The sequence below is a fragment of the Caloenas nicobarica genome, chromosome 26 (genome assembly GCF_036013445.1).
Source record: "Caloenas nicobarica isolate bCalNic1 chromosome 26, bCalNic1.hap1, whole genome shotgun sequence".
Lineage (NCBI taxonomy): Eukaryota > Metazoa > Chordata > Aves > Columbiformes > Columbidae > Caloenas > Caloenas nicobarica.
This window is the reverse complement of record NC_088270.1, coordinates 2897787-3010684: the sequence shown is the minus strand read 5'-3', so window position 1 is coordinate 3010684 and position 112898 is coordinate 2897787. Positions and strand designations below refer to the sequence as shown.

At 47.1% G+C, this 112898-nt stretch overlaps 1 protein-coding gene across 2 annotated transcripts; it reads left to right on the top strand.

Annotated features, from left to right (window-relative positions):
- Positions 1 to 2303: 2303 nt before the first annotated feature.
- ETS1 (ETS proto-oncogene 1, transcription factor) lies at positions 2304 to 66058 on the top strand. Of its 2 annotated transcripts, XM_065652107.1 has the most exons (10): positions 2304 to 2396; positions 8270 to 8352; positions 10109 to 10253; positions 45955 to 46074; positions 46648 to 46848; positions 49992 to 50069; positions 50582 to 50830; positions 53773 to 54033; positions 61362 to 61480; positions 62274 to 66058. In XM_065652107.1, exons 2-10 carry the CDS (start codon positions 8281 to 8283, stop codon positions 62487 to 62489), a joined length of 1461 nt encoding a protein of 486 aa, XP_065508179.1. In that variant the 5' UTR covers positions 2304 to 2396; positions 8270 to 8280; the 3' UTR covers positions 62490 to 66058. The 2 variants fall into 2 exon arrangements, with proteins under 2 accessions (XP_065508179.1, XP_065508180.1); XM_065652108.1 differs by lacking the exons at positions 2304 to 2396; positions 8270 to 8352; positions 10109 to 10253 and adding an exon at positions 27416 to 27750.
- The last annotated feature ends 46840 nt before the right edge of the window (positions 66059 to 112898 follow it).

Here is a 112898-nt window from a genome sequence, read left to right as displayed (position 1 = left end):
ACATATCCAGAAGGAGCGTGTGTGTCCATGTGTCCCTAAATTTAAGCAGCTTACCAGTGCACAACCTGTGAAATACCCATGAGATATCTCAGATTCCATAAAAAACGTTGATAACTACTTCAGCTAAACATTAAGGAATCATTTCATTTTTTTATGAGCACGAGGAAAATCCAAACCAGCTGGAATGGAAAGTACTTCTCAATGCGCAATGGCTTGATGATAAATTCCATAAACCACCCAAAATTTAACCCAAAGCTGGAGCAACTGGCTTAAGTGACTGATGTGACAGCAGTGACCACGTGCAAGCTGAGCAAGGTGATCTGCAGGCAGCAGCCGTCGTGCTGCCTTGTAAGAAACAGCCGAAACCAGAAGCCTTTCTATTTTGCAGACACACAGTCGATTGGACAGCCATAATATATTAATATATAGATTACTGTATTGGAAGAACCGTCTGCTGCAGAGCAAAGCATCCAGCCTGAGGAAAGACATCTTGTTTGCAGCTGCCAGCGGGGTTATCCTGCAGCTTTGGGAAGAGTTGCCCGGATAAAAAAAAAAATTGGTTGCTGGATGCTTTCCACTCCTTTGGCGTTCAGACGTGACCGAGCCTTTGTACCAAAGCCCGGGAGGCTGGAGATTTTCCTGAGAAGATGGGAACCCTGTAAATAATTTCCTGCGTTAAAATAGCTACAAGAGGGATCTGTGCCTTACGGCTGCGAGTTCAACAGGTAACGTGTATTTGGGCCACCTGTAGCTGTGTGTTTCTAAGTTAAGGCAAGGGCTAAAGGAGAGATTAATTCCTCATTTAGGAGCTCGAGAAAATCCTCGAAGGACCTGTTCATAATTTAATGTGTATAAATATTGTGCGTTTTTTTTTTCTTATTTGTCATTATGTGCATTTGAGCAGTCTCCTGGGCTTGGGGGTGAAGAACTTGGGAGTCCTTTTTGGCTGTGAACACTGGAGTTTTGCACATTTGATGTCTCTGGGAAGCTTTTGGCAGCAGTAGATGCCACAGAAGCCCTGTAGAGGCAGAAATTATCCATCTGACAGCAAATCCAATTTTGGTCTGCAGTTTGCAAACGTCCACTTAGCTGGGAGTAGCCAAAATACCCATTTTTGGACTGGTAAAGGGCATCCCCAGGAGTTATTTCTCTCCCCAGACTGATGAGTGCTTCAGCCTGGATTTCCAGGGATGGTAATTAGATGTACATGCTGCATTTTGTTTTTTTCTTGTGAGGATGCTGCAAACTTCCCTGAAAACCAGCCACTTTGTAAATATTCTGTCAAGGAGAATATCACAGCATCAGTGCAATGAGGCAATGAGAGCTGTGTCCTCCTTTTTGCTGTTATATCACAGTTTGCTATTAGGATTTGTAGGGGAAATCCACAGCAGCTGTTTCCAGCCTTCTTTTTTGCCCATAAACAAAATATCCCAGGACATCACACATGTAACCTTTGGTGTTCGGGCCTTTTCTCGCTCCTGGGGCTGCTGGCAGGGGCTCAGTTGCTCATGAAGGTGATGCGATGGGGATCTGTGCTGGAACTGGAGAGGATTTTCAGCCTGGAGCCCTCTCCTGGAGGAAAAGGCAGCTTTGCTGCCTGGAGAGAGCATCTCTGGTACGTAAGGGGAGATTGCTTCAGTTTTCACACTTCTAAAAGCAAGCAGCAGCTATCGTGGCTAGTTTTTTGGCACCAGAGGCATATGATAAGAGGTTTTAGGGTATGATACCAGGCTGGATCCTGCCCAGGCACCAGAAAGCCTGGCGAGCCCTGGGATATTCATGGGAGCAGGAAAGGCAGAGAGGTGCCCAGGGGACCTTTTAGGGAGGAAACAGCGATTTCTGCCATTAGGCACCACCAGGCAGAGGCAGCAGCTGAGCTGATGTTGGAGGATCAGGGCTGGGAAAAAACCTCACCCTGGCTTTGCTCTGCCTGTCTGGTTTTTAGTCTCTGTGCAGGAATTAAGCTCCACTTCGCAGGAAATTTGGGGGGCCTGAGTAACACTTGCAAAGCCTGTTGGAGCGCTCAAATCGCTTTACAGGATGCAAAAGCAGCACTCAAAGGCACCGGGGGAGTTGGAAAGGCTGGCAGGAGGCTGCCCCCATGCCCACCTCCAACCAATATTACGATTATTTTTGTTTCCCGTCGGTGTGACAGCTGCCAGAGGTGTTTTTTTCCTGGCTGGCGAGTGTGGAACTGGCCTTTCCCACCGCCCTGGATGCGGGGCTGACCACTCCCCCTCCCTTTGAATAGGCAGCCCTGCAGCAAACACTATGGTATTTCCATCCTCTCCGGCTCCGGCGCAGAGGATAACACCAGGTAGTTGGAAAAGAGATCGGAGACAAGTGTGGGAAGCCGTGGAGGACATAAGCTTTGCTCCTGGTCTTGCAGCTAAGTAGTAAGTGGTGCTGGGGAGAGAGTCGCTTTAAACTCTTCTTTGTGGGTTGTAGGTACCTGTGTTCATTTGCAGGACATCTACGATTTGTTTTGCCGGTGATGTACTTTTACTCTCTCCATTTCCAGTTTCAGTCAGTAACTGACTCGTGTGTTTGCTAACAATACTGCAGGATCTTATAAATGTCTGAGCTGATGCTTCCCTTTAAAAATCCTTTTTTTTTTTAAATACAGAGTATATAAAGTTTATATGTATGTTCGGGAGAACATTATTGCTATCCTCATCTAGGTAGAAGGCTGCGTCTTGGCATTATTACAGTGGATTAAATTTGCAGTTCCTTTTATGTTTCGAATTGTATTTTTGTTTGGATGGGGTTTGGTTTGTTCAGGGAGAAGCGAAGTGCTCAAGGTCAGATGCTTGCTCGGCTCCCTCCTGCCCTGTGCACAGACAGACAGACAGACAAGGAGTGGGCACCCTCAGACCAGAGCTGATTGCTGTCTTTTTTGGGGATGCTTGTAAGGGGTTTACTGCCACACCTCTGCAGCTTTTTAATAGCAATGCCATCCCGCAAAGGGCAGAAAGTGCCACAGGTGCCAGCATTTGTTTTCAGGAAGAATTGGAACTTGAATGTGACAGCTGCAGGGACGTGCTGCCTTGGGAAGGGCACAATCCTGCACCCCTCAGCCAGCCCAAAAAGCACCAGTGGGGTTTATGAGTCCCTGAGGAGCAGAGCCACGGCCTTTCCCCTTCCCATTAGTCTTGAAATAATCGCTTTGCATGTGGCCACTCATTTGGTATTACAGTTACCATCGACTTCCCATCCTGGGCTGTCAACTGACACCTTTGGGGGCTGTGGGCTGGATCCAGAGCTGTTTCCTGCTCACAGGCTGTTCCTGCTGCCTCTAATTCAGCCGTTTTTTTAACGTCACCCGTGCCCGTCGCGTAAACAATTTTCTGGCAAGCCATATTTTTTTGGGCTACCCAGATATTTTCACCCCGGGCAGCAGGGAATGGTACCATGCACCCAGTGACTGGGATGTTTGTGGGTCATAGAGGGAGTCTGGAGCAAACCACAAATTTATAGCTGAGTTGTCAATCCTTGACCAAAATCCCTTTGCCATGGGGCAGATCAGGTTCTCTGAGATGGGGAACACGTGCTCCTTGCAGGGCCAGATCCTTCCCTGGTGCAGGGGATCCCTCGCTGAACTCAACAGGTTCTTTCCCCCTTTTGCTTTGCCCCAGCTGAGGATCTCGTCGGTGACGTTGTGCTCTAAGTCTGTTCTTTCACGGAGGGAAATTTGTGAGTGAAATAACAGATGAACTAATTAACCCTCCATCCACCCATTCACATCTTCCTGCAGTTGCAAGTAGGTGGCAGGATCCAAAAGAGATTTAATGGCAACATCTTACCTAAACCCTCTCCTTGTGCTGTCAGCTGGCTGTAGATTTGGTGCTGCTGTTGATGGCGAAATTATTTTAGTTTAATTATAAAATAGCTAACTAGTAGAGGAATGAGCCAGGCAAAGGAGAAATCTAAAGCACAAAGCAGCTTACTGCCAAGCACAGAGAGCAAAGCGCGTGTGTATATGAGACTGGCCCAAACCTGAAGTGTCCCGGCACTATCTGGTGACCACTGGTGACACTGTCATCCATCCCAGCCCAAGTCTGTCCAGCCAAACGGGACAGCTCTTGAGGTACCATCAGATCTCCTTCAGATCTGACACCCACTGAGAAAAGAAAAAGCACAGCGTTAAAGCAGAAAGTGATGTGCTGACAGGCATCTCCCCACTCCGTCCCGTTATCCTCATCGTTCCCAAAAACGGCACGGACAAGCTCATTACAGCATCACTAATCCGGCTGCAGTCACCACTGGCGAGTTAAGATAGTCGCTCAGGGGCTCCGATCCTCGGCCTCTCACCTTCGCTTTCTCCCTGTAACCTCAGCCAAATCATTTCATCTCTTGGAGTATTTATTAAAGGTGCAGAAGGACAATTGTGCTATTGCTCTATTTACCATAGCATCAGTATTTACTGCCCTGCCTGGCTTTCCTTTGGTAAATCAGGTATTATCTTCGAGAGCATTTTAAAATCATAATGAATGTGGGATTCTCTGATATGAAACAGACCAGGAGGTGGCCGATCTGTTAAAACCCAGGGTTCGCAAATAGGCAGCAAGGGAAACATGCTCATTTTTATTGCTCGCATGCCTGCATTAGGGATGCTCCTTTTATTTTAAGCTGGTGCCAGGGTTTGACGCATTGCACGAGGTTTTCAACCTGCCAACAGATCAACAAACGCTCTTTCCCCTGAGAACGGAATAGGCAGGCGGCCTGGAAAGCGCCACGATTTCAAGGGTTAAAGCCTTGCGGAAGAATGTCATTTCCACGAGCTGTTTTCCCTGCCCCCTCAAAGATGATAAATTATTACTTGATGCAAAAATAAAATGGCCATCACTGAGCAGCTTTGGGTCAGCGAGCTGCCAGCGCAGCAGCCCATGGAGGATGGTCATGTTGAAGGTGCTGCTCCTCATTTTTAAAGTCTTCATTCACGTTCTTTAAATCAGAAATATCTTGGTATTTCCCCATCCTTAAAACAACATAATACTAAAACACTATATAAGAATATTGTCAAGGGTTGTCATATATCAATAGACAAAGTTTACTTCATTTTAATACACGTTTTTAACTCTTTCCTAACTTCTGCACGGGGGTGTGTGTGTTAATGATGAGGACGAATAGCTTTTCACTTTTTAAACTAAGCTTGGTAGTTCATTAAAAAAACCAAAAATCTCTCATAAAAGAGGAGGGATGGTTGTTGAAATGAAATTAAAATTTTAATTTAGTTTAGCAATGGCCCAAGAGTCTAACAGCTTTGGCTGGTACTTGATCAAGTCCCAAAATAAATGCTGTTTCTCCCACACATGTTTTCGCAATAAGACAGGAATAATAAGAGCAAACAATAAGTCTGAAATCAAGCTGTTAAGTCATTAAGGGTTTTACCAAATGGCTCCGATTCCCCTCTATTTATTAACAGCTCTCAGCAAGCCGTGGATCTTGATTATCTTGGGGTAAATCTACAGCGATTTCCTTAATATTGGCCAAGTTACCTGCCACGCAGAGTGCAATCATTGAATTTAGATCCTGAGCGGTCATTAAAGCTGTCTACTGGCATCCGAGGGGAGGAGAGGAACTCGTTAGGCTCTTATTAGAGGAAGATAAAGAGAAGAAAAATATCGCTCAGACATCAGGGAAACTTGCTGACAGTGAGAGATGTTTTGGGCTGTGAAGTAGTTTCCTCTGGGAAGTGGTGGAAGTTCTGTTAAAATTAGCCTGGACAAAACACATCAGAGCTCCCTTTCTGCTGTCATCTTGCCTTTTCTTGCCTTTTTAATTTTTTTTTTTTTCCAAAGCACAATAATTTTGTGCACAGAAGCTGCTCACCTGCCCTTTTCTAGCAGAGCTTATCTTCCAGGTCCCTTTTGCAGCCTAAAACCTGCATCTCTCTGTCGTTTAACCGTTGTCACCCACAAAATCTGCATCAGGCAGATTTAATTTGCATTGAACGTGGACTCACCCTGAACAGACAGGGACGGGGTGCAAACGGTTGCTGAGGTTGCACCGTATTTTTGACACCCACTTGTGCTTTTTAACAGTACAGCTTGCAGGGGAAAAGCAACCAAAAAGCAAACTGTCCTTGTTATAAATCTTGCTGTCTAGAGATGATAATTCCCCTTTTCCAGTCTGGGGCTCAGGACGGGGGTTGCTGGTGCTGCTTTCCAGCTCTGACAATCTTCTTAATTTTTTTTTTTTTTTTTTTTTTTTTTTTTTTTTTTTTTTTTTTTTATGAAGCCTTGTCCTGGGTGTCAGGATGGGTTTAGTTCTTCTCCTCTGACCGAAGCACATGCTGCTTCGAGCATCAACGGGTGGTACTTTGCTGGAAGGTTCAGTTGGTAGCAGCGTCCTGAGAAAGATGCAAACGACATTCAGCGAGGCATGAAAGCTGCTCTCGAGAACCGGTGTTGACTTAGGTGTCTCGATCAAAGGAAAAAACAAAACAAAACCCAACCCCCAACTGCTTATCGCACAAGCTGCAAAGCAGGAAAAAAAAGAGCTGCTGTTTCAACTGCTGTTTTAAAACTAACTCCTCGCTCTCCGACACGTGTGTGTCATTGAAACAGGTGAATCAGCCTGGAGGTTTCTCTGTCTCTGTTTTGCAGCGTGTGTCTTCCTTTGGTACAGTTTGGCAGCTTTAGTCCTTACTCTAGAGCAAGGGGGAGATCAGTTGATGTTTAGGAGAGACATTTTAAGTCAGGAGCAGGCAACTGGGACTGAGCGCTTTGCCCTTCGTTAGCTGAGTTGCAGAAACGGGCTTCGTGCAGCTTCTTTGTCTGCAAAGAGATTTAAGCCAAAGTGTTTTTTAACGCCCAGTTAGAGCAGACTGGGAGGGCGTGCACAGATGCTGAGATTAGTTAAGGCTTCTCAGCCACAGCAACTTGCAATATGTCTGGTTTTGGGTTGCTCTAAGCACAAAGAGAATTCGGCTCATTGTACTTCCACCACATAGGTCGTTTTCAGTTTTGTGAATTAAAAAGAGAAGTTTAAAAGAAAAAAAATAGTACTGGTGTCGGAGCAAAAGTTAGTAATAACAAGCAGGAAATGACGATGATAATTTAATACACATACACACGCAGGTGTTTCACGTTTGGCCATTAGTCACAGCGCTGGGAGATGGTATCTGGAGGCCTTTTTTTTGCTGAAGTGGTGAGTGAGGTGCAGCTGAAGCAGGATCTGCCCTTTGTTTGGATGGTTTGTGGCTGGACCTTGGCTCTGCGAGCAGGGAAGGAGCAGGGGGGAGGCTGGGACTAGGTCCTGGTTCTTCTGGGAGCTATTCCTGAGTGCAGCGCAGAAAGAGGAGGCTGAAGATAACGTGATGACTTGGACAAGTGTTTGCATCTGCAGTGGGTAGCACAGGAGCTCTGCAGAAATCAAAAGGGGGGGTGTGCAGAGGAACCGGAGCTGTTGTGTTCTTGGAAAGGTAAAAGCAGCGGCAGCTTTTGCATCTCTCAGGCTGTGCTGTGGATCAGTGAGATGAAAATAGCCATTCCCCTTTGGCTCCGAGTCGTAACCATCCCCATCCCAGGCTACTCCCTCTTTACTCTTTCCTCCCAGCACCTCTAAGTCACATTCCCCAAAACACAGAAAGTGAGTTGGCCCTGCATTTTCCACTGGACATTTAAGGGAGAGAGGGAGAAGCCATCTCCAGATTTGAAAACAGATTGCAGCTCCTTCACCTCAGCTACGCAAATGGGCTAATCTGTGATTTAAAATCAAATATTCAGGACTATAAGTCTCAGCAATGCAAGGGAGAGCTTTAGCAAAGGGGCATGAACACAGGAAAACAGAAGATGTCTCTTGAAATCAGCAAAGTTCTTTGTGAAACAGATTATTTTTGATGAAGCTTTTACAGGAAAGGTGTTGATCTCAACAAACTGGCTTCTTTTTTATTTTCTTCTTTTTTTTTTCAAAAGAAAAAAGTTGGCAACAATTTCCCACTGGCTCTACAGCAAAGGAAATATGATCTCATCTTCCCCCAGAGTAGCTCCATCAGCTTCCAGGTGATAATTCATTCACCATTGTCAGGCTCTCAGCAGTTTACACTAATGGCTCTGCATGTCCGCGTTGTTGATACAACACATCTAATCACAATATCTGCTATTAATATAGATATTTTTCCTCTTAACTTTTCCAGCTTAAACTCATTAAGATGACAGCCTGGTCCTAGCTTTCTATGCTAGTAAGAAAGCACAGGCTTAGCCGATAATATCAGTTTTTATGCCTTCTGCAGCTGGGCATCTCATGTCCATCTCCATTTCCACAGGCACCTCTGAGATGATGAGTTACTATGTGGACACAACCATCAGCAGCGCAGCCCCTTATCGTTTAGCTCACCCTGGAGTGATGGTAAGAAAGGAGTTTGGGTTATTTTTCTCTCTCTTTGGTTGCTGTGACTTTCCAGCCCATTCATTGACACGGCTTAGTGCCAACCGCTACATTATTCTGAAGCTTCATGTAGTTCAGAGCAACATCCAAATGCTGAGTGTTTACCCGAAGCTTATCTGAACCTCTCGAGCTTGCAAACCTTGACTGGAAATAAGATCGTGGCATCGGATTTCCTGCCCTTGTGTTGGGAGGAGGACTGTTGGAGTCGCCATTGTCCCAGCGGCTCCACTCCCCGACCTTCACCTGCTGGGGGTGGACGCGGTGGGACCAGCACAAACTTAGACCAGGCTTTGGAAAAGCTTCACTCAGTTGGGCTGGAGTTTTTGGAGAACTTCACCCAAAGAAATGCTGGCCAGTGTCAAAGATCCTAAGCGAGGGCAGACGAAAGCTGTAACTCCGAGCTGAGACACCAGGCTGCACAGAAGACCTGCTAGAAAGCAAAATATTCACCAAATTAGGAAGAAAAGGCCACCCTGACACATGAAATATTTCTAACACAGCTCGAGATTTTTCTTTTAAATGGCTCCACGTGTGCATTCGGCTTTTAAATGTGGATTGGAAATGAAGCAAAACTATTGTGCTGCAGGGAAATAATGATAGTAATAAAAAATATAAAACATCCTCAATTTATTTGTATGTATGTATATGTTTTAATCCCCTTATACAGAGATATACACATATATGTGCTATATATCTTATATGGTATGTATGTATATACACATATGAATATAAGGAAAATATGTATATAAGCTATATATACACATATACACTATACATACATATTCATAAATATGTATGTATAAAAGAAAATGAAAATTATATCCTAGATTTAGTTCCATATATCTATATAAGCTTGTATATATAACGCATATATTTTCTATGTGAAGTATAAATATAACTTTATACACAATAAACCCAAACATTTGTAATACATAATGACAGTGATAAACTAGTATTATGTATGTGTGGCTATATACATGCCTATATCACACATATAATCAATGCATGTATATATGTATTATGTGTAAGCATGTAATAATACAGTATATTACATAATATATATGTAATAATACAAGTTTATATAAATATACAGACATGTGCATATACTTAGTGTGTGTATGCTACACGTGTATACATGTGCATGTGTACACACACATATATGTCTGTGGACACATGAATGTAACTAACAAATCTAAACACAAATAACACAAAGATAAATAAAAACGTAGTATTCCCAAATAATACCAATATAAGTAGGAATATTTACGTAAATATGCAGATTGGCCTCAGCACGGGGCTGGGCTCCCCCATAGTGCCGGGGTGCAGGCCCTCAGCTCCTCACGTTTTTGGCGGGAAAGTGGGGCCTCCTGCCTCACGCTGCCAAAAAATAACAATTTTGGCTGACGGGGCTGAAATGTGTCTCATCTCATGGCGGGTGTACCCCCCACACCAGCCCTGAGGAGAATCCCCTCCTCACCACTATCTTGCGCCCCACGCGCCTTCATTTTTTCCCCTCACGTTTTGTTTAAAAAAGGGCTTTTAAAGCCTGATCGTGACACCCCTCAGCCGGGTGAGTTTGGACGGCATAATTTCTCCTGAGCAAACCCCGCCGTTCTGGAGATTTGTGTCTGAATTTGCGGGTGGAAAGCTGCGCCTTCCCCTTGTGTGGGGCGGCCATTTTGGGGTCCCGCTCCCCTGACGCTTCTCCCTCTCCCAGAAACAAGGCGCCGCCGGCCCCTGCGAGGATCCCTGGGTGACCTGCGGCTTTCAGGCCACCTGCTGCCAGCCGAGGACCTGCTGCCCGCTCTGGGATGAGCCTGCCACGCAAGAGGTGCCCACTGGGCTGGAGCACTACGGCACGGGTAGGACGCCATTTCGAGGCGGGGGGGGCGGGATGCGAACCAGGATGGCGCCTTTCCCGCTTCGTCCCACTCAGGTGAAAAGATGAGCCACAAAGCCCCGCCACAGGGTGAGAATGCAGATAAAAAAAACCTTACAGCTGCTTTGTTTAACTATTCTCGTCCTCAGTGTGATGCTGAAGGATGCGAGATACTTTCTTCCCCCGCCATGGCGTGGTGCCCAGCTCAGAGAACCCTTCTCCTCTTTTGGGGGGTTGTTTTGACGTCCTGCATGTCCCCCCTTTGCATTTAGGGTCTGCAGCCCCAGTTAGTGCTCCCTGGGGTCTGGACAGTCACGGAGATCTATGGAAGATGCCATGGGTGAGGTGGATCTGCCAAAGTGCTGGCTGCATCTTCAGCATTTCTCATAGTGTTTGCAGGGTTGATGTCCTTGCTGGTGGCTTTGGAAAGGCGGTGTGGTCTCCACGGAGACTTCTGAGTTTTAACTCCGCTGTGGTAGTAACTTCGGGTCTCTTGCTCTTGTATATTTGCTGCTTGGGAGGGTGATGCACATTTTTCAGGTAACCACAGCTGGAGATGTGTGGCCACGGTTGCAATGAGCTGCACAGCTAAAGCAACCCGCCAGCTTGGACTAAACGATTGTCTCCTCTGACACATTTGTAATTTGAAAAGTCATTTACAAAATCGTCGGTGACTAATTCTTGCCCCGCACGTTGTTCAAGCTGCGAATCTTCAAGCTGAGCTCGCAGTATGGGCTGCTCCTTGTAGAAGCAACTGGCAGATGTCAGACAGGCAGTCGGTCCTTCTGCAAAAAGCTGTTGTGGAAGACTCAGGTATAAGCGAAAGATCTCAAGTTGCATGAATGTGACCTTTGCAAAGGGCCAATATGGAGTTTATGTTTCACTTAAGTCCCACATAAGCCTATCGTGAAGCACTTAAATCCCATGTAAGCTTTTGCATGGCATGTGCTGGTCTTCTGTGACTTGTTCCCGGCTCGTTAGCTATGCACATTGGCCCCTTGGGAGGGGAAAAGCCCTGATGTTTAGAGACTTTTTGCAGCTGAAGAGTTCAGCAGAACTAGCAACTGTTGCGGTAAAATGTACAGTTTGAAATCTCTCCTTGGCAAATATTCAGGCATTTCATTTTTTTTTTTTTTCTCCTTTGGTGAGCACTTGTGTGGATGCAGAGCTCTGGAGCAAAACTCCGCTGCCTATTCCCAGCCATTCCTATTTCAGCTATTTGTTCAACTCCTGTGGGTGACCTCTCTCAGTGCGATGTCAACTCTGCTCTGATGAAATCTGCCCTTGCAGCATTTGGATTTACTCAAACATTTTGCAAATCTGTGCCTGGAAAGTTTGCTTTGTGTGGTGGTGGTTTTTTTTTTTTTTCTCTACCCTCTCCCCTTTTCTGTGAAAGTGTTCTCTCCAGGGACCAACATATCTGCAACCCAGATCTTCATTACCCCATGCCGGGTCTGTGAAATTTCTTGCTGCAGAGGCTGGAGCCTGGTTCAAACCTCAGTGAAGCCAGAAAAAAAAAAAAACCAACAAAACCTGTCATTTTCTTCAACAGGTTTTGATCAAACTTTTGGTGCATTGGGTCGGCTTCTAAATTCTCTTGCAACGCCCCAGAATTACTTTTCAGTTCTTCCTGTTGCAATGCAAGGTACTCTTTCTCTGATTATTATTTTTTTTTTAATACTGCTGTTTCTTCAGTCTAGAGCAGTTTCTAATTTTAAATGAGAGGAAACTCTCATTTGTATATACCCCTAGGAACAGTCTTTCATTTCTCCTTTGTGTTTCGGCTGCACACTAAAACCATTTGTCATCTATTCTTCTGGTGTACTAGAGGCTATTTTGGTTTTCATGGTCTTGATGTTGGCAAAAGAAACAAGTCAGCAAGGAAAATGCAAGTGTGAATATATCCTCTTGCAATAGAAAGCCACAACATTTCTAAAAGTTTTAGAGCTGCTTGCGTTTAGAGAAGATATTTTGCCTTTGAAGCCTGGGTGAGTTTATTTGCACTGTGCTTGAAGTATGATAAGGTTATTCAGCAATATGGATAAAGGAAAGCCTGATGTGGATTTAGCGTGTTGATAAAGACAAGAAGGGCTGGTGCTTTTCTGTATAAAAAGCAAAAGTTTGGACACGGTGTAGAGCCAGTTTTATTTGTTAGCTTGCTCCCACAATCTGCAGTGCATATGTTGGATGCTGAAAGCCACGCTTAGCTCTGTGTGTTTAATTCCTAAGGTAATCATATCCTAATATTACCTCCTGCTAATACTTTTTGGCTGAGACAAGTTAGGCACAAAACTGGAGCGGAGGAAAAGATTTGGTACTGGTATTATCATTTTAGCACGGAATCAGTCCTGATCGCGCTGCCTTTTTGGGCCAAGGCCACTTTGACAACCCCTTCCGCTCCACACTGGTGTGTTTTCCTTTGCGATAGGGGAGATAACACTGTTGTTAGTGGCAGGTGAGGGATGAAGAAGTTCTTCTGAAGAAGTTTCTACCACTGAATTAGCACTTTTGGACTGAAGATGCTCCCAGGAGCGTTTTGGGGGAGTGATCCCACTTTCACGGAGAAATGGGGATTGGCTTTGGGGTTTGCAAGGCAGGAAATTAAATGAGAGGAGAAATTAGAGCTGCAGGTCTGGCTTTGCTTTCCTAAAGCAGTCCTGCTGATTTTGGTCGGGCTTCTTGCACCCAGACCCTGTCACAAATAAAAGGTGTCACCTTAGGTTCATCCCCAACACCCATGGGGCAGAGACCAGCCTTACCCTGATGCTGTCTGATCACATTATCTCGGTGCCACCTCTCAGCCCAGAATATTTTGGATTTATTCACTTTGAGGGTGGAATATCCCTAATGCAGCAAACCTGCATCCAAACTCCCGGTGCTTCATGGACATCGGGTCCCTGCAGCCTGGGACATAGTGGTGTTTTTCTGGGTTTGGCAGCAAAATAAAGCCCTTGTAGCTGGAGCAACACATTGCAGGGTGCAGCCGAAATAGGGATGCTCTGCCATTGCTACGTCTGCTGTGATCCTCCTCCAAGCCCAGCTCTCAGCTCAGCCTGGACTGATCCCACGGGGACCACCTGCATCCCTGGCCAACTCTCCCTTTTTCCCCACGTTGTCCCCTCCTTCGCCGGTGGAGATTCCCGGAGGAAAGCGTTTTCTGTGAGCAGTTCCTGGGCTGTCTTCCAGCCCCATGCTCAGAGGAAAGGGGCTTGGGGAGGAGGAGAAAAGGGGAGAAGGTGAAAGCTGACCAGGCTCAGCCCAATGGCTTCTCCAGCTGCAGCACATTTTCTGAGCGAAGCTTTTTTTTTTTTTTTTTATGTCCTTTTATCCTATTTTTAACCACGGCCTCTTTCCTTTTCTCAGCCTCCTCCAACACTTCCCCCCTCCCCTGCGCTGCTGCTGCCTCCCCCGCACACTCTGCTCTCCGCAGAGATGAATGGATGTCTTTTCGCAGGGCACACACATCTGCTTGTGGCTGCCAGACCTCGTGGGACTGCTCGGGCTGCTCTCTTTGCCTGGCTGCTCGGTCCTTTCCCTCCTCCAAAAATGAGCAATGGGCAAGGGAGGACATGGAGGAAGGTGAAGGGGGAGAAAAAAAAGGGGTGAACCACCACAGGGAGGGACGAGCAAGAGCCAAAGCGATTGCTGCGGATTTATTTCAATGCTCAGCGAAAGCTGTGCACAAAATCCTGCCTCTGCCCAACTTGCTGCTGCTGTTCCCCCAGATCTGCAGCCCTCCCTGACCATTCGGGGGGTGAATGAGCCCTTTCTGCTGGGTTCCAGTGTCATTCTCTGGCCGGCGAGGTGGTGTTTATAGCCTGGTTGGAATGGGTTTTGCTTTGACCTTTTTCTTTCATGGCAGTCTTTGGGTGTTCCGCTGGCTCTAGCTGGACTCAGTGTCTGATTTGTGAGTGTCCCGGTTGTTTCGCAGGTAAGGAAAACACACAGGTGACGCTTCTGATGCTCCCTCTGCATCCCCGCTGTGACCTGCTGCAAGTCAGCACTCGGTGAGGTTTATTTGCGCTGAAGCAAGAGAATGACAAAAATCCAGGCTTTCGCTTTTCCATTTGTTTCCTGCCTGACTTTGGAAAAATCCCCCTCTCGCCTCTCAAAGGCAAAGCCCAAGGGAGCTCCCTGCACATTGGGTCATCACCAGAGAAGGAGCGCGGAGCTCTTTTCCCACTTGAGCTGCAGGCTGGTGTCAGCTGGGGACCAGCAGCCGTTCAGTGAGGAATTGTGCTCTGAACAGGCTGTTGGTGCCCTGGGTGAAAGCTGGAAGGTTGTGGCTTGGTTTTTGGGTGATGCCCGCAGGTTTGCTGAGGCCCTCAAGCGTAAAAGGGTGATGGAAGCTCAGCAAGATGCAAAACTCAAGTTAGCAAAGTGCATGAGAACCATTGCAAAAATGAGCAGATTTGGTATTCCATGGGCAAGGAATAACGTGGTGTAGAATTAAGGAGGAAAGGGACTAAGCAACAAGCTCTCTTGGGCTTCTCTGATGCCTTGAGGAAAATATTTTGGGATGGTCTTGGCATATTTTCTCTCTGGATGGACAGGGCTGGTGGGGTGATGCCAGCAGAGCCATGTGCAGGGCAGGCAGAGGGGGACATGGGGAGCTCAGGGGGGCTGGGACCCCCAAAACAGCCTGTTTCCTTCAGCTCCTGGCAGCACGAAGCACCTCTCTCTCCCTCCAGATGTTCGCTGTGTTTATAGCTGCTGAAGCAACTCCCTCATTAATACGTTTCTCTCTCCCTTTCTCTCTCTCTCTCACATTGAAGCCAGAAGTCTCAGCTCAGAGGTTGCAGCTGGGAAGGAGCTGGGGGTGAGGGGTGGGAGAGAGAAGGGAGGTGTATGCAAACCTCCCATCCCATTCAACTCCCCCTCTCCGCTTTCCTCCCCCCGAATCCTCCCAAAATACACATGCCCTGAAAAAAGAAAAACACTAGCAGATTTTTTATTTCAGAAAGTAAACACTTAGGCCATGGGGGTCTGGAGGTTATGGGAAAAGAGGAAACCATTGGGCTAATCAGGCCGGGACACACTTCCCCTGCTGAAATAAAACAGAAATCATTGCATTACAGGGCGCCGGCGCGGTTAACCCTGGTGCTGCCAACATGGCTGAGGGAGCCCGGAGCTGCCCACGCGTTCTCCCCATCCCTGGTTTTCAGCCAGGGCGAAGCGGCAATGCCCGAGGGGAGCCAGCACTCTGCCACAGCCCTTTGGGAACAAGCCGTTGGGAATTTTTTACTAGGAAATGAAATCTCTCTTTTTTTTTTTTCCCTGTGGTTTATGAGCCATCCTATAGAATTTAATAGTTATTCTTGCCTTAGAACTCTGCCTGATGGTTGCAAACCTCCACAGAGAGAAAATCTCACTTTGCTTGAATCGATGAGATCTGGGGGTAATTTCTGCGGAGCTCTGAACAGTTTTCAGAAAGCTCTTTTTTATCCTTACTGGATTTTCATTAGGTGTACAAATTATTAGAATACTGATTATTTTGTTGCGAACCCTTTGGGGAAGAATCCTGCTGTTTTTACTCCTTTGTTTGTAGAGTACCCACCATATGGGTAAGATGGGGGACCCGTGATACTCCTGCAGAACAAAGAATAACTCCAATCCAGGTGTAAGTGACTTAACGGGCCCCTTGTACCATCTTTACCCTCTCTAAGCCTGCCCTGGGACTTCCCCTGGCTCCTTTCACAGTCTGAGTTGCGTACTATAAATGGATGCTCACCACCAGGTCTCACACGTTTTGAGACCGCTGTGTTTCAGAAAGGCTGGATCTCTAAGCATGAATGTTTTTCACCTTAAATGAATATTGAAAATTGTCTGCAAGCCTGGGTCTGTTTGACTAGAGCTCCTCGCCGCGATTGCTGATTCCCTTTATGTCCTGTCAGGCTGAGATTTGCAGAGAAGCCCAAATGGGTTTTGCACCCAAGTCTTTGCTGCATCCAAGCTGCTTTGGAAAACCCAAATTTCAGTGTGATGGACAGTCTGTGATGGAGTTCACGGCACCCTAAGTCGATGCCCTCCTGCAAGCCAGGTCAGAGGGAGTGGAGCTGAAAGGAAAAGCCTCGGAAAAGCACTTTGTCGCCAAGGGAAAGTGATCTTCCCATTGACGGTTTTACCTCATCTGTTACCGTGTAAGTGTCGGCGGTGAAAGGTGCCGTCACCGGTTCCTTGAGCCATCAGCCTGGCTCTTGCAACATCCCCAGATAGCGCAGGCCAGCAGAGCTGCAGACCTGCCCGTCCCACGCCGCTATCTCAAGAATGCATTTGAACAGGAGCTGTTATTGCAGCCGCTGGAGGTCGAGGCTTCAGATGGAAATCGAGTTCTCTGGAGACAGTCCCACAGGGCAAATTTCAGTATTTTTGGAGTCGGTGTTCAGCTCAGATAAGCCCTTGAGAGCTCAGATACTTTATCTGAACCTTATCTGAGCTATTTGCATCACTTCAGTCTGCGAAACCAGTGCTGTCAGACATTTGGGGAGGGAGGCAAGTTGAATTAGGATGGTCTGTTTCTTCTTTTTTTTTTTAATTGTTATTTCTAACACAGACACCTCCAGGAGGATTGCACTGACAGGAGATACAGATCTGTGCTCTCACTCTGCTCTCTTACCATCTCTTCTCTTCATTTCTGCTTTGCAAAAATCAATTGTTTGACTGAAAGGACCCTGCAGTGCTTGGTCTATATAATGCAACATCCTTTTCCCAGCCCATGGGGTGGTTTAATTCATCCAAGCTCTAGATCCTGGTTGCTCTTCCTCAGCATCCGTGGTCTTTTTATAGAGGAAGGGTTCTCAGGGATAAAGAAAGAGCAGATTTAGGAGATCTGGCTGGGATTATGGGGTTTTACAGCTGGGATTTGGAAGACCTTAGCTACATCATTTGACAGAAAGTCCTTAGGCATCTAAACCCCACCGATTTCCATTGGAGTGAGCTGGCTTAACCTTTCAAAATGCTGCCTGTGAGCCACTGCGCAGCAGTTTCTCACGTTGGAGATGCAGGTGATTAATTCTTTGCACATTTTATTGCAATGCTTAATTCATTGAGGTCAGGCGAGTGGCTGGAAGTCCCTGGAGAAAGAACGGTATTGTACAAGTGCTTGATATTGTACAAAATAAATAAAATAGACGTCTTAAACGACACTGAGCCCTTGAAGCTGCTGAACACGTGCTGAAGTTTACACAGTCCACCGGATGGCCCTTCCCCTGTGGGGTTTTGTATCAATAGGCTTTGGAAAAAAGTTTTGCAGCAGGTCAATTGTTGGCTGTTTCACAAGAGCTGAAATTCATTTTTTCTCTCTCTGCAGCTCTTCTGGTGTTTTTTCTCTCCCCACAATGCTGCAAGGGCAGATTAGGACTGAAAACCAGGATCTAGCCTTTAAATCCCCGAAGCCTACAGGAAAACAGGGTTGGCTTCAACTGGCTCTGTGGGAATGCTGCCATCGATTTTAGCAACAGAGAGGGTGGGCACGCACAACAAAAAGCAATATAATAAAGTTCATGACAGGGCTTCCCTTCCTGGAAAGGGAAACAAGGCTGCTGACATGGCATATGCCGCACGAGGCGGCAAAAACACCCGCAGATATTTGTGCTTCCCATTGCGCAAATAGGATGGAGCCAAAGAAACTGCTCCACCAAAGCAGGGATTTGATTTCTAAGAAGAGCCGGCCCAAACTGCTTCTCCCTAACTCATCAAAAACTACTTTTCAGGAGTCAGAAATGCCTTTCTTCCCTGGTTTGTGTGATTCACTCTCCACATCCTAAGTTTTGGGCCAGACTGATGTCAGCATTGAGGTAGAATAGGAATAAAAAAAAAGGAGATGCCCCAAGGGAGCCTGTTCATGGAAAATTTCTAATTTGGGCAGTTCCAGGCATCTCACAGAAGAGCCTGTGCTTGGGAGACTTCAACCCAGTTTTTCAGGCTCGAGAGGCATGAATAATTCTGGAAGGTAGTGATGGAAATAAAGCTGGCATCTCAGTCCTGCCCTGGACCACCTTGGGGTATCTGCAAAATGTCTCCAGAGATGATCAGACCTTTTTCTTCCCTTGCTTTGCATCCAGTTACTGCCTAAACCCCGGAGACCAGATGCTTCCTTTGTCTGGCAGCTTCGGTTGTGTTTCTATCCAGGCAAACAGCTACTACATGAAAGTAATAGTGGTTTCCCTTGCGTTACAGTAATCAAAATGACAGGATAACGAGGCAACCCAGTAGCATGTTTTGCCTTCCACTTGTGCTGAGTTCCAGGCTGGGTGTCAGCTCAGTCCCCTATCTAGATGAAATACAGCTTTTTGACTTTTCCTCGCTGCCAAAAGTGACAGATTGCTCTGCAGAAATCATCAATATTTTGTCAAAACGAAATCCAAACACTTCCGACCAAAACTCAGCATTTTCTGTTGTTGATGCAAAACCAAATCTCCGTGGGAAATGCCAACATGGAAAGAAAATGGAGAATTAGGTTGGATTGTTCTGCAGAATGCTTCTCCTGGCTCTCTGTGTGAGATACACGTCTGAAGGGCTGCAAGGCAGGGGGTGTTTGAACCCAAGAGCTTAATCTGGACCACTCATGTGTTTATTTAGACTGGATTAGTGTAAACAGACGTGCTCTGTCGACATGCACAAGGAGCTCGTTCTGTGCAGTTTGTGCCACAAAATATGCGTGCACAGTGAGCACCGACACTCACTTGGACGCGATGCTTCATCCAAGCTACATCTTCAAGCCAAGATATCTTATTTTTAAGGTTTCATCCATCTGCTTTTGCATGTCACCCTGTCTTCCTCCCCTCCACGTTCGGCAAGGTTGTCAGTCTATGTTTAGCTTAGCAGATACTTCCATAACCATCCATCTTCCAAAATCCTTCCCCAGGGACCTCACGGTGTTGTAGCAAAGCCAACAGTGGCACTGGACCACGGTGGGAGGACTTTTTTTCCTGCACATCCACCTGAAATGAAATGGTTTTATCAGGGCTCTCCCATGCCTGCCAAGTGCATCTCGACGCTCCCCTCCCCATTGCTGCTGCTCCTCACTTCATTAGCGCCAGAGATGTTTATAAATGGAAGAGATAATATTTTTCGTTTCCAGTTTGGGTTTCCAGGGCAGCCACTTTCTAAAGCACTTAGGAAGTTTAGAGAAGACGAGGTTATATAAACGGTTTTTTCCCCCCTGGGCTCTTATTAATCAAGTGGCTTGTGGAGCCATTCCCATGGCTTTGGGACCCAGGGCACTAGCTGGGCGAGGGGATGCAGGCAGTCGGTACAAAACATCTTTTTCTTGGCTTTTGCCCTTTTTTTTGTAGGTTAGCGATGAATGAAGCAGTCAGACTGGGCTGTCGAGGTTTGGAAGCAAATGGAGGGCTGAGCAGCATGTTCCTAGGTTACACTAAAACTATGCTTTGGGCTTATATTTTGTTCCAACCCCTTGTAGGCCTTCAGATGAGTCATGTAGCATCTTTTGATACTGATTTACTGTTAGTATGTCCCTGTAAAATTTGTTTATTTGATGTAAAACATTTGCATTGCCCGACCATAGGCTTCGTATGATTTTGATGGCAACGGGCAGAGAGTTGGTCCTTGTGCTTTTGCAATATAACCCTGTGGCCATGCATAAACACATACTAATTAATGTATTTACTGGCAAGCCCTGTGGCATTTCCAAAGCTTTTTCCCAGCCAGGCTCCAAGAGCAGCTGCTCCCCAGGATGGTTGTGAGCAGCTCGGGGGTTTGGAAAACAGGAGAAAGCTTCATGTCAGCATCCCCGTCTTCCCATCGGAATGATACCCAGCTCTGCCCCCTCCTCCGTGTCTTTTCTCCCGCTGTTTCCCCACCATGAGAATTGAAGGAACGGGGGCTTTTCTGTTTTCCTTAGGTGGCTGGAGCTCCGTCTGTAGCGGCGGGTCCAGCTGTGTCAAGCCCGAAGCTGAAGGTCCAAAGGAAATCAGCTCATTAGTCCCTTGACCCACCTTCTCAGCTTTCCAGCCACGCTCTCTCAGTGTGAAAATCATGATTTAAATAGCCAAGGGTGGAAAGTAATGATTTAAAGGGGATACTCGCAACTATTGCTGACTGTAGGCTTGGCAGAAGGAAACTGTATTTCTTCCGGGTCTTGGGAGTGTGTGAAAAAAGGTGTTGAACATCTGGAGCGATTTAGCAGCTTTGTGGTGGAGCAAACGTAGCTCAGCCCAAAGAACCGCGATGGGTTGATGGAGGGAAAAGCCGCTCGTGGCATTTGGCTCAAGCAGATGCAGGTTGGGCATTGCAGAAGAGCCGTGTTGACCCTCTCGAGGGACAGATGATGGGTTGTGGTGGCCCCTGAAGCACAGAAACCTCCTCAAAGAGATAAACTAACACGGCAAAAAGAGGGTTTCTTCACACATTGCTTCTAATTGACTTGTTTTGTTTTCTGTTTTGAAATTTCTTCCCATTGTCAGAGTGCAAAAATAGAAAGTTTCAGCTCAGGTTGAATGACACACCATTTTTCTTGTTTATTTTCTTTTTGCTGTTTTAGCCCAATGAGAAGTGTGTGAAAAAAACAAACAAACAAACCCAAACCGGTTTGTATCAACCCAGAACACAGTTAGAAAAAATATTTACGTCTGCTTTTTTTTTCTCCAACCACCAGCAAAGCACAAAAAAAAAAAAATCGTAAATAAATCCACTGTTTTCACAACTTTTACTGCAGGTGGCAGGGAAGTGCATAGCGAAGCAAATAAGTTTGTGTGCTGAACCCCCCAAAATCTCCATTCGACAGCTTTCCGAAGGTAATTAAAAAACCCGAAATAAGTGGTGACAATGATGATAGCTGCCCATGGGTGACCACCGTTCCACTGGAGTCCAGACAACCAGCTGTCTCTCCCCCATTGACACCAGCAAGGATTTAGGACCGAGGTGACCTAATCAGGAGACCCTCATGGGGAGAGAGGCGTGTTATTTAATTAGCTTTACAATGGACCGACTGGGAGGCACGTGGTGGCTCTAATGGAAGGAGATAGATGTCCTTTTAGCTGGGCTAATTGTTAGGAAATAGCAGAGGCTTTGTTCAGCCCCAGCATGTGGCCTGTGATCTCTCAGAGCCCAGGGGCTGCCCGGGTTTATAATTTTAGACAGATCTATTCAAGCCCGCTCCAGAGCGAAGGGCTGAACAAGACGGGTATTGTTGCTGAGCCAGGAGCGCTGTCCAAGAAAACCACCCCGAGAAACCCAAACACGTGTAGAGTGGAATATTTCCCCGCCATTTATTCACTATAGGGCCAGGTTGCCAAGCGGAGACAGTTGCGAGCGAGGAGGTTTCCAGGGATTTTCCTCTTTGAAACACAGACGTGAGTGAATCCTTCATCCCAGGAGCGATGCGGGGTGTCTTCACCAGCACTATCTGGACCAGACAGCTTTTTGGGCTTTAATTGCTGCTAGTGGGGGTCTCATCCTGTAATTCCCTTGATCTGGACATGGTGTACAGGGGGTAGTTGTGCCCGTTGCTGAATTATCTCCATCAACTGGCTGGTTGCATCATCATCTCGCGATCGTGGTGGGACAGTGGTTTGGGCTGGAGAGATCTTGGACGTTGTGGATGTAATGTCTGCGCCTCCCAGGGTCCTGCATGACAAAAAAAGTGGGAATCCTTGTTCTCTTTCCGAAGCCTTCCCCTCCAATCTCCCCATCACCATCCCCAGCCCCTGAGCTTTTCCTTCGGGACTGTCAAACTGGTGCTCCCAGCCCTTCATGAAGCGAGAAAGTGTCGTTTTGTTCAAAAAGGAGGATGAAGGCACAAAGACTTGTAAGAGGTCATGTGGAAACATTGACCAGGAATGTAACTTGTGTCTCTTGAATGTCTCTGTGCTGGTGACAAGCGTTAACCTGGGGATCATTTCTCTCGAGTGTTTTATCTCCCCACACTGACCACTTCCAACCAGCTGTGTGCAAGTGTGTTTTTCTGGTGGTTGCCATTTCTTGGGCTGTGGATTTGTATACTAGAGATCGGTGCTTGCTATTTCTTGAAGCTGTGGCTCTTTATTTGCTGGTGGTGGGTTTTTTTTGAAAGACTGAAAGAACAGATAGTTTTAGCGAACAGTTTAGCTGTCCAGAAGTTATGCTTTATCAGTAACAATCCCATTGCTAAGGGGATCTCAAAGACCATCAGAAATCGGTTCAATAAACTCTGTCACCAGAGATCAGTGAATGCCAAGGGTGAAGCTGCGAGCAGAGATGCGTTGCTTAAATCCGAGCTGGCTGCATTTGTTTCTGCTATGAAGGAGCCTGCCCAAGGGATCTGCCCAAAGATGAGAGGTCCTACAGGTGAGGTTCAATGTGTATCACCTGTGTGTGCTTGGAGTAATTGCAAATATCGAGAATTAAACAGCAAAAATCCTCACGTTAATGTTTACCAAGAACTTGAGGAGGAGAGGGAAAACGTACCCAGAGCAAACAGTGCCGCAGAACAGCTTACGAGCATTTTCCACCCAGCTAGTTCTTCCAGCAGGGTAACGAGTGAGTGACAGCACCCCCTGCCAATGAAATTCAAGGCACAATTACATCGCTTGAGCCCAGATTAGCTAATCAAGTTATGAATCAGCATGGGACCTCTGGGAAACCAATAGCAGGAGGCACTCGAAGATGCTCAAGCAGCTCGCGAGGCTGTTGATGGAGGTACCCACGGTGTGTCAGCCGGAGGCCTCGCAGCTCCGCGGAGATGTGTGCGCGCCGGGGTCCTGATGCTGGCCACAAAGATGCTTTTGTGAGCCATGTCTGCTGGGAAGTTAATGAGAGCAGGAGTCGGGGAGGCTCGGAGGCGGCTTCCTCTGCTTGTGCCTGGAGGGCAATCAGAGGCCGGTATTGTGGCAGCGATGTCTCGGGGCTAAGCTGGGTCTGAACTCTGGATCTCCACAGCGTGAACAGAAACTCGCTTTTAATACGGAGGATGGGGACTTCCCATGACTCCAGCAGCGGGGGGACCCCGCAGCCATCTGGGTCATGGAGGAGTTGACGCTTTCGTGACGGTCATCACCTCCTGGCCACAAATTCTGGATCTGAGGGTGTCCTGCATTCCCCGGGAACAGCCCGGGGGCACACGCCATCGATGCTGACTAACCAGCTCTGTTTCCATGCCTGCCGCTTAGCCAAAAAGGGGAAGCTGTAGCCACCAGGACTAATCCAGCCTCCTTTTACCAGCGTAAAACAACTTGCTCCAATCCTTCCCAGCTATTACAGTGCTTGAAAGAATTTCTCGTATCATTTTAAATTCCAGGAAAGGTATCTCCCCAGGGAAGGGTCAGGGCAGCTGCTTGCTCTTTCCTCTCATTGCAGCGGCCACCTCCACACCCAGAGCCACCTCCCTGCTCTTTCCTTTCTTAGAGTGGTGGCTGCTGCTCTTTCCAACAATGTCCCCCTTACGATAAATCCTTTCATGTCTCCGTTTCTCCTTGGAATTGCACAATGCTTTTTTTTCCTTTTTTTTTTTTTTTTCCCTTCCCCTTTACTCCTGATTTTTGTCTCATGCCCTCTGGATATTGTTTACTCGACAAAACATCAAACCGAAGCCCTGACCGCTCGCGGTCATTAAAAATCCCATGGCAGTTTTGGGGAAGGCTCCAATTTGGCTAATTATGTTCTGCCATAAATATCCCCCTGCAGTTTTAATTGGATATAGTGTTCTTCATTTCCTGTCCCTAACAGCTGGGTGGTGTCGCTCCGTGTTATTACGTAGCCATTGCATTTCACTCCAGAGGTGGCTACGCTTTGGTAGCAGCAGTGCAAGGAAAAGGTCCTTTTCCAGACTACTGGTGACACCTAATCCCGAGAATGGGTAAATCTGAGGGACAGAAGCTGTCCCAGCTCCATAACATAAATGATGGCAAAGGCTTTGGTCTTGTCATAACCTTTCCTTGATGCTAAATGAATTATTGTTATTCTTCTTTCAAACCAAGGTTAGTCAGCGTCACTGGGAACAATGTGGTATTACTGCCTGTCCTTTCTTTGTTCCAAACTGTTGAAAAACAGTCGGGCTGCATTGTGAAGGGAGGGCAGATGGCTATCGCACATCAACGGCAAAATCTTTTGGCTATATTAATGGCAGGAGGGCTGTTCTCCGCAATTCAGCATCCTTCCCTTAACAGGAGAGAGCCTGAATAGATATTAACATTGAATAACGACAGAATGGAAAAGGAGAGTGAGACTTGGATGTGGAAAAGATTTTTCTAAAGCCTATAAGCATCAAATAGGAACCAGTTGCTGAGGCAAAGTCATGTTTGGCAGGTCTTGGAATCCAAATGGTCACATCCCAGCTGAAGCAACTAATCAATGGATTCCTTCCATGTCGTCTGCGAACACTGAGCCATTGAGCGGCTCAGCTGGAGCTCTGAGCCAGGGCTTTCATGTTGCAGGCTCTGAAGTGAACACAAATTAAGGCGGCCACTAGGATGGAGTCGAGTTCGAAGGAGAGATGCAGCTGCCCAGGGAGGAAATCTCTGCTTCTTCCCTGTTCTTTTCCCCCTCGTTGTGGTTTTCCCGCCCCAGTGCTGCTTTTGAAAGCACTTCTAGTTTCCCTGCATGTCGGGGCCGCTGTACATTGCATGAGCAAAATGAAGCAGGAGTTTGGGAGGGCACAGAGTGGAGGAGCTCAAAGCTCTGCCGCAGCTGTGCTGCACCAAGCTGCGGCTCAGTGCCACCAGCTTTGCAGGATCGGGGCTGAGCCAGGATGCCAAGAGCGTGTGTATCTTTCCTAATAAAAACCACACAAGCTGTGAGAAAGATTTTTATTAGAGCCTTTGTGCTGGTCCAGAAGAGAAGGAGCCCCATTACAGGTGCTCTGGAGTTTGGCCAGTCCTTAAAACGGTAATGCTCGCAGGAGAGGCCAAGCCAAATGCATCGACCATGGGAGCAAGGCTAAAGCACAGACCCCTCTGCATCCTCTCGTGCCACTTTTTAATCCCACCGGCAGCTCCATCCAGGACTATCTGTGCCCAGGAGAGCTTTCTCCTACGTGGTGTCGACAGCCCATCCCCATCAGCTTCATGCCTGTCTCAGGCTGGGGATTGTGGTTTGCTCGGAGCAGCACGGATTATCGAGTGCCGCGGATCGGGGAGGGGAACACTCGGGTCATTTCAATCCGGTTGGGACCCCAGGTGCTTTCTGACAGCTTCATTGCTGTGGCCGAGAGCTCGCAGCCAGCTGTGCAAACTGGTCCCCGCATACACTCTCTCACACTCGCCCCAGGATCGCAGCCACAGCAAAGTGTAGGAAGGGGAAGGATTGTCAGGCTGTGGTAATCGCATCAAGTTTCTCCTCCCAAGCTTGCTCTGGAAGGGATCGTACAGAAAGGCAGCTGTTTCTCCTGAATCCCCTTTTGATTTTCAACTGGAAACATTTTGCTTAATCTCCTCTCTATAAGTTTCTTCCTTCAATCATTGCTGTCCATCCTGTATGGGGAAGAGGGGAAAGAAACGCAAAATGAAAGGCAGGTGCAAGCACATTATCCCTTACAGACAGAGGCAACAGGGACAGAGTTGTATCCCTATAGCCCTCCTCTTCTCACTTTTGGATTCCCAGTTCGTTTCTATGGCAGAATTCAAACCAAGGATCCACCACCCGAGGTTTCAAACCTTGTGCCCTGCCTGAGCACAGCTCAATTTCTCCAAAGCCCATGGCAATCACTGGAAGGAGATCATATATTGGTCAACAGTGAATCACTGCTCCTGCTCCTCTGCTGCAGGAATAGGTTGCCCATAACTGAACTTGCAAGCAATTTGGAAAGGCTATTGCCTGTAAAATTGGAAATGCGAGCACTTGTCAATGAGTAAGGTGCCCGAAAGATGAACTTTTGGCTGGACGTAGCTGCCTGCTGGCTTTGCTAGCTCTCAGATGTCCTGCTTGCTGTGTCTTCAGCTATTGCCTCGGCCAAACCGGCTGCTCATGCGAGCCGGAATCAGGCTCTCGATTTCTGGCTCCTGCACCTCGCAGCTTCTTTGAGTGACATGAACTTTTCTCCTATAAATACGCCTTAGGCAACTGAGAAAGACACTGCTGAAGAAGCTAGAAATAATCCTGAGCTGTTACGTTTGCATCTGCAACTCATCTTTCAGTGCGTTTGAAGGTTTCAGTGGAGCTTGTGAGCAGGACCTTGGTTCACCCTATGGCTTAGCAGGCAGCCTTGAAGCCTCTCCCCCCAGTAAAGCCGGCATGTTAATTCGAGCCCATCTTTAATCAGAGTAGCCCAGTCTCCGTCAGCATGTCAGAGACTGTTAAGACTTTCGGAGTGAGAGAACCACAAGAGCTCGTTGCTAATTACTTTTTTTTTAAAAACACTTGTACCGGTAAATTGACATCTGTGAGTCATAGTCTCCCTTCTGCTCTGCCGTTTGTGGTCTGCAGTTTGAGCTACCTAAATATAATAAAACATATTTCATGTGAGAACCAATATTCTTCTGTTAACTTCATGCCATGCTGGCATGAGACTCATCTCGCACCTTCAAGATGCTTTTTATCCAGTCGGTTCCCAGACCTTTTTTGGCTTCCCACCTGTACAAAGCACAACCATGCCTGGCTGCCACCCATCGTGACACAACTGTGACTGTGACTGTACCTGCGTATTTGGACGCGCTTGTGGGTGGGAGCTGATCAGGACACGGGCAGCAGCACTGGCGATGGGAGCGCAAAGGTGTGGATGTGAGTGAGAAGGGGTGATGCGAGCATGAAAGGGGTGATGTGAGTGTGAAATGTGTTTCATGTTGAGACAGGCAGGGCGAAGGCAACCGGCCTGGTTTTAAGAAACGCAGATTTTCAGCGGATCGCTGAAGCTCCAGCTGCACGCAGCCAGCAGCATTTTCTTGTGCTAAAACTGCAAATCCCTTTTCCCCTTCGTGTGTTGGGGCTGGGCTGCAAGCGGAGCTTGTGGAGCTGGCACAGCGGGACCCAACTTTGTGCTGGATGCGCTGAGACCAGCTCCCAACTCCATCCCCCCGCAGCCCCATTACCCTCCATCCCCCCGCACTTCTCGCCTCTCCCGCACCCCGGGGCAGCGTCGGCTCCGCTCCCCGCGGCGCCGGGTGCCGGGGCCGCCTCCGGGGCGGGGGCAGGCGGGTCCCTCCCCCGGCGCTGTCACTGCTCGGGGCCGGCCCAGTGTCCCCTCCCCTCGGCGGCTCAGCCCGGGCCGGGGCGGCGGCGGCAGCGGGGGACGGGCGGAGCGGAGCGGCGAGGGAGCGCGGAAGGGGCGGCGGAGGAGCGGAGCGGAGCGGGAGAGAGGGGCGAGGGAAGGAAGGGGAGAGGAGGAGGAAGAGGAGAAGAAGGAGGAAGAGGAGGAAGGAGGGACCAGGCGCTCGGCCGCCGCTGCCCCGGCCGCCCCGCTCCGCGCTCGCCGGGGCTGAGCAGCCGCCGCCGCCCCCACCGGTCCCGGTGCGACGCCCCCGCGGGCGCTGCCCCAGCCATGAAGGCGGCGGTGGACCTCACCATCATCAAGACGGAGAAGGTGGACATCGAGCTCTTCCCGTCCCCCGGTAAGCCCCTCGCCCTCCCTTTCCCCGTCCACCCGCCTCGCCGGGGAGCCCTGGGGATCCCGCCTCCCCCTTTTTCGCAGTGCACCCCCGAGTTGCAGCTGAGCTCTGCCCCGCTGCACCGCCGGGGAACTGGATTCCCGAGCAGCTTGAAGACTTTCCACCTCCCCCCCACCATATCCCACTTCGTCTCAAAAAAAAAACCACCGCCGCCTCTCCAGCCTCCTTTTCTCATGCTCAGGCATCCTTGCGGGGTTGTAGGCAAACACCTCCTGGGTGGCAGGAGAGGTGCACTCGGAGGGGTTTTTGAGAGAACCCCCAACCTTTTCCCGAGTGGGTGACCCACAAGCTGTACGTTCCCCCCATCCCTCGCTGGAAATGCCTCGTGTGGTCCAAGCACTCCTGGTATATGGGAAACAAAACTCCAGCAGTGGCTCTTCTGGATTTACCACGTTTAAACCAGCTGCTCTGATTTTTTTTCCTCCTGGCTGGAGAAATGGGTGTAGGAAGAGTGCAGGAGCTCTCAGGAGATAGCAACACGTTACTGCATCGAGGCGTGTGGGGTTTTTTTTGTCGTTGCAGCGATAAGTTTGGCTGCTGCTGGCTGTGGTTAACGCTAATAGTTGAGCCTTTACCATAATAAGGGCTGTTATTCACATACTGATGTCGTCTGACTGCCTGCTGACCCTGGCCGCTCAACTGATTCCTGCCTTGCTCAGGCGAGGAAGTGGATGGTGCTTGGAGAGCCTGCAGGGGAAAAAAAACCCAAAACACACAAAACTAAACACAAACCCCCAACCAAACAAAAACCCCAACATTTGTCTTTCTGGGAACAAGGGAGGGTGAAATGAGTCCTGTTGCTTCATCCCTTCCCGCTGTAATTTGCTGGATTTTGTGCAGCACTGGCGCGCTGAAGAAAATCGAATGAGAGTTATGTGTTGCTTTGCCAGTTAGCAAGTTCCTAGGAAATCCAGAAAAAGGGGCTCGACTCCTGCCAGGCATGGGAAATAAGATGACAGCTGGAGTGCAAGGGAGGCTGGCACTGGGGTTTAAACCAGACGCTTGTGTAGGATCAGCTTGTCTGCAGAGAGCTCCGGTAAAGTCAGCACAAGCCTGGGGCATCTGCCACCGATGGGCTGCACGGTGTCCGATGTGGGGAGAGTGACTTTTGCATGATACATCTTCCCACTTTACCTGCATGCAGAGAGGACGCGGTCTCTGGTTATACCTGTTTTAACTCCGTGTCTCTGACAGCTGGGCTGAACCTGGCTTTTAGGTGTGGGCTCAGAAGGACCAGGTTTTAAAACGCAATAGGGATGCTGAGGGTGATTTTCCAAAGCACCCACTGTTAAATCAGAGGCTCAAGTGGAGCCGAGGGCCTGTTTGTTCCTATTTCCTAAAGCTTTGGTTAAATGAACATTTACCAGAGACTCATTCCTGTGCTTGTGACACTTTGCTTGCAGGGGAAGAAAATGGGGTAGGAAGAACCACTTGGTCCATGGTGGCAGGGCTGGTGGGCTTTGTTTTTCAGTTCAGACCCAAGTATCTATTTAAATTTACACTTCTGGCGTGTTACAGAGGCGTTGTTTAGGTGTTTGAGCATTGGATCAATGTGATTGCCTTGTGCTTAAAGCGAGGACTTGGTGTTTCGCGCTGCCTTAAGTTCATTTTCTTCTCCCCGCGAAAGCTCTTTTGCAGTTTATGCCAGCAACCCGTTTGCAGAGCTGACCCAAAGTCTAAACTTTGGCAGGAAGAGCGCTGAAAAACAAACAAAAAAAACCCCCAAAAAGGTAAAAAAGAGCTGACTCCCTATCAACTTAAGCTGCAGTTGCTTCTGTTTTGGTGGCTGCGCTAATGCTGCGAGCCAAAAAGGTCAATGTTGTCAATTAGCTGGCTTAACCTCATTTCCCCTCCAACTTTTTTAGAGAAGGCTGAAGCATTCTTGCTCCTCGGATTGATGTTGAGAGGAGGAGTATGGATGCTGCTAGCTCATGTTTCTGGGATGCCATGTGTAGGGGACGTAACTTTTCTCTATTCTTGTCTATTTTGGGCTGTGTCTGAGGATTTAACTACTCCGTGATGGCTCATTCGGCTGTTGGTTGCAGATTTGCTTCGCACGGTATCCACAGGGTTAACCTTAACACAAGGAGAGCGGTTGCAGACATAGGTTTTCAATTGTGCAAGATGTTTTCATGTGCCAGGTGCTTGATGCCCCGTAAAAACTGCAGAGATGCTTTGGTTCCGCAGTCCCCCTGAAATCAAACCCCACTCCAACCCACACGTGCAGGCGGCCTCTGCAGGGAGGAGTTCGATGGGATTTGTAGTGTGTCCAAAGGGTTTAAAAATAACCTGAAAAGGATGTGAAGTTGCACAAAGCGTCCAAAGCCAAATTCCACCCCCCGCTGTTGCTGTGTGAGCGAGTTGAGTAGGTCAGGAGCCAAAAAAACCAGGGTGGTGGGTTTCTCATTTACTAGACAAGTTTTATGTATGTGGGTTTTCGTTATAAGGATCTGATAGAGTAGATGATAACATTACTTCGATTGCAGATACGTGACTGATCCACCAATGGGTTGGTGGGACTTTGTTTACCGGCTTTTTTTTTCTGACAGCAAAACTCCAAACTGTGCAAAAATCGACCCCAACGGGGACATAATTTTACGATTGGTAAACGCCGCCCTCTGCAAATCAATTTATTTCCTCCGGCTCTGCAGAACTCCTTTTACTCTCTGTGGTCAGAGTTAAAAACAGGTCTGCAACCCTTGCTGGGAGCTGGCATTGTGTAATTAGGACTCGGATGATAACGATATTTCTAATGAAGCTGGTGACTTGCTGAAGGGCAAGGTGGTGATGCTGGGCATCCCAGGTGAGGCGGGATGCTGCTCCCCTTCTTGGTTCCTTTTTCTGGTGGTTGATTTGTTGCTGCCTGGCATAAAGAGAGGATTTTTTGTGCAAGTTCAGCATAGAAATCCTGATGCCTGGGGGACAGACGGACCCCGCGTGTTCTGTGCTTCCCATGCGGACCCTGAGGCCAGCTGGGAGACAGGCACGTCGTTTCCATCGGCCTCTGCGTGGGCGGCATCCCAGGGGGGGATTTTTATCTGGCAAGAGCCATTCCCTCCGTGTAGGGCTTGGGTCAGGGCTGAAGCAAGATTTTTTTTTAATTTTTTTTGCTTGCAATGCAGGCAAATAAGGGAGTTTGCATTTAAAATGAGTCTTCTGGCAAATGCACAGCCTCCTCTGCGATGGCTTGCTGCACTGAGATGGCAAAGTGCTTTACGAGTCTGAAAGCATCTTCATTACAGTTTTAGGATGGGATCCTTCATCCTTCCCCATCTTGTTTCCAGCTATACCTTTGCTTCCAGGTCTTTATATATGTGCACAGAATAGTCAGAGCAAGATCAGCCCGCTCAAGGGCGTCAGTTTGCTGAGCTGGTTGGAGATAAGTGCGCAAAGACTTGGAACATCTCCTCTTCCGAAAAGGCAAGTTTGGTCCATTGTCCTTGCACCTCTCTCACACTCCAGGTTGGTCCCTGCAGCTGTGTCACCTGCCGCGTGACTCAGTTTCCCTGCCGCTGTTAACACATCAGTTTTGTTGGTGCTTTGCATGGTCACGTTTCGCAGGTGGGATGAAAGCAGCAGCGGAACAGCAGCATTTCCCTCTCTGCTTCCAGATGTTCCTTCCTCTGCATCGCTTGTACTGGAAGAAGATCTACGTGTCCTCACCAGGACAGGCTGTGCACACACAGAGTGTTTGCCTGGAAGCCCAGCAAAACCTGGGGGAAGGAAACAAGCACTGAAAAGTGATTTTAGGGATGCAGAGAATCCACATCCAGCATCTTTCTGAACGCTTTTCCTTTTGCAAAAGGTGAGAGCTCGGCTGTGGATTGCTCTGTGTGGGCATGAATCACCAGCCAACGAGGGCGAGACTTAATAAATCTGAGGGCTTTGGGCTCCTGTGGCATTTTCGATGCTGATTGCCTGTGGAGGAGGTGAGAATTTGAACTGAAAAAGAGCAATTACCTTTCTATGCGCTTCCAAAATGCCCATTAGTGTGGTATCCAGCAAGGATGGGGGGAATGAGAGCTCCCCAGGAGGGAGGGGACTGGCTGCCCCCGTTTTAGTGTCAACTTCTGTCTGCTTTGGGGACAAAGCTGTGAAAAAAGGTGAAAAGAGCGTAACTCCGTAGACCTTTGCTTCAGGGATACACCAGCTGAAGCACATCCCAGACTTACACCAGGGAGCAGAGGGAGCAGAATGAGATTTCCAAGAAAAAAAGAAGCGGAATCCCCATTCCTTCCACTTTTTCCTCACAAACTCCCCCAAAAGCATGTAACAAGTGTGTAATTACAGCATTGTGACACGAAGGGGCCGCTAATTTGCCGTGTAATCATGACGTGCCACGCTTGGATAGGCCTTATAAAATAAGGGATAACACAGTCTCATGCTGGAATGTTGTGCCTGAGCTCTCGAAAGCAGCGATTGCATCCTCCTGGATGGGTCCTATGGGGTGGCTGAGGTTTCGGACAGCTGGGACAGGGTTTAGGGTGCAAAGCTTGTCCTTTGGTTGGACTTTGGGATGATAGTTTGATGCTGGAGGCAAAATAGAAGATGGCTCAGTGTTCTTCACCGGCTGCTGTTTTGGTGAGACCAGATACTCAGGTACTCAGGTGTAAGACCAGACTTTTGTCTGAAGAAGGTTTAGAGGGGTGTAAATTTGCAGATCTGTCATCCCAAATGGCAGGTTTGGGTTGTAGTACCAGTATCAAGTGGGATTTTGAGGAAGACAGACAAGCAAAGGAGGCGTTTTCCTTTTTGCACTCTCAGCTGGTCCTTGCACGGGCACAAAGTGAGCAAATTAAATGACTTAAGGGAGCAAATGTCATTGCTGTCCCCAAATGGATCCAAAAGATGGAGCTGCTGCCATCTTCCATGCTTACAAATAAGACCTGTGCTGGGTAGGATGGTACCAGGGAATTAATTGACGTGAAAAAGGAAGAGATGATCTGTCTTGAGCATTAAAACACCAAGGACTGACTCTTCATTGCACTGTGAGTTTGGGGATCCCCGTGGAAATCGGGGTCGTCCCCATGGGTGCAGGATTGTGCCTCATAGGTCGAGACCTGACTCCTCAGGTTTGAAGCTTGTCCAAATCAGCAGAACTCCACCAAAGCTGGGGCTAAATGCTCTGATCCAGCATAAAACCTCATCACTGCAGAAGCCAGTGGGACAAATCTGTAGCTGATATAAACTGTACAGCTGTCTCAGAGCCAAAAATTGGGCCTGCATCCCCCTTTTTTTGTTTGAAACCCACGACATAGTTATGCATCTCAGCTTTTTTGTTCATCTTCCGTGACTAAGCTGCTCGCTGCCTGTGTTTCTTTATTTTTTTTTTTTTCTTCATTGTGTAGTTTATAATCTTCCAACTAGATACAGAAAACAAAATAGTTTGCAGCGCTGGCCAAGAAGGCTCTGGTTTCCCTGGCGTGGAGCCATGCTTACATCTCCAGTCAAAATACTGCTGGTTAAACAATAAATATTTATTGATTCTCCTACAAGCTCCTACATTTTTCCCAGGTGCAGTGGAATTGGGGGGGGGAGGGCACTTGATTGTGAGATGGCTCCAGAGATAACGTGGTCTTGGATGCAAAGGTGAGCCTTGCAAATCTGGGTTTAGTCCTGCACATCCAGCCGATAAACCTGCTCTTGTCCCCAGGTTTGAGGATTTGTGCCTGTGACTGCTGCAGGTTTTGGTGTAATTATGTGAAAATGTGCAAATCGGCAAGTCGCTTTACCTACCGGAATATCTCCTTGAATCCAGGAGGATACACGGTTTGGTGTCAGGTTCAGAGAGGTGGCAAAAAAAGAAAAAAATCAGGGTGGTTTCAGTTTGTAATTTGGTTAAAAGGCTCAGCCTGAGTATCTAGAATCTGGAAGCATGGAACATTAACAGGCTGCGAATGTTTGCATGCGAAGCCCGAGTTTCTGCAGGGCCGCGTGCGTTCCGGCGAAGGCAAAACTCTTGGCGCTTGCGTATAAAAGGCTCTAAGTTGTTCTGTTCCCTCCTCTGATGTGATGGGAGGATTGTTTAGCCCTGGACGGGAGGCAAACCCCAAGTTCTCCACCGTCGCTCTCTGCTTCCTCTTCCCCAGCTACACGTTCGGAGCTTGTTAATGAACAAAATGCCTTTTTTTTTTTCATTTTAACACACGGAGGGGATTTTAAATTGGCTCCACATGGATTATGTACGTTGTCGCACTTTCCCGGAGGGTGATGGCATGAGTAGGAATGCGAGGTTGATGAAAGAAGCCAGACACTGAGTCAAACACGGAGCGGCTCCCCTCCCCGTGCCCCCCCATCTCATTTCAAATATTTGACATGATTCCAAGGCATTCTTCAGAAGGCTGGTGGGGAGCGTTGAGGCCAGTGGGACTTCTTTTAAACACGCAACATGCTTTGGGGCCTCTGACCCCAAAATGTGTTGAAGAAAGCCTTGGTGAGAGCAGTTTTTTGGGGAAACTGAGGCATGGTGCCCCCATGACGCTGCAGCAGGGAGGCGGGAGCATCCCCAGCATCCCCAGCCTGCTGAGGGTTGTGTGTCCTCTTGGTGGCTGGAATTTCCACTGGGATGAGATAAAAACTGCTGACTAAGGAAAAGCTGCCATCGGTATAACCAGTAGAACCCCCAAACTGGAGCCGGACACTGGGAAGCACTTTGGCGTTTGTTTTCTGTTGCTTTTAAAACCCCCATCATGCATCACAATAATCAAAATGTGGCTTTTTGACCCACATGAAAGTTTTTTTTTTTGTAGGTGTCTGCATGTGTTTGTGCAAAACCACTTAATTTTGGTCAGTGTTCTGGAGGCAGCAGAAGTTTTTGGTTTTGTTTTTTAGTTTTGAGAAATTGTTTACTAAAACCTGAACCATCAGAAGAAGGAACTTGCAAAGGCTGAGTACTCCTGGCTTTTTCCACTACAAAATTAAAAAAAGATGTAGTGGAACACGTGAAATTTGGGTCTTTTTTTTTCTTCATTTTTTTACACATTGTTGTTAAAGGCAGTTTTAAAATGCAATGTCAAGTGCTTTCTCTTTTAAAATGCTCAAGGTGTGTTACCCAACTTGTTCCGTGTCTCCAGACCCACGTCATGAGGTCAGTAAATGAAATTCCTCCCTGTTTGCAGCCAGAAATGGGGAAAAACTTATTTATTGAATTCTCATGATCAGCTGCAGGCAGCAGATGAGCCCGGCAGGTTGGTACCAGCATCGGGGCTCCCCATCCTGCGCCCCGACCCCGCGACGTTTCCCGGCCTCGTCCTTTCGACGGGATGCGAAGAAATTTGGGCTTCAGGCTGTCCCCGGTTCTGAGGGCTGGGAAAGTTTCATTTTCCAGCGTTGGCAGCGGGGTTTTTGGAGCTGTCACGGTAGCCGTGGCCCCGGCGGGGTGGTTTAGTCACTGGGGGCTGGTTTTAAGCGGCTCCAGATTTGAAGCTGACTCTAAAGTTTGCAACTTGAAAGGCTCCAGTCGTTGCGCCTGTTTTGCCTTCGAGCTGGATGATGTTGCTGAGCCCTGAGCTGCTGAGGCCATATGGATCCTGTAGAGTGACCTGGCTGCCCGTTGGTCCCATTTAAGGAGGGAATGGGGCTTAGTCCCGGGCTAGCCCAGCCTAATCTAGCCTAGCCTAGCCCTTGCCGCTAGCCCATGCCATTTAGCATCATTTAGAGCTGCCTCATCCTTGGCTTCCCCAGTTTGCTGGCTGCCGGTCCCAAGCACCCATTGAAAGCTGCAGTTAGACCTAAAAAAAATTTAAGATAAATTAAAAAAAAAATAGGGAAGAAAGCTCAAGGAAAAAAACCAAGGAGAGGGACAGTGCGCCTTTAAACAGCTGTGTGTAACTGTGCTGCCTAATCTGGTGACTAATTCGGTGCGTTGCAAAGTGCGGCTGCCAAACCAGCCTGCGTCCCCAGCCCAAGGCTCGAGGAGTCATCGTGTCCCCTCCCTCCCTTCATCCCGGGCGCCGTTCCCCCCCCTTCCATCCACCGCTCCCCATGGCAATTTATTTACTCATCTGGAGGGCACAGCCCTGGCGGTCTCTTGACTCAGCAGTCCCAGGCTGATGGGAGCTGCGGGAGCAAATTCCAGGCAAAGAAATAATCTCATGACTTGTCTCGGAAAAGATTGCTCCCAAAAGATCCCCTTGGGGTCACGGAGCGCTCGGCAGAGCCCGGACCAGGCTCCCCATGTCCCCCCCAGGGGACTCGTTGGACTTTTCTCCCTTGGAAAAACTAGGATGGATTTGGAGATGGGGACCCCAGAGCTGATGTTCCCCCCTGCCCCAGGCACAGGAGTGTGTGGAGCTGGAGCTGCCTTGCCAGGGCAGGGAGCCCAGAGCGTGGGGTTGTGTTGATTTTGGGGTCATTCCTCCTTTTTTCTTCCCCCACTTCCCAGGGAGGGGTTTAAACCTTTCCTTTGCCCCTAGGCAACTTCAGTCCTTGTGTTAGTGCTTTTGCTCAGACCTTCATCAGGGCTGGCACCGGGGATGACTTACAAATCATATTTATGCTTTTTTTTTTTTGCCTGGTGGCTTTTTTTCATCCTACGTGTCTCTCTCTTTTTTCCCCCCACCTCCTCCCAACCTAGAGTCACTTGAGCCCTGTCCTCTTCTGAAGGCGCTTTGGGAGGTCTGGTCCCATGCCCAGTGCTGGGAATGGGGTGGGATCAGACCAGGTTGGGAAACACGCATCTTTGCAAACCTGCTTTTTGATGTGGGTGGGCAACAGGGAGGCTCGTACCCCTCCAAGCCACCCATCCAGGGTTCTGCCGAAGCTTCCCCGAGCTTATTACAGCCGGCGGAGGATTCCCGGAGCTCCTGGCAAGGGCTCCTGGCTCCCGAGTCGCCAAACGACACCCCCTCCTCCATTTACGTCTCCTCCTAATAGCCTCTTGGCCCGAGCAGCCGAATTCAATCAACCCTTTCACCATCTGCTCCCAGGCACTTCTGCCGGGGCCGGCTCGGGGCCAGCGAGGCTGTAATTCCTTAATAGCTTCCGGATGCTGCGCTCGGGGTGGATGCGAGGGCTGCGGGCGTCTCAGCCTCTCTCTCCCCCCATCCAACCTTCGCTTGTGATTTCCAAGCTCGAGTTTCTCCTCTGGGCAAATCCAAGCACCTCCTGATTTATCCCTTCGCTCTCCCGTGACATAATCCCCATCCTGGATGGCCCTTGGCCCTGGGATGGGGATGACTGAAGCTGATGGGGCAGCCCAGCTCGGCTTTGGCTGCTTTTCCCAGCTCACTCCCACCTTCCTCATCTTCCCAGGGCTTTATTTGGCTCAATCTCTTCGCGGCAAGAAGTTTCCTAGAAGTAGGAGCTGGAAAATAAGACCTTCCTGTGGGCAATTGGGAAAACCATTGCTCTAGTGCATGGTGGCACTTGATAATCAGGGAGTTGCATGGTATAGCCCAAAAAGGGGAAAGCCTGAAATAAGTAATACCCAGAAAACCGTTCCTAGGATTACTCTGGTTTTAATTTGAGGTGCAAGGGACTGGTGTGTGTATTAGTGAGGCACAGAGGGAGGAAAAGATGCCTTCAGGTAGGAGGGGTCAGGGTACTTGCAAGTGGCAGTAAATCCAGTGATGCAAAGGAGTAAATCCATGTCTAGCGCAGGGGAATCAGAGGTATGTGGATCGTTACGCTACCTGCCATCTCTTGGCAGCCGCTAGCAAAGTTGACTATTTGCTCTAAAGGGTTATAAATAATTTTCTTGATTAAAATGATTGATTATCCTCAGTCTGATATTATTTAGTCAGAGCAAACAGCGCTGAGATTTACCAGCCGCGCTCTGACCTCCCAACCCCGATCTGTTTGCAAAAAAGCCTGGGCAATGATTTGCTTGATTTCAAAGCTAAATACCCTAATCTCTCCTCTTCTCCTTTGCTAACTGTAGAGACAGTTTGGCCTGATAAGGGAGGACAGACCTGGTGGCAGAAAGGGACGATGTGGTGAGATAGGGACCTGGTGGTCACCAGGTGAGGACAGGGTAAAGCTCTGGGGCTCCTTTTTCTCCTCCACATGTACTCGCTGGGCAGAGCCGAGACACTCCTTGATGTACAGAAAAAATAAAAGATGCTCTCAAAAGCTGAATATTAGAAGAAAAGCTTTTTCTGGGTAAGACGGCAGCGGCAATCTCTCTGCGATCCACGGGGGATGCGATCCGCTGCAACTTGCCCCCTGGCGTTGAGCAATCGGCCGCGGTTCCTTGCCAGCTCGGCTGGCGTCGCCCCAGGGGGAAGGGTTGGCCGGGGAGGCTGTGGAGGTTGGGGTGGGATGGGCGGCAGGAATCTGCAGCTGCGGAGCGGTGTGGCAAGATTCGCCCCCGTAACCTGCTGCCCCGGGGCAGCGTGCGTGCTTGGGGAGGTGACCTGTGGCTGCCGAGCCTCCCTTCTTCGTCATCGGCTTCTGCATCACTGGCTTGGTGCTCTCTGCATCACGTGGAGGTGTCCTGGGCTTGGGGAGCGCCATAGGAATATCCATGGGGACCATCTGCTCGCGATTGATGGGCACTTTAATTGTGTGGGCACCACCAGCAGGTCCAGCCCTTCCAGCTTTGACAAATGTTTTTGGTTTATGAGCGAGGGAGCTGGTGAGTGGAGGAGAGTGGCTTTGATGTGGAGGGAGCTTGAACATCATCTGAGCTTGATCGCACTTCAGGCTGTGTCCTGCCATGTGGTGCCCTCATGTCTGATTGAGTCAGCCTGGGGCAAGGGCTAAAGCTCAGACACAGGTATCAGTTTATGCAGGACTTGTGCTGAAAAATCAAGTGAAGGTTGGGGAATTCCTTGGGACGGCTGGATCGGAGGTGTTTGGCATGTCTAATTCCTTCCTGGGGCAAGGAAAATTAAAACCCTGTTTTAGGACTGGTGGAGGGGTTGGGTGACAACAGAGCTCAACGTGCCTCCAGGTTCCTTGGCTGCGAGGGGACAGCCTTTGCCAAGAGACCTCAGCCTTCCCTTTTCACACACTTCCCATCCTGACAGCGTTTTCCTCGCATAGCGTTCTGCCAATTAACTTCGACCCGGCCTTGCAAAATCTCTCCCTTTTCTGGGAGATTGTCACACATGGTTTGGAAGCCTTGTCCTTCCTCAGAGCAAGGAGGTGTTGGAGGTGAATCCCCATTAAGTGTCTGTTCTTATCCCTAGATGATGAAGGAGAGGGAAATTATTATTTAGAGGAGAGAGCGAGGGCTTGTTTGTATAGAAAAATGCTCAATGTGAGCTGCTCAGGTGTGATTACAGTTTTATTTTTGCACCTGAGGATAAATCAAGGTCAGGGTACTGTGATGCATCCTTCTCTAGGGACAGATCCTCCGGTCACATCACTTCTTCATCGAAGATGCCAGAAATGGCATCATCAGCCCGAGATTTGGGGTGAGAACAGCAGAAATCCTGGTTTTAACCCGCCTGCAAAGCCACGGATGCTCTCGAGGACGGTGGGAAGCGAGTGGGTGTGGAGAACCTGGACCGCTCCGGATTGCTGGAGCCCAGCGTGGCTTTGCTTTGGGAGGGCTCAGCCCGTGGTTTTGTGTTTTCACGGCTCTGGAAACCTCCGGCACGGTGAAGCTGGCACGACTGGCCTTGCAGGGCGCCCAGCGAGGAATTTCAAGAGGCTTCTGGTCCCAGGCATGAGCCATTCCAATACCTCGGGCAACCTTCCAAGAAGCAAATGAATATCTAGTTGTTTGTTCGGTGGGGATCGCTGGGGTTTTTGTAGGTGGTTTTTTTTTTCTTTTTTTCTCATTGCTGTTGAGCAATTTGAGCTTTGCTGCTGCGTCTCGAGGTGTGAGGAGCTGAGTTTTAGCTGCTTGTTTGCAGAGGAGCATCTCCCGGGCATGACCTGGACTTGCTATTTACACTTGACCTTCTTTCAGTCGGGGCTGGGTGTCCATTACAGGCTTTGCTGAGCCCACCCCATGCCTGTTTGCCCGTGCACGGGGATTAGAGCTCTTTAGCAGCACGGTTAGTGAGGATTAGAGAGAATTATCGCAGGCGAAGCGTGTCTCACAGGTTTGTTGGTGTCCTCCCAGCCCTCCTGAGGAAGGATGGAAGGCAAAACAAGCCTGAAAGTGAGATGCTAATCCTGTCTTGAGAGAGGACATCCCGGCTTGTGTGATGCTCAACTGGGAAAGCGGGAGGGTGGTGGGCGATAAGGGTTTAACAGCTGCAAAAAAAGGCTTTGACTTCCCAACCAAGAGCAGTTTGGGCACGTAGAGGTTGTTCCTTGCTGCATCTCATGGTCCAGAGCGCTGACCTGTGAGTTCAGCCTCCGCGCGGGTTTTACGTGAGTTTAATTAAACCTGAACTCTGCCGCCAGGCTGGCATGTTCGGAAAGGGCGTGTGCGAGTTTTTAATTGCGATGCTGTTACTTCTAAAGCTGTTTTTGAAACAGCTTTTATGGGGCGGGCTTGTGTCGAGGTAACGTTGGTGCTGGAGCGAAACCCTTCTGGACCCATCATTGCTTCATCTTGGTGGAAAAATCTTTTTGCTGACTTGGCTGCTTTGCACAGTTTTGATGAGTGTTGTTAAACCGTGGCCATGTTCCCCAACCTCAGAGGTGGCTGCATCTCCCCGGTGCTTCTTTTTATCCGTCTGTGCTTCTTCCAGCAGCCGAGATAGGGGGGACAGAGCAAAACCCTCCACCGAGGGAAGCCCCGCTTCGAATTGCCACACGAAGACGAACTATATGTCCCGTCCCTGCTAACGCTGGGGGAACTTTCCCGTAATCGCAGGCAATGTTGATTCAAGCCCTGTGGTTTTGCTTAGCTTGGGTCCAGGGGTTTCTCTCGCACTTTTTTTCCCTTCCTCAACCCCGCAAAAGGCAGGGAGGACCGAGCGACCTGCCCACCGGGCTGCTGCTTCCCTGCAAACTCCTGGGACTGCAGGGGATGCCGCTTTCCCAGGATCTCCATCCAACACCCACGTTATAAAGCCGGGAGAGGGAGCAGAAAGGAGCCTGAAGGAAAGCAGCAGGCAGGCGTGGAGGACAAATCTTGGGAGTTTTGTACGATCACAACTGTAGGTGAAGCATCCTTTTAGCAGCCAGCACTGCTGCCTGGTTCCTCACCAGCTTCAGGATACCCAGGATCAAAATAAACCCAATTTTCCTCATGGATCCCGCTGAGCATCCTCTTCTAGCAAGCTTGCACCCACGCAAAGGTGTCTCTGTTTTACAGCGGGATGAAATAATTTACCCCAAAAACCCAGCAGAGCATCCTGACATCTCACCCTCACCTTCCCCCTTCCTCCCTCCCTGTGATGCTCTAAGTACCCAGAGTCCAAACTTTGGAAGAAACACTTGAATCTGCAGTTAGGGAAGACAGTTTTCAGGCCCTTTCTTTAGGGGAAAAGCTGGCCCCCATGACACACCGCATCTCCATAAGAAAGCTGCTAACCGTCGGAAGAAAGCCGGCTTTGTTGTGCTTTCTGCAGCGCTAAGCAGTGTGGGCTTTTGGTTTCCTCTCTTGTTTTTCTCTTGAAGCCCAGCTTTCATCTCCAAGTATTTATTTTTCACTGCTTGAAGGACAAAAAAAATAGACTTATTTTTCTTCTTTTTTTAAAAAAAGGAAATATATTTATTTAAAATTAAAATAGCAAATGTCTGTGCCTTTTATGCCTTGTGCTGCTGGAAGGGGAATCAAATCTCTGCTCCGCATTCCCCGGCATCCCCAGCAAACGCCTCTCCCTGTGCTCACCCCTTCTCCCCATCCATCCTGGCTTCCCAGTTTTCTCTCTGTTCCCTTTTTTCCAGCTTTCTGTCCCACTTTCCCTTTCCCCCCCACCCTGAATTTCGCTGCCCTTTTTGTCCAAGGAGCCCTAATTGGAACAGGCCGGCTCCTCTCCTGTTTCCTGCGTGGGAGTGAGAGGCAACGCTTGTGAAAACAGTTCAAAAGTGCAGACAAATTTTTTGCCTAATCCTGCCTAAAGAGCGAGGGGGGCTCTGCTGAGGTTATTTGCCCCCCGGGGTGTCGCTGCTCCAAAGTGGGGGGAACCTGGGAAAGGCAAAACTGCCCCGGAGTGGGAAGCAGAGGTGCTTGATGGTGGAAACCTGAGATGGGGAGATGGTTCCTCCACGGTGCTTCATTGGGGAGCGTGGGAAGGGTCTCAGCTCCCGACCGCCCCTCTCCCCACGCCTCCTCTGATCCTGAGAAAGGTTTCTCAGCTGCTGAACCCTGCCAGCTGGGGGACATTAGGGAATCTGCTGTGTTTTAGCTTCCCCCATCACTATTTCTGCGCTGGTTTTAGTCCTCGTGAATGCTGGGATAGAGCAGGGATGAGCTAGGGAAGCGTTGGGCTTGGTGTGGGATGAAGATGGGGAGTCTTGGGGCTTGGTGGTCATGGGGAAGATGGCAGGAGAGCAAACCCATGTCCTTCCTTGCAGACCCTCCGCGAAATTCCTGCTCCATCGTGGACACGCAGCGGTGGGGGGATGTCCCGGAGCGTGGGCACCGCGGGGTGGGACAGCACTGGTGGGGACTCAGAGGACGATCTCAGGACTGAGGTGTTTTGAGGGAAACGGGCACAAATTCCTGCAGCTCTTGGATGCACAGTCCCAGAGAGATGATTCTTGACTCTCTGCAAAAAATCTTTGAAACCAACGTGCATCTTCTCTCAAACTTGTCCCTGTGCCTCTTTCAGACCTAAGGGCCTGAAATCCTCATAGTATCAGAATGCTGCGGGGTTAGTCTCGAGTCTGGGGAGGATGAGTAGGCTGGGCAGGGCTTTTAGCTGAGACAACAGTGTGTTGGGTTCCTGCCCTTGGTGGGCATTTATCAGCAGTTACCGAGGAGAAGAGCGGGGACCAGCCAAGAACACACTGGGGCTTTAGATGGGAAAAAGAGCAAATGGCCAAGGGAGCTTTAAAGAGGCATTGACCCCACGTGGGAACTCAGCTGAAAAATGACTTTTCTCCCATCATCCTGCTCAGAGCATCTCTTTTTTTTGCCTTTACTGCCATTTATTTTGCTTGTGCAACCAGATGCTAATGCTTCGGCGTGCAGCAGACTTGCGTTTTAAGGTCAAAATCCCCAAAGTTTGTAAATCATTGTCCTTTAGAAAGATCAGACGTGTAGAAATGGTTTATACATGTGGAGCCTGGTGACAGCGGAGTGGGAATTTGGCTGGGAGATGAACTCGGTGATCTTGGCCTCGTGGTCCCTTTGCCGGCTGCTTTTCCCCCAGGCTCTGTGTCTTTTGGTGCAACACCTAGCGGGATGGTGGGTTTTAGATATAAACCCCTTGGCAATGGCAAGGTTGAGATTATCCTCTTGTTTTTCTGAAGTTTTGAGAAGCCCCCAGATCCCTCAGATGAATAGATGTCCCTCTCTGCCTTCCCATTATGCAACACAAATTAAATTTATCTCTGCTCTACAGATGCAGGCGATGTCGGTGACATAATTTTCCAGTGTGACTCCTGTTAATATTAAAAAATCAAGTCATAAAAACCACACAGAGAAACAAGGCTGGGATGCAAAGCTGTGGTCGCCTGGCCCTTGCTGCTGTGCTTGCTTTTTGGATTAAAACCCTGAAATTTTTAAACTGAGCTTAGGTGTAACACCTGGGTTTGGCGCTGCCTCATGCTCCTTCCTATGCGTTTATTTGTAGCATGTGTGTGTCCTTTGTGGACGGCAGGAGGTACACAAAAGGAGACGTGTTATTTTCACAAGATTTGATTAAAATCTTAGAAAGAAAGAGGTTTCAGATGACAGTGAAAGCTGAAACCTGGGGAGCTGAGCCCCGATCGCTTTTATTACCAAAATTCTGCATCCCAAACTGGAGGTGAAGGACTTGCACCCAGAAGAGTTGCATCGGGTAAAGCCCATCACATTCCCCACACGCTCAGGGATTAACAAAGGAAATGATATTTACATAAATTCACTATCTTAAAACCAGCAGAAGCAGAATTTAGATGAAAAACTGCCCGTCCCCCACCGTCTCTTTTGGGTCACATGGCCAAGGCTTGTCCACAAACACATATGTGGAGCTTTGCAAACACATTTAGTTTGGCATGCGTGAGTTTTTCTGTAGATGTGGGACACTGCTGACTAAAATAAGGCCTTTGCAAGCGTTAGCAGGCTTGGGGCTTTCTGGATGTTTTGTCTTCTGAAGAAATTTTAGCTGGTAGCTACAGTCTAACAGGAATTAAAAGTAGATGCTGTTTCAAAGGTAAATCTGCTGAGTACAATTATTTTGAAGGAGAAGCATTGAAATGCGCATTTTGCTTTATTTTGGTGTTCACATGGAAACCCTTCCCTGGCACTTTGCTTTTTAATTTTTTTTAAATTTAATTTGAGAATACACTGTTTGCTTCTCCGATGACCTCTCCCTGGGAATTACTTTTAAGTCTTCCCTGTTTTGACATGTTGTTTGTGCAGAGCTCGGCGTTCACCTTCCTGAACCGAAAACTTATCCCCCCGCTACTGAAAAATTGATTCTCTGGGTATGTGCAAAACCCAACCCCACGAATCCTGGGGGAGAAAACGGGGGGGATCGCAGAGATAAAAATACTATTTTGCACGCACCTCACCTTGCCCTGCTGCTTTCCGTGACTTGCCTAAGGAGGTCACCTCTGCACAGGTTTTTGGTGTAAAAATTTGGGTTAGAAATGTTATTTTTCTTTTCTAGCCTGACTGACTCGTCTCCCCTGCCGTTTAACCCGGTGGCGGAGGGGAGCAGATTCCTGGGTGGTCCCTGGAACCGCAGAGAGCAAAGCATTAAAATGTAACATGAGGATGAAGGGAAAGGGGGCACCGAACCACTTTCTCCCTCTGTTATCTCAGAGCAGCAGATGGGGAACAGAGATAATGAGGCTGCCCGCTCGTTTTGCCAAATCCAGGAAATAATGAAGTGTAATTTGCCAAAGAGCCTTTGAATGGATTATTTGCTTTCCAAGGTCCCGATACTTGCACTGTGGCAGGGAATCCTTCATTTATTTGATGGGGATTTGGGGAGGAATTGGCTTCCGAGAGGCTTGATGTTGGCGATTTTATTAGTCCTACCTGAGAGAAGAGTCGTGTGAAGCGTTTTTCAGGTATCATTGTTAAATCAGAGTTTAAATTAACTTCAACAATGGTAAGCCGAGATGGGTAGGGTTGCCACAAAACAGAGAATTTCTTTGATTTCGATGTCTCCATCCAAACATTCCCAACACCACCCAACAACACGTCGTCATTTTTCCACTGAGAGGAGTTTTCATTGAAAGATTTCCAATAGGCTACAGTGCAAAACCAACCCCCGGATCGAAGATTTACAGATGAGGCCGATGAAGTTCAGTCATTTGAGACTGGTTGTGTGATGCTTTCCTTCCCCCCGAAAGATGTTTTTCAGGAATGCTGAAAACACATGAAAAAGAGCCAAACCTATATCCAGTTTCTTTTTTTAAACGGTTGCTTTTGTTTATGAAACTCGTTGGCTACAAATATCTGTCTCCTTCCAAATAAATTAGAAAAACAAAAAAAGAAAGGGAGAGCTTTGCTTCTCCTCAGGACTTAGTCCAAGGCCTGGCTTTAGGCTGGGCCTGGCGCTGTCCCATGGGGGCGGCTGCGCGTTGTTCGGTGACTCACCCCAAATCGCGGCGCTCCCTGTGCTGGGCTGCACATGATGTAACTCTGCGCTAATGTGGGATTTTCCAGCTCTTTGTTTTCCCTCCCTCCCTCCTCTGATGGGTTTTTGTGCCGCTTCTGTCAACTTACTTTTTTTTTTTTTCCCCAGGATTCTTTAAAATGAGCTTTTTCCTTTTTGCTTTTCTTTGGACCGGGATGCCTAGAGATGGAGTCTAATTCAGAGGTGCTTTTCTCCCCATTTTCTTGTTCACTTTGCTGTAGGACTCTTTAAAGCCAATGTCTGGAATGCCTTTTGGTATCACCATCAAATTTCCAGTCGCACGTTCACGTTTTTTTATGATGGAGACCATGTGCGCCGTGTAACCTCGCTTACCAGGCATGGCTTGTCTATGCCCTTTAAGCACAGACTTGCTAGAAGCACACTTATTTTTCTTGTAATTAAGAAGACTTGCAGAGTGGAAATTTGTAGGTCCGAGTGTGAAAATTTCAGCAGTAAAAAAGTGAAAATGGTTGCTCTGTTTTTCTGACAATTCGATGACTTCTGTCGTCTTGCCCAGCCCCATGTCCTTATGGCCATTTTTCTCTCCTCCTTCTTTCAGATATGGAATGTGCGGATGTGCCTTTATTGACCCCCAGCAGCAAAGAAATGATGTCTCAGGCGTTGAAAGCCACCTTCAGCGGCTTTGCCAAAGAGCAGCAGCGGCTGGGAATCCCCAAGGGTAAGACATGGCTTCCCAAGGAGAAGATACCGCATCCTTCTGCCAGGATGCTCTTCTCCACATCTGCCACCTCTTTTGGGTCTCTTCAGGTAGTATTACCTTATTTCTTGTCAAATTCAGCTGGAAAACTCTGGATTTACAGGCACAACCTTTCAGTACCTCTTGCAAACTGTCTGACAGATTGTGCCTGTCTGTCCTGCTAAATTCCTCTCCTGCAGCTTTGGGGAGCTGCTCCTTTTGGAGCCATCTCCACGACTTCTGTTTGCAAATCATCTCCACTCTATAGGGAAGCAGCAGGGATGCTTTACAGGAGGCTGATGATGGGGAGAAACCAAGAAAAATGAAGAAAAGCGTGAGAGAAAGGCTCAGAGGGCTGGTGGAATTGTTAAAAGTCCCAAACAAATCAAAAACTTGTTCATTGGGTGAAATTTGTCTGCAAAGGTGACTGATCCAGCCCCTATGGGATGAAGCCGTGCAAGTGTCGTGCTGTAGCGCCGGTTTTGTCCTGTTTTCCTGGGGAAATGTCTCGTGGTTGTGCATTCACGGGTCTCTTCTCCACCTTCTTTGGTGCAGATCCCCAGCAGTGGACGGAGACACACGTGCGGGACTGGGTGATGTGGGCAGTGAATGAATTCAGCCTGAAAGGAGTGGATTTCCAGAAGTTTTGCATGAACGGAGCCGCCCTCTGCGCCCTGGGCAAGGAATGCTTCTTAGAGCTAGCGCCTGACTTTGTGGGAGATATCCTGTGGGAACACCTGGAGATTCTGCAGAAAGGTGAGTCCTGGAGTCACCAGGGTGAGTGGTTTTCCAAAGAACCTTGGCTATCAACCTCGCTATGCAATGAGCTGTTCACCTTGGGCTTTAATCCCAAGAAAAGCAGCTTCCAAAGCCCAGTTTTCCAGTGGGATTTCAAATGGGCATCCCAAACAATGGTGGGCAATGCGAATCCTGGCACTTCTTGAAAAGGAAGGGTGGTTGTGCAGGAATCCGCAGCGGGCAGGGCTGCTCAGCCTGCCTGGAAACGGCGATGGGATTTTCCAAAGCATTCTTCCTCGGCTTGTTCAGATCCCGTTGTGAATTTTACCGCTTCCTCTGGTAGAACTGGGTACAACAACAACACCAAAATCCCACCCTGATTTCCCAGTTGTGCTTGAAACCTGCTTTTCTTTGTTTCATGTCCCAAAAGGTGTAATGATATTTTGTTGAGAGTGGCTCTGTCACAGAAGATGCCGTCTCTGCCAGTCCCTGCATGCCAGCATTTAAGGCATTAACTTTTATTGATTTGGGACACACATACTGATTTTGGGTGTTGATTTTTATAGTGTCTGGGTGCTCAAGCAACCGGGTTGGTTTCTAAAGAGCTTAGCACCTTTAATTAAACCACAAGCAGGAGCAGCAAGAAGTCGGGACTTCAGCTTGTTTTTGCTGTTTGCTTTCCTGGAATATCCCTCGCACTGTCATACATAGCCTGCGTGCTTGTGCTGGTGGCAGGAAGGGGAGGGGAGCAAAATTATGCCTTCCAGGAAACCATCGACAAATGGATGCTAATTGCCGATTACTAATTTTACTGCTACCTGTGGTTTGCAAAAGGTAAACACGGCTCTTCCCAGGGTCTGTGCGCGACAGGCTGGTTTTCTGCTCTTTGGCTCTATCTGTTCATTTCTTCTCGTTTTGCATAATTTTTATTGAGTGCTTATATCAACAGCAAGCGGTTTAAGCAAACAAAGCAAAATGTTGCGGTCAGTCTGATTTTTTCCTTGCTATGAGCCGTTGCTTGTAACTCAGCTCTACCTTCCCGCAATATTTCATCATTTATTTGCACTGCGACCCACTGGAGAGGGGTGGGATTTGCTGCAGGTATCAGAGGCATCAGAGCTGGGTTTACATTTCCTTCCTGCAGATTCTCCAAGACGTGGAGATGAAATCGGTGTCGTAGTTTCATGGTAAAGTAAGGACTGTGTTTTATAGCATTGACACACATGGGTGTTCAGATGCTGCAGTCAGGAGGATAAAAAAGGTCTGAGACAGAGAGGACTTTTTACAAAGAAGCTGGAAATTTTTGTGCATTTTGCAGGATGAAAAAGAATAAAGCTAAATTTCTTTGTCCCTACACTGGGAACCAAGAAAGCTTCGCTCTGTGTTCAGTTTTACTGGTGACTTTGTCACTTCTTGCATAAGCTGAGCCTGAGCTTCTGTGGTGGGTTCTTAGCGCATTTCCCAGAAGGGCAATATCTGTGAAGTATTTGGAGAGTAACTAAGAAGAGCTTCCAAGAAATAACCAGCCTCACCCCAAGGACGAATTTCTTTACCCTGTAAGTCACGGGACTTGTTTACTTTGCAGCTGGCGATGTGAAGCCTGAAGAGATCAAGGTTGGACCTCAAGCTTTATGGTTGAACTCGATGATCTTGAGGGTCTCCTCCGACCAAAATGATTCTGTGATTCGAAGGTTTCCCCAGCTTGCCAGTCCCCATCTCTTCCATCTTCCCCAGCCACCCGCCACCATCCCTTGGGGCTGTCGATGCTGGTTAACCCCAAAATGTTTGGCGTTATCTATTGTGGTGTGACCATCAGCATCGGGTCACACTGGGACGGGCGGTGACCTCACTGTCCCTTCACCATGTGTCTCTTGTGAGCACTTTCCGAGCGTGACGGGGTTTAAAAACGGCAGCAGATGGGCGACTTTTCCCTGCATGGATTTGAGTATTTTCAAGCATATTTTTTTCCAAATTTCTTCTTAAAATAACCTCTCTGGTTACCAGCAGCCAGCGGTGCCCTCTGCTTGACTGTAAGCATAGCTGAAAGTTGCTCTGTGGTCACCCACCCTGTCCCTTGGCAGGGGAGAGAAAAAGAGCGTTTCTCATTAGGTCTCTGTTTGCACAAAATCTCCTTTTGTTAGAGAATATTTTCCACCCTGCAGTCCCCAGGAGAGAGGGCCAAAATTAGGCTCCTTCGCAAGCAAACGTGCCTTATCTTTGGTTTGCTTCTCCTGGGCCTCGGCAGAAATAAATAAAACCCAGAGCTGTGTGTTTTTGTCTCATTCTTTTTTTTTTTTTTTTTAAATTTTGGCTTGCAAAGAAAATAAAGTCTCCCATGCCAGTATCTCTGCCCACACGCTGAGCTGGAATGAGTGAGGTGTGAATGGAAAAACTGGTCAGGGGAGGAGCGATGTGGCTTTTACACGGGAAAGCAAATTCAGCGCCAAGCCCAGGAGTACCAAAGCGCTCGGAAAAAGCGATGGAAAGCGGAGAATTAACACTTTGATGTGATATGTGTTATTTCTCAGGGAATTATGCCTATAGAAAGGGTAAAATTTTGTGTGCTGCCTATATATATTCTGTATCAGGAGTTGGGTGATGGACAGTGCGACAAAGCTTGCACCAGAGCTAAGGGAAAAGGTGCTGCGTAAAATGAGAATTAGCATTAATTTGGGGTTTGTAGGAACTGGTTTGGGTGTGCATTACCCACTCGCGCACTGGTCTAAAACCAGGGTTTTTTTCAGGAAAACAACTATCCTTTTATGGTGAGGTTTTTTTTCACGAGCTCATACATGTAAGCGTGATTAGCAATCCTCAAGACAATGAAAGATGACAAAAACTGAGGCAAGCGAGGAAATGATGCAATTAGTATTTCAGAACCACCTGGAGCCTCTGATTGAGAAAGTTGTTGCTGTTTTGTTTTGTTTGGTTGAAATCTGGCCATGCCTCTGCAGCAGGAATTCCCAAAGGAACCCAAGTGCATCAAGCGCTTGTTTCGGTGGGATTTCAGCTCTTCACTCATTTATGTTCCTTTGAACGTCCCAGTTTAACCCAGAGAGAAGCATTTTAGGAACTTGAGACCTCTCTCTGTGTTACACCAAGTCTTGCGAAGCGCGATATGCCAAGGGACATGTGACATTTCCTTCCTTTTCTCTTTGCAGAAGAGGTAAAACCGTACCCAGCAAATGGAGCGAATACCACGTATCCAGAATCCCGCTATACTTCAGACTACTTCATTAGTAAGTCTTAATTATCGGTATCATTCTGGTGCATGCACCGTGCAGTTGCCTCTCTGCCGTGGCAGAGCATGCAGAGTGTGTAATTTTGTCTCTTTTTTGGCAAAAAAACCCTGACGACTCACCTCAGTTGGGACTCCACGCTCTGGCTGGAGGTGACTGTGGAAGCAACTCATCTGTTACAATAATTAGGGAAACTTTTTTGCCCCGTTTCTCCTTTGCTGAGACTCTGCTCTTCGTGATTTTCCAGCTTTTCCCCACTAGCAGCTTACTCGAGAGTTTGGCATAGTGCACATTGATGACCATTGAAGATACCTTATCTTTTTAAATCACTGCAATTATAAGACACCACCTCTCTGTAGTTTTTAGAAATTAGCACGCAATTGTGGCAAGCATTTGATATCCACAGACAGTCTCTTCTTGCACTGCAGACCCCAAATCTCACGCTCAGTGCTCTGGTTTCTTTGAGCTGTGTATTTTTGGGTTCCTTTCTGACATCCACATTCTGCCGGCAGGTTATGGCATCGAGCACGCGCAGTGCGTGCCCCCCTCTGAGTTCTCCGAGCCCAGCTTCATCACCGAGTCCTACCAGACCCTCCATCCCATCAGCTCGGAAGAGCTCCTGTCCCTCAAGTACGAGACCGACTATCCCTCGGTCCTCCTGCGTGACCCGGTCCAGACGGATTCCCTGCAGACAGACTACTTCACCATCAAGCAAGAGGTCGTAACGCCAGATAACATGTGCATGGGACGTGCCAGTCGAGGTAAAATTGGGCATCTCCCAGGGTTTGGTTGGGTTCTTCCACCTCTACCTCTATCAAAATAAGTGCTGCCTTCCTTGCCTTCCATAGGAGATGTATTTTGGGGGGGACCGAAGCCATCAGGGCACCGTGGAATGCCATATGTCTCATGAGATCGAACTCCCTGATGGCTTTGAGCCCTCCCTGCCTTTCTTCCCAGGGAAAACATGAGGAAGGGCTTTATTTTCTCCACTCTACTGTCTGTTTTTACAATATCTGCAAAAACGTAGCATTTTGATGTCAAACTTGAGTCAAGTTGAAATAGGCTTTAAGGTTCTTCTGGAGGACAGACTGCTGTGTGGTTGTATAAATCTCATTTTCCTAGAATACCAGGCAAAATCCCCCAAATTCTCCACAAGGTCTCATCAGGAACTACTGTCCAAGGCTGTGAAGGATTTTATATGTGATGATCCAAAGCCTTTTTCCATTCTCTCTGTTGATTTTGAACTGATAATCTGTTCTGGTGAACCCAAGCCCTGCGCTTTGTTAGGAGATGCAGATGTCATGAGTTAAGTCAACGACCCCCCAAATGCTTCTGCTACAGCCCCACATCTCCAAAGAGTTACAGAGACACGATTCCTGTTTGAGATGATGGGCTTTAAACACCTAAACACTTCTGAGGATCTGATCCCAAATGCCTCTTCAATTAATATTATTAAATTCGGAACACGTGCGGCCCAGATGCCTGACTACTTTGTAATTACATTAATATGTGAGAGGTGACTTGGGCAATACGGAGAACCAAAAGAGCAGCAGCATTAGAATTTTAGGGAAGCTCCTCTTTCTGGGGTTGTTTTTTTTCTTTTATCGGTGTCTTTCCCTTTTCTTGACCTTTTCTTGAACATAGGTGATTTCACCATAATTCTCACTGAAATGCAATGATCCAGGCATGGTTTTGCAATTGTACCTTCAGCCTGTTCTCTCTGCGAGCCTCAAAAGGCTCCAGGGGAGGGAAGAAAGAGCCCTTAGCTCACACCAAGGGCCCCTGGTGTGTGCAAACACTTTAAAATACAGATTGCAACTAAAAAAATGCAACAAGCTACGGCCGTGCTTACACTAACGCCACATTTCATCCATATAGAAGGTCCTTTGGGTGGCATTAATGCTCTTAAAATGGTATATAGAAGCCTTAATATAAAGCAGAGTCCAGGTAATTTATATTTACATATGTCTTCCGCTGTATTAGGCTGTCGCAAAGTCAAGCGCTTTGGCAGTGGGAAATTCAGGATGAAGGTTTTGCGGACGGTCGCCTTCCGTCATCCTTGGTGTGGGCTTTAGGAGTTAATTTTGGGCTTTAGGAGTTAATTTTGGGGTCCCATGGGGGTTGTTTCACTCTGTCTTACCGGTGAGGACATCTGGTTGTAAAGTGGAGCTGCCAAACTCTTCACGAGTTTCTCCCGAGGAAGCGCAAGGCGTGATTTTTCCAAAGGCTCAGGTTTAGGTCAAATTTAGGGGAATTTTCAATGAAATGACCAAAGTCACATCTCCGACACCGCGGCTGTTCATCTGGCGGATTTTTAATTCCGTTTCTAAACGAGCTTGTGCTGCAGGACTTCTCAGGGAAGTGGTTATGCCAATTAATGACCATGCACAAAGCGATGTTAATTTTCCCCTTGCATGATTCAGGAAGTGCTTGAAGTGTATTCTCTGAAATTCTGCAAAAAAAAAAAAAAAGAGTTTGAAACATGGATATTACCAGTAGAATCGAGCCAATGGATCCAAATTTCACATGATTCTGGGCCAGCAATCATGGTAGTTGAATCTTTTCACAGCAAGTGCTCTTCAAACTACAACACAACAAATATTTTTGGGGGAACGTGCCAACGTCCTTCTACGTTCTGCTTCCCCTGTGATTTACTATCTGGGCCCAAGCTGCGGGTATTTCTGCCAATGGAAATTTCTCCAGGAGTTCTTGCACAATCTCAGCAGCTGTTTTTAGCCCGGTTTGGGAAATTAGTGAACTTAAATGATCCTGTTACGTTCTTAGTTTGTCAGTAAAGATGTTGAGCAATCGGCGGTGTATGGGAGATCAGAGGGAGCAATTTCAGTTTGTTCTTTGGATCCTTTTTTTAGCTCCCTGGTTTAAGTACAGAGGGTATAGTTCTGCTGTCTCTAGAGGGTGTAAATCAGCATAACACTGCTGAGGATCCGGCCTCTCATGTTCTAGTTTTTACTAAAAATACCCCAAAGAGCAGCCTTGATACAACCCAGCTGTGCTCACCTTACCAGAACTGTAAAAAAAAAAAGAAAAAAAAATTATATAGCTGTTTGAGCTCTCAGCCTTTTGCTCTCCTCCTCCATCAAATCTGCTGCTGTTTGGGGATTTGGGAGTGGAAGCCAGTTTGTAACATATGGCAGTAAAAGGCTGCTGGGTAGTTTTGCAGGAAACATCAAAAGTAAAGAAGCTGGGTGTCCAGTGCCCTGGAAAACGCCTGAGCACAATTTATATAGGGCTAGAAGACATAACAGGGGACTTATTAGAGACCCATATCTTTCAGCAGCAAGAGGTCCTGGCACCTGGACTAAGCCTTGAATATCTGTCAAAAATGTGATTATTTCTCTGCCATTGGCTCTTTGAAACAGAGGACAGTTGCCAGTTAGCCCCAGGCATCAGGCTTGGGTAGAAAGTCAGGATTTCGGTTGTTTTTCCTGAGTCTCTCTGCTTTGCTTTGCTGCTTGAGCATCTCCAGGGCTCAGATAGCTCTGCCCTGAATTATGAATATAAGTATTCTAGTTTCAGGCTGTATTTTTGAGGTCTTTGGAGATGAGGTGTAGTGGGACAGCATCATTTGCCTGGTTTCCTTCTGTCTGCGCAGCGGGCAGGTGAAGCATCCTTCTGGCCATGGCAAGCCAGAGCATCCTCGTGCTGCCCACTCACATCTTCTGTTTTCTTCCTTTCTCGCCAGGTAAACTGGGCGGCCAGGACTCCTTCGAGAGCATTGAGAGCTACGACAGCTGCGACCGGCTGACGCAGTCCTGGAGCAGCCAGTCCTCCTTCCAGAGCCTGCAGCGCGTCCCCTCCTACGACAGCTTCGACTCGGAGGACTACCCCACCGCCCTGCCCAACCACAAACCCAAGGGCACCTTCAAGGACTATGTTCGAGATCGGGCCGATATGAACAAGGACAAGCCCGTCATTCCTGCTGCTGCCCTTGCTGGCTACACAGGTAGGGTCACGCTCCTCACAAACCACCTCTCTGCTGAGTGTAGAACCTCCGAGGTCTCTGGGTTGCTCAGTATTTTCATTGCTGGCTCGGTGGTCTGTGAATTAGAGGTTTTGGGGGCATGTGGGCACATCTGAGGCTGCGTATCCTTCAAGTGTGCGCACCCCAAACCTCATGGAGGACGTAGGACCTGGCTGAGTGCAGGGCCTTGTGTTTTCATCTGTCTCCTGCTCGGCTCTGGTAGGAACTGGTGTCTGGTTTGTATTGCTGAGAACGCAAGGTGGTAGAGAGCCCTCGATTCCCCCTCTGACGCTTTTACACTTGCTCGTCGTAGTTTCCCACCTCGGGCAGCAGCGGCCAGACTTTTGGCAATGCCGTGCGTGATGTGAAATTATCTTCTCCCCTTTTTTGGTCTCGGTTTTGCTCTTTACCTCCGTGTGAGGCAGAGGTGGAACGGTGCCAAAGCAAACCCAAACATTTTCCGTTCCCTACGCTCGGGAGAGATGAAAAAGCGATAGGCCGTGGAAACTCCGGCTTTTTATGTGACAGCCCTCCAGCAATCTGGCATCTCCATGGCGAGAAACATGGTGTGATGGGACTTCCAGCTAAAACTGAGATAATCCTTCCCAGTCCTTCTGTGCTTTGTCTTTTCCCTGTAGGACAAGTCAAATTTGCAGGGTAGCCTCTTTTTCCCCTCATACAAACTGATCTCTCCTGTCCCAGCTGGTAGCAGCTGTGGCCTGGAGGAGCCAAGCGGTGGAAATAAAGTTTGTGCAGATAAAGATCATCAAAAGGTTCAGAGCAGATCCTGGGGTGCGACGGTCCCTGAAATCTCCTCCCACACATGGCTTGTCTCAGGGCCGCTATCTAGTTTTTTTTGCAAGAGGGGGAGAGGTGCGGAGGGGAGGAGAAGGTGGAGAGATAATTTTAGGAGCTCTGTGTAAAAAAGGAAGTGGTTTGTTGCTATAGCTTTAGTTAGAAAGAAAGCTCAGCCCTGCCTGCTGAATGAGCCTTTTTCGACCAAGTCTATGCAAAATAAAAGTGTGCTCTGCTATTCCTGAATGGTTTTTGGCCAGGGGATGCGGCGAGGAGAGATGTCAGTGGTAGGAGGGGCACCGTCCTCTGCCGTGCCACGGAAGTTGATGGTCCTAAAAGAGGGCAGCGAGCACAACTTGCAAGTTTTATTTCTATTTTCTCCTGATAACACCTTTCACTGCAGCTTGTGGAAGTGTTTTGGATGCCCAGTGCCCAGGCAAGAGCGTTGGTTGCATTTTAACAGCTGGGGAAACTGAGACACAGAGGCGCTGGCATAACTAGGAGCTTTATTTTTCCAAGCTGGGTGTTTTCCTCCACATTTGCTGTAGCTGATGGAAAAGCGCAGCATTCCCAGCTCCCTCCCAAGCCGGTGGCTGGACCCCATGTTTTGCCAAGGAGTATTAGCACCCCAAAGCGTGTCCCTGGACACGTGCCACCAAGAAGGGGAGACTTCAGTTAATGCAATGCCAGAGCACACTTCTAAATGCGTAACATTTTCCCTTGCCTCATTTCAAACCCTGTTTTGAGCCGGGAAGATAATCCCTTGGCCCGGGAATTTCACTGTGATCAATAACTGGGAGTGCCTGATTTTTTGTTTGCATTACTTAAATGGAGAGAGGGTTTCCAGAATCAGCATTCGCTTGGAAATTCTTGGGCTGCAGCGCTGCTTGCTTGCTCTAGAGCCTGCAAAGCAATAAATAATTCAATACTCAAACCCCCACAGCTTGCATTTACCATTGAGAAAGATGAACTTGTCAGGGATGTGACTCTGGAGGTGTCCTCTGTCCCTTTTTCAAGCCTACTGACCTGCTTTGTATTTGTGTATTTCTGCAAAAAACTAGAAATCCAGGCTGGCCACTGAAAGAAGTGCTGGAACCAGCTGAGCAAGGAGTGTGGGGACTCTTGGGCAGAACTCCGAGGTCCTTTTTTTTAAATTATTTTTGCTTTGCTTTATGTTACGTTGACTTTACTCGAGGGAGGAAGTGCTGTCTGGCAGCTGGAGCAGAGGAACATGAAGTCCGTGCTGTGTTTGCAGCTTGGGTGAGGAGGTGGAGCCTCCAAACGAGCAGAGCAGGTAACGAACCCAAGGTCCCAAAGCTCTGGGACCCCTTTGTCACTCAGGTGATGCCTCCAACACCCACCACCAGCCCATGGAGCACCCAACAGCATCATGTCCACCTTTTAGGGCTGGAAGGGTGAAGCCTGAGCCATCACATCCTCCATCTCAAAGGCTCTTTGAGTTTTCTTGAAGAACCTCACGATATTGTTCAGGTTTTGTCAGCAAAAGGCCCGTTTTGGAGGTGGCCCAGCGCTTTATCTCTGATGGTATCTGCCTCGGGAGCCGCGTGCTTTGGCGAGAAGGTGCATTTTGGCGGAAGCTCTGCTTGCGTTTGATGTGTTTCTTCACCCAGCTCGCGAGCAGCTTTTCAAAGCTGCCTTATCTGCCCCCACATCTTGACCTAATTTAACAAGTTGCCATGGTTGCTCAGATAGAAGCTGATGCGATTTTCTTATCTTTTTTTTTTTTTTTTGAAGGAGAAATGTAACTGCTCAGGAGTTGGCAAACTTTGGTTTCCATAGCTGCAGGGAGGGCCATCCCTGGACACCTCTGCTTTTGGGGCCAAATCTTGCAAAACTTGGCCCGCTTGAGTCTTACATTAAGCCAGGTTTTTTTTTTTTAATTTATATTTTGACATGACCTAGGAAACGGAGACAGAACGCATCTATTAAAATTAGGCGAGCGGCGTCTCAGGATGCATCGTCTCTGCAAGCAGATGTGCTAAACCTTGCGTTGGCTTAGCTGAGCGTGGCTAAAGCTCCCTCATTCACACAGCAGCGGGTGGGTGGCTCATGCTAGATGCATGCTCTGTACCTGAGCCTAACCGGGCTAAACCAAGCTCAGCTTTGCCTGCGGCTGTGCTGTAGCTGGATCCTGACTCCACTGGGTACCACGGCCATCTGCATCCTTCAGGAGACCCAGCATCGTGTGGATAAACGCGGCCGGTCTGTAGCAGAGAAGCACGCAGAGGGCAGGTGTGGCTCTAACCGCAATGCTCTTTGGCCTTTTTGCCCTATATTTATTTTTTCCACCACTCTGACCTACTTGAGCTGCTGCCCTCTTGGGGACGCAGGTTCCAGCAGCACTTCAGACCCTCCCTCTGTCCCTGTGGTTGGTGAGAACCGCTCAGGGCTGAAGCGTTTTCGGCTTTTCTTGAGCGCCCCAAAGCACCTTGCGTGGGTTTGTAACCGAGATGCGATGCTTGTTTGCTTCATGGCGCGCAGGACCTCAGTGTCGGGGCTTTCCATCTCGTGGTGTCCTCTGCAGAGCTGAACAGACTGAGCAGAGCGATTCCCCTCATGTTTGAGAGACCTCGATCGCTCCTCTGCAAGGCTGCGTTTGCATTTTTAATGCTGACCTGCTTTAGGAGGTCGCTGATGCCTTTCCAGACAATATCAGCACCTGTAGAGTTAGTCCCCTGCCCTGAGCATCTCTCTTAGGGACAGATTGATGCTACCTTCATTATCACGCTGCCCTTCAAGAGGACAGAAAGTAGAGCAGGGAGTAGCTGACGTCTCGCAGATCTTATCTCAGCCCAGCACCCAGGAGCGCTTTGTTTTGCCCTGACCCTCGCTATCAGAATTCACAGTGCCACGTCGATAGGGCCTAAGTTTGCCTGCTAAACCCATCTGCACCGTCCAAATCACCTGCCATGCAGAGCCCGGAGCCTTTGACAAGCCTCCGTTTCTGAGCGATGCTTATCTGCGAGACAGAAGTGAAAGCATGCAGCTGCTGTTTTGCAAGAAAGCCAGGTCGGTACCAAAGAAAGTGTGGCTCTGTCAAGAGAGCTTGTGTGCTGCTGCTTCTCGCTGCCTCTGCTGCTGGCCTGAAGCTTCCAGCAGCGATTTCCCTGGGTGTGCTCTGGTCTTCGGCATCCAAAAATTCACCATTCCCAGCCCCTCGACATCCAGAGGGTGCGCAGTGGCTTTTCTAGAAACATGAGCATCCTTCCTTTCTGCCCCCGGCGCAGAGCCTGCATGGGCTCAGCAGCTTTTTTTCTCTTCCATAAGGTGGGGAACTCAAGGGTGGAGCTCGGGGCTGGTTCAGTGGCTCCGGTTCCACCTGCCAGACATGTGCAAACGACAGTGAAATCGGCCCCACGCAACGCTGCCCAACCGTGACGGCAGCTCAGCTGCTGCAGCAGCTTCTCAGCAGCGCGGGGACGATGGCAAAGCAGCTGTGGAGCTCCTGGCCCGCAGGACTGTGTTCAGGGGCAGATGTGAAGCTCACAAAACCCTTTGTGCTTTGCCAGATGCCTCGGGAGTGAGACCAGCCCTCCCATCACGTTCTTCCTCGAGGAGGAGAAGCATCAGGAAAGCCAAACTGGCCCAGAGGGTCTGTGAGCATGGCCAAAAGCACGTGACGCTTTTGGAAGGTGCTTTTTGCGTCCTTCCTCACTTTCTTCGTGCCTTGGAGGTGCTTCCATCTAAGCTGCACCACTGCCCTCCCACCCTCGCAAAGCCGGGACTTTGCGGTGGTGTGACAACCTGCGTCAGTCTGGGCAAGAGCTGGGGAGGAGGTGGTTGGGCTTGGTCTAGTGAGGAAGGCTTGGTCTAATAAGGAAGGCTTGGTCTAACAAGGAAGCGATGGGGACAAGCTTTGCCGTCCCCAACCCCAAGGCAGCAGAGGGGCATAGGGGACCTCCAGCACCACGGTGCCATCGAAGGGGATGCGGGGAGGGCGGGCACACGAGCGAGGCGAGGGCTGTTTTGGAGATGTTGCTGTGCCCAGTTGTTTGGTTGGGTTGGAACCACAAACCACAGAGTGAAAAGCATAGGTGCCGCGCTTTTTTTTTTCTCAGTAGGGTTTTTTTTTCCTCTTCTTGTTGTTTGAAAGAAGGAAGACAAAACAGAGGCCGTTGAGAGGGGTGGGGGTGTGAAACTGTTTTCGAGACATGATGCATTTCGAGACAATGCTCGTCTGCCCCAGCCGGGTGGTGCCACCATCACCGCCCCAGTGAAAGCGGCTGTTGGGCAGATTTTGGTTTCAAAATATTGGCTTTTCTCTGAGAAGCCCCTAGATGTGTGCAGCAGGACCACAAAGGGTGGCTTGTGTCCCTTCACCCCGAGTTTGGGGCAGCATCCGAAAAAAAAAAGCTGCAAGAACACCCCAGTGATGGTTGGTTTTGGAGATGGTTGGTTTTGGAGATGGTTGTTTATGGAGATGGTTGGTTTTGGGGTACCCAGCCTTGGGGCAGTCGGTGTGGCTGTGCGTGCTTGTACCATGAAGTGATGGGGACCAGATGTCATGATGGGGATTTTCCAGCCCTGGCTGGGGACCAGTAAAAGGGTGGAAGCCGAAAGGATGGAAAATGGGTGCTGGTCCCAGCTCCTGCCGGGGGGGAGGTTTGGGGTGCAGAGACAAGCCCAGCAGCTCCGTGCTTGCCCTGCTGGCTTTGGGGACGTGACATGGGGAGGGTGACACCTCAGCATGAGCATCACCCTCAAATCCTTGTAGGCATCAAGAAAAATAACTCCCTGCCGGTCTGCAGAGCAGGCAAAAGCAGCTCATTTCTGAAGATAACGCTAATTACCGCTTTACTAACCGACCAGCTGATGCACAGACCTTACCTTCCTGCCCTGCGACCTCCCCAGAATTGTTTTTGGGGATGCATGTGCCGGGGTTTGGTCCCTGCCACCTCACGCATCACCCGCCTTCGCTGACATTTTGGAGCATCTGCAGGGCCTCCGTGCCTTCCCCTCCGGCTGGGCTGTGTTTATAGGAGCTCAGACATGCCCGCCAGCCCGGCAGTAAACACATTCTTGACATAATTGCTTGTCCAAGGCAGAGGAATTTGGGGTTTTTACGCGCGTCCTGCAAGCAGCTCAGAATAGACCTTGGGAATCCCTGTTCCAAGGGTGACGGCGCTTTCGTCAAAAACCCGAAATACCCGGCAAGTCGGCAGCGGCAGGAGCCCTACCTTGCTTGCCGAAGAGAGAAATTACTGGGTTTCCTGACACCTCTCCATGCCAGCTGGCACTAAGCTTGGCTCAGGGTTGAACCTGAACTTTGAAAGGCTCCCGCAGAGCCCGGGTGGCCCAGGGGGATTTTGAGGGCAGTTTCTTACCCAAGAACCCAGGTGATGGGTTTCCGTCCATCTTATTTTGGGGAAGGGTTAAAAAATTAAAACCAATATCCTTGTTCTTTGGTTGGGCGGGAGCGAAATCAATGCTTGCTGCTATAAATAGGGCTAAGCCTTGAGATTTGGTGGCATTTCAGGCCAGGGTTTTGGCTTCTCGTCATCTGAATTTCCTCCCTTGTTTTGGCATGGATAACCCAGCTCCATCCCTACCGGAGAACGCGGTCATGGACTCAACATCTTGGCAAGGACGAGGGGCTGGAGCCTTTCCCCATGGAGCATTGTCTTCCCATTTACAAGCAGAGAGATGCTGCGGGCATCTCTAAATAAATACTTTTTTTGTTTCAGTGCTTGACGCTTGTGCTCATTGCTATCAGCAGGAGGGTTTACCCCGTGCAATTCTTATTCGTGATAAATCATTTCCTCTAGCCTCTAGCTGCGTTTCTGATGATTATTGTCAGCCTCATTAGTAGTGATATATCCTAAGCTGCATTTAAAACACGGCAAAATCTCTCCCGAAACACGTCGCCCAGAGCCAAGGGCAACATTTGGGGCGCGGCCGCGTTTGGAAGTTGCTCATCAAAGAGACTTTGGCTTGAGGGCTTCTCCTCTACCTTCGATTGGGACACAAGCACGGAGAAGAGAGAAGTGTTTCGAAATCACCCCACGGAGACTGTGAATCCAGCAGCAACACGCCCTGGAAAGAGGCCAAAGAATTTTCATACCTGGGTGTCCCCCCCTCCCCGGCCTTATCTCAATAAACAGCGACGGAGCAAAGAGCCGGGGTCGGGAAGCGGAGGCTGCCGGGGTTCACGCCATGGCCAGGAGCTTTTTGGCACGGCTGACACAGCGATGCTTGTGTGCCAAGACAATGACTCCTCGTCGTTCGGATGCCAGAAAAATAATCCTATTTATGTAACTCGAAGCGAAACATTCCAGTGCATGAATATTCAGCTCTTGCTGCAAATGGGGAGATGTTTTACCTGCAGGATTTGACTCGCAAGCTGTCGCCTCAGCCCACGTCTTGCCCTGTAGCTGCTGATGGTTTTATTTTACAGTAGAAGGTTTTATTTTTTTTCAGTATGTGGATATTTTTTTCTCCGTAGGGGCTGTGCTTTCCATGGCATTAATATCTTATATTTCTTTTTGTCGTTGTAGGCAGTGGACCCATCCAGCTGTGGCAATTCCTGCTGGAACTGCTCACCGACAAGTCCTGCCAGTCCTTCATCAGCTGGACGGGCGATGGCTGGGAATTCAAACTTTCCGACCCAGATGAGGTAGGAGCACCCTGGGATTAAATGCACAGCCTGAATCCCTCTGAAATTGGGATAAACCCTTCCCTCCGCCCTTCAGGGCTGAGGTTTGGGCAGGCATGTTGTTCTGGTCTTGGGGATGTGTAGGGGAAAATAAGGAATTAAAGCCCAGCTGAAAACTTACTAAAAATGGAGCTGTGTTAATACTTAGGAAGCGTTAATTTGTGGCCAAAGCTGGTGAGAAGTAGCTGAAAAATCACAGAAAGAGGCCAAAGCTCTTAAAATAGGCTGTGTACAGGTGAGAGGGGGGACCTGCTCCTGATTTTTGGGGATGCATGGGACATTCGTTCCCTTGCTTGACTTCTCTATCTTCATAGAGCCCTCTGCAATGTTCCGCCATTGCATGGAGGTTCCTTTTTCCAAATTTTAATCCTAAAATCCTTTAGGTTGGAAAAGACCTTTAAAATCGTCAACTGCGAAAATGGAAAGTTTCCCAAAGCAATTAAATTTGCTGTCGGTTTGCGCTATTCTTCTCATTTAACATTTGCTAAGAGACTCAAGTAGGCCTGGAAAGACGTTTCTGGGTTGGTTCGTTTTAAGATTAAGATTCTAAAATGTGGATGGAAAAAACAAAACGAAGCAAAAAAAACCCCACCACATTCAAAATTTGGCTTTGAAAATGTAGCGGGCTATAAAATATTTGAACTAAAAATGAAATGATTCAGGTAGCTTATTGCAATTTTGCCTCCCGCGTTTGCCCTTCCCATCCCTGCCACCTTCATCCCCTCCATTCCCCTCATCCTCATCCCTCTCCCAGGTCGCCCGGCGATGGGGCAAGCGGAAAAACAAGCCCAAGATGAACTACGAGAAGCTGAGCCGCGGCTTGCGCTACTATTACGACAAGAACATCATCCACAAGACGGCAGGGAAACGCTACGTCTACCGCTTCGTGTGCGACCTGCAGAGCCTGCTGGGCTACGCGCCCGAGGAGCTCCACGCCATGCTGGACGTCAAGCCCGACGCCGACGAGTAAACACCACCAAAAATCATTTCCCGGAGTCATTTGGACTTTTTTCTGTTGGTCTTTTCGAAATTTGTTTGCTGTCGTTTTCATCATTCGTGATTTTTTTTTTTTTTCCGAGTTTTTAAAGAGTGACTTGGATTTGTTGCTTTGAGGATGTTGGGAGAGAGGGCGGTGGAAGAGGCAAACTTTTGGTTGAAACCTAAGAAGTTTGTCTCAGAGGAAGGATGAGCCTTTATTTTTCCTGAAAGCTCCAAGATGGGCTTTTTTGGGGGGCGAAATTCTGAGTTTTAAGAAAGCCAGAAAAATGTAGCTCACTTTAAAAAAACCCACAACCCAACCCTCCCCATCCCTTGCTGTTTAGAAGAAATATCAAACAGATCCCTTCGGTTTTGTGTTATTTTGGCAGTTTAGGAAATTACCATATTCCTGAGGATTTTAAACTTATTTTTTGGGATGAGGAGAGAAAACCAAAGTGGGGGGAATATTCCTGCTCCGGGGAGGGGCAATATAGGAAAAAAATAACACAAGAACTGCTTGTTGTTCTTGTTGCGTTGCCTTTCTGTCAGTTGTCTTCTTTTCTACAAAAGACAGAATTTTTGCTAAGGAGGGATCAAGACTCTTTTTTTTTAAAAAAAAAAAAAAGTTGAAGTTTTATTTTATTAAATTTTGTGCCAGTATTTTTTTTTAATAGTCTTAAGCTCTAAGATGGTCTCAGTATTGCAATATTGTGTGTGTTTGTTTCTGTTATGCCAGCAGAGAGTTTTATCATAGTGAGGAAAAAAGAAAGAAAAAGGAAAAAAAAAATTAAATTACTTTATGTAGACCCCACTGGAGAAATGTAGCACAAGAGTCAGCAGCTCCAAATTGTATGTGAAGGAAAATTTAATTCCAAATTACCTGGTTGAGCTGCTCTTGCTGCCGGTCCCACCCGCTTTGCTGCTAAAGCTGGTTGAAATTTCTGCTTTTTTGGTTGTTGTTTTAAAAAGAGCTGCGTTTGGTGCACAAAACCTATCACGATTTGCTGGGAAAATGCCTTTTTTTGCCTTTTCCAAATCACTTTTTTTGCTCAAAGAAATGGTGCTTTCAGAAAATTTGAGTTGTTTTTTTTTTTTTTTGAAGAGGAAAGCAGAGAAATTCCCGTGTTTTGAATGGGGCGAATGGGAAATTTCTAAGTCGACATGGGGGAAGAAAAATCAGGAAAAAATGGAAAAACCAAAGGGAAATGTTTTTTCCTTTCTGCTTTGACCAGCTTGATCTTTATTGCTCTATGTCTTAACTGGCCCGGGCACACGCGGAAAGGAAATTGTCCTTGCAAATGGGTTTTTACTACTTTTTTTAAGCCTGGTCCTGCAAACCTTGGCAGGGTGTGAGGAACATGAAGCACACAGTGCCGGATGGGCTGAGTTTGAGGATCACATTTGAGTATTTCCACATCCAGACATGACCCCGAAGGCTGAAATGGGGTTTTTCACCCCCGAGAGCTGCGGGCGTTTTCTTTTTAGTGACAGTATTACGCGTTTGAACCAAAAATAGCCTTTTTTTGTGTCATTTGTCATGTGTTTTAGGTAGTTATGTTTGTTACAAAGGTGATTTTGGGGAGCGAGATGGGGAGAACTTTCTGGAGATGCTCAGCAGGCGATCCCTGCTTGGTAAAATTCAATATATCGAGTCGGCAGGACAAGGTTTTTGTGCAAAAAGCTGAAATATTGGGGAGCGTAACCCTAGTGTGCAGGGATGGGGGGATCTCCCCCATGGCAAAGTGATGCTGGATTCTCCTCCGCATCCCCCGGAGCTGGGGGCACGCAGCATCTCTTGGTCATTTTGGGGCAAATCAGCCTCAAAATTGCTGCATGCTTTAAAAAAAAAGTGATGGTGGAAGGAAAATGAGTGAAAGAAGAGGGAGCTCCGGCCAAGGGGGTGGTGGTTTAAATAAGGGAGGTGGTTAGTGATGGGAGGAAAAAGGTGGGATGGAGGAAAAAGGAGTGAGAGGAAGAAGGAAAAAGATGCTGCTGGCTGGGGAATAAAAGTCCAGCTCATCTCAGGCAGCTTGGCCGAGCTGGAGAAAGAAAAATACAGATATTGTAGATGAGGCACCGGGCAGAGCTCTAATCCGAAGGGTCCTGCTTTGCTGGGATGCTCCGCCGCTGTTCAAGTGCCTTTTTTCCAACAGAAAACGGGGATAAAATTCCCCTGGGACGGCAGGAACCGCAGGTTTGGGTACCAACCCATCCATCCACTGGACGAAGTCCCTTCTCCGCTCCATCCCACGTGTTTTTTCCAGGTTTCCAGGCTGAACCTGTGCAATCCCTGGGATTTTGGGAAGATGGTTTAAAGGTTAAAAAGGGCAAATAATGGAAAATGCTTTTGTTTTTTTTTAAATAGCCCCTGGCTGGAGCTTCTCCATCATTTCTCTGGCCATTTGCCATCTGAGGAAAAGGGCAATTCAGTCCTGGGGACATCGAGTTCATAATTTTCTATTTTCTATATTTTATTCCCAATCTAGAGACCATCCTGTGCTGTTTATACACTGGAAATGTGCAGATTTGTTCTGATTCCTTTTTTTTTCTTTCTGCTTTTTAATTGCGTGTTTTCTATGGTGAGGGATGTGCTGGAACCCAAACCCTCTGACCTCCTATTTTTCAAAATCGGGAAAATTTGGTGTATAGGGTGACCATAACCCGTGGACACTCGTGTAAGTGCAGATATAAATCCAATTTATTTCCAAACTACCGCCATCCGTGATCATTGCGGTGGAAAAACAACCAAACAGCAAGAAATCAAAGATATTATAAAATCTAACCTACTCATGTCTTCCCAAACCAACACCTCCAAGAAAAAAGGTCCCTATAAGCACCAATAAATTCAGATTTTGTGGGAAATATCTCAGTCTTCTGATTTCTGCTTTTCTGGAGGGGTTTTCTGTGAGATTTTCAGGCTTGGTTGCTGAATTCCTTGTTAAGGTCGCAAAATTTGGGTGCCTTGGCGTGCTCTGCTCTCTGGTAGGGTCTATATAACATCTACATTCCAAAGAGGTTTAAAGAAATGATAAATCTATGTATACATATATGTTATAATGGAATATCTCCAGGAATTAACTGCCTCAGTTAAAAAAAAAAAAAGTATTTGTTTTGTTTTGTTCTGTTTTTACACATGGGATTTTTTTTTAAGCTGATAAACATAGAAGAAAAAAAAAAAAGAGATTGTTATATTGTGCTGTTCGACTATTTTCCAACGTGTATTTTCATATAATTTATATTTTTTAAAAGTGGAAAAAAAATTTTAAAAGCGAGATTAAAGGAAAAAAAAAAAGGAAAAAGCAGGTGCTTTTTAAAAAAAAAAACTGAGCTGAGGTAGCTTAGAGATGTAGCGACGTGTGTGTGTGTCCGTGTGTTGTGTTTTGTTTCGTTTCGTTTTTTTAAAAATACAAAAAAAATAAAGTCCCTCCTACATTGAATTCTTAAAGAAGGAGGGGATTGGGTTTTGTTTTAATTGCTGATGCTGGCACATCATTTTGCTGGAGAGTTTTTTATATACTGTAGCCTTATTTCATATCGTATTTTAAACCCTGTGAAATTAAAAGAGGAATAATTCATAACCCTCCGTGTCGCTCTGCTCATTGGTGGCCTTTACACTCGAAATTTGGGGAGCAAAGTGGAAAAATAATGAAAACTTGAAATCTCAGGGACTTCTACGTATTTTGTCATTATTAAACAAGAATATTTGTGGTTATAGGAAATAATTTCTGGCTGGCATCGCTGCTTCACCCTCTCCGGCTCCTTGCAGATCCTCATCACTCTTTGTTGCTGTCGCAAGGGCAATTCCAGGCTTTAAAAAGTGAATTTTATCATATTTTTTTTCTTGTGAAATAGATGGATCCAACTCGCAAAACGTGAAGATGCCGATTTGCTACTCGAGACCTCGGGCTCTGGTCCAGCAAGATGAGAAGTCGCCGCTGAGCTCCTAACGCATCAAATCAGACCCTTGTGCTTCAGATCTTTGAAAAATACATATTTTTTTTATATATTATGTTTTTTTCCCAGTGAGGTTCATGGCCCAAGAGCTCATGCTTGTTCATCGCGCTGGTGAATTTTCACAATGGGGAATTCCCAGCGGACAAATCCTTGAACGTTCCTTTGCTTAATTTTTGAATCCTAAAGCGGGTGGAAGAGTCATCGGCGTAAAAATGATGCAGCAGATGAATCCAGTGTAAGGAATATTCAGAATAACTCCATTTATAGTATGGATTTTATAGGTCTCCAGGCTAAAAAACAACAGGGTGAGTGTGTCCCAGCATTTCAAGGGGGTTTAGGGCCCGTTTTGCACCCAGCGCTCTTCAAACCTGCACCGAACCAGAGGGTGTTGCTGGTCCTTGAAACTGAGAAAGAAGGCGAAGAATTAAAAACCCAGCCACGGGCACCCAGCGTCTTTCACCGTCCCCTCACCGGCAGCGATTGCAGACGATGGTTTTAACGCTTGCACTAAAAATATGGAGTGGGGGAAGCACCTGGGGTGCCCCCCAGGGATGTGAGGACCAGCGGGTACCAGCCTCTGAGCATCCCCAAGGGAAGCACCGGGATGAAGCCATCCCTGGATGTTGCAGCGACACATCCTGCCAGCAAAATATTAATTAAAGCACATCGCAAACGAGCTTAAGAGGAAAGGGTTTGGTGGGGGGGGGAAGGAAAAACCTGGGAATTGCACTTTTAGGAGGATTTTGCACGGCTTCTTGAGCCCAGGTGCTGTTGTGTGGCTGCTCAGGCGTGTGATTTAAACAAAGAGTGGCAAGCGGGGTTTTTCCAGATTATAGATACATGTGTCTAGGGATGTATGCAACCAGCAGCACAGCGTTTCCCCAGGGCTGGGGGGATCGAGGGGGGCTTGCGCCCTCAAAAGCAGCTGCGCACACCGAGAGCTGCTGTTGGAAATACAGGCCACAGGGTCTTTTTTGCAAGTTGGTGTCTTGAAATGTGACACTTTAAACATGGGCTTGAGGGAAATAAAGCGAGATCGAAACAGGAACCAAAATTTTTGAAGCCTAAACTAAGGGAAGGACTCTAGAAATCTCTGAGATAGAACGAGAGACGTGTAAGGAGGCGGTGAAGGAGGAAAAATGTGATTATAGGGGACGGCAGCAGAAGGATGGAGAGGGAGGGGTCTAAGGAGGCGGACTGGGCTGCTGTAGGGGCAAGGCGATGAGCTTTGCTCCTTCCCTTGGTGATATGGGGCTTGCACAGGCGTGCAGATGCATGTACACCCTTGCACACACGTGCAGATGCATGTACACCCTTGCACACACATGCAGATGCATGCATGCTCTTGCACACCCTTGCACATGCATGCTGATGCGTGTACACCCTTACACACACATGCACATTCTTGCACACACAAGCAGATGCATGCACACCATTGCACACACATGCAGATGCATGGCCAAGTCCTTGCTGGTGCCATCAAGTCCCTTACACCAGAACAACTGGAGATTTGGGGCTGCTGGAAGGTATTTAACCACTTGGGCCCTATTTACGCCCCGACGCCCAGGTTGCTGCTGGTGCCAGGGCCACCTTTCGGACTCAGCACTTTCCGCCCCACACACTGTTTGCTTTCCGCGGGCCGGCTGCCCTCCCGCTGCGCTGAGGCCTCTGAACACCATCCAACAGCAACTTCCTGGCTGCTACGGCAGCTTTTCCCCCGCGCTGGCGAGCGGTGCTGTTCCCTGGCCTCACTACAAAGCCGGCACGACAATGCTATTGTGCCAGGCTGCTCTGGAGGGAAAGAAGCAACCGGGGGCCAAAACCCGACTGCTGGGGGGGACTGTGTGTCTGCCAGCACCCCCTGCCTCCTGGGGAGCCCAGCGCCAGGGATGCTCGCCGAGATGCTGCATCCTTGGGGTGGGGATGCTCCCCAAAATACTACATCCCTCAAGGGGGAGGATGCTCCCCCAGATACAGCATCCTTGGGTAGGGATGTTCCTCGAGATGCTGCATCCCTAGGATGAAGCTGCACCCTGAGATGCCAATTGTTTGCTCCCCCAAAAGAGAAAAAAAACCCCAACAAAATGAGCCCCAAAACTCAACGAAAAGCCATTTGCAAATCTTCTCGGGAAGAGTGACCCGGTGCACACGCAACGCGCTGCAATTTCCGTAGGAGCATTCCTGGGGCTCTGTGCAATCCTCCCCTGTTAAAATTAGCAACGAGGAATGTGCAATTCCTACCGGGATGGCTTATGGAAACGATAAACAAGAAACAGAATAAATAAAGTTTTACGTGTGGATTTAGAAATCTCGGCAGCTGGAGCGTTCAGTTCCCCCACCGTGAGCATCGGGCTTGGAGGAAAGGGGGAAAAATAACAGAGCGTGGGCTGCTTCCAGAAGTTGCACATTTTAGCTAAATTAGTTTAATAAACAGTTTGGTTTCTGATTCAAACTTGCTTAACCACACAAGCAAAACTGATAGAAATCAGTCGTGGGCTGGTATGCGCTCACTGGCCGGGTTTGCATGAATCTGCAAGCCGGTCCTTGCTCCCCGTGTGCATGTGTGGAGACGACCCATCACAGATTAGGGCTGGATTGATTTGGGAAAGTGGATAAAAGAAGGATTTGAAGCATTTAGCCCCAAATCTTCCCTTGGCCATGGCCAAAACAAGCCCAGAGGTGGTGATGGTCCCCCAGCCCCGCGTGAGGACCTGCATCCTTTTCTCTTTGCTCAGCACATCCCTCCTGTACCCAAAAGATCTTTCAGACTCAATGATAATTCTCTCAGACATTATTTTTAAGAGTTCTTCATTTGGGGGGTTGCCGTAATGACCAGAAATAAACACAGAAGTTTCTGGTGGTGGATAAAATAATAACTTGTGGGTTTCTTTGACCGACCAACTTCTGTGCACTCGGCTTCCAGATGCTTCAAAGACGGCAGCTTTTCAGAGAGCACTGACGATGTTGCCTGTGAAAAGTAGGGCTGCTTAAAGCCACCCAAAGCGGGGTCCTGAAATTTAGGGCTCGGTGTGATGAGTAGGAGCTGATGGAGCTTGGAAGAGCCTTGGAGGATTCCAGCCCCGATGGGGAGTCCCGTGGTGTCCTCCTGTGGATGAAATCCCAGCCACCAGCAGACGCATTTTTGGGAACATCCCTTGGAAAACCGGCCCGTGAGGAAGCCAGTAGATCTCCGCTGGGAAAAGCAAAAGCCCGTCGCAGAAACGCTGGTGGCGAATGAATGAAAATCCAGCAAAGGAACTCGGAGCTGTGAAGATCTCAGTGCATAACCCGAACCAGATTTCTGTAGGAAATAACTCTAGGACATTTCCACCACAAACTATGCACTGCTGCTGCTTGGATAAGCCCATACGCCGTCATCCCGGTCTATTTTTTCCCCGTCTTCCCTTCCAAGCATTGTTCCGAGCCTGAAGCCGCTGGGTGCCCTGGGAAAGAACTTTCCCAGCACTTTCCCTCTCCCCAAGACGAGCGGTCTCGCTGAAGCCAGCGGGAAGCACGCAGTTGTGTTATTATTTAGGAGAGCAGTTGGGAGGAGGCAACGCTGGCTCGTCGTCCCCATCACCGGCCGAGCAAAGTTGGGCTTGAGTCGGTCGCTTCAACGTGTGGTGGGCTGGGAAGCAAAGCAGCTTGGCCTGGAAGGCAGGAGGGAGAAGACAATATCCATCTGCTTTCCAGGAACAAAGGGTGAACACAAGGGACCGTGACCTCAAGTAGAATTGAACAAGACCCAGCTTGGTGTCCCGTTGCGCACTGGATGCTCGGAGGAGCAGGACATCTCTGCCCTGCAGCTCCGCGGCTCCGCCGGCTTCTTGAGTTGCTGAATGGAAGAAAAGCCCGAAAAGGGCATAATTTGCAATCCTGGAAAAGGCAACAATCCCTCAAGACAGTTTTCTAGGTGAAGAATGGGATTTCTGATGAATTGGTAGGGTTTTGTCTGCTTTCCATAGAAATTCTGGGATTGACTTTACAAAAAAGGGGAAGGAATCGACACAGACTTACACAGAAATACTCACTGTGTGGGAGTAAATTGGGTAGAGTTTGACTTTTAGCTGAAAAAAACGACAATTTTCTGGGTGAGGAGAGGAACCAGATTAAATCCAAGCGTGTTTTGACTAGCTCTCCAAAAAAAAATCCCAGCATCTCTCTCTCCCAAAGGCTTCTAACCCTGATCTTGGTGTGCACGGGCTGGCCAGAACTGATTTCATCTCATGGTCCTGAAGATCCTCCAGGCTTTCCTGGTTCCCCCTAAAATCCCTCCATCATCTAGGATTTGGGAATAGCCAGCCCTGGTCTTTGCAATTTGAAGAGAGTAAAGCAATGCAAATTAGAAGGAAAACAGTAAAATGGAATTTAGTGATGCTTTGAATAGGGAAGGGATCGAGCTGGCTGGAAGTTGCTGGGGGTGAGGAAGATGCTGGTCCTGGACGTGGATTTCTGGACATCCCCAGGGGTTTATCAGCAGCTGGTGGGTCTGTGTGTCCCCAGGACACTCACGAGGACGAGACTGGAGAGAACAGTCTCTGCCTGAAGGCGCCGGCGCAGAAACGGGGCATTTCCTAGGAAAAAAAATTAAAAAAGGAGGAGCTGGGAAGAAAACAGCTTTGATCTGCTTCGTTTGGCTCCCGTTCCTCCCAGTATTGCACCACTGGGTTTCCCATGGAAAAAAAAAACCAGAAAAACCCCAAACAAAACCCAAAAAAACCAGGGACAGAGTGGGAAGAGAGAAGGGAAAGCAGGGGGGACCCCAACAGTCCCCAGGATTTGGGGTGTCCTGCTCCATCACCCTCCTCCCACCGCCCGGTGATGTGAACACGAGTGTCCCGCAGGAACGAAGGGTTTTGCCGGAGCGGGTACCACAAATTCCCCGAGTCCCCGAGCGGCGTGTGAGCCCCGGGAGTCTGAACATGTTCCCTGGCATTAATCACGGGTAATGGAAACCAGAGCTGGCTCCGGGCCCCGCTGAGTCAACGCAGCCCTTGACAACGCGTTGGGAAACACGCAGGCTGAGAACGAACGGGGCATGAAAGAAATTCCAGGCAGGGCTTTTTTTTTTTTTTTTTAATTTTTTTTTTTTTTATTTACGTGGAATGTCGAAATTGGAAAAAAACAATAAAGGGAGTAAAAATAGAAACGACAGCAGCAGCGACCTCAGCGATCTGCTGGTTCTGAACCTCCCTCCTCTTCCTCTTTCGTCTCCTCTACCTCCTTGTCCATCTCTTCCTGCATCACCTGCCCCATCCTGTGAGATCCCCCATGAATCCCAGCACAATTTCATCCCATCCCAAGCACCAGAAGCAGAGATGTCACCCAGGGAATCGGGGCTAAATCCTTGTTCCCGACCCTTCTCCATCCCTGCGCATCTCCCGTCTGGACCTTTCCCCCTTCCCCAGCTGGGACGAGCTCCGAAAAACATGGTTTGGAGACTAATTTTAGTCTCGGGGACTGTACAAGCAATTCAGAGAGATGAACTCTCAAAATGTTTAATGACTTTCTCTGAAAGGGCGGCTAAATCATCTATTCTCCTTATAATTTGATTTACAGAGGCTCCCGATGGGGAGATGAACCTCCCCACGACTTCATTGAACAGCGTCAAAAAGCACAAGGATTGTTTTCGAGTCGGTGTCCGTCGGCATCTGGAGTCACCGGGGTGTTTTGGAGCATCAAGGACTCAACGTCCTTACCAAAAAAAATTATAATCAGGGAAAAGAAGCCCACCCCAGAGCCCCTAAATAACCACACTCCCTCGCCGCAGATTTTCCCACTGTCAGAAAACGTGGATGTTTTCTAGAAATGTTCAAAATGTGATGACAATCCCAGCCCCTGCCGCAGCTCCGTGCTGGTCCCCGGCGAGACGCCGAGCTCCAAATGTCTTGATTTCCCCAAAAAGTCCCTCGTTTCATAGAAATCTTCCCTCTAGCAGAGGTTTTGGTGCATAGTTGGGAACATTTTCTCTTGAAATTCCTGGGGGTTTGATGCTGGAACCTCATGCCTGGGGCCAGCACATGGAAATGTTACTTTAAACATGTTTTTTTTTTTTAGCAAAACTCACGTAAGCATGAAGTTTTAACATCTCCCAAATATAAGTAGGGAAACTGAGGCACGCAGCCTGGCATAGGAGACGGCAGCAAGTACCCGTATCCCCCAATGGAGGGAAATGAAAAATTGAAATTTCTTTCTCCTTTTTGTCTTCACCTTCCCCACTTTCCCCAAAAATACAAAGAAAAAAGTCTGAAAATAAGTCATTTTGCAAAAACCTCTTTCTTAGCCGCTCCATTGAAAGCACCATAAGAATAAAACCACATGTGTGAGAAAAAAATGGGGCAAAACCCGACGGTTCCTGCCCACGCGTGGCACCGTTGAAAGCTGCTCCGTCCCAGCCGGATGCAATTAGGGGGGAGGTAGCAAGAAAAAATATTCCGCAGGTGCTGGGGGACGTTTCTGGAAACTCTTCCCAATACTCGAACTCCCGCTGCTATTTGCTGAATTCTTGCTGTCTTCTCACACACAGAACCTTAGGAAACACTTGGATGGTGCTGGAGGATACTTTACCTTTTTTCCTTTTTTTTGTTTTTAGTTATTTTCCCAATTTTATGCACAATTACACGGTTCTCGCGGGCTCACAACCACGTAGGAAGGGCCGGCTCTTGGCAGGGGTTATTTTTCACCCTGGGATTTGTGGCTTTGAAATAAACCCTCTTTTTTTTTTTTTTTTTTTTTTTTTTCTCGTGAGAACTGGGGTTTTTTAGGAGGGATTTTGGTGACTTGGTTGGTTTGATTTATTTATTTTTCCTTTAGGGATCTGGGCAGCGCTGTGGAGGTTGGCGTTGCTCCACGTGGAGGGCATTGCACATGGGCGGCTTTTGTTTTGGCCAGGATTGCACAAAAACCTCGCTTTAAATGCCCTGTCTAATACACAAGATGGGAAGGGGAGGGCGAACCCCATGCCTCAGTTTCCCCATCTTAAAAATGTAATTGAAAAGCACTTGTCTGTGGGGGTTTTTTTATTATTATTATTTTTGACAGAAGGGATTTCCAGTTTATGTCCAGTGCATGGGCCTCAGCACCAATGGTAAAGATGGAGGAATGTTAAAAAAATAATAAAAACAAAACAAGGGAAAGTCTTCTTTTTATATTTTATTTTTTATCATTTTTTTTGCAGGGACATGAGCCAGTTTTTCTCCGTCCTGGTATTTTTAGCAGTTGCCGCCCCTGGGCAGCTCATCCTAATCAGTGAGTCTCCATCTCATGTTAAGAAATTTGGGCGACGATGCGTCGTACGCCGGGTCATTTCCTCCGGGGCACGTCGGAGCTTCTGTTGAACATCTGCTCCTGCTTCTCTCGTGGCCTTTTGGGTCACTGACACATCTCCCCTTTCACCCCGGGATGGGGACAAGGGACCATCACCCCCTCTCCAGTGTCCCCATGGTGAGTTTTGGTGTCTGGATGACGTGAGGTCACATTTGGTGGCGCTGCCCTTTGACATGTTGCTCCCAAATGAATCAGTTTTCTCCATCAGATAACTCGGACGGCATCATCTCTCCGGCTGAGTTTGGTGTTGCACGTGCGCTCTGCCTGCTCAGCACCCGACTTTCTACCCAGAATTTTGGGTCCAGCACCCAAATTTCTCGTGACCGCAGAGGTTCTGGGCTGAAGCACAAGCTCAAGCCTTTTATTAGCCATAAGAGAATCTCTGCTGCATCTTCCATTTGTGATTCCTGCTTGGGAAAATTAAGGGTTTGGCTCGCTACCAAAACTTTCTGTTTTCCAATAAAATGGCTTTGGTAATGACATGAAGGAATACGGTCCTCAGAGTAGCCACCGAGATGGAGGTTCGGCAACGAAGTTTATGGCCCTGGGGCTTTGATTTTTCACGAAACCCCACCAAAATATGGGGTGAAGTTTCTAGTTTGGATAACGGCAGCGGCAAAACATTGCGTGGGCTTTGCCTCCTGAGTTATTCGGGTACTACGAGGTGGGGACAGGCAGGTCCCCAAGCCACCCCTGTGCTCAGGCAGGACGGCGCATCCCTGGGACACCAAGCGCGTGCTTTGAATTTTCCTCTCGAGGGGAAAACGAGAAGATTTATGGGCTCCCTGCTCCTCTCCCGGGTTTATAAACAGCGTTTCTCAGGTGCTGGGCACATGGCGGCTTATTTGGGGGGGACGGTGTCGAGGGATCAAAAGCCGCGTTGAGTCGCGCCTCCTCTCCCCTTTCAACACGTCTAATCTCCGCTCCCATCTCCAAACGGCCACATTAACCTCTCCAGTTCAAACTGGGGATGTGCTGGGGGGGATTTCACCACCTGAAACCCTTGCAGCCAGCCCCCCGGCTTCTGTGCGCCAGCAGCTTTGATGTTTGCCCTGGGAAATTCAGGTTATCGCATGGATTCAAGGGAAGGGAGAAGCTCTTCTGCGGGCTCTTCGTGATGCTCACACCGTCAAAAGAGTCCCTGGGGTGAAGAAAAGGAAAAAAAAGTAAAACCAAGGAGGAAGGTCGCGGATCGTCATTGCACAAAAGCGGGTCAATAAGTGGGTTGTCCGTAACTTTATTTTTCACTTAAGACAGTGGTTTATATTTTTTACCGTGCCGTTTTCCTGGAAGCGTTCTTCCTAAGATTGAAAGTTTTTCTTCTAGAAGAAAAATCCAATTTGGGAATGAAAAGGGGAAACACGCTCACAACCAACCGCTGCGTGAAAGGAAAAGAAACATCTGAAAAAGGCAGAGCTGGCAAAGGAAAATAATTTGATATTTTGTCCTCTTTTTACCTGAGTTTCTGCAAGTGTGTCTGTAATGATGGCAGCCAGCACCCTTGGGTTGGCTTAACCAAGTCTGAATTACCAGGAAACGGAAAAGCAGATTTTTGATAGCAAGCAAAAATACGCAGCAACGGTTTTCTGCCAACTTTTAAATGCTTTTTAGGGAAAAAAGAGTTCTTCCCCAAGCAAGGCTGGGGAGCAGACACCAGGGGCATTAATCTTGTCCTGCTCCAAGATGATTATCACAAGATCGTTATCTCCCACCATTAAAAGGAGTTACGGTGCAAACACAGTGCAGGGTTTAATGGTTTAATCCTCATCCAGAGCACCCAGGGACACCCCAACCCACCCAAAGATCACGAACCCGACCAAAAATAACATTTTCCGACAGTTTCCAGAAGGGCTGATGTTAAAATTGTGCTGGGATTAACCTTTTCAGACCCCTCTCTGAGTTTGGAAAGTGGTTGGTTAATTTTTTTCTTTTTTTTTTTTACCTTTTTTTTTTTTTTTTTTGAGATGTCAGGCCCAGGAGCAAAAAGATGAGAGAAGTTTTCCAGCACTCGATGATTCAAATCTCCTTCCCCTTCCACTTAGAAAGGGTTTTCTTTTATTTTCTTTTTGTTTTTTTGCAGATGCCTTTACAGATTTCAGCGTCGCTTTGCATCAGAGGAGCTGTACATGGAGGATTCAAAAATCCGCAGTAAACAATGCTGCTCCGTGCACATTTGGAGCAGATTTCCAGGTGACATAACTCCGCGAACGTCAGCGGGAATGGACGCGAGGTTGGAAAATCGTCGTCAACAGAATTGCAAAACGACCAGCTGCCGCCTTAGAGTTGCTCTCTTAAAGCAAAATGATGAAACAGAGGCTTTTAAACTGCTTACTGTATTGTTAAATATGCTTTTTAAATGGGTTTTTTCTTGCCCAAGTGCTGGAGCGCTGTGTCGGACCCGCCTTGGCCGCCGTCCCTTGCACGTCCCATGCTCTCGGTTGACACGTAGCGTTGATTTTGATGGGCATGGGGCATCTTTTGGGCTCAAAACTGAATGAATCACTGGCTTTCCACTGATGTTGTGTGCCATGGGAAAACAGGGTTTATATTTCAGTCGCACCGATGAGCGGGACTTGCCGGCCCCTCTCAGAATGACCTTCTCGCCAGCTGGATTTAAGGGATTTGATCCCCTTTTTGTGACCCTCCCCAGGTCCCATGCCCTTTGCGTCTGCTGTTTTGCACCGTGTCTTCCTTATTTAATCGAGACGTTTTCCAGACGGGCATTATCTCCATTCCCACCATTCCGGGTGCCCTCGGCCAACTGGGACAACTCTGAGTTCCTCCAGTAGCTGAACCCTGCTACCAAACCATCCATCCAGGTCACAGAAGAGCTCGGCCATGTGTTTTCCGTCACCCCAACGGTCAACATGAGCCGGGACATGCCAAATAAAAACCCCAGCGAGCAGTTTCAACCCTCTCCATCCGTCCATGAGGTCCAAGTCATCCTCACCAACAGCTTTGAGCCGCCGCCTCCAACAAGCTCCTTTGAACTCCAGCCCGCTGGGACATGACGGCCACGAGCAAACGCTGTTTGAACATGGTTTTAATCTCGTCGGATGTGTTTAATGCACCGACGTGGCTTAAACTGGAGTAGATCTAAGCCCTGCCTGGCAGGTGTGATGGAAAGCAGATGCTGTCGGCATTGGCGCTCTGGTTTTGGAGGTCCTGGTGGGAAAAGCATCATCGGAAGCATTTGGCTGGAGGTTTTGTGGAGTGTGAGCATCCACAAGAGCCGGGTGAGGTGACGGGGGGAGGTAAAAAACCACAAAAACTGGAAAGGAAGCCAAGGAAGGTGGAGAGAAAAGGGCGCAGAAAGATGAGATGATGGGGATGAGGTTCTAGGAGAAGGCACCAACTTCTTAACAAAATATGAGGGTAGCGGAGCCGGCACTTTCCTGCTGCCTTGTTGAGAGCAAAGATTTGCAAAATAAATGGTATTTTCTTGCTCTTCCCTGTTTCTCTTCAGAAAAATGACTCGTTTCGAGTAAAACCCCAAACCCAAACTCCTTTCCTACACAGCATGTATCAAAACCAGTGAGATTATTGGGACAATTCTTACTTAACCTGAACATCCTCATTTCTTCAAGTCAAAAAGTGGGTTAGATAAATGGAAAACGCCTTGGAAAGGGTTGTGTATTCTGCATACTTTGCATGTTGCCAGGGTTTTTTTTACCTTCCAGGACAAACTAAAGGAGGAAGGAGCAAGTTTGGCCCCTACAAAAAGGTGAGCGAGGAAAATCTCAGCTCCCTTTTTCTGGCGCTCCCACAGCTGCAGTTGTCTCTGCACAAAGTCTGTGTGATCTATTAAGCATCTCAAATAAGGATTTAATTTAGTTTTAATAAGACAGTTTGGGGGATGTTAATTAAATTGAGTTATTAAAACCACATGGGCTGGGCTTGGCTAATATGTTTCCTTTTTTTATTAAGTCCATTAAAAAATAAGGGAAGATAGAAGGGGGGAGGAGGAAAAAAAAGCTGTCTTTAGATGCAGAAACTCATTCAAAAGGCTTTTTTTTTTCCTTTGCTGAATTAAACATGTCTCAAGCATAGCAGGAGATGGAAAAATACCAAAAAACCAACCAGGTGAACTCAAATTCTCCCAGGTTTAGCGAGACTTGGCTTAAGGGTAAGGCCAAAATGATGAATCCTCTCGAACCCAAGTAGCAGGAACTCAACTTTTTCTCATCTCCCATAATCCAATTTTTCCTACCTCTGGTCAAAACGCTGCTGGGAATCTCCTGAAGTCGAAGGGCTTGTCAGGTGATTTTGTTAAGCTGAAGAAAAACTCCCGCCCGCTGTAAAAATGACAAATATTTTATTAGCTGGAAGTGTAACCAGCCGTAATTAGCTTAGCAGCCCTGAGTTAATAGATTTATAGGAACTGACCTGTGTAGGAGATTTATCCTGTAGTTCCCAAATTAAGCTATTTTTTTGTGTACACATATGACACCTGGAGTCCTTCCCCAAGAATGGGGAGCTCACTGAGGCTTTGTCCTGATTTACTCCTTAATTTCACTGGAATTTCTTCTTTGTCCAAAGCCCCTTTTGCTGTTATTGATGATGTATCAATATCAGCAGCTGCACATGAGGTTTGGTGGGTACATGGTCCTTCTACAACCTTTTCTGCTCAGCAGATTAACACCACCGGGGAAGAAAATCTGATTCTATTCACCAAAGTGCACTGGGAAACAAAAGAAAATAAAACAAGACAAACTTCTTTCCATGCCTGTCCCCGCCAAATTATTTTGCGATGGATTTCTAAGGGCTCACGATTCAGAAGTGCCCATTCGCTGGTTCTGTTGTTATTAAAATTAAGAGGTTAAATGCCAGAATGGCATTAAAAATAGTATTTATTATATGTATCACTTGTGCCATGCAGGCATTTGCTGAGCCAGGGTGGAAAGGTCATTAATCCCAACTGAATCACTGGGGAAACTGAGGCAGGGATGGGGACAAGCTTGTGATTTCCCATCATTTCTTATTTTGATATTAAAAATTTATTAAGAGGAGATCTATGGAATTTTTTTTGGCTTTTTTTTGGGGTAGGAAACACCTGGAAATGTATTTGCTTTGCATGTCACAGCCAGATAAAAAATAAGTGTTAAGTGACAACCGCAGGCTCTGCACATCTGACAGCCCAGCCGGGGCTCCAGGTGGGATTTTGGGGGCGTTAATTCTCAATCGGCAGGTCAGGACCAGGGAAAAAAAAAATACAAATATTGATGTTTTAAGGTGGGACCAGGGGCTGACGCAAAGCTATTGTTCGCACGCTGCTGTTTGCATGTCGGAGCTGGGGAAAAAATGAGTCGTGTTACTCCAAGCGATGAGTCGATGCTGGGATTTGACGTCCCCACCTGGACCCAGGGGTTGAGGGCTGGGGGGAACAGACAGCAAAGATAATTATTTATACAGCGTTTTGACTAATGACTGGCTTTGAATGGGGGGTTTCCTGCAGCCCTTGCTCCACCCGGGTTTTGCGAGGCTGAGATTAACTCGGGGAGGGTTTTTTGTTTGGCTTTGTTTAATTCCCGTTGCGCCAGGGGGCTTGCGGGCGGTGGGAGGGGACTGTGTTAGCGAGGATGGTGGATCAAGGACAAAGTTTGGCCCCATAATTTTGCAAATTCTGGGGTTAGCGACATCTCTGTTTAGGAAAAAAATAGTGGGAAAAATGGGGAGAAATCGTCCCCCTGCGCAGTACCGAGAGGATGACGGTGGGAAAGGGTCACCCTTCTCCCAACCTGCTGGTCGCAACCTATTTAGAGCAAAGCCGAAGGTTGTTTTTCCTCTTTTTTGCAATTTTACCCTCCTTCTGGCACAAGCAAAATGCCTTTTCTATGCTTGCACAGCATTATTGTGGCGGCTGGGGAACCCTCACGCTCACCCGAGCAAAACCAACTGAACTTGGGGTTGGGCGCTCACTATTTCTTGATATAGCTTTTCTCATTAAACATCACATTATTTTTTTTAGCCTAAAATGTATTTCTTCAGCAAAGAAGAACAAAGCCCACCCCGTTTTGGTGCAGAGGTCGCCGGCGCAGGGGGGAAATGCCTGGAAGCTCTCGGCAACACCCACATCCCAGCAAAGATGCTTTGCTAACGTTGATTTACCTCCTCAAACAATAAAAGATATTCAGGCAAAAGGTCTCTTTCGCTTCAATAAACTGTTTTGCACGTGATACCGGGGCACAGTGTAGATTTACGGGGTTTTATCCTAATACAACACATGTACGGCCACAGCGCTACAACCTTCTACCTGCTCTAGGAGAGAAGAAAAAGCGCATTTTACGCCCAAATCAGAGCCTGGACCTCGTTTTGGGGTGACAAAGCATTTGCAATAGGATGTCTTAAGGTGCATCCTGGCTTGACCCATATTTCCCAAATTTCAGGGACCTTAAGGATTTGCTTGACCCATCCCAACCCGCCGTCTTTTTCTTCCCTGCGAGGATAAATGGGATTATACGGAGGTCTCTGAGGAGCGGCCGGGACCGAGCCCCGTAAACAGGAAAGTGAGGAAACGAGGAGGCGAGCACGGCTCATCCAGGACGCGGGGTGTGCACAAAGCCCCAGCGGAAAGGGGGGGTTATAAATACCCAGGGTCAGGGCCGGCGAACAATAGCGAGCGGGGAGGATGGAAAAGGCCGGCGGGGACGAGCCGCTTGGCGTTGGAAAGGAAGATCTGAGCCACAACCATGAGCATCCCACCAGTCGAGGCTTGTAGGGTGCAAGGACATCCTAAATGTAGGCAGGACCTCACACCGAGGCGATGTTAAACTGAGGTATTTGGTAGCGAGGGAGAGTGATGTGGGCATCTTAGGCGGTTTTTCCAGAGCTGGCTCCAGCATCTCCTGGGGTTTCCCGATTCCCAAGGGTACAGGAGGCCACGATGCTCCTTAAATTTATAATCCACCCCACGAAGCCGCCTCTGCTCTGTGCTAAAGACGTCAAAGGAAGCCAGACAGATAAACCGGGATAGAAGGGGATGCTGCAGCCTGGCTGGGCTCCGATAGCTGGGTGCCGAGCATCGGGACCTCGCTTGATAATTAAAGACAGGTCAAGAATTGCAGGAAACATCTTGGCCGCTCGTGAGCGCCGGCGAGAGCATCGTGATGGTGTTGGAGGGAGCTCGGTCCCTTCCTGCACCCCAGACACGGTCCCTCAACGTGGGGATGCGCGGGATGCTGCTCGGCTGGCCCGTGCTTCAACTACAGTGATTTTTAAAGGCTTTTTAACCCTGTGTGTGCAAGTGTTAGAGCATCACTGCTAGCAGCATGGAGAGCTCGATGGATTTGGCCCTGGAAATCCCCGTATTTAGGTCAGAGGCTTCACCCCAAACCCACAGAATTCCGCTTTTCCGTGGTCCAAAATAATTAGGGAGCAGGGCTGGACCTTGTAACCCACACCTGCATCTGTATCAATACAAAACAACTTTATACAGGTACAAATATAACCAAAATATAGATTATAAACACATATAAATGTACTAGCAGCTGCAAATGGGGTCTAAAATGCAGGAGAGATGCTCTTGCAGGAGGTTCTGTAGCAAAATCCTTCAAAAACTGCTGGTGTTTTTGTAATTTCAGCTCTTTTTCAAAAAAATGATTTTTTTTTCTGGAGGGATTGTGCAATGCACAAGCAGTCCTGCCACTTTTAAGGTGGTGGGTATAGAAAGCAGATATAGGAAAGCACCAGCATCACTTTATTAATAAAACACTTTTTTGGGCCCTCTAGTGGTGTCGGCTCTGCCGAGGGTCAGTTCTGCATCCGAAAAAATAAAAAGAAAACGAAGGTAATTTTAATATTTAGCCTATTATTTTTCCTTAAATGAGGAAAAAAGCCTCAACCCTTTTAAAAGAATTTTTAATTAAATTTTTATTTTCTTATAGCACGCTTATGGAAAGAGCTGTTGAGACCTTTCAAACCAACGAACGGGGCGGGAATGCTCATTTCAAAACTGAAAAATAAACCTTTCGAAAAGCTCAAGGAGGAGCGATACAAACAGGGCTGCGTGGGGACTACGCTCTTTTTCTAGCCTTTATTTTTCCCCTTTTCCATTAAAAAAAAAAGATACTGCGGGGGTCTTTGGGAGCTTGAGGAGATGGTGGATTTATGAAAAGTTTCCGTATTTTTTTCCAAGTCACGTTTCTAAAATAAATAGATGTTTATCTTCGTTGCAAAGGGGGAAAAGTATTTGATTTCCTGGCTGGAAGCTGCAAACATTTTAACAAAGAGAAGAATGGGAAAAGGCGACTTGAAAAGCATCTTCCTTGTACATTTGGGGCTTGTTTATTAAATAAATCAGAAATAATAAAATAATCCACCTTGTCCAAAATATCTGAGCCCAGTTTTTCAGAGGAAACACGCAGCTTTATGTTCTGCCCATATATTAAGTATCCCCCACTGATTGAAATGTGTGTGTATATATATATATATATATATATATATATATAAATCTTCCTCTCAAATGGGTGTAATGTTGGTCCTGCACCCCGGGATGGGTATTTTGGTGCAGGGCTTTCCCATCGATTTCCATTTCTGTTATTTTTGGATTGCGTTACACATCTCCCCAGATGGAAAGTCTCATTCCACGGGTGGGGCAATAAAATGGATTTAAAAGAAAAAAAAAAAAAAAAGAAGGGTCCTGACCTGTCTGCATTTCTGATTGACTCCACCAACCCCCTGAAAACAAGCTCCAAGATCTTCCAGTAAAGATGAAATATCGTAGCTGGCCATGATTTATCCCATCCATGCAAACAGGGTATGTCCCCACGCCGTGCCTCAGTTTCCCCATTTCAATAAACAAGTTTTTATTTCTTTTCACCCTTGCAAAGCGCGTCGTGACTTTGTCACCCTCCTGCCTCAGATATGGTGCAATTAAAGGCTTTGATCTGTAAATGGGTTAAAACCCTCTGAAATAAAGTTTATTGCAGCATCTGAGACAGGAGATCTTGCATTTTCGTCTCCGACATCAACTCTTTTCAATAGATTTGCAAGTTTTTACAGGGAAATGCTCCATCTTCGTTTGCAGATTGAATCTTGAGGAAGGATTTGAAGCCCATAAAGGCATCTTTTTTGGCCCAAAGCGCTGCATTTGAACCCAACCACCACCCCAGTATTGACTCTTGCGGTTCGCAGCTCTCTGCACCTATTTATTTTGTTTTGCCTATTGCCGTGTCCTCCGTTGCTATTCAACCTTTTATCTTGATCGCTCGGCTTCTGGGCAAAACTAAAACACAAAAAATTAAAAAAAATACCTCATGCTTTTTTTAAAAAGAAGGAGCTGTAACCAACCCGACTCGCGAGCAGAAATGAGACGGGGAGTTCTTTTCACATCTACCCGAAACCGATCTCACACGTCCCTCTGAGTCACCGCGCTGTTTGCCTCGGGTTTTTTTTGGGTGTTCGCGGTAACAACTCAGGGTCTCAGCACGAGAAGACTCGTCGAAATCTCTTTGCTGCATCTCCAGGATTTGTTTTTCAGAGAGACGTGACATAAATGAGGAGCTTGAAACAACCGGCGTGTCTCGGCGCATTTAGAGCATCACTGGCAATATGGCCCCGTGTGATTAAAAATGTGGGTCCTTTATCGATTCCTTGAGATTCAGACTTACCAGCTGAGCATGAGGTGAAAAATTTCAGTTTGCAGTGGTAGAAACTTGAGTTTTAACAAGATTCTGGCTATTAAAAGTTTGCTCCGATGCTGGAACTAAAACATGTCCAAGATGCTCCATCACCAGCTCGAGCTGAGCAGCTTCGTCCAGCTGAGCATTTCTTTTTCTCTCTCTTTGTTCCCCTTTCTTTTTCTCCCTCTTTTTTCCCCTTTCTTTTTCTCCCTTTCCCTTTTCCCCCCTCCCCCTTATCTTCTTTTACCTCTTTTTATTTTCTATTTTTTTTCTTTTTTTCTTTTATTTCCCTAGTACCAAACTACCTGCAAGCTGGTTTCAGAGCCTGAGTCAGGCACAAAAGGACCGTGGGCAGCAAGCTGCTCTTTGGGTGTGGGTTTTGCAGAGATAGCACCCCAAACCACTCAGATTTGGGCAAAAACCTGCCGTTTCCACCCCTACAACCCTCCCACGGGCAGGATTTTTTCCAAGACCTTTGTTGCCTGTTGAGTTCACTCAACCCCACCCAAGTGAGGTTCAAGCTCCTAAATCACCCACAAAGCTCAATAATTTAAACTATATGATTTTCATAACATCTATGATTTATTGCAGTGTTTCATTTCTATCCCTGTGCTGGATATGTCCCTTTAAAAATTTTATTTTTATTTATGCAAATATCTACCCAGGGCTGTCATGGGAGGGCAGAAGGTGCTGGAGAGGGGGATGCAAATAGGAAAGCTTGACTTTCGGCCCTCATTAAGGTGATTTTTTTGCTTCTCTAGCCTTTTCCCAATCTGTGCAGCAAAATAAATTAATAAGAAACATCCTCAATTAACAAGAAATATTAGAAATATAAGAAATGGTGGTGTGGTCCAGCACAGGGGATGGTGAGCAAAGATATTTGCAGGCTCCTGATATTTGCTCCACGGGCTTCTGTGCGTCTTCCTAATGGGATCCGATGGGATCTATTCCCGCTGGGAATCTTCTCTTTAACCCTTTCCCTGCTGCTCCTCAGGATCTCAAATGCTGCGGCGGAGTCGGAGCCTGGAAACCATTGGGATGCTCTCCAAAAAAAATGGACCAAATCTGCAAAAAAAAAAGCCCTTAAATCCCATGTGGCTCCCCCCGGCGCTGCTGGAGGCTGCCGAGGGGCTGGGGGTCCCATTTATTGGCAGGGTCCTGACCTTCCCCCCCAAAAAAACCCTTTTATGACCCCCCGGGGACCTGCACATGGGAAGGGGATTTGTAATGTAACACTAAGAATAACAGAGCGCAGACAGGCGTGACAGGGTCGTTTTCTCCTACATGCCGCAGCTGGTTCCCCGGGATGGAGATGTGCCCCTCCTGGGGAGATGCTCAGTTTCTTTTAATATTATTTAATAATTTAAATATTATTAAACTTTTTCCCCCTGGGTTTTGGCTCTGAGTTTCATCTGCTCCTTTCCTATTTGACTTTAAAATCTCAGGGCTTCCCCTGACGCTTGGCTTGGAGAGCAAGTTCAAGTGGTTTCTCCTCTGGAAGCACATTGTTTTTCTTCCTGCTGGTTGCACGATAAAGGAGGGGAAAAAAAAAAAAAAAAGATAAGAAACTCTCAATTTCTGGGAATGCTGCAGTTGGGTAACCCAGCACAGTGCTGCTTTCACATCCATTTTCCAGCTCGGCACCAAGTCTATTTCCACTAGAGCCAAATCCTTCCGTGCCTCAGTTTCCCCAGGAAAGCGCCATGCAGGACAAGCTGAAGTCCATGAGCTTTTTTTATATCTTCTCTGGGAAGGACAAGGATTTTCTGAGCTTCTCATGTGCCTGAGGGTCATATTTTTTAGATTGAGTCAGGTCTAGAAACCTCCTCAATTGAAAAAAAAAAAAAAAAACTAAACAGCTGAGGTTGTCTGTAATGACGGGTTTCTCTCTTTTAGGAGAAATATGAGGAGTATTTTATCAGGCTTCTCTGAAATGTGCCCCTGGAGCTGCAGATGCGTTGGGTTTCTGCAGAGATTTGGTTTCAATTATGGGCGCAGACAAGATGGACATCAAGAAATGAGACTTAGTGATGGAGCAACAACCTGAGCAAAGCCAGGAGGCAGTTTCAGAGTAGCTGTGGGTTTGTGGGTTTTTTTTTCTTTTTACCTCGTTGGTAAAAGAGAAATGGGAAGACAGTGGGAAGTGTGAGAAGGACAGGACAGGGACCCCCCACCCCCTCCTCCCACCCTGGTTCTCCAACGCTCTTCCTCTTGGCACCATCTAGTGGTTTGTAGGGCTGGAGATGCCTCCTCTGCTTTGGGTTGGGGTGAGAAGGCCACGTCCTCCTCTTCCTCCTCCCTCCAGCCCAACTCCCCTCCTTCGGGACGCTTTGGGATGCATTGGTACACCGTTGGGATGCTTTGAGACATCTTTGAGATGCTTTGGGACATCTTTGGGATGCTTTGGGGTGCATTGGGACACCTTTGGGACACCTTTGGGACACCTTTGGGACGCTTTGGGATGATGGAATCTTGAAAGCCAAACCCTAAAAGATGAAAGATCTTAAGAAAAAGGCAAAACCTGGCTCATAGCATCACCGGGAGCTATTTCCAGGTGACTCAAGTGGTTGAATTTCAAGGTAACCTGGTGTGAAGCGTTTACTCCTTGGAGAACATCTCTCTTTCTCTCCTCTCTCCCCTTCCACCAGTCCATAAACAAATTCTTACCAATTGCTGGAGAAATAAAGTTTCCACTTGGATAACTGCTTAAAATAAATTGTGAGGTGTCACATTTCTTATGAAGATATATTCTTTTTATTCAGTACTTGCGAATGATGCTGATTTAGGAATAAGCCTGCAGCTCTTAGAAGAGTTTACATGGAAAGATGCTGGTTGCTGCCCATGCAGGATTTTTTTATTTTTAAATGAAACCTTTAAAATCTCCCAGCCAACAAGCTTTCCTTAAAAAATATGGAACGGAAGAGATAAATTATGATTTTTCAAACCATGACTATGGGTTTCTGTGCTCCTCTCAGGAAATTCCAGATGAAGGAACATATTTAATCCTGGGGAAGAAAAGCGGAATGTGAAAGAAGAAAGCTGCTAGAAAATTTTCACTTAGCTCAAGGGCTTTGAAACCCCCTATTTCTTATAATCCTAGGAAAGGACTTCCACTTATCCCCAAACTAGAAGCTCTACCGAAAAGGTCTCGGGATGCGTTTCCATTTGCCGTGACATCCTCCAGACAGGGAGCATCTTTGCTTTGCTGCGGATACTCAGTGTAAGCAGGACCCAAAATCCCACGATGAACATAAAATAGACATGGGTGGTGGGAATGTTTGCGAGGAAAGGTTTGTTTTATTTTTTAAGCAGAAAATGTGATTTTTGCTGAATCTGAGGGAAAGGCAGGGCTTGGAGGGGGAGAAGGGGGATTTAGCAGGGTGTCTGCAAGGCATCAGGAGGATGCTGAGGGCTCCTGCAAGTGATGGGTTTTCTCCGCGGTGATCCGAGGTGATGGATGGAGGTGGCCAAAGGTGGCTGCACACATGGTCTGGAAGCTTCCGGAGGGTTTTCAGCCCAATCCTTGCATTACAAAACTCAAAAATGGGCTCCTGCTCCAAGGAGATCCAGGCAGGGAAGATTCTGCAACCCCTCTGGTTAACAGGGCAGAGAAGACCCAATTTTTAGGTCCCAAAATAAGGTAGAGTAGCAAATCCCACTGGCCACCACCCAACCACCTTCTTCCCATCTCCTCCAGGCTATTTCAACCGGTCACTAAAGCGTGGCAGAAACCCCAATTCCATCATTTTCCATCATTCCAAAATAATAAACAAATGTTGGCCTGTCCAACCCAGAGTTCAGATCAGGGGAAAATCCACAAATCTTGTGGCCGTCCGGGATTCTTTTGTTTATCGCTGCGCTTAATCCCATTTTTGGGTCTCCCGGGCTTAGGATCGAAAGAAAGATAAATGAGGTGTGTCAGAAACTCACCTGATTAACTTGGCTAATTCAATGATTTTGACTTTTTCCAAGGCTGGTTTGGAAAGGGAGAGGGAGGAATTTGCGCGTGTAGAATCCCAGCCTCATGAAGGGCTGTTTTGGTCTTTTTTTAAAAAAATATTTTTAAAATTATTATTATTATTATTTTTTTTTTTTTTTGCAAAGGACAGTCTGCAGGAAGGATGTCAGCTAAAACCGCTGGATTTTCATTGTACTTCATATTTGACTGACATATTTGACATATCACCATGCAGCGCTGCAAAAATAGCAGGTTTTTTTCCAGCAGATGCCCATGAAATCGGGAGCTCGGCCATTGCAGCAATGCACACACCCTATTTCCTCAGCTTTTTTCTGAACTAAAAGGTAAAAAGAAGGTATTTCCCTCTGCGTTTTGAGGGTATCTTTTTGTAAGACACAGGCAGAATACGACGCTCCTGCCAACCTCAAAATTTTCCCCCATGTGTCTAAACATAGAATTCATATGGGCGCTGTTTCCCATCCAAGCCAAAAAATTTAAAAAACCCTCAAATTTCCCCCAGGACTGAGTGAACCAGGACTTATTGTATTTTTTCCAAGCCTTGTAGTGGCCAGGGAGGAGGATGCTGCTTTATTCCCACTGCGGGATCCGGGCGAGGGATGGGGAGAAAACGTGAAGGGTGACATGGACACTGCCAAAATTGTCATAAATTTGGTCTTGGAAAGGAGAATGGGATTAACTCGGGTTCCCAGGATGGAGAAAACTGTTTTTTTCAGGCACCCCTGAAAGGGAGATGCAGCAAAACTCCCATGGCTGGAGGCTTTAAACCGAATTTTATCCCCGGGTACCTCAGCTGTCTTACTGCAGATGATCTATTTTAATCACTTTATCTCCCCAGGTCCTGAAAAAAAGCTGTTCCCCTCCCATCTGGTTTGAGTTAAGAGTCCGTCTGTCCAGCTCATCCCCGCTTGCTCCTGCCCTGTCTGCCCCCGTGCAACAAACTTCTACCTCCAACATCTGCTTCCAATTGCTTCTTCATCCACCCAGCGCTGGGAAAACCCGATTTTGGGGTCTTAAAGGCACCGTATGCGGATAAAAAATGCGGATAATTTTCCTTTTATTTCCAGGACAGTCTTGTATGGAGAAGGCAAATCTTTAATTCATTTTGTGCTGAACCCATCATCGACGTGGGGCTGAGACCCGATGTGTCGAAAGCAGCATCCCAGCTTGTCACGAGAAGGAGACAAAAAAACAATGGCAGCCACAGATTTGGGTTGGAAACCTGTTTTTTGGGAGGGAAAAGAAAGCAAAAATGTCAAGTTTCTGTGACGGAAAGCACAATGTTTCAGCTCTTTTTGTGCTGGGGGTGAGTAAAGGAATGTACGGACCCAAACAGCTCTGGGAATTCAGTAGTAATTTTCCACTGATGGATTGAAATGGAATATTTTCTGTTGGTGAATTAAAACCTTTCCCCGAACAACCCATGAGCCTGGTACAACTGCAAAAATAGACGGAGGCCATTTTTTCCATGCACAAAATATACTTAACCTCTGTTAAAATGAATTTCCACAGCTCTGGGGCTGCATTCCCATCGACCTGGTCGTCTCCTGCACCAGTGATGCTCAGCAGCACCCATCATCCTCCTCCTCCAGCAAGAAAAGTGGTTTTGCGCGTAGATCCCGTTTCACAGTGCAGCATCGGTGCATCCACCTCCCTCGAGCCTTAAAAGCTGGAGAAGCACAAAAGAATTGTCTTTAGAACCCCTCGAGATGGGCTCCAAGTGTGGCTGTGACGAGCTGTGAAATCTCAGCACAGAGCCAGGGGTGAAAATGAGAAGGGGAAAATCTCTTTCAGAGGTTCAGAGGGCCCAAAACTCGCATTTTTGTGGCAAAAAAAAGAAAACTCTTCCTTCCCCCCGCCGTGGGTGGGATTAAACCCTGGAGAAACCTGGTTGCTCAAATGAGCCTGGAGAAAGCACCAACATTGCTGGAAAAGGCGGAGCCGACCATGGGTTTCACATGAGGTGTCTGAGCCATTTGGGTCGGCAAATTTTGCTTTTTTTGCCCCAAAATTGAAACGTCGGCAGAAAATTGGTCCTACCCGCCGCCTGCCCGCTGATCCGGCGGGGAGAATTACCATCGATATTAATAGCTGCCCTTGATTTCAACTTGCTGACACCGTGAAGATGGTTTTAATTAAAACTCATTAGCAGCAACCTGTTCCTGAAAATGAGCGCCGCTAACCCAATTATGGAGCCAGTTCCTTGATGATGCTGCGCTTCCCAGAAACCTCCATGTGAATCCTCACCCCGCTCCTATTCCCAGCGCTAAGGAGGGTGGAAATCCTGAAAGAAAAGATAAAAATTTGGGGTGCTGTGTAGCTCAGGGTGAAAATTTGATCTTGTTTCCTGGGCATGACCTTGAGCATCCTCAGCATCCCTGTCCCCAGCCTTTTCAGGTGTCTCCTCCCCATCCCTGCTTCACGCTGGAGCGAAAAATTCCGAATGGCTCCTTCTCCCCTCCCCAAGCCCCCTTTCAATTCTGCTTTTCCATCCCCCGCGAGCAGCTGTTTCCCATTAGGAGCAAAGCTGACAAGGTGCAGGGCTGGAGCGGAGCCTCCTTTGGCAGGTAATTTTGACGAGAGGCAGAGGGTGTCTCGGATGGGTTTCCGGGGTTGTTATCAGCCCGACACGATCCCCTCTTGTCTGGGGGAAAAATAGGCTCTTTCCTCGCTTGGGAATGGGGATGGGACAGCCCCGATGAGCACCTCAAGCCCGTGGGATATCTCCAAACGCTTACTTTTTGGTGAGCGTTTCACCTGTCTTCAGGAAATATATCTTTGGTGCACTCGTCTTGGACACATTTACAAATTTTTATCTCCCAGAAATAACACAGCTGTGTGCTGGAGATGGAGAATCAGCTCAGGTCTTTGGCACCCCCTGGTATTACAAATATTTCTATCCTTTCCTCTTGGCCACGCACAGCATCCTCACCCACAGCCAGGGATGCAGGCGAACGGGCGCTGCTGTGGTTCCGGTGGGATGCTCAGCCCTATATCTATTCGTGCTTAGGCTGTGAGACCAGCCAAGGCTTATGGATTAAATATATTTATTAAATACATCAAATAAATAGATACTCCGTCTTCTGGGTGCTTGTCGATTCGCTTCCACAGTCCTGAATGGAAGCAGCACCATCGCTTGCAACATGAGCAGTACCCCTGTGCCTCCAGATTAATTAATTACCAACCTCCTTCCCAGTCAGACACATTAAACATCATTTTGTAGCTCTGCCCAGGGATCAGGAGACATGATTGAAAATAGAAAGTGCTGCAGGGGAGAGGGACTCACCGGTGAGGTACATGGGCACAAAATGCCATTTGTCTTCCCCCTTGCAGGCTGCAAGAAGTTGTTTCCTTGTGTTAGCTGAGTTTGGGGTGTGCGAGGTTTTGCGCACACAGAATCATGAAAAATGGCTTCAATTTGGTTCAAAGTTAGGGATCCCAAGTCAGAAAATAGATTTTCCTCTCCGGCTTGGCTTGGCAGGGGTCTGCATCCTCCCTTTCTCCTCCTTCAGCTGAGATCACGACAATTTGGTCTCCCTAGAAACTTCGTGGCCAGCTTAATTTGGTTTATCCAAGCGCAGCTTATCCATTTCAATTGTCCTTCGTTAGCCAGTAATCATATAATTGCCTCCCCTTTAACTTCAGCGAGGCTGTGCAGGCAGCTCCCCATCGCCAGCTTCATTAGCAGGGAGATGCCATCTTTTCTCTAACGAACTTTCCAGCTCCAACCGCCCCGCCTGGACCCCGCTCCCCCAGCCACAAGTCTCGCTTGCAATCCTGTTTGCATTTTGCTAATAAAACCTGCCGGTCCCCGTCCTGCTTAACATCAGCCAGACCCCATTTCCAAGTGCCTGGCAGCACCTGGGTGTCCGGAGGAGGAGGAGGGAGAGATCCAGGCTTGGGTTTTTTTTTTTCCAGATTTGCTTAATTTTTCCTGCCAATCCTCCTTCAAATTGCAAGGATGCTTCTCTGGAGCCTCACCTGGAAACACAATGCTCCAGAGCACCTCCCTTCATCACAGGCACAAACTGGACCCAAAAGCATCTTCTCCCACCTCTCACCCCCTTAAAAATCCATCCCTGCAGCCCAGCACTGAAAAGAACGAGGATTTTTGGGGGCAAATCACCTCTTCGTGGTGACTTTAAGGAAAAAGAGCAGATTAAAATCTTGCCGAGCTGGAAGGATCAAGTCCAAGTGCAACACCTGACCAGGGTCTTTCGCACTGAAGCCTCTTTGTGTAGCTGCTGCGCTGGAGGTTTTTCATCACAGCACATGTCAAGTGTCAGGTTTAATTATGTTTTTTTTTTTAATCCAAAGCTTTATCTGCCTCTCTTTGTCCTGTCCCTGCATCCCTGTCCTGGGGCAGGACCACTTTCCTGTGCCCCTCAACCTCTTTGCAGCAGCTGCATCCTTCTGTATTTGCAAAGTGCTGAGCTCTCACTGATTTTGAGGGGATGGAGAATGGTCCCAGGATGATGTGGGATTTGCTTCTTAAGGAAAAAAACCCTCTATTGAACCAGAAGTTTGACTCCAGTGGTGGTCTTCGGTTTGAGAAGCACTTTCAGGATGAAAGGAGTGATAGAAGTGTCAAATATTAAGCTAAATAGCTCTGGAAAACTCATGGATGTTTTAGGAGGGCTGCCAGGCAGCGAGCTGAATAAAGCCAAACTCTTCCAGCATATTTATTTTTTGAAGGCTTAACGTTGTTTAAACAGTAAGGTCAGAGCAGATAACAAGGCTGGGAGCACAAATCCTCAATTCCCATCCTCTGCACATAGAGCGATGCTCCGCACGGAGCAGTGCAAAGTGGGTACCCCCAAAAAGCAGGAAAACGGGAGAAAATTTGGGGTTTATCCAGCATTTTGCTGTGTTATCTGTAATGCAGAAGCACAGAAGCTGCTCCATGGTCCTGAGATGCTCCCATGGTACTGAGATGCTCCCTCCCTTGGGCCACCTCATGTCACGATATTGGGGTACAGAGACGACACTTGGGGAACCCAGAGGACATGGAAGCAGCCGAGCTGGGCTGAGGTCGTGCTTGCAAAGCTCCCTTCTGTCATTTACTGATCTTAATCAGGCCGCAATAAAAACCTGTGATTGCACATCTCATAAGCGAGATCACAGGGAGGAGAGGAAATGAGCTAAGTTAATCAAATTAGATGAAAGACAAGGAAAAAAAAAAAAAAGAGTCTGAAAAACCCATCTGGGGAACAATTTTATTAGTGCTTTGCTCTCCTGTAGAACATTTTCGATGCGGAGCGCTGGGGCATTAATTCATCCACCCAGCGACCACCCTTTCCGAGGCGAGCGGGTGAAGGTGAACGTCTTCTTCACCACCAAAGTCCTACTGTGCGAGAGAAAATCAAGACATATTTCTCATTGCAATATTTTCCCTTCGCTAAAATTCAAATAAACCTGCACTTCTCTTCCTTTATAAATTAAGGAGCTTCTTGTCTCTCCCACCAGAGCCCTTGTTGTGATGGTGAGGGCTCAGACCTGCTCTGGGATACAGAAACGTGAATGAAACGATGCAGGACACAACTTCCTGGCTTGATCTCACATTTGGTTCCTTCTTCCTGCCTTTTCTCTGAATTTCCTTAACAGAAGGAACGAATATTTCATTGCATTCCTCCTGACATTGACTTCTTTTGCAAGTCACCGCAAAAGCCTGGCAAAAAGAGAGGAGAAGAACGCAAAGTCTTGCGGGTGCATCATATTAATTCCATAACTTTCAGACCACCCAACAATACAGAAAGCAGGTTTATTTTCCCCATTTCTGTGTTATGAGGAAGCCAGAGCTGGTTAAGGGAGTCAGAGTCAGGTTAAGAAAGGAAGAGATGTCTTTAGAAAGGCTTCCCATCTGCAGATTCGTTAATTAATGCATTAAGATCAAGGGCTCCAGAGCTCCCGGTCAGCCCTTTGGTGTCATTTTTAGTAGTGACAGGGCTTGGATTTCACCCTGTTGCAAGCCTATCTACAGCTCAGCTTAAATAGATGAGCATGGCAGAGGAAGAGGAGCAAATACTGCTCCCAGGCTTACCGTTCTAGGTGGTCTATGCTGAACCCAGCTCAACAAATATTGCAAAGCAACCAAGTTTTAAAAAAGCCTTGACCACCTTCCAGCCCCAAAAAGGAGCTCCAAAGCTTTAACCCACCACAAACCCAACCCAACCCATCTTTTCCCCTCCTTAATCTGCTTTAACCCCATTTCCCTCTGCATGCAAAGAGGGGGAAAGAGTTTGACTTGCAAATATCGTTTCAGTTCCTCATTGAGAATTGAGAATTTTGAACAGAAACATGGTTTTTCCACCATCCACTACCATCTCCATCCCCTCCTGCATCATTCTGGCACCAAAAAATGCGCCACCTGCCCAGTTTTGGGAATGCAGAGATGTTTGGGTTGCAATGTTAGTCATGCACACGTTCATTTCAATTATTTGCCATGACCTCCAAATATCCATGTTAGATACCTCCATCCCAACCACCCAGCTGCTGCAGTACTTAAATATTGACGTATTACCCATTTATGGCCTTATTAGGGGCAGAAATCCACACCCACCTTCAGTATTGAGTAACCTGCTATAGGATTTTTTATAACTTTTTTTTTTACATGTAGCATTTTTTATATATATATATTTTAGAAGTCTTTGTCAGAAAGTGCTAGTTTTGACACAACTGAAATCGTTTGCAGGAAAGGGCTTTCAAATGAGCTTCCTGTTACAAAAAGAGAGAGAGAGAGAAAAAAAAAGGCATTTAGATGTCCTGAATTTGTTAAAAACATCCTGTTTTGACATTCAAAGAAAATCTGTCTTTTGGTTGGCAGCGAGTTTGTTAAAAAATAATAATTTTCAGAAAGATTGGGAAAAAAACCTCACAAACCCCACCCCAAACTAAAGTGTGTTTCAAAGATCTGGGTGAGGGCAATTCAAAGCTTGGGCTTTTTGATTTATGGGCGTTGAAATGAAACCTGCTCGCTTTAGGAAGTGACAAGGTGTTTGGTGTCTCGCTATACAGAAAAAAACTCCTGTCGCCATTGGGTGACGTGCCGGTTGACTCATCTGAGGCTGCTGGGATCCAGGTTTATGGAGGAAAAATCCAGTAATACCGGCATCTATTACCTGCAAGTCCCAATTAGTCCTTTCTCCTTGGAAATACACATAATTCTGCTTTTTAGGGAATAGAAGAGAGATGGAAAGAGAAGGTTCGAGGAGCTTGTATATGGGTCAGGTCAAAGCAACCAGAATTGGTGTCGTGTGCTAAAAAAGTTTATTTTCTGAAGTTAGCAACTGGCTCTTTTGACTCTTCAAAATCTGCTGTATTTTAGCAAATTTAAGCACCTTGAAAACACAGCAAACCTGAAGATGAGAAATTATTCCCTACAGCACTGTCCCTGCAAAGTTTTAAACGCTTTGTGGCACTTTGCGATTTTTGGTGGTGAACAGGGATGCTCGCTATTAATGAATTTGATGATTTATAAGCCCTGACATATTAAATTCATTAAGAAACAGTGGACAAAATGCAAATATAGGGCTAGGGAAGGAGAACACGCTGCTAACCGGATTTCAGATGATGAATATCTAAGTTCCCATGTGATGAAAACGCAAAGCTATGAAAGGTGTCTGCAGTCACAAACCAAAGTCTATTAAGCCTACTTGTTCTGGATAGCATTGGAGAAAAATTGGATAAAATAAATGCTTTTGATTTCCTAATGTGTTTTGAGCTCAGGCCAAGGGCTCAGATGGTTTCCCTAAGAATTACACTGGGTTGTTTGCAGGGAAATAGCTCTTTACACTCGAACAAGCTCTGGAGCTGGTGAAATGCATCCCAGCTGTGGGCTGTTCAATTCAGATGTCACTTCGGGCTTAGCAAAGTCTTTCTCCTCCACAGATACAAATGGATTTAGTCTTCAGAGTATTTAATATTAACCAACAGGTCTAAAAAACAGGAATTAGGTGCTGCGTAAACCCTTAAGTCCTGTCTATATTAGAGAAGTTGTTGGGGCTGTGAAACCTGTAAGCATCTCCCCGTGGAGATGGGGACCGGCAGGATGCTGAGAAGCACCAATGCAAAGCTGCTGGTGGAAAATGGGCCCAAATCAACTGATTTTGGGTGCCCCGGGGATATATCCACATATATATATGCCCTTTAGGGCTGCCAGCTTTGATGCAGTGAGCCCAGCGATATTGCACCCCAATTCTCATCTCTTCTACATTCTCCTTTTGAAGCTTTGTTCTTCCTTCTCATTTCTCCTTCTATTTTTTAAAAACTTCCTCTCAAGCCAAATCCTTTTGCCAACATGTTTCCTGCTTGCAAATGAGAGAAAAAAAAAAAAAAAAAAGTAGGTTTTGGGGGAGAGGAGCAATCATCTGGACATTTCTGGGCCTCTGATAAAGGGATGAAGGAGCTGCTGGCAGCTCCGTCAAACTGCGGCTGATGCTTTTGTGATGTGGGCTACGTAACATCCCATCTGGGAGGGAGCCGGGGCCAAACTCACCCACTCACTTATTTTCCAGAGCACATATGTTCAGAGGACAGGAGAAACCTGTTAAAGAGAGAACATCGCCGCGACTCAGTGCCTTGACGCAGCTCAAAATTGGCCGTATAGGGGAAGCAAAGGGGTGAGATGAGGGTTCTGCACCAGGTCCCTGCAGCAGGTTGTTACGGGGGTGCCAATGCCCAGTTCGTGTGCTCGTTCTTGTCACCAAGGGATGGATCCTGCCCTCTCCTATGGTGTTTCCAGGTTTTAGACCCGTATCTTTGAGAAAATGGCATATAGGGAAGAAGAAAGGCAATGTACCAGCTCCATTTTGCACAGAGGAATTAGTCTGTCGATGGGCTCAGCCCAAAGCGATGAGGCTAAATAACAAACAGACTGGTATTAAATACCTCTCAGGCCTGAGCTAAAACCTCCTTGTCATAAATGCTATCTAAGCAGAACAACAAACAACATTTATTCCCCCAAAACCTTGGAAAAAACCTCGGAAAAAACCTGCATTTTCTTGAGATCCTCAGGTGAGATTGATAAATCACAATTTCTAGCAGCCTTTTTTCCCTATATCCCTCCAGTTTGGCAACATAGCGACTACCCCAGGACATGACAACAGCCTGAAAAAATTTAAGGGATGTAAACAAGAGGAGGGAAAGTATCGGAGGGAAAGCTCTGCTGAATGTACGGGGGAGTGGAGGAGCCCCATGGGGGTAATTAGCATGGGCGATGGGTAATTGGGGGCGATGCGAGTGCTTATTGCTGGATAGTCCAGATGTAACTGGGGAACAAGGGCTCAGCAAGTGATTTTATCACCTCTACTCATCCCGGGGGCTGGATGCCAGATGGCTCGAAGGTCAGAGAGTTCGAGGAGTATCGTTTGCATCTCGCACTCTGTTATTACGGAAAAGTGTTCTTGTTCATCTATTTCATTTTACACCAGGGTATAGCCTGGCTAGCCCGCAGTTGGCAGTGACCTCTTCTCGAAACGCCAAGACTCTTTTGCACACATGCAATAAAATAAACCGCTCGAGCTTGCTGCGTTGCAACTTTTTATTATCTCTCCCACCTCTGCACCAGGAGGCTGGAGTCAAAAAGCCATCATGGTGGGGTTCTCAACCTGCAAATCAGGGGCCACGTGTGGTTTTTATGTCTCCAGGGCTAGTGATTTTATAGCCTCATGGCTACAAACCATTAGAAGATCCCCCGTACTCTTTCCTCGCTGTGGAGATGCACACACGTTCTGGAGCACTTTTCCAACAATCCAGCCTCAGATATTTCTGGTAGGGGAGTGAGAGCACCCATTAATAAAATGATTTAGATGCTTTTTCAACAGCATCAATACGAGCGAGCAGAACATTTTCACATCTCGTGCTGCAGCGAGCAGGGACTTTCTGCAGAGGAAGGCAGTGTCCTTGGATGTGCAGATGTTCTGGAGCTCTCTGCTATGCTAATAATGCATGAAAGCAGCTTATTAGCATGCAGTGGGTAACAGCAGATCTGGGATTTGTTCACTTAGCTGCCTCTTAATACACAGATATCTGGTTTGTGAGTTTGCATTAGGCATTCTTTGCATGCATCTTGAACATGTGCAGAAATGTCCTCACGCAGGCTTTGATGTCCGCAATATTCAAAATCGTCTGTTTTCTGATCAACGTCTGAGCTCAGGGTTTTATTCTGGGATGCTTCTACCTGACGCCAATGTTTCTTCCGATTTGTGCAACATCTGGGGAGTTTAACACGTGCCCAGGAGGGCAGCATGCTATTAATTGGACATTAAGTGGTGGGCCATGTCTGCGGCCATTGCACATTGTATTAATTACTGAGTGGCTAATAACAACCTTCTGCCCCTGGTATTTATAGAATAATAAAATCTGTCCATGACACTGGTCTTGCATCTGGTGAAACTGGCAAACACATTTTCATTTCCCCCCCTTTCCCGAGCGTGCTAATAGCTTTCAGATTTCCAGGGGGACAACAGGAGATCTTCGAGCCTTCCGAACACGTTGCTAATGGCTCCGGAGTGAGGGGTGAGCTGAGATTTCCACTTCAAGCAGGACTGAACTCCTCTATTCTTCCCTTTGCCCAATGTGGTATCATAACTCCGGGATAAAAAGCTGCGATTTCGGTGTGTTTCACTGATTGAGCTGTTTACAAACACTGCAGCTCTGGTTTTGAAAATTTTCCGGGTGTTGTTTTACAAAACAAAAGCAACCTTGTAAGCATCAGTATTTATGATGGCCGTGCGAGGGATGCTGAGCACCATCTCTGCAGGTGCTGGGGAATAAAGCAGATATCACCCTTTTCATCTATAAGGAAAGGCTGGGAGGAGAAATGCTTTGAGGAAGGGCTAGAAGAGGTGCTTATCCCATGTCCAGCATGATCCTTTTCTCTTGTTTTGGATTTTAAAAGCTCTTAGCAAGTCCCAGAGAAGTGAGCATCTCTGTGCTGGAGACAGACTGGGGAAAGTTGTTCCAGGGATGCTCAGGTGGTATCTCTAACTTAAATTAGTATGGGCAACGTATAGGAAGGTAGACACAAGGAATACAGTTTTATCAGGTCAAATATTACAGACTTGTCTTGACCAATTTTGTCTCGAGGTTGATGCTACCATGCAGAAACCCTGGGGAAGTGAAAGACCGTGAGGCAGCGCACAGTTTGCTGCCGTTTTTGTTAGAGTTGCATTTCTCCAGAACAGTCTTGCTGGTTCAGAGAGCCTGAACTGCCCATCTCCAGGCCCAGGCTCTGAAAAAAAAAACCAGAAAGAAATAGGGTTGGAGGACACTGGTGCAATTACAGAATACTTCTGCAAGGACTTAGCTGGCCAAAGGGGTGCTCTTCTCTGAAGCTCTTGGAGAAAATCTACCACGAGGTTTGGTTTTGTCTGAGCAGAAGGGAATAGGCTAAGGATCACAAACACACAGCAAAACTCATTCCCCAGGAGATTCCTAATGATGTTGGATCCGTCCAAGCTGCTCCACGCACGCAGCCGGGAGGACACGTCCTGTTGTCTTCCCCCCTCTCCTCCCTCAAACAACTCCCGTTGTCCGAGATAGAGCCCTGGGTTGTCTCCACTGCAGCCCCGAGGAAGTTAGATCACCCTCCAGGAATTGCTCGTGCTGAAGGTATGTGCCGCTTGTCATCAGCTTTGGCCGCACGCCAGGGTTCCCCCGTCTCTGCGCTATCAAAGACTCTCTGTCTTATCTCTGGGCATGATGTCATTGGGACACCAAAGCAGGAGCCATGGGATAATGGAGCGTTTCTATAATCTTCTCAAAGTCAAAATCTGGCCGTTCACAGCCTCTTAGTGTTGGAGAAGGGGCTAGAAATAGCCTCCCCGTTGCTGGTCGTAAGCACGAAGGTCACTGAGATTAGTGAGCCAACCTTGGGTTTTGCTCGAAGCCTTGAGTTGTCACCTGGAAGTAGTGGTACAAAGCTTTACATCGCAAAGGAAAGTGTCCAGATCAAGAAAAAAAGCCTTCTGAAAATGTCGCATAGTCCACCCAAGGGTGTCAGAAGGCTTGGCCTGAAAATAAATCTATTTTGGCTTGGAGGAAGCTCATGAGCCTGGAACCCACCAAGTGAGACCAAAGTACGTTGTAGAAAGTGGCCAACTTCTTCTTGACCGCTAGAATGATTTTTCTGGGGGGAGAAAGTGAAATATCTTCTGGCCACCTCCAAGCATCTCCCACGTTCATGGTGAGCAGCAGGATGAGGTTCCCGTGGGGCATCGGGGAACACTTGACACCAACGCTGGTCCTTTGAGGCTTCCTATCTAAAATCCCCTTTCATCTCATCCCCTCCCTGATGCCTTTTCCCCACACACACACTTGTCACCACTTCTTCTCCCAGCTCTGGAGACATCTGCTTTGCCCGTGTCCTTCAGAAACGCTGAGGGGAGGGCGAGTTTCTTTGGGAGAAATGTCATAGTTCTTGCTGCCTTTAAACAATAACTTCTGAAAACATCTGAAACAGACATAATTCTCCTTTTCAAGAGCCCTATCAGAGCAGTTTCCCAAATTCTTGGCTCTGGCTTCAAAGTTGGCGTTTAGCTATAAATAAATAGCATTTCATTAAAAAGAAAAAAAAAAAAAAAGAGGGGGGGGGAAGAGAAATTAGCCAAAAAAACTTATACAAGCAGAAGCTTAACCAATGCCAGATAATGGGGCAATATGGATTTTTATTTTTATCCACATGGGCCCATGTGCTCTTTATCTTCCACTGTAATTGATCCTTATAAATTAGGCTCATGATATTAAAATAACATTATAGCCTTTACCTACCACAGAGCACAGCAGCGGAGTTTCATCAAGTGCTTTGAGATCCTTAGATGAAAGGGACAATGACCTTGACCAAACAGCCTATTGCTAATAGTTAAATGAACACAAGCACTTCGCTGTGCAGAGAGAACGTATTTAAAAATGAACCTTGATTGGTCTTAATTGGCAGATTTGTACCCATTAGGCTGATGTTGGGCAAGAAGAGTTACAGTTACTGCTAACATCTGTCCTTAAGCTGGGTTTTAGTCTCCATTCTAGAACAATGGTCAATCTTAGCATCTGGTGATGTATTGTTTAAATGATGCCCATCTAGGGTCTTAAATCACTATGGTGTTGTGGAAAGAGTTATCTCAAGCTACTTGACACCCTAAATGATTGTCCAGACTCTGTGGTTGAGAACCGCCCTCTCTATGCATCCTTTCTGACATCTTTGCCCAAGATGCACCTCTGACTCTTTTAACTTTTACCCATCAACACTGAGAATTCAAATATAAAATGGATATTTCCTTGATGGATTTGCACTGCCTGACCCTATTGATTGACCCTGATGCTTGACCCTATCGATTTCAACAGGGCATTGCAGACATTTTGCTAGCAATACTCACACCTTCTTGAGGTGGTTGTGGCTTCCTATGGCAATGTACAACCCAAGGAGGCAGGAGACCCCACGCTTTACCTTTTCCATCCGGAGATAGCCAGAATATTGCTCCATGTGCCACATGAGTTGCCCATTTCCATCTCAGCCTCCGATCTCTTCCAAACCTGGAGAAGCCCTGGAGAATTTAACCCTCTCCAGATGCCCACGTGAAACACATTCAGCATGGTCTCCCATGTTGGCTCCTGAGGAAAGATATAAGCCATTCCTAACTGCAAACCCAGTTTGAACTATTAATATCCAAACCACGGAGATGCCAGTGATGTTCTCTAGAATATGGGCTACTTGCAAACCTGCCCATCAGCAGTACATGCACTTACAGCCACAAATAGATGCTCTCTTTACCTTTCTTCTTATTATTCCCCGAATTTTAGTGCATTGTGCTACCGGAAAGACTAAGGACGTACTCTTTGGTGTCGCGCTTAAAGTAGCATCAAATGGTGTTTGAAAGAAGAGCCCCAGAGGAAGAGCATCGCTACACAGCGGGGATTTCCAGTGACTCACATCTAGTACCAGAAACGCTTTAAGATGTTGAAGAAAAGGGAGCCGAAGTGTGCCCGGCTGGTTTTTACCTGCAGCCACCTGCTTATCACACACGCTTTGCCAGGTTTTTGGTTTTTCTCCATAAAAAAGCGATTTTTCTTCAATTGCACCACAGACGTGGCTGTGACAGCCCCGGGAGCTGCGTAACAAGCCTGCGAAAAGTGGCTCCTGATGTCAAAGGCTTGCTCAGAGCTTCGCTCCTCTGCTTTGTGCAGAAACAAAAAATGGGTCAGGATGGGCAAAGAAGTAATCTGCATTCCCTCCTCTGCGCAGCAAGCATTTTTCACCTTGGCTTAACCTCCCCCGAGTCTCCTGTTTAGCAAAATAATCGTGTTTTCTTTACCAGAAAACCACAGTTCCCTGCATTTAATTTAATTAGAGCTGCCTTTGACCGTGGCCTTCAGACCTGGAAGGTGAGTGTCACATGCCGGGTGTTGCTCCTCGGGGACTCTGTGGGACAGACACGAGATTAGTGCCTGAGAGTGGCTTGTCCAGCCCCAGCACACGGAGATAAGAGATAAAAATAAGTCTGCCTTGGGTATGTGTCGGCTTTCCGGAGCTAATAATCTGATTTTTTGCTGGATGACAGTCTGTCAGCGCCACCTCTTGGTCCATGGACTGTTGGATGCGATCATCCCACCACTGTGGGCATCTCCATCCCACCACCATGAGCATCCCAAACCCACCACCATGAGCATCCCAAACCCACCACCATGAGCATCCCAAACCCACTACCATGAGCATCCCAAACCCACTACCATGAGCATCCCAAACCCACTACCATGAGCATCCCAAACCCACCACCATGAGCATCCCAAACCCACCACCATGAGCATCCCAAACCCACTACCATGAGCATCCCAAACCCACCACCATGAGCATCCCAAACCCACCACCATGAGCATCCCAAACCCACCACCATGAGCATCTCCATCTCACCACCTTAGTCATCCTTATCCCACCACCACGGGCATCCCAACACCACACAGATGCTTCCAACCTCCCTCTTTAACATCATTTCCCTGGAGCGTTCAGGCTTGGGGTACGATAATATACCTGAGGTCTGCAAAGCATTAAAGCAAGGATATTGTCAGATATATGAGCTTATCGGGGAAGCAGGCCAGACACATTTATTACTGGGGAGAGGAACTACTTCTTGCCCTGACCCACTTCTAACTTGCTTTGTCTTTATTGTTATATATCAGCACCTTCCTTGCTCCTTCAGAATAGTTTTTTAATTCCCATCCTTGACCACCTTCTCCCCTGTATCCTTGGCTGCTGTAGGACCTGGCATTTCAGGGAGAAAAGGGAATTTTTCTCAAAAGGGTCTGTTCTCTCTTGTCCACAGCATTAAGAAATAACTGTTATTTCCAAGCAAATCAGTTCTCTTTTTCATCAGTAAAGATCTTGGCCAAAGCTGAAGATCTCTCTGTTTTTTCTTGTTGCTTTGAAGGAAAATACCCTGTAAGGACTGAGCAAAGTTAATTCAATGCAGAGACCTCAAAACACACCTGAGTTTGATCTCTCACTGATATCTAATTCACCTAATTGGGGAGTTTCTCCTCCCTATTTTCACTGGGGTGTTTTTTCCCAATAAATGCTCTGTTCATTTCTCACAAACTTTTGGAGAGGAAGAAAAATTCGGATCCCCCAAAACACATTTGAAAAGTAAAGGAGATGCTTGCAGCTCTCGGACTATACAGAAACTTCTCAATTTAAACCCAAAGGTATGACTTCCTTTGCTTCTGCATTTTTCTTTTCTAATTTTCAGGGGGACTGAGCACTGCAAAGGGAGGAAGGGGGCAAGGGCAAAAAGCTGGTGGGGGTGCAGAGGTTAATTTTCTAATGAATCTGACTAATGGGAAAGACGCCTTGGAGAAGGTGGCTCGATGGCAATTTCAAGAGCTAATTAAAGCGTTTTTCCAGCTCTTTCAACTGTACCTCTTTTAAACGCTTTTCCAAACCCTGCTTTCTCAAGGTTGGTTTTTGTGGTAAGAAAAGAGATTTAAACCAGAGAGAAACCAAGAAAGGAAGGCTGTGCCCACCGATGCAATGTGCATTTTAGCATCCTTCCTTCCAGCAGCTCATCCCCCACTCGAGGCCTTTCCAAAATAACCAAATTAATAACCATGAATTCATTAAGTGGGATATATACAAATATAGATACATCTCTGTGTGCAACTCCTGTTTCCTGGGGTTGTAGCTGCACCTGAAGAGAGATGTTAATAACCACCATTCTCAAAAATAAACCCCTTCTTTGCTTACCCGAGAAAATGAGGAGAAAAAGGGCTTTGAGATGCAGGGATGGATGCTGGAGCCGTCTGCCTGCAGCCTGGGAGGGTGCGAGGGGAGATCCAAACCAACTTGGCAATCAAAGCTGCCTCCTGAGGTCCCAAATGGGTCTGCTGGTGCTGAAAATCCCCTCTATTTAAAAAAAAAAATTAAAAAAAAAAACCAGTGGTGAGATCCTGCAGGCCTGAAATGCTCCGAGCCACCCCCCGGGAGATGTAGAGCACCTCATGTTTTTAATTTTGAACATCAACAAGTCTGGCGAGCAGAGGGAGCATCCCATGAAGATTAAAGCGAAGGTTAAAAGCAAAAACAGAGGGTTCATTTCAGGATGTTCATAAAACAATACCTTGTATTTTGCATCCCCAAATCTGTACGATTTTGCAAGCTAGGTGCTTTTTGATAATTTTGGATTATTTTGTTCTGGAGCTTTAGTCTTGGGCCCAGGAGCTGTCTCAGGATGGGAGTTCGTGCTTTGCTGAGGTACGGAGGTTTCTGCTTCTTCGTTATCTCAGCTCCATAGTACATAACTGGGAGAATCCTCTTGAATATAGACTAGAAAAAAATTCTAATTAATTGGAAGATAAATGAGTCGTTTTGAACCAGCTGGAGACTCGGCCCCTTGTGTTACAAAGTCAGCACTTTCTCCCAAACTTCTACTTTAGGCTATTTTTAATTTGCGGTGACATGTATCCTTGCTTTTCTTTTCTTTGTTTTTTTTTTTTTTCCTAGTCACTAAGACAATGTGTATGGACGGGGTCAGGTTCAAAAAGTAAGAGATTATGGAAGGGAAAAAATAAAATAAAATAAAAAGAGAGGAGGACCTCCAGGACCTGAACTCAACACTGACCTGAAGCACGTAGCTAAACCTTTCTTCGCTTAATTTAGACCAAGCGTAGGTGTATTCCAGGGGAATATTTAGCTCCTTAATTACAACTAATGATGTAAAAGGAAGTGCAAGCATAGTGAAAAAGGATCAGAAAAGAATTAATGGACTGATATGGGTGTTCAGAGCACAGATTTTTTTTTTTTTTTTTTTTTATTTTAAGCTGGTCTCATTTCCAGGTCATTTTTCCATGGGGATTCGGTTCAACCTCTGGTAGGGGGGGAAAAGTGAACTTCCTATAGAAAATCATGGCTTTGTCCTCAAAAAGGGTAGAAAACCTGATCTTGAGACAATTTAGCAGGCACAAGTCAGGGGCGGGGTGCTGGGGGACCCTCTCCGGAATAAATATCAGAGAATTACCGTTCCTAAAATGATCTTTATTTGTTGGCGCTGACCTCAGAGCACTAATAATCCTGAAGGGCTCTGGAGGCTTTTCAGCACGTGCATTTTAATGCAATAACCTTTGTCGTCTAAAAAGTGTGGGGTTTTTTTGTTTTTTTCCCTTTTGGCTTCTACTTTGGGCTCAAAAACAACAGGGTCAGATCAGTCTCGGAGCAAAAGAACCCAGACAATCCTCCAGTCCTCACTTTAATGTGCAGAATTATATCATCAGCAGCCAGAGGTCACATCCTGCTGTCTTTTTAAAGATAACTCCAGCCCTTTCTTTATTTCCTTGCTCCCTTATAAACCTGGCTCGACCCGTACCCTGTAGCAGCGAGACCAGACCGCAACATCTTGCATTAGTTATGAGCTTTTCAAATGAGCTCCAACTCATATTTCATATCATTCCCCCCCCACCCCAGCCATAAGATTTGAGTTTGTCACATTTGCCGGAGACGAAAGTACCAACATGTTTTATTCATTATCTGTCCTCTTTCTCCGCAGCAAGCACCTGCAAAACATTTCGGATCAATGAGGCTTCGTTAGGGATGACACTTTCTCCCTGGCTTGGATGACGAAGCCGCGTTTTATCTCTGCCCTTCTAGGCTGCAAAAACAGAGCAGCGGTTCCAAGCTCCTCGCCCACCGCAGCCGGAGCCTTTCCCTTCTCTCCGCCGATGAATGTTTATTGATGCAAAACAGAAAAGCTTCACCGGGAGAGGCAGAGAAGCTGTTTTCCCTGCAAAATTCAGCAGCTTGAGGTGAGCCTGGGAAATAAGGGAGAAATAAATCCCTCCTCTGCGTCAGGCACAGTTGAGGTCTAAGTGCTGCTTGTCAAGCTTAAATTATTAAAGAAAGTACTTGTGAATGATCTCCAGTCCCATGATGTCTTGGTCAGACCTCAGACCGCGAGCATCACATCTCTGAATTTTGGCTATTTTTTTGCCTACACGCCCAGTCTGCCCCTGCCATCCTTCCCTGCGGGCAGAATTGCTGCCAGATTCCCAAATGTTCCCAAGTCATTGGGTTTTATTCCTTTACACCCATTGCATTTAAGGCTGCGCTGCTCTCGGCTTGCATCTGCGCCCCACGAGCCTTCGTTACATCGCTTTCTTTTTAATTATCTTCATAAACCTACAGTTTTTCTCTCCTTGCTGTCCCTCTTCCATTTCCAAAGCCTTTAATCGCTATATCTTCTGGAGTTTTCTGATGTGTACAATAAAAAGACCAGTGAAATATTAACGAAGAAACACAGATCTTGGAATGCTGAGATCCCACCGATGAGGTCTCTGCGCTGTGTAATTAAAAGATACCGCCCATAAAGCAAGGTATTGTGCTGAGCTATTTGAGAGAGGCCAGGGAGATGCAAAACCTGATTTCCAAAGCTATTTATATTTAATATTAAGAGAGTTACTGTTTGAAGCGATCAAATGAAACAGCAGGTAAAGATGTCCCCGTGCAAAGCAGTGGTGTGTATTTATTCAGTGCTAAACACAGTGAGTTCTGAAATGCCAAAATTTCACTTTTTAGGCGTAAAAGCATGAAATAATCCCAAGAACTTCTACACTTCGCAGTCAGAGGGAAAGGGACACAGAGGAGATGCAAGATCCTCCCCATCTCAAGGGCTTCCATGGCTTTTTTATGAAGGACCAATTTTGTTCTCAATTTTCAAACCTCTGCCTGGTGATTTTTTTTTTTTTTAAATATCTATATCTATATTTTTTTTTTTACACAGTTCTGGATCCTTGCAGTAGAGCAGGATGAAAAGGGAAAAAACTGTTGGATAATATCCTTGAAAAATGCCGTGAGATTTGTCACATCAATTATTCAGCATCCGGGTGCAACCGTCTGGATGGAAGATGTTGCCAGCACAAAATATCCTTTTCTGTGTGTCTTCAGAGTGGGAAAGGGTCATTCTGGGCGGGGGGGAATATTTTGGCGTTATCCAAAAGCTCCTTTATGTTTTTCCAAAGGCTGCCAGGAAAATATGTTGGTCTGAGGAAAGAGGAGCAGAGATTTATCCAGGGAGGGAGGATGCACCATCCCCAAGGGACCAGAAAACCAAAAGCTTTGGATAAAAATCATCCTGATTTCCAAATATTGTGGGCAGAGAAGGACCACAGGAGGGACTGGACTCACACCATAGCACTTTGCTGGAAAAAACAAAAAGTGAATTTTCAAGCCTTCCATCCTTTTGCCTGCCTTCCTCATCACCAACCTGGCTGCGCGCAACCGGCTATTTTCATTTTTTTTTTATTGTGCAGTTCCAAAAATGGTGTTTTGCCAGGTTAAATCTCAGCCCTCTGATTAGCTACGTCCCTGGGGGTATCGCTGAATTTTGCTTTTAACCCCTCGTTGCTCCCTGCCCTTCCCTCCCCATCGCCGGCCAGGCATCCCTACCCTTTCCTGTTATTGTCCTGCCTGTCTCTGATAAGATTAAATACGTGCCCTTCAAAAAAAAAAAGCTTTTTTTTAATCCCCCCTCGTAGCTTATTGTTCTTCAAAGAGATGGGGAAGGCAAGATCCTGCTCCTCACTCCCACTGAGAGAAGCCCATGATCTATGAGGCTGAATAAATAACCCGGAGTCCCTGCAGGGTGGGAGAGCAGCGTTCGCATCAGTAACTGAAACATGGTGACGGAGAGAGGTTGAATTAGAAAATTCAAAGCCAGGGTTGTAAGAAAACCTTTTTCTTTTCTTTCTTTCCTCTTTCTATGTTTTTCCTTTTATTTTTCATTTTTTCTTTTTGCTTTTTTCTTTCTACTTCCCCCCTTTCTCCTTAGTCTACTTTTCCCCTTCTCTACTGTTTCCCTTCTTTTTTTCCCTTGTCTACCTACTTTTTCCTCTATAAAAAGTGAACCGACACCCAGCACACCGCCTGCAAACTATTTACCCCTTTGATTCTGACAATGCTGAAACTTTATGATGACTGGGGGTGGGGAATTATATATGCATTATGTTTTTTTGCTCAAAGGTCTGTCTGGAAAACACATACCTGCAACAAAAATATGGAGAAGCTTTGCATTTTCGCTAAAACATCCCTGACAGCGCTGGCTGGCAGAGGAAAAAAAATACTTGAGTGAGCCCAGGTGACCCAAGGGGATGAGAATTTGCTTTGGTTTATATTAAGATTGGTGAAACATTTTTGTTTGGTTTTGGTTTTTTGTTTGTTTTATTTGGGGGTATTTTTGCCAAGGTTTTGTGACCGCCATAGGGAAAAGGGCAGTTTGGGTGGAGGTACAAGTTTATTTACAGGGCTATTTCCTATGGGCTTTGGTTGAGATGATACCAAGTAAGCGCATTTACATAGATACATATGTATATATAAAAATAAGGTTTTCACCCTAAAAGGAGGAGACAGGTGCAGGTTGGTGTCTGGTAAATGTTATTTCCCCTGTTCTGTGCCTTGGACCGGTGCTGGATCTCGTGCATCCCAAACCCAAAAACCCCAGATTTAATCCTGACTCATCCCAGGATCCCCCAAGTCAATTTTATGCTGATTTCTTCTCTTTGTGATCCCCCTCACGTAAGCAGGGAGTGGTGCTGGAAACTGTTCTATTCCCAAAGCCCAGAGTCGGGGTGTGGAGTGGAAAAATATCCCAATGCCTCGGATGGCAATGGGAGCAGCTTCCTCCTTTGCTTAGACAAGCTAAATTAAGGTGGAAAAATAATCCTCCATTACCTTATCACTGAGCTGATGAGCTAAAAACCTCATTTTCTTGCTTATTTTTTGACTCCAGCAGTTTGAAGGACTCTGTTTGGGCAGCATCCAAAATTTCTCAACTCTTGGTGGGTCCTGCTGGTCCCCAGGGGAGATTTGAGCATCCTCACCTCTTTCACATGGCAGGTAATAATTTATCCCCAAATAACCCCTTGCAGAATAAATCAGGATATATCTCTCTCCGAAGCAGCAGCCCTATGGCTAGAAACCAGATTGAAAATTAGAATTATTGGATTTTTATATAATATTAAATATTGCATTTTGTGGAGCAAAATGCCTTCCCCCCCTCCCCGCCCCGTTAAAATCACCAAACCATTTCCAATGGCATTGATATTTATGGCTGGTATGGAAAGCATTGCATCTGTATCCCTCCAAATCTTCCTTTCCCAAGGCTGGAAGACTTTTTCCTCCTCCAATACCTGCCCAAATCACCACGAATTTTACAATAAGGGAAATCTCCTTTCTCGTACAACCAAAGGCTACAACCTCCTCCTCTTGCCGCTGCGTTAAAATACCCCCTGCCCCAATTAAACGTCCCCTGCCCCAATTAACCCATCTCTCCCCCAGCCTGTAGGTAAAAAATCCAACATCTCATGCTCCCAGGAGCCTTCAATAGGTTAATTTTTCAAAGCCGTAAGCTGATATTTCTGCATAAAATGCACATCTCCAGGGTAAATGCTATTAAGTGTCAGTGAATTATGGTCCCAGAGCACAGATCACTTGAGCCTTAATGCTACAAGCACCTTCAGGGCTTTTTTTTGAATGAAGTTGCTGCTAATTGCTTCCACACGATTACTTTTTAGCTTTTTGGTTTGGTCCCCCCCCAAGTTTTTTTATCCTACTGTGTGCGATGCTACAAATAACAAGCAGGGAAATGACGCTTTATTTAAACCAGGATTAATGCTGGTTTTGGCACGGGCATGGAGTTGTCCTCACAAGGTGAGGGGTTGCTCTTAGCCCTAAGCCAAAGGAGGGCAAAATAGGGAAAATTCAAGACCTTTTCCCCACAAATCAAGGTATTAAAGTCCCACCTTGGTGCCTTGCACTGTTCCTTAGGCTAAAAGCAAGGTTCTGCCTATTTTAGTGCCTTCTAGCTCAGATTTTCTCAACGCAGGATTCAACATGAAGATATTGCCTTGCAAAAAAAAAAAAAATTAAAAATTAAAAAAGGGACTTTTTAGGCAAACTGTGGCTTGTTAATGTTTCTGGAGCTGGAAAGGTCTGAGTTTGAACACCCTGTGCGGCTCCAGGATGCGAAGCGCCGTAAAGCTGAGCTTTGAAATAAAGCAGAAGGCGCTGGGACTCCTGATTTACAGCCTGGGTTTTTTACAGTCGGGTTTCGGGGGCTGCCAATAGAACCCCCAAACCGGCAAAATGAATTGATATAAAGAAAAGTCCACAGGCTGCTGGAGGCTGTTGCTGTGCTTAATTAAAGCCCAAATCCCTAATTCTGGTCATGCCTAGGTGCACCTCTGCTGTCTGTAATATGATTAACATCTATACCAGTGTGCGAGCGAACAAAATACACCCCAAAGGATGCGGATAAAGAGATTTTTTTTGGAAGCTTTTGCTGGGGTTCAGCTCAGGTCAGGCTGTCGGTGGGTCTGATATTTCCTTCCCTCTGAACAGAGCCAGAAGAGGTAAAAACATTTGGCCTCTGCGCACGGAGGAGATTGATCTTGACCCAGGAAGAAATCTGGATTAAAATCTTTCTCAGCGGTGTCCAAGTGCCTTCCCCTGAGTCGAAGGCTCTTTGCACATCCCATGGAAATACTGATTTTTTGAGGCTTTTTTTTTTTTTCCCAGTTAAGAACGTCAATGGAATGGGACTTGCAAAAGGCATTTGCAAAATACTTGAATTTTAAGGGAGGAAAAAATGAGCATGGGGAGTGAAGTCTTTTCTATATTTAATTGGAATTAAAAGAAGGAGTTAATTGGAAGCAGAACTGCTTTTCTCGATGAAATCCCAGCTCAGACGTTCCCCGTTTAAGCCAGGATTGAGACCTCGATGGAGGCTGCCGAGCCTTTGGTTTAAGCCTGGCTTATTTGCTGCACTAAATGTGGCCGTGTAGAAGGCTGCATGTCATGAATTAATTTGACTTCAGTCATTAGCCAGAAGGAAGTTTACCCTGACCAGTAAAGCTCCTCGGAGAGGGAATTCGTGCAACTCCTCCGTTTTGCAAAGCAAAGGGCTGATTTCGCAAGTTGGATAAGATTTTTGTATTTTTTTAATTGTATTTTCTTCAGTGGTTTTACCAGGAAAAAAAAAAGTGTGTGTTGTTTCCAAGCTCCAGCAGCTGAATGCGACTGAGACAAGCACTCCGGATTTCGCTTCTTGTCTTTGAATCCAAGAGATTTTCTGATTCATGTGCAACACGACGACCTTTGAAACAAGAAATGGGGAACCTGGGGCTGATGCTGAACATCACAAGGAAAGGCAGGACCCTCTGCTTTCAAGGCTCAGAACAGAAAGTGCTTCATGAAGGACCACTTTGGGGGCTTTTTCTTAGTTTTTCGCGTGGTTTTCAGATCCCTTTTCGAGGGTCAGCTTTCATTTCCCAGTGCAAACCACTAGCGTTCTCCTCCTGGTGCTGGTTGCTCCCCTGCTCACCAGCTTCATTCTAAACCATGGACCAGGAGCTGGGTTTTTTTCTTAACCCTTTTTCCTTTCTCCTCTCTTTTTTTTTTTTCTTGAAAATAATACTACTAATAAAGATGCATTGGTGGCCAGGGCAAGCCCAGATCCCTCCAGCCCTGACACAGAGAGAGCTCAACCCTCTCCTAAGCAGCCCCAAATGGGATTATTTTTTAAATTTATAATAGTTTTATAATATGATCTGTGATCCTTGCAGACAGATTCAGTGTGCCTTTGCATGTGTTTATCACATTACCCCTAATTACAAAGCTTTGTTTTGCAGGTGGGGAAACTGAGGCACTGACCTCGAGCTATTTCCAGGTCTGCTTGCATCGCCAGTCTGATGGGGCTTGTGTTCTACAGATGAGGATGTGCATTCATTTAGGAATTTAGGGTTTAGGGGTTGCTATCCATGGATGGCAAATAAAGAGAAAAAAAAGCCTTGGCCAAATCACTGCTCAGGATTTTAAAAAATATTATGTTAAGCTGATGTATTATTTTCAGATCCGAAGGGCTGCACTGCCATCTCCAGGTCTAGCTGCACAGCCCAAGAGATGCAGCTCCAAGCTCGGACATCATCGCCGATAAATTTTGCAGTGGTTTGGCGAAGAAAAGCATTCAGTTTTGGTTTGTTTTGTTGGGTGTTTTTTTTTTTCTTCTTCTATAAGAACTTATTGCTGGGGGTGTGGGTAAAAATCCAGCCTGGGCATTTTGCTTCAGCCTTGGTAACGGTGGGATGCAGTGATGGACCAGCAGACTGCTGCCGTCCCTTTCTGGACCCCCCCCAAATCTTGGGGAAAATTATAAATTTCTATGATTATCCCCATTTTTGACCGGTTTTCCTGTTTTTTTTTCATGAGCAGGGCTGCAGCATCCCAGCGTACCCATGAGATGGCACTGGAGCCGCAGCCTTGGTGCCAGCCCTGGCAGATGCTCCAGCTTAGATTTACTAGTAGAGTTGCATTTTTTTGGGAAAAAAAAATCCAATTTAGGTGTTAGGTCCCCAAAATTTCCATAATCTCATCCCGCGTTGCCTCTAGTGATGTGTTTGTGCTTCCTGCTTCCATGGGGTTATTATTTCCCCCCAAAACACGACTCGAAGATAGAGATTTGGTACGCACGAGGCAGCAGAAATACATTGACATGTCCTTGATCCACCCCAATAGAATAATTTATATATAATAGTATAATATATATATATGCATCTATATATCCAGAATGCTCTGCAAATGGAAAATCAGCAAGTTATATCTTGCAGAGAATAATTTGTATTATTATCATTGTTTATCAAGCTCTGGGAAAACAATTAAAACTTCTCCTGAAGAAAGAAGAAAAAAAAAAAAACCATAAAACCGTGCAAGAAATCAGAGCCCACATTTAATCTGCAGTCTTCAAAAGTTTCTTGGAAAGCTTAATTAAATGGTAATTCATCTGTGCATTGGCTCTGTCTTGTAAAGCCTGATAATGCTGGAGTCTTAATTAAAAAAAAAAAAAAACAAACCCTAATGCAGCTTTTAGTTTTTATTCTGCTAGTTCAAGGGGAAAAATCAGCAGCCAGCGCTGTCAATAGAGCTGAGAGATGCCTCAGCATCGCATTGATTTTATTGCGTTTCAATTCCCAGTGTCAGTTCAGGTAATCATATTAAAAAGTT

What these genes read in the sequence shown, in the direction of transcription:
- ETS1 (XM_065652107.1), top strand. Translation starts at nt 8,281, where the DNA reads ATGATGAGTTACTATGTGGACACAACCATCAGCAGCGCAGCCCCTTAT. An exon ending in GCTGGAGCACTACGGCACGG is followed by an intron (nt 10,254 to 45,954) that starts GTAGGACGCCAT and finishes TCCTTCTTTCAG; the next exon opens with ATATGGAATGTGCGGATGTG. An exon ending in CATGGGACGTGCCAGTCGAG is followed by an intron (nt 50,831 to 53,772) that starts GTAAAATTGGGC and finishes CTTTCTCGCCAG; the next exon opens with GTAAACTGGGCGGCCAGGAC.